Source organism: Anser anser, assembly GCF_964211835.1.
Source record: "Anser anser genome assembly, chromosome: 5".
NCBI classification, from domain to species: Eukaryota; Metazoa; Chordata; class Aves; order Anseriformes; family Anatidae; genus Anser; species Anser anser.
The window spans coordinates 15078324-15222502 of NC_139725.1; the positions used below are offsets into that span (position 1 = coordinate 15078324).

At 37.6% G+C, this 144179-nt stretch overlaps 1 protein-coding gene and 1 long non-coding RNA gene across 2 annotated transcripts in view; one reads left to right on the forward strand and one right to left on the reverse strand.

Annotated features, from left to right (window-relative positions):
- Positions 1-7997: 7997 nt before the first annotated feature.
- On the forward strand, positions 7998-104677 carry LOC310901137 (uncharacterized protein; the record flags this gene model as incomplete). The annotated part of the gene is made up of 6 exons (XM_083840261.1): positions 7998-8036; positions 15819-16012; positions 30381-30742; positions 40528-40674; positions 47412-47532; positions 103377-104677. 6 exons carry the CDS (start codon positions 7998-8000, stop codon positions 103405-103407), a joined length of 894 nt encoding a protein of 297 aa, XP_083696387.1. The 3' UTR covers positions 103408-104677.
- Positions 104678-143102: 38425 nt separating this feature from the next.
- The window catches only part of LOC310901031, a 4427-nt gene continuing 3350 nt past the window's right edge, over positions 143103-144179 (reverse strand). Inside the window, exon 2 of the long non-coding RNA XR_014585548.1 lies at positions 143103-144052. This is a non-coding gene — a long non-coding RNA (uncharacterized lncRNA). The remainder of the gene's footprint in view (positions 144053-144179) is intronic.

The window sequence follows — 144179 nt, forward strand, 5'->3', positions numbered from 1 at the left end:
TTTCCTCTCTTCATTTAACATCTGATTTCAACAATCTACAAGAAAACTGGATGGTACTAGCTGTTATTAGGTGATAAATGTCAGTAACTATTGTCAGCCAAAAAGTTAAACCCAGCTATTTGGTGAGGCATGAAATAATAACTATCAAAGTCTCTTTTCTAACATTGTATCAGGGCCTCAGGCCTTCCTATTGTAGGCATATTTCCCACTTGACTATGCAGCACTAATGAAAGACATTGTATACCCTACGGGTTCCTTGCTATTCTGCAAAGCATCCAGATGCTTTGCCACCTCCTCTTGTCACCGCTGAAATTTTTCAGATGTACACACCATATCCTCCCCTTCTCCAATGTAATTTCACGGAGTATAAAGAAACACTGATAATGTGAAATGCCTTTCCTCAGGATAATCTACTGGTATTCCAGGCAGGTCAATGTGTTTGGGTCTCTGCCTGTTGAAACACACATCGAGTTTTTGCAGAAGGCAGGTTCTACAGGTATAAGGATGTGGCATAAATAACAAGGATAGAGACAACAGTTAGAATGCTGAATTGATGAGGTTGCCTTTTTCCTTGATTAATGTTTATGCAGTCTGCCAGTTCCTGGCACTCATTGGCCCCTGGAAGAGAAAGTCGTCTTGATTTTCTTACATCAACAACAAAAAATATATGCAGAGATAAGTGTGATGGATGATAGCATGATACTGACCACTTTTTCTCATGCTAGAGGTATGAATCTTTACTGTAAGATGAGATGAAACAGTAAGTGCTCTGGGATCAGTCCTTTCTGTGTAGCTTGGAAAGTGTTTTCCATGATGGAAGATGCCTTCATGGCCTGAACACAAAGTACAATTTTGCAACTTGGTTTCATGTATGACTGTTCAATCATTTCATATGATACGAATTTACATATATGGAACAGGGAGGGATTGTATTCCAGGCATGAAAAAAACAAACATGCTTGCCAATAGCATTTAGCAGGTCAGTTAATGGTCTCATTCATCACAAGATCAATTATCAATGGTGTGCTTTTATGTTCAAATGTCTGACTACACACAAAGTAAAGGGCAAGAAAACTATCAGAACTCTTGCAGTTTGCAAACACGATGATTACTCTCTTGAAATTCATTAGTTTACAAAACTGATGGACAAAGTGTTACGATGTGAAAAATAAGAATAGATGTGCCCAAGGAACTATAATTCATGTTTGCAAGAGCAGCTTCTGGCTTGATCCTAAACTTCATAGAACAAATCATTTGATTTGTGCTTCTAATTTATACCCACTGAATAAAATGTGCTTTTTCCAAAGTTTGTTTCCAATCAGAACTTAAATATACTGGAGCAGGCTTTGTTTATCACTGGTCCTTACATGTTCTAGTACCTTGGAGTTTAATTCTAAGGATGGAGTGGTTCAAACCATAAGGCAGTTAGAAGCTTCCAGCTAATTTGTTTTATATAATAGGGGCAGTTTCAGGCCTGATATAAGTAATTCTAACAACTGTATCAGAATGCATAGCATACTGCCCTTGGCAATGAATTTACCTGTTAAATTCTAAGGGGATGAGGGGACCGTCCCTCCTAAAAACAATGCTAATTCTGTTACAGATACAACATTTTATGCAAGAATAGTGAAAGAAATTGAAGTTATAAATTGCACTAATGCAGGAATCAGCATCTGTGAATTAAGTGATTCTTTAAATGAAAGATACTTCCTCCCTCTTTTGCAAAAATATGACTCTGAAAATTGACCACCGTTGATCACTAACTCTTATGAATCAAAATAATTTGATTAATAAATATGATTATCTCAGTTTTACAGATGAAGGAACAAAAATCTTGAGTTTCAACCAAATCATGGAATAAGGCTACTTCTTACACTAAGCAGAACTCATCATGCTGCTGTTTTACTCTGATGTAGACTCAGTGGCACAGAGATCCCTATGAGAGAAAAAAGAAATCCTTGGAATTTATATTTCACCATGAAATTAACCTAACTATCATTTCTGATTTCAGAGTAAATCAGCTTCTGGCAACAGTTCATATTTCCACTTCAGTACCCCTTAGTTTTAGGGCTCACCTTTGAAAGCATTTTTGCAAACTAAAATATCAAGAGCAACAAAAATTGGGCCTGAAGCATCCCAGAAGACACGTATCTACTTCCCCAGTGAGTGTAGAAGATTCTGTTTCATAAGCTGAGCCAGTGGGGTTTTGATGATTGAGTAATCCTTCTTAGCCTTGTATCCTGCAGGGAAAGGGGCTTGGAACAACATCTAACAGCTCACAGAAACCAAAAGACTGACTCACAGGCAAAAAAAAAAAGATGTTCACTCGGATACTTCTCTTTTCTGAAGTTCTACCTTGTCTCTTAGTGTTTTACTGTTAGAAGAATAGAGGTGGTATATTAGGGTGTCTAAATCACATTCCCTCATGTTGGTCCACTCTAAGATATTTATAGAAATTCCTAAAAGAGGAAAAACGCCTAATACAAGATGCAATGATTAAAATGAATTATAATCCAAGAGAATAAAATGGACACATTTTAAATATGAATGGAGAAGTGAAAATCTGTGGTAGTATCATAGCGTTACAGCTAGTATTATACTTTTTTTACAGCTCAGATTCAAAATTTATAGTTTGGCCCAGACAAAGTAAACAATACCCGGTCCCCATGTGTCATTAAGAAGCTATGTAAGGAGTTTGTATGTGCTGTTTTTCCTCTCTTCTCCCTTTTCATCTTAATTATGTGCATTATTTTCACTTTTGGCATTAGCAAAGACAGAAGAAGTTCTGGCTCAAGAACGCCAGCTGTTTATAGGTGTTGGACTTCAGACTCTGTCATGGTCCTGAGAAGAAGTAAGAACAAGTTATGAACTTCCTACTTGAATTTGGAGACTATTTAAGGGTGTTGGATGTGAGACGTAGCTTCTTCACATTTTCATCTGATCCCCCTAAAATACTAGAAGAATTCTTCTTTGGGACATTTGTTATTGTTTATTAGTGCTCCAGTACAACAAAAGCATGCAGTGAAGGAAATCTGCCTTCAAGGATTGTTTGTACCTGTTTGAACTTCTTGAAAGAACATATCCTTTAAAATGAAATGATTTCATGTTTTGTTCTCAAAAATGTAGTTTGTCAATGGTATAACTATTAAATATAAACTTGGTTAAGGTTTTGACGGTAAAACTTTTACATTAAAAATTGTATTCTTGTCTGAGCAGAAATTCTCACAGAGAGACACCTGCCTTGGATTTTCTTTCAAAACATTATAAGGGAAAAAAACAAAACCAAGCACACCACATCTCTAGAACCTATTTATTTATCTCCAAAATTATTTTCAGTTTACAGCAGTTTTCAGCTAAAAATTAAAGTTTACTACTGTATTTTGCACCTGAAATGTTGGCAAAAACCTTTCAGAATAAATAAATAGTTTCAAATCAACTATTCTTAAATAAGCAGAAATAGCTTCATACTAGCTTCATATCAACCCTTCTTATAAATGATTGTCTATTCATTTTGAATATAATATTTTATATTTTTTCAAAAAAAAGGGTTAAATTTTGAGGAAAATTAGTGGTTATAAGCTAGACTTGGAAATAAGGAAAAATGTAAATTTTCAGGAGTTGGCCAGACCAGCAAAACTAACTCCCAAAAGCCTAGCATAAAAAAGCATGACTATGGTAAATATACAGTTTAAGTATGGACATCTGAAAGTGTCTTGGTATGCTGAAGATGCAAGAGGAAACAGCAATCAAGGGAGAGCAGTAAAAGCAACTCAATTTTTAAAGGAAACATGAGCAATTCTTTGACTTGGGCTGTATTCAGGTATGCAGGACTTTTTTATCACATGCTAAGAATTTATATAGATTGCACCATACAAATGCTTAACTCTTCTGTACTACAACACATTGCAACACTCCGATTAGTTTTTGTGATTGTGAAGAGAAGTTTGAGAACAAAATCCAAGGGCAGGTGAAACAGTACTGCGATTTTATTTATTTATTTATTTATTTATTTATTGGTCTCTGATATGTTAACAAGCAGCTCTGGGAGAAACAGTACTGCATTTGTCCTTGGAGCATCAACTTTGGCTTTGTTCTTAAAGGCCTATTCCAAGCACAGGAGGGGAATACTGCAGTAGCCAGCCAATAATGGCATTAGATTAGTGGCAAACTGCAAATTGCAGACCTCAGAAAAATATTCAGTTCATGCTGAATCTGAAGAAGAATGTAGTGAATGAAAAAATAAAGCAAAAAACAAAACAAACAAACAAAAAAAAAACAAACAACAAAAAAAACCTCAAAGCAGAAAAATCCTTTGAGGTCACCTTTCTGACATTTCCTTTATCCAAAATGAAATAGCTTGTGCGTTTTTATTTTAAATAAATTCTAAAATTCTTTTTGCAACAAAAAAACTAATATTGAAAATAAATGCCTATTGAAGCAAGTGTTTCAGCAATCCTAAAAATAAATGGGTATTTCTACATTTTTTCCATATTCTCCCCATTTTTCCTATCTGAAAGTATTCACATAAGTTAGTCTGGATTTTGCAAAACAGTTTCTATGGGACCGTGACTTCATTTTACTGTTAAAAAGTCTGTTATGATGTCTCATTGATTAAATATCAAAACAAAGGAAAGCTAAAAATAAGTGTATTTAGTTAAAACTTTCTAAGGTTAAACAAAGACTGCTTATTGAAAAATAGAGCAAATCACGTTCGAGAATAACATAAATGAGCAGCGGTACTGTACCTTTATAAGTTGCAACTAAAACTGAGTGGTGGTTAAGACTATTCCAGTGTATGCTTCTGTGGAAAAGGCTGTTGATTCCATTAGAGTTTTCTCAGCACTTTCTTCCCAGTTTGATGTATTTAATTTCTAATTACTGGGAGAGTCTGACTGTCACTGACAGATAACCAATACAACAATATAGTTGGTAGAATTTTTCCACATTAAAAATGAATTAGTATTTCAATTACATTCAATGGTGGAAAAAAAAAAAAAAAAAGGTACCAGGTAAATTTTTGCATTTTTTTTTCTGTACAACCAGCTCTAGTAAATAAATGGTATAAAACCCTGTCCCCTAAACCTCAGCCCTTCTCCTTATGATCAACAAAAGTTACATTTCTTCCACAACTTCATGCCTTTTTTAAGCCTCAAAAAGTGGAAATCTTAAACAAGTCTGTGCTTGCCAGTACAAGATCAAATTTCCACCAAAACTTTTACAAAGTATTGGCAAAGATACTGCTCCTTGCATATCAAAATTGGCATTTCTGCTAGCTGCTAAGTTTCATTGACAAGAATTAGCTAAAATAAAGCTTGCACACGTCATGTATCAACAACAATGCAGTGTAATTGGAAATCTATGCTGAGGAAGGAATGTTCAGATTAAGTAGTTAAAAAAAACAGTCCAGCACAGCCTTTGTAATTGCACTGCTTCTATTATCCCGGATGTATCTGACTGACTGATTCTTTTCCATTACATGAGGAATTAAAATAATTTTCTCATTGAATAGCAGAACCATGTCTTGAAATTTAAATACAAATATCTTGATTCTAATTAGCAAGCAAATTTTATTGGATAAACTGTTAGCTACTGCATGGAAAGTTGGTAGATGAGAGTTACTTAACTACATTTGTCTGAACCTTCTACAAGGAGCTAGATATTCATATTTAAATTAAAAAATGTGTAAATAATCAGACCTGGTACTCCACAGCTTCTTCAAATTTAGGAGTTTACCACATTCAATAAATACTGTCTTCATTTTACAGAATATAGAATACAGAAAATAATCAGAATAATCAGAGCTATGAATGTAACTTCTGATGACCCCAGCTTTCACATTCGTATCTCCTCTCTCTCTGCTTGACAAAACTTACTATATTTAGATTGGTAAGCTGAGTTTTTTGAGTGAAATAACTTATCAATCATGTTACAGCTAGGATGTGTGGGGCAAGCAGTGTCTGAATTTCAGATCTCCTGCTGGTTCATTCCAAGGAAAACATGTGGACCCTGTTATCTGCCATGGTAGGTTTGAATTTTTCTCATGTTTCTATAATAAAGAACAAGCACTTTTAACTAAATGGGAGAAAGTAATTTATGAACATCTGATGAAGAAGATACAGTCTGACCCTTCTTGGTAGCCCCAGAAACACACACATCTACCCAAGGGAACTGCAGAAAATGTGAACCTTGATTAACAAAGCTCCTGATTAAGTGCTGTGAATAAAATGAAATATTCATGTAATTTCTCTTTCGTAAGCTGCTTTTGGAAATTCCCAAGACGTCCTACCAATAGCCAGAGGAAGTTTACACTATATTTTGGATAAAGAAACTCTGATTTAAGAGAGAGAACACTATATCCTTGTTCTGAAACAAAGCACATCTGGGAGAGAGGGAAGCTGAATCACAGCACAAAGGTGATCAGTTACTGCTGTTTTTACAATGCCTTTTACAAAGAGCATCACACCTTTCTACTATGCCAGGAGAAAGCATCATTTTCCTTTCATTGTGAAAATGACAGGGAAAGTGGTGACTCACATGCCAGAGAAATCTGTTCTAAATATATCTTGTGGGAACAGTGCATATTCGTCTGAGATATGGGTGCATATGTCTCTTGTCCCAACATTCTTTTTAGTCTACAGTTTTTCTGCAAAAATAATGGAGAAGCTCCTGCTATTATTTACAACATCTTTGTTTTATAGCAGTATTTTTTAACTAGGGTATTCATCCATCCAATTAACAATTGAGCAAAGAAACATTACACAGGCCAATGATCAAGAAGTAGATGTGGATAGACTTACAAGTAAGAAGTAGACCTATTGCTCATGTAAATTCATAGTACAGCAGTCACTGAGCTCCAGTTGATCTAAGCACTGTACAAACCCAGCAAGAAATTTTAACGGTAATAAGTTCTGAGAAGAGCTTAAATTTCAAGCAGTGGGGATGTCTCAATCTCATTGTCTTCTAGAGAAAAGCTAAATGATTTGATCAGGTTCATCAAGCACAACCTAGATGGACCCTTTTCCCTATTTCCTGTGTGGGGGAGAGAAGAGGAGGAAATCAAAATTGTTAATTAGATCAACTAATTTTTACAGACAACTAGAATCTAAAGGCAAAAAACAGCCTTAAGTATGACTCATTTTAAGTCATTTCCTTGTCTTTAATGTATATTTTAAAGGTTATAGCAATCTCCAGGGTTCTGTTTTTAATGATAAACTTAGTTTAGGGAATTAGGTAAAAGCGAAATGGAGGGCTTGTTCTGCACTTTGTCATATACTGAGTACCACTGTATTAACTGAGTAGTGTCAGCGACGCATGCTTGTACTAAAAGTCACCTTGGCTGAGGTCATATGTCTCAGATTAGACATTTGGAGATATAACCATCCCATTCACTTGTTCAGTACAAAAAGAAGATGCGTAGATAGATTTAAATGACAAATTATTTTTAGAATGTGAGTGCTGATTATCCTGGACTTTATCACCAAATTCCTAACTTTACTCTCCTAGTGAGATTACTTATGATAGGGGAGATGATGGACCCAATTCTGACTACTTTTACATCAGTAAAGTCCATTTGTGGAATTTCAGCTGTTGAAAGCTAGTGAGAGAACTGTCTTTTTGTGCACTTCAACCATTTAGTATGTACCTCTATCAAGACTATATTTTCAAATACAATACTATTATCAGTTATCCTGCAATAGCCAGGCCTCCTTTAATGTGACAGGGGATACACTGACTAGTCCCCAGTTAAAGGGGGACTCTTTGCCAGAGTGCTTGAAGGAGTGAACAGGTTTGCTTATAAATTCATGAGGAAGTAAGGTCTGCATGAGTTAAGACCAAGATCCACAAGGGATCTTGTCCCTTAGATTCAGAGGCACATCTTTCTTCCTTTAGGCAGGAGGGAGCTTAGACATGCTCATGTAGCTCTGCTGTATTTTCCTATCCAGTGTTGCTGTCTGCATATTTCTTTCTGGGGAAAGAAGAGATGAAGTCCTGTGAAGATGGCGGAAAGGAGGAGGTTTTGGCTTCCCACCCTCCAGGTATGTAGGATGGACAAATACAGGCTGGGCAGCCAAGGCTTTTGTGGCCTTTCAGCTTTCACTTCTGTGGCTTGGGACCTGAAAGAATCTTTAAATCATCCTAGAATACCGATTATGGTCACAGGGACAAATAGATCCCAAAGGAAGCCCTTGAAAACTCTCTGCACATTCCTTTTTATATCCTTTAATCTGGTGGAGTAAAGAGATATGAAGTTATCCTTGATTTGCAGGTAGTTCTTAGATAGTCCTTTGGCAACTAAGAGTTTTAAAGCTGTATTGATGATTGCACACAGTAAAAATGGTAGTTACTGTATTGACGTAAGAATGAAAATGTTTCACCTCCTTGCAGGAAATGAAAGCCAGCTTGAACGGACTAAGGGTAATGTGCCTTATTTTGCCTCAGTCCACCATGTATTTTCATGAAAAACCTTTCCTGAATATTCCTGTATTCACTGGATTTTTCAGTTTTACCCTTTGTACGTACTACGCCATTTAGGTGGGAGACAAAATTGTTTCCAAGGGATACACTGACACTGCTCCTCTGTGCAAGGAGAGATGCTTAACCTGAGCCTGCACAGATGTGTCACCTGCAGTTAGAGTAGAAGCCTGTGAGGAGCTGTTACTCTGCAGCCCTGTTAAACTTTGTGTACTAGTAAGTGTGTACATACAGACACTGACCATTGCGTCCTCATTTGTGGAGATGCTCAAGTGTCAGAGGGTAGTGTCTTGTTCTGATGATGAACGATAGAAAGACCAGGGAGAAAGAGGTGGAGGCATTTCTGCTGCACATGCACAAAGGCTGACATTCTATCCATAAGTCCAATTCCCTTTGCTTCTGGTGATATTACTGCCTGCCATCATTGCTATCAGTTTAGTCCTCATTTCAAATTGTCTTTAATATACCTCAGGTATTACAGGGATGTTCAGCTACAGCTACACAGCTTGAGAGATATACTGAACTGCTATATTTATTTTTGAGTCACATAAGACAAATGGAACATACTTTTGTGGGTTTTATTTTAGCAGCCATAGGAGGTGATAGAAACAAAGAGGAATCCTTGATTTGAAAAGTTTCAGAAAGCTTTTAATCATTGTCCTCTGTGGGATCTGATTATTGTGAAAAAGGACTGTGGGGTTCTATAACTATTTCTATAACAATGTTACATCAGTATTAATGTGGAAGAAGGTTCTGAGTGTTCAACAACTTCAGCCTTACCTTGGACAGTATAATATGGCATATATATATGTATATATAACATAAGACATGTTTTAACACTCACACCTTTTAATTGCACAATTAGATAATCCAAAATGTATGGGAGATTCTCATTACATATACCTCATTATTCTCCTATTCCTTTTTCAGATATCTTCCTTAGCTATCTAAGAATAAGTGCAGCTAGGCATGGAAAATAGGAAAGAACAGTACATTTTTGTGACCTATTTATATACTACATAGAACTTTCTCCGCATAAAAATAAATAAAATTAATAGAGCCAACAAGGCTTTGTGAAAAATGACAAACCAGGAAATAAAAGAAAAAACAAAACAAAAACAAAACAAAAACACAACAAAATAGAAAAAAATTGCTTTGGTATTACTGTTTTAAACTTGTGTGAAGTTTTCCCTAAAATTTGGAGAATTTTTAATTTCTTTTTCTGCAACACAGTGCTACTGACGTGTCTGGGAGTTGAAATAAGGACTTTGTTCTCAGAACTGGCTTTGGTAATATACAGCCTGAGCCCAAAACCACAGGTTAAAATAATAGAATGGGGAAAAAAAATCCAGTTACTATTCCTCTTTGTCAGAAAGAATGAATTTATCTCTTGTCAGTCATGAATGCTGCAGCAGAAACTGAACATGTCTTACTGCTGCAATTCATTTTTCCAGTCAGATAAATAAAGGATTAAACTTATAAGTAAAAGCCACAATAGTGTTACTTGAAGTAATCAGCCTTCTTCTGTGGGAATTGCTATAAAAACAATTTTCAGTGCAACATTAAGAACTTTGTGAAATCAAAAAGTGTTTTTTTCATTTAGAAATCGGAATCTTTCTGGGAGTGAATGAATATATGTATGGAAAGGAAAATATCCAGGCAAATGTTTAAGGATTTCTCAAATTAATTATTAAAGTTTAATATAAATTTTTAAAAAACAAAATAAAAAAACAAAAAACAAACAAAAAAACACAACCTCCTTGGGACACAGTTTAATGCTCAAAGTTTCTTAAACTTTGGAAGTTGATTCTTAAATGGTTTCTTTTCCCATTTGTCCATGTTAACAGTACCACACCACTGCTGTCAATTGGTTCTAGGTATGTGGAGTAAGATACATTTCCATTTCTGCCTAGCATGTTACAAAGGTTATTGTTGAAAAGCCAACATTGATCCACAGTAATTGAATCTCAGATATTATTACCTCTGGATCAATGGTTGACATTTTAGCGACAGCCATAAAACTCTAGCACACAGTTTGAGAAATATGTTGCTAACCCCGTGTTCTGTGCAAAGCATATCTCGGATACTATAGCAGTTACCTTTAGATAAAACAGATTTTTTTTTTTTTCATCATAATTACTATACAGACCTTCAGAAGCATTAATGCAACATTGAAGTGTGGCACCATTTTTTTTACCACTGCCCAGTATATCTTCAATCCTCATGAGTGTGTTACTAAAAAAGATTTTTGTAAAGAAGAAAAACCTTTACACTTTTAAGGAACCACAGCAGTTAAGGAAATTTCCCATTATTGAGACTGGAGCAAGGTCTTCACAGCGAGAAAGTTGTCTCACAGCTGTTCAGACTCACATGTAATTTCCTGCAGCAGTGTTGCAAACATCTGGGGATAGTAGGTAACAGGGACAAGAGACTTGAGTAAAAGAACTGTACTTCAAATCACAGTATCACAGTATCACAGATTTCTAGGTTGGAAGAGACCTCAAGATCATCGAGTCCAACCTCCGACCTAACACTAAGTACTCCACTAAACCATATCGCTAAGCTCTACATCTAAACGTCTTTTAAAGACCTCCAGGGATGGTGACTCCACCACCTCCCTGGGCAGCCCGTTCCAATGCTTAATAACCCTTTTGGTAAAGAAGTACTTCCTAACATCCAACCTAAAACTCCCCTGTCGCAACTTTCGCCCATTCCCCCTCGTCCTGTCACCAGGCACGTAGGAGAACAGACCAACCCCCACCTCTTTACAGCCTCCTTTAAGGTAACTGTAGAGAGCGATAAGGTCGCCCCTGAGCCTCCTCTTCTCCAGGCTGAACAACCCCAGCTCCCTCAGCCGCTCCTCGTAAGACTTGTTCTCCAGACCCCTCACCAGCTTGGTCGCCCTTCTCTGGACTCGCTCGAGCACGTCCATGTCCTTCCTGTAGCGAGGGGCCAAAAACTGAACACAGTACTCAAGGTGTGGCCTCACCAGAGCCGAGTACAGGGGCAAAATCCCAAACTGCAATTCTTTAATTCTGTTAATATGATAATATTTTAAAGGGGACTGTTTGCCAGAATAACAATTGATTTTGGAATAAAAATCCAAGTCACAATAGCACAGGCTGAAGCACTACAGAGTAGGAGTTACTGTGCTAAAGAGTCCAGTGATCATTTCTCCTGATTGCTATAGATGGATTTTCAGTTCTGGTAATTGAAATAATGATACTGTCTTTGTGTTCACCCTGTTAACTGACCTCACAGGAGATGGAAAGCTATGGTCACATGCCTTGTTTTGTCAGAATAGCCTGCAATATATTCTCCAAGGCTCAACTGTTACCTAGACTAGACAATGGAATGCAAAGCATTTTTGTCTGTTGAGAAATGAACACTGGCATCCACTGACAGACAGAACCATATAAAAGTTTAAAATGTAATGTCTGCAACTCACTTTCCTTCTGAAATTACCCTGTTTGATGAGATACAACAGTGATGTCTCCTAATATTGACTGAGAAGCAATTTCCAGTAACAGTAATAGATTAATCTTGACAACATGTTATTCAATGTCAAAACTGAGCCTTTGGCTCTATCTGGAAGAATCTTTCTGCTGTTTGGGGAAATTAGCACCAGAGAGAGAGTCAGGGTTAAAGTGGGTGTAAATGTTTTTATCATGCTGATCTGTATCTGTTTTCACCAGACCAGAATATAGGATTCATTACTATAAAACTGGAAAAAGGTTGGAAACTAATGGGATTTTCTTGATCACATACTAGTCTTGGCAATACACAAAGCCAGACCACCTTTGAGGGAATTCTCAAAATGGAAGAGGCAATATCTGCTATTTGGGAACATAAGAAAACGAAAGATTTCTTTGCTTTTCACACCTAGTTCTTGTTATCATAGGCAAACATGTAATGACTGTATTTCACAGTTTTGTTGCCTTTATTAACTAAAGATGCCATCCACAATGAGATTTTCACAGGTACAGCATTGAGTTCTTCACAGTCACTAAGATGGAAACACTTCATAGAAAGTAATACTCTGTTCTTAAGACTCTGCATGTCTTCTAAATCTGATGGATTAAGAATACATGGAATTGTTTTCTGTTCCTGCATACACAGAAAGCATTCTAATTGAAGACTTGTGGGATAATTGTATTTGCAATTCATAGTGAGTTTAGTTTCGCAAGGGTTTTCCTTGTTTGTTTTAGTTTTTCCTGAGAGTCAGTGGTTACTTGCTCCTATGCTTTCCAAAGAGATGTTACAGTATCTTTTAAAGAAATTAATTCTTTCAAAGTCTGTAGGCATTTTTAAAAAGGAAGGCTTTGAGGTGAATGTCTAACGCTGGAGCTATATGTAAACACTATACCCAGATTGAAGACAAACTCACATTTTAAAAGATATGAGTCCTGATTTGACCTTCATGAATAACTTTTTCATTTTAAAACTCAACAGCTACAAAATAACTTTGCTGAATACCATTTACTTGTAGATCATTTAAGTTCTATGTTTTTCATCTGACATTCAGCATTGCAATATCTCATTTTATATAAAAATATAGTAACTTGGTTAAATTACTTAGTGCTATAAAATATATCAAGATAAAAAGTCCAGCCACATACAAATATAACAAGATTTTAGTGCAGGGATCAAAAAGTCTATGACATTTATTACAGAACAATGCAACAGTTCCACTTCTTTATTTAAATGAAAACAGAAATACAAGAAGAACAGTATAAAACTTAAATAATGCTTAGATTTTCAAGTGACAGAAAATGGAAAGACAAAAAGAAGATTTGGCTAATAATTACATAGTTGGGCAGAATTGTCTGGCATAGGAACACACCATGCTTACATACCTGGCTTAAGCTTAAAACAGAGTAGAAAGAGAGGGAAGTATTTTGGCACAATGATGTAAAAATACTATGCAGTTCTTTCTAATCCCTTGGTGTGCACTCACCCAAACTGTGAAAATACATGAGGAAAAAAATATAACAAACCCATTTAGCCAAAGAATCTCGAGAGGGTGACTAGTCAACTCTGTTGCTCTGCTTTTGTTCTTCAGGTATTTGTTACAGATAGATGATAAGTAACCAGAATCAAAGCCTAATAAAACCTGTGTTATTTACTCTGTAATGTAGTTCTATTTCCAGGAAATGTTTTCTTAGAAGATTGATTAGTTTATTTATTGTGCAAGCTTGGAAAATGCAAAATGATTAGACTTGCAGCATTTTTTTTTAAATCCCATCTCTGTCATTCTTTACGTCAACAGTAGCATAGTCCTAGTGGTATTGCCTATACCAGTATGAAAAGTAAAGTTTAGACATCAGCACAGAAAAACAATCTTGAAAGGCAACTTAACTGCATTATAATGAGGGCTGGGAAAAACACAAAGCTTTCTACCTTCACAGTGACTCACAAAGTTTACAAAGAAACTTCTACATACGGGAATAAGGCTGTTTAATTCTGTTTAACACACGGAATATTGCTAGGTAAATCAACTGCAACTCCCAATGAGTCCAAGCCCGCTCAAACTGAAGACAGTGGCAAAACTCCAATTATCTTCACAGTATTTCAGGATTAACTGACACACCCATTCAAAACAGAAATACATTGGCATTGTAATGCGTGTGTACCACACAAAGGATCCAAGCACCTGAAATCCACTCCTGTGAGCCTTTTACAGGGCAGGAGCACTGACTGCTGCTTAGTGCACGAGGTAGGGTAAGGAGATCCATGCTTGATTTCAGCATGGCTTTCAGCACTCCCTTGCTACATTCTCTGACCTTGTGCAAATCTTTTTAACTTTCTCTGTTGACCTTTAACTTCTCACAAGTACAGTGAGAACCTTGTAAGAATGGAGCTACAGTTAAAGTGCAAAACGTTCTTTTTCTTCATGAAAAATATTCAAAACTTCACTGAGATATGGATAATAAAGACAATTTCTGACAGCCAGGAAACAAGCAAAATCCCTTGAAAGCACAGTTTGATAGAAATTTACATTTTGCTTGATGATTCATTTGAGAGATGAAAGCTTTTATTATAGGAAAAAAAAAAGGTCTAAAAAGAGAAGTCTACTGAAAAAATAGACCCAAAATCTTCAGTCCATGGCTTGCTCTTCTTGAGCTCTAGAAAATAAAAGATTCTAAACACTTCTTTTATCAGGCCTCTTAAATGGAATAATTTAAGGGAAAAACAAACAGCAATTGTATGATTGTAAAGCGAAATTAGCATTTTGCTCAAAAGGAATGGCAATTAGCAGTGATGACATTGTGATTTATACTAATTGAGATTAAGTCAGACAAAATGGCAACATTAGTAATCATTTGAAGTACTGTATTACTCATTATACTGTGCTTTGTAAACATCTCTCTTGAAATTAAAAAGTAATTAGTAGCATTTTAGTCATTTAATTCACTATAATTAGGATTTTAGGGAAACTACAGCCCTGCTGTTAAAGCCTTTAAGGTTGTGAATTGAGCGAATGATCTTTTTTTTTTTTTTTTTTTAAATCAGCTTTTAGTGGTGGCTCATTTTCTGTGGTTCTCTAGTCCACAGAGGCAAACGGTATCATTGGCACTAATAGGAAGGTATTCATGGCCTGGATGGCCTGGAACAGACAACTTAATGCAGCGATGTGAACTGACTGACTTACAGGAATGCTAATAGATTTACAGGGCCAAATCCAGATCTCAGTTCAAAGTCACTCTGGACAATGAGTCTGCAAAGCTACTGCCAAGGGAAACTGAGTATGTCCAGTGTGAAACAATTCTTATCTGAGCAGCACTAGGGGCATGAATTCGTCCATTTCACAAAACATCCAGTAAAAGGAGACACCAAAGATACACATCCACCAAGAGCTTTAAACAAGCAAGCAAACACCTCTAAGGGCAAGGTGCACCCGCAGATCTAGCCTTTCCCACAGATATGCTGGCAAAGTATGCAGCGTATTTGACACCTGCTAGTGTGGGTAGTCAGTTAGTCCAAGGAAAGTGTGAAACCCATACCCTAATGCATCCCCTTAACCTTGACAGAACTTTCTCTTGGTTGTGCCTCATGACAGTGCATTCACAGACTGTGAAAAGAAAAAAAAAAAAGTCCCTAGTTTACCTTCTCTGATTTAATCCATGCTATCCACTTACTCATACAGAAACCTGGAACAATTCCAAGTTTCCACCAAAATCTAAGTCAATGTCTATACAATACTTTGAGTACACACATTGATAATTACAGTTGCTTTGTATCCACACTTGTTGAGCTACAAGTTCAGAAAGAATCCTGAGGAAATTTTAGAGAATATTAGAGGATAAAAGTCAGTACTACTCACTTATTTATCCTGCCTTTTGTAGACTCTCTCATTTACCATTAACACAGAACATGTCAGGGACTATCTTAGAAAGATCTTTGACCCTTTGATATCACTGCAACAGAGAATGGGATTTATGAAAAGTTGTGAGATTCTTATGGAAAGCCCTTGTCCTCAGCAGGCCTCCCGGTATTTTACACGGAGCTATCATGGCGCAAGCTGCCAAAATGAGCTTAGGTGAGTTAATTGGCACCAGATGTTTCAGTCTGTTACTGGGTGATTGTGCAGCAAGCTGCTCCTGCCCAACACTGCTAAAAGACACCTTTGGGCATCCTGCTCTGATGGCTGATCATTTTTTCTAGGATGTCAGTGATCAAGACACATTCAGTCGCTTCAGGTGACAAGTTGCATGTTAGTCACATTTGGGGGAGCAAGAATTTATACAAGGTTGATAAAGGTATATTTTACACTAAACTTTATTCCCACTGCAAGTTCCCAACAGGTTCCTAAAGCCACATCCCAATAGCTATGTTGGCTTTATGTTGCTCTCTTCTGTTGGTTTATAGCAGCTTGGAGAAAGTAACGTCTCTGTTAGCCATAACAAACTGGAAGATAGGCCTGGTCAGAGCAGGAAATACATATTTTGTGAAAAATTTTGGAAAGTTGAAATGTTTAATTCTAATAAAAATATTATAATTCTAATAGAAATAACCTCATCTGTATTCCAAAGAAAGTGGGAAAACACAGAAAGATTAGCCTACCAACAGCTCAGTGGCTGCAGCATAATGGGCATGTTATTTAAGGTGTTCAAAACAGGACCTTGAAACAAGTTCAACGAGAACCTGAAAGCCAGTGGTTCACATCCAACTCAGACCTTTAGGTTTAAGAAGATGTTCCATTTTTCTGTCTCTCCTGTTGGGGCTGTTTCAGTGGTACTAAATAATTTAGCATTTACTTGGGCAAGAAGCTGACTCACTACCCTGAGTCATCCACCTGGGAAGGGAAAAGGTTCAGGACTTGTAAACTGGAACTAACAGGTTTCTCTACCGTCACTGAATGCCTGATCAACAAAGCTGCTGTATGACAGGGATGACCTCCCTTCTAGAAATTATGTAAAAATCTCTAGATCAGTAACTTTTCTTTCTTTCAGAAGAAATAAATATATCTAAGTCAAAACTGCAACCTGCTATATTGAAAATATACTGTGATCTTGATATATACTAAATTATATCATGAAAAGGAAAGATAACTGCAGGACTGCAGAAAGGGAAAGAAAGAGAAAGAAGCTGAAAATAGAGCTCTGTCACCAAAGGAGCATTAAAGACTGGTTCAAAATGAATATATAGGCCCACTGCATTCATTATAAAATAATTGCAATAGTGGAACCACAGTACTTGCTATCTTGTCTTTTTAATTTCAAAAAAGAAGACAGTGCTTGAAACACTAGTGGAAATTATAATATTTACCACATTTAAATATTTGCTCGCTTAATGAAGCATTATGATTTCTTAAATATATACCCAAAAAGCATCATGATAATTGTCTGTGACATAAGTAAAACACACAAATTACAAAAATCAGTTGTTTTTTTTTCTTTCCACAGAAGGATGCAGAAAAGGAATGGCAGAACACAGTAGCACTGGGGGGAGGGGGCGAGGGAGAAGGCATTTTCTGTCAAGCTGGAGGGTGTCTATTTTGACATTACTTCTAAATGTAGAAAACTGGATTATAGCAGCAGATTGTTATAATATTTGGAGCTGTGCAGCCAAACTAGTAGCAAGCACAGTAACTAATTTATTCTAAGAATCCATACACCCTTCTCTCTTTACCAACTGGATTGTTGTCACAATCTCTACTCTTTGTTTTCAATGTCATCTGTGAGGGTTACTACCACTGATCTACTTTTCACTGTACTTTTTATAGAGCTTTAGTTCATTCCCTGTAGTCAAATTTCAAAGGCTTTGTTCTGTCTCAGTCTCCATGCCTTTTTATGCCTCTTTTATACAGTCCTTACTTGGTTGTCCTTCTTTTTTTGTTGTTTCTTCAACGTATTTCTAGTTATGGGACACAGTGGAAGAAAGAGGGTGTAATCTATGGGGGTTCCTAGGACTGGAATCACAACCTTATGCTATTCTCATTTTAGTTGTGATCCCTATTTACAGAGCTATTACCCCTTCATTGTTTATTCACAAGATTTTTATTTTTATTTTTAACTACCTAATTCTGCAGCTTGGCTCTTCATTCTGATATCTGCTCTTGGATGGCTTGACATTGATTTAAAAGGTCGCTTGTGCAGAATCAGATTCCTAATTAATAATTGGTCAGGAATTTTACAGTGAGCTATTTTGCCAAGAAGGGAAGTGGAGAAGGAAATGGTGCTATGACAACGTATTTTTATGGCTGAATTGATTCTGATCCCTACAGAAGCCAAATGACCTGGCATATGTTAAAAATGACAGGTTACACTGCCTTCTGGGATTATTCTGGTTATTTCTGGCTTTAAGCCATGAAAGAATGTCCCTCTGCCAAGGGACTAATCCACTTCTAGCAGTTCTCTACCTGATTTTGCAGAACACAGTTGGAGTGGGATGAGAAGTCGGTCTGGAGCATTTTATGCAGATCTGCCGGATTTCCCAGGAAGTTAGGAAGGCTTGGGAACAGCCCAGGGGGCTGCAAGGGAGCATATTTAAATAGTTTTCTAAAAGAATGCAATGTTTAAAGCCTCGTTTTATTGCTGCATTAATTTGAAAGGAATATTAGTATATATTTGATTCCAATGGAGGAGGTGGATTTTAAGTGTGTTGACTGTATATTAAAGTTACATAAGAAGTTTTGACCTGACTTTTGTCTTGTGTTACTGAACACAAATAGTAAATACTGACTTATATGTACCATCATATATACAGTATATTATTTTGACTTTTCTGCATTCTCTCTTCAAACCCATTTCCACCTTTTGTTTCTTTAGAAGCTTGTTTTTACCTCTATCTTCTCTTCTGTGTTAATTTCCCATCTCATCACTAAATTGCCCTAAGCAGAACACAAGCTTTACAATTTGAAATCAAGCTACCAAGCTACCCCATCCACCATGTCCAAGTAGCTTCAGAGTTAGATAAAATAAATCCATCTATCTCTTTCCTCATTTTGAAAGAACTATTGAAATTCTTCCTGATTATTCTGAAAGATTGCTTTCAAGGAAGAAAGGAAGAAAGGAAGGTACAAAACCCGTAAGTTTGCTGCTCTTACGTGTAGTAAATCAACAACTACACCACACAGTTGCAAACAACCGTAGAAAAAAGGTTCACTCACTAATGGATTAAACCTGATTCTCTGCTAATGTGTGTCTGGTCCAACTGTGACAATGTTGTCTGTCTTTAGCTGCAGGTCTTTGTGTAGAGACATAATGCCAGGAAGACAAAGGCTTTATGATCCATCAGGGTCATTCCTCAGGATAAAGTATTTGATAGCTAGCATATTGATAGTGCATTGGAATTAATGAAGGCTGACATGCCACTTTAATTGACACCATTTGTTTCTGTAATCACTAGCGATTCTACTGTCCAGATTGCTCTACTACTTCCTCAAGCTCCAGCAAGGCACTTCCCTTCTGCTACACAGGTGTTTTTTCTCTTTTTTCTTCTTCTGCTAAAGACAATAATGATTGGCAACTTAATAGCTAAATAATGAATGCAGAGGAGGATGGGCCCCAGGGCCCAGCTCACTCAGGGCTTTAATGATCTTTACATCAAACTGTCTGTTTCCTTCATGAAAGTAGCACTTATGTAATTGTCAATATGCAAACAAACTGAAGGTTCAGTTTTTCTCCAGTGCTTGTTGGTAAAAGTGCCAAACCCTTGCGGCACCTGCCAAATATGCACATGCAGAGAGAACAAATAAATACACAGGTCAATGATAGTGGAGTACTGGGAACTCACCTGAGAAGCTGCAAATTAATGGCATTGTATGAAGGTAGGGGGATCATGAATATCTTTAATAGCTGGTATGTGACCATAGTTTTCTGAGAGATGCTAATGTCCCCTAATATTTCACTCTTTTCCTGACTAATTCTTCCTCCTTTAGAAAAGTTCTTTACTTTTTTTTTTTTTTTTCTTTATGTAAGGAGAGCTGGAGACAGTTCCTAAGTCAAGAGCATTTCTAGGTCAGTCATGATGCTTTGCTTTACTTCTGTCAGAAAAAAAATCGTGCCATCTGTATTCCAGCCAGTACACTAGTCCCTTCGGGTTTGAATTGAACAAGGCTCCCCAGGCAACAGTTATTAGAAAGAGGCTAGACTGTGCTGTTTCCATATTGCTTTGAAACAGGCCAAAAAGGGAAAAAAAAAAGGCCAACCCTATCCTGAATCAGCTTTAAATATGGCTTGAGAAGGAGAACATATATTGACAGACATTGGGAGACTGAGGGAGTGGGCTGTATTCATAAAATACTCCATCTCAGGAGCTAAAATACTTTTCCAAGACTGTAGCTATTTCTTTAGAACAGCCATTTTTTTTTGAGACTTCCATTATACAAAACTTCTATTTTTGTTACCAGTAAAGTTTGCTGATAGTCTATTAAACACTGTGTAATTAATCTGCAATTACAGTGATGTTTAAAAACTGTAAACCAGGCAATTATACTTACTGCTACAGGAACGTATTGTCAGTACAAGTACCAAAATCTATTAGTTCATTCTGTCTCCCAAAGTTCTGTTTGCAGTTTTCTTAATTCCTAGTCTGAAGTATTCATGGTGTTACTCAGTGATGTTGCACAGTTAGCATCCTTCATTTAATTAGCAGCTGCTTTTTAGTCATGGGCAAAGCTCTGTCTTGTATGATGTGACAGCTAATGTTGTTTTTAAAATAATCTACAAATAACACCAAATTCTACTGATGAAGATTTTGTTTTCCAAAAGAACTGTCCTATTTTTCTTTTGAAGAAACTGAGGCACAGGGTTGTGAGGTCAATTCCTAAGATTTTCAGGAATGGCAAAAATACCAAGTGGCAGAGCCAGGAAGAGAATCCCTCTCTCTTGAACTCAAGGGCAATGCTCTGTACACCTGTGTTCATCATTAAGTTGTATTTTCATTTATGCCAAATACTTTGTTCAATCACAGGAGTAAGTGTATAAATCTTTGACAGGAAAAGATGTTTAAGAAAAATAAAACTTGGCCAAATCCTGAATCCTTCTCCTCTTTCCCACAGTAGATGGTAGCAACATGCAGAGACAGTCACTCATTTTACATTAAGTACTCTGTACTTTTGACAGTGGAATTTATTTCAAGGAGGTCTATTCCCTTAATAATCTAGGAATCTGAAGGAAATGAATATTTAATGTGGTGTCTCTCTAATCGCAGTCAAGATCAGAGCAGGAAGAAGCTCTTCTGCTTATCACAGACAAAAAAATCCCCAATCTTAAAATTCATTTAAAGTTTTTCTACTGGACCCTACCAATCACAACACTGATCACAGAAAACAACCTCTAACAAAAATATTATTTAATCTAGTGTTATGGAGTTCCACTAGATCTCTTTAAAAAATGTAAACGGAATAAAAGGAGCACATTATACGCTAATTTAATAACTGATAATGGCAGAAAGCCCACGAGGGTTAATTAGTTAGGTGGATATGCAGGATTAAGCACCGACAGATCGAAAGAGTGGTAGATTTGAAAATATAAACAAAGATGTAATGAAGTGTACATCGTCCCATGGAGATAAAAGTTAATAGTAGAAAAATGTAGGAAATTAGACTAGGGGATTATGACAGAGAAGGCAAAAGCGAAAGCATGACACAAACTCTTAAGCTACATAGATAATAAAATAACAATAACATAATAAATAAATAATTATAAATAATAAATAAAATCATATTTTGAGAGGAAGGACAGTCCCAGAAATATAGAGATAATAAGTAGTAAGAAATTACTGCAGTGAAAGCCAAAGATTAAGGACAATAAATGCAAAGAAGATACCTTGCCATCAGGGATACCGTGGAACAAATAATGCCAATAGAATGAATGCAAAGGCAGAAACTACATACCAAAATGGCTACAGAAAACTCAAGGATAAATGTATTAATATTCTAATTGGTATAATTTTTTTTTTGAACTTACTAGACTTGTATTTTTTGTTGAATGGGTAAAAACTGCTTCCTAGAATAATTGAATTGAATAAGAAATAATTATTTTCCACAAGTTAAAAAGATGTAGATAAGTACATTGAAATCTTATTTTCTCTGGGATATTTGGAGGGAAGTATAAAAACTAACTTAAAATCACTGAAATTCTTTAATTAATAAAATAAAATATTATTAATAAAATAATCTCTTTGACTTGGAAGATATTTGAAGACTGATAGGCCCAAGATTGTGGCCAAAGAACAAATGATGAAATATTTTAACTTTGGAAAGGTTCCTATGCAAAAATGGGTATTCAACAGTTAAGGTAAGCAGGTGTGGGCTTTGCTCTAAATTGTGTTTATTCTGGATAAATGCTGCTTCATTTTATGAAACTGGTTCAGCTGAAAATCACACACTAGCCCTTACAAGTTGAAATGAACTCAAGTCTTCTGGGGTCTGTAACTGAAAAACCCCATCTAGAGAAAGTTACATAGCTTTTCTTCCAGAAAGCTAATGACCTAAACTTATGCCTGGATGTGGTTAATTGTAACACTGAACTATGGGGATGATGTAGAAAAAATGCAAACCAGTAAGAATAGAGAATAGAAGTTTTGAGGAAAAAGGATGGTCGTGATCAGGGCTAGGAAATTACAGGAAGGTTTATGACAGCTGATACACAGCACAGGTAGCATGGAGAATAGGACACACACGGTAAACAAAATGTGAAAAGGAGGTTCTTCAGGTAGCAATGTGGTAGAGTGGCAACTGAACCACTGCAAAATAAAAAAAACTGGTGACAAGGGAGAAGTGGTACAGAAAGGACAAAAAAGGCACTAGTATTAGATTCCACCCGCTTGGCAGAGACAATGTCTTCTCCTCAAAAGACTATCTTCCACTGTGACTACACGGGTTTGTTTTCCCAGTCTACTGACACAGAATTGTTTCAGTGGCAAAGGGAGTGCCCCTTTTCACACTCACCGTGTCTGGGAGCTCAGCATCTAGGAGAGAACACAGAATTTCTTACAGTGCCCTTGTAAAGCCACAGCAGTTCACAGACTCTTACCGACCTTATTTTATTTTCATAGCAGGACCTACAGGAAAGTGAACAGTGCATCAGCTGCTCAAGGATGTGATGGGCTTCTTGCTTGTTTTCATGTTATATTGATTAAAACAGCAGGAGCAGCCTCCCAGCACAGCCTCTTCAGCCAACTGCTCAACCTAATGGCAGGAAATGTATGAAGCACTTCCAACAAAATGGATGCCATGGAAGGCAGATGAAGAGAAATTGTATTTAAACCGTTTCAAAAAACGTTTTCTCTCCCTTTCTCATGACCTTTTCTGTTCTATTCTAAGTCATTGTGCTATGCAGGTGTGATTATCTGATTGACAAATTTGGTGCTTGCCTTTTATTTCTTTCAATTCTCTGAGCACACAGAAGTGTTCTTGATGTGAACAAATCATTGCTTTTGTTCTTCAAAATAAGCTAAGGCCTGAAGCCACTTAGTTACCTCTTCTCCTGTTTGCCCAGGGAGAAAAAAAGCAACCTAGCAGTCCTCTGAACGTGCAAGTACCAAAAAAAAAATAAATAAATAAATCAAAGACCCAATAGAAAGATTATCAAGCAGAAATAAGTAAATCATAGACTCACTTTGTTGTGTACCTGTTGTCATCATGAGACAACACTCTTCATAAACAAACCATCTTCTTGAGAAAATATGACAATTGGAAAAACATCAACCTGGTAAACTTCTTGCACGTACTTCTGAATATTGAATAGCTTTTGAAAGTCTGAGATTCAGTCACTTGGAAAGTGTTTTTCCAGCCTACTGGAAGGCACTACCTTATGCCTCCCCTAGAGTCTCACTTCTTGCTCACTTTTGCCGTGTCACCTTTGATTTATCACCTGCTGAAATTGGGGAAGAATGGAATGCAGTTCCTGAGGCCAGAATCAATACACTTTTCACTCTGAGTGGCAATAGAGTAAAACTTTGGGGACCAGATGTCATCAAAAATGTTTGTGTTGTAATGGTTTGCTTATTGTGAAGTACATTTTCATCATTAAAATGATTTTTTTTTCCAAAATGCATTGAAAAACTGTAATAAAAATTTATATAAAATAGCAAAATGATTTTGAAAAAGATAAAAACTAGGAAGTTTTAAGAGGAAGGAACAATACAGAAAGAAAATACTATGCAGGTGTTTTTAGGAAACATTTCCAATTATTTTATTTGTATCTTTACTTAAGCTATTAAAACTATAAATGTACATTTGGATGAAAGCTTTAAAGGCCTCTGTGGTAAAAATACAGCACAAGTACAAGGTGCAAAATCACTCTTCACTGATTTCCCTCATATGCCTTGCAATAACGTACTTTTTCTGGGTAGACAGCACGGATTCTCCATTAGCAGTAATATCAAGACTAAATGTTCTTATCTCTATTACAAATTCTGCATTATGCAAGTCTTCCTACATTTTTGCATTTCACTAAAAATTGAAGCCACTACATCTTTTTTTTTTCTTTTTCTTCAACATAATTTCTTCCATATAATGCCATCTATTCACAGAGTTCCTACACGTTCCCTTGTCCTTTCTTCATCTATTACAAATTCAGAGCACTCTGAAAGCTTTGTGACAACTATCCTCTTTGGATCATATCTCAGTCAAACTGGAGAACAGTTTCAGTTCTTCTGCCAGGTACGTGAACTCTACTACTCCAGACAGGTAGGGAGAAACTAAGATTGAGCTAAATTTCGCTAAAGTCACAGTGGATTCATTTGCTAGAATGTGGCATGTATGTGTGCATATATATATGGATGTTTTCCATACGTTTGTACCCAGATGTAGTTATTGAAGTGGAATTCAAATCTATATGCTAGTTCAAAAAACACGTATTTCACAGACCAATTGGTTTCTAGAGCCCTGATGGAGATGAACCATTATGAACACTCATGGAAGGATGCAGTTAAAGCAAAGACAAAGCAGTTGGAGTAACTGTCGTATTAGCTTTTTCACACAATATCCGATAGCATTTGACAGGCACAGAGAGAGCCCAAAGCTTTCCAAGGTTAGAGGACAGACTGAAGCAGGGAACTTGTTGACTTTGCAACAAGTCAAGTTGCAAAGCATCTTTTTAGTCCTGAAACTTTATTTCTTCTAGGTGTTTATTTAAAACTCCTTGAATGCAAAAGCCTCTTAATGGATGGAATATCATGAACCTCTCTGTTAGAAATTCCATGAAGTCTGTACTCTAAAATTCACTCTACATGGATGATAAAAATGAATAATAAAAAAAAATATATATTTACATGCAAACAGCAGAAAAAGTGACTCAATTTATAAAGCAGAGCTTACAAAGTATCTTAAGAAAAAACTTGTATGATGTACTATGTATACAATTCAAAAGCTTTGTACTAAGGAACTTACTTAAGAGTGAAGGCTTTTAATAAGCAAGGACTTTACTTTGAAATGCTCAGGCTAACCATCCACAAGCTGACCCTTTTGAGTCATTCTAATCTGCTGATGTTCTCCTGTTTTGAAGGCCATGCTACAATATTATTTCTCAATCAAGTGAGTAGGCTGTGTCTGTTGTAGAGCAAAGGACAATTTTAAGGTCAACAGCAGACTAAGAGAGGGCAGAAATCTAATCTTAAATCATAACCCATTTTGTATGGCTAATGATGAAATGATCCTTTAACATCCTTGAAAATAAAATCAAGTTCTTCAGTATAATTTACTTTTCAAACAAAAATCCAGGAATGGGCTAAAGTTTCAGTTTTGTTTTCTTCAGGTATGACAAAAGACTCATTCATTGCAAGAAGGGTGATAGTCCAGGATGTTAAGAATGTGTTTTACCTAATGAATTTAGCTCTTACTTTGAAATTCAACACGATGGATGTCTTAACAGACTCATAGATTTTGGAAGGATGTTTCAGTTTGGTGGGAAATCTCAGGACTCCATCATAATGTAGCCTTATAATTTGGATAAACGTTTGGATCATAGTGTCATGGAATATGCAACTGGTTCTACTTCTTTGGCCATCTACTACTGCAAGGGAAAAATGGATAGATGCAATTTTGAAAATTATTTTTATGCCACATGTTCAGTTACCTGGCACAATTTCAGGCACAATTCAGAAAAAAAAAAAAAAAAAGTCTACCAAATGTGTAGAACTTTGTCATTATTCCTTCTCCAAAGAGCTATTACTGGAGTAGAATACTGAAATAGATGATAAAGTATGTATACATTTTTTTTGCTCATTTACAGTTTCAGAATATGATACTAAGCAATATTAGACAATAGTCTACAATAGTAGACAATCGCTACATACTCCTGATACCAAAAAGAACCAGAACTTCATTCCTCACAGTTTGATTTTATAGCAATCTAAAGAACAAGTTTCCGTCAACTATAGCAGGGTTCTCTTTGAAATTATAGTCTGTTAGAGAAAACTTAGAGCCAGAAATCTGTCAAGTTTAAAACAACAGCACTTGATTATTACTTTAGCTAATACATTTCAAGTTGCCAGAACCACTTAATACATATATTCCCATTGCCATGACTACCACATTTTACATATTCATTGTTGTTTTATTTACCTGCAAGGGGGGAGAGGAAGAAAGAACTGAAAAGCATAAACAGATTTCAAGTTTATGTACAGAAAAAAAATCTTATTAAGATATTACAATAGAAAGAATTCATTAGTAACAACAACTTTACCCTAATACTCAAATCTTAAAAAGCTAACAATGTAAAGACTTTGAAAGTGTGCATGGCATAATGTCGATGGCAGTTCTATGGAGAGGGGGGTGTTGGGGTATATCTGTTGTCACAGTTTACCTGGAAGAGTTGAACTAAATTGTTCAACAGTATTTTCCCTATTCTATCCTTCTTGACAATGTCAGCTGGTTCTCATCTTCAATATATAATATACAACTTCTTATGCATTAATTGACCTGGGTCACCAAGACTCTTTATACTGTAATTTTGATTGTGGGGTTGATTCGTTGTTCTGAAAATATGTTAGTCTTCCCAGTCTTTCGGTTAAGATTACTTGATTGTTTGTAATTTATTCTTGCTTTATTCACTTGATTCTACAATCCTATTGAATGCTCTAGGTATGTTCTCCAGCTAAGGCAAGATGTTGCTGACAACCTTGAGTAATATGCGACCAGTTTGATTTATATATCCTCTTACCTTTCAAGATATAGGAAAACATTCAGTCTGATACTGCTAATAATATGAGTGGTCTTTCTGATTTGTGGATAAAGCCTATGTATTGAGTCAAAGATCCCAAAGAACATACCAAAATAGAATTATTCTTGATTCTCAGATAAATCTACACTGGTTATTTAACTAGAGCAGCAAAGTTAGTCTGTTGAATCGATACTGTGTGACCTTTGCCTCATTTGTATCTCTTAGTTCTGATGCTTCACTTCAGAGACTGGATTTTGAACAGTAATGGTTTATATAGATTTCATTGTATCTCACACATAGCATTTGGAGTTTAAATTAGGCTAATCACATTTAAAGATATCAAGGTTTCCAATAGTGGTTTCCAATTGTTAGTTCCAGCACTTAGTTTCCAACACTTTCCAACACATTTTGTTCCTCAAAATGGGAAAAACACAGATTTTTTAAATTTAGCTGAAAATATAAATTTCTTTAATATTTTATGAAAGCCTGGAAATCTGAAACAAATATATTTTTTAATTTTCTGGAAAATAAAAATATTTTTACTGCAGTTTTTGGCTTTTTTGATGTTTTCCCAGTAAAATATATATATATATATTTCAAAAACAGTTAATTTTCAACCAATTGAAAAAATAATCTTCTAGTGAAGTAAGTTTCTTAATATCTGTTCTGTCAAACTACAGACCTGTCATTCTCTGGGTCTCTTACAAACACTTACCAGATGCACTTTCTGAATTGATTAAAATAAACATAGATAAAAATAAAAAAAAAGGTAATTTATAATCAACATCTTTCTTCTTCAACTACAGCTGCCCAACCAGGACCTGCTGCATTGATTTGTAAAGCAAGAGAAATTAGGAGGACTTTTCCCAGAAGAAGCCTAGTCAGTGAAACCCTGTCTAATTATTTCCCCAGGGTCAAAAAGGCATTTTATTTAAATGAATACAAATAATTATACTGCAACTTGCAAAAAAAAAAAAATTCAGGGTACCTTTCACTAACTTTGAACTCATCCTTTTATGATTGCTCTGATGGTGCTTTCTTAAGAGAAAGATTGGTCAAAAGAAACTTCCAATTATATCTTTCCTTTTCCTTCTTAACATCGTTAGTCTTTTTAGTGCATTTAGTAAATATTGCAATGAGGACTATATATATTCATTTTTCTTGTTGAATTAAGTTATGGATTATACAGATGATGTTTCTTGCTTCTTTAAGGGACATTCTGGGACCTGAAATAATGCCCCCAATTAAAACTCATTTATTTCTGAAAATGATAGCATATATTCCAAAGCGAATTTTAGTTTCAATCTGGATTAAATGTATCACAGAAATTCAATGTGATATTAGTAAAAGCTTTGATCTCCAAATGACAGTAACTGTTGATATACTGGGGAAAGGAGAAATTCAAGTCAAGCTGACTTTTTTTTTTTTTAACACTGATGCTAATATTTTTAACCCAGATTGGAAAAATGGATGAAAAAATGTTTAGATCCAAGCAGGATTTGGTATCTAAAGAGATTTTCCCAAAAGATCTAAAGACATTTTTTATGAGATTAAAAGAGGCAATGAAGAAAATTAAAAATAACCATATATACATAATATAATGACATCAGGAATTATAAAATCCTGGAGAAACAATGTGAAATACCAAAATGCTCATGTTATTTTTTTTATGTAACCCAGATGAAAGAATAATCAATCTCGGCCTGGGTCATAGATATATGAAATATTTTTGTATCCTTCTGGCTAAATCTATACTGTTCTTGTGGTATACTTCAGGGAATAACTGCTGTTTCCTCCAACCCATTACCCTGGAGCAGTGTGCATCCTTGCTGTTCTTAGCTAGCCCCTTCTAAAATCTATTTGCTACATCTATACTGAAGAGTGCTCGACATTACTGGCTGAGAACATATTCCGGAAGCTACTGTGCCCACTCAATGTGAACACCCTTCTGCACGCCACACTTACCATCTGTCTGCCTTTGTGTGCCACATGTCTGCACCATCAAGCTTCAAAAACAGCCATCCAGAGCCAAACTCTCCTCAGTGGTCCTGGAGACAACGGGCTGCATCTCCAGTTGCCACTGCTGCATTCACTGTGTGACAAGTGTCTTGTCACACATCTTGTCAGGTCTGCCACTGGGTCAGTCTTGTCCTCCTATGTTCAAGGTCAGTCTTAGTTACAGCATTCCAATGACCCAGTTTTCTCTTTCAAAAATATCTTTGAACAAAGCATCAAAGCATGCAGTTGTTGTCATGTGTGAAGATGCACAATGTAGCACAGCGTCTCAAGGAACCAAAAACCAGATACAGCACTCAAGGCATTGTCTTGATTGCTGAGATTGCTGAATGGAAAGATCTCTTCTCTGCACTTCTTGGTCTTTGCTGCCAGGATGCACTGCTGGTTCACGTTCAGCTGTCCACCAGGACACCCAGGTCCTTTTCTGCTTCAGTCAGCCCCAGCCTGCACAGTTGCACAGAGTTTTTTTTTTTTTTTTTACCCCAGGAGCAGGACTTCATACCTGCTTTCACTAAACTTTGTGAAGTTCCTGTCAGTTCATTTATCTAGCTTGTCCAGGTTGCTCTGAATAGCAGTGGCTCCCCCCATTTTTAAGTCATGCACAAACTTGCTGAAGATACATTTCATCCCATCATCCAGGTCATTAATAAAGACAGTCCATGTGCTATGCATATTAGTGTGCAGCCATTTGAAATCTGTCCTGAACTGTGCCGCTTTTACAACAGATGTGTGAAAGCCTGCCATGTCATGCTGTGCCTCTAGTCCTTTGTTCCCTCGCTCATCTTCAGATCATGGTTCCCATCCCCTGGCATATACAAAGTCCTCTTCAGTAGGTTAGTAAGCCAGTTTGACCACTTCTTTGCCTACCTAGTAGTCCTTGTTCCTCAGAAAGTTTGCCTGCGACACCACCCAAGTAGCCTGGTGCTGACCAGCTGGATACACTCACTTCCATTTCAAATTTTGCCTTCACGTAGGGGACTGAAAAGGGTGCCACCAGGCCACCTGCCCTTCATCTCACTCCTACAGTCTCTAGATATATTCCACGTTAACCCTGGCAGCAGTGGTGGCCACACATAAGAGGGGCAAAGCTGAAGTTCAAGGTCTAGCCAAGCCTCACCAGCCTCTCTGTAACATCCCTGAGAACGGTCCCTAGTGGGGCTTGCAGGCAGGTAGATCTGTCCCCTGCAGGACAGGGTGTCCAAAAGCTGCTTCCCCTTTGTGCAGGAACCGGGAGGCAGCCCCAGCACTGATGTCCCCTGAGCCCCAAGGCGCCTAAAGCGCCTCCCAGGTGGGCCAGCAGCAGGGCAGGGCGCTGCCGCGCTTACTGAGAGGACCGACCCTAAGATGGCGTCCCCAGCCCTCTCGCGCCGTGCCAACGGCCCTCAGCCCTCACGCGCCGCGCCCTGTCCATCCCATCGCATCTCGTCTCATCCCAACTCGCCCCGTCCCGTCCCGTCTCGTCCCGTCCCCGTCCGCCCCGTCCAGGCGGCGGCGCTTTCCCCCCCCCCACCCCCGTTCTCGCGTTCTCCCCCCCCGATGCCAGCGGCCGGGTCCGCGACAGCTGAGCCCGGTTCTTGAGCGCCCGTCCGGCCACGGCAGGCGGCCACAGCCTGGGGGCAGCGCTGAGGACCCTCGCGAAGGTTCGTCCCACAGCTGCTGAGGTGTGTTGCCCCAAGGGAGACACTGCCTGTGAAGCCTGCGTCGTACCTGACAGGGACTGTGGGGAGAGACAGATGGAGAAGGCAGGTTTGTGAGGGGTGTCTGGTACCAGCTCTTTGCCCCTTGTGTGACACATGCTTATCAGGTACAAGGAGGCTGCAGGGTGGTCTGTCAGGGGCTGCTGCTGGCTACCTTGTGGTCCCGGCTTGGACCAGGAGCTCCTGGCTTGCTGAAGGAACAGCGTTTCTAAGGAGAAGTGGTGTCGGACAAAGCTCCTGGCTTTTTCTTCCCCAGATGCTTGGCTCTCCTGGGTGTTTGAGTACAGTTGGCTCATGTCTGCCACACATCCCCACTGGGTGCACAGACCTCTGGCCCTCCTTCCCCTGCTGGGGTGCCATCGTGGGCAGCTGGGTCCCCTCAGTCACGAGTGGGTAGCCTGCAGTCTTGCAGAGGACAGAAAAAGGGAACTACAAGGATGAAGGAAACAAAAAAAGTTTATTGGAAAGGGATGTGTAATTTTTCCTTCACTAAATAAAGTGTGAGACCAGCAGGGCTTGTTTCCTGATGGTTTGTGTGTGTTGATTCTGAGATTGCATTGGAGAGCAGGGGGGGACAAAGCCTTTTCTGTTGCTCCATGCAATGATATTTTGAAAAGTCATATATTTACTTTGCTGGTAGCTGCCCTTATGAATTGATGATTGTTGTATTGTTGAATCTTTCAGTTTTAATTCTACAGATCCAGTCCAGCAAGGGATTTCACTTTAAGACAGAAGTGTGTAGGTCTAGGCATTAACTAGTCTCACCTGTATTTGTTGTTCAGTATCTTACAGAGACAGGGACACCAGCCATTTTGTGAAAAAAAAAAAAAACATTATAGACTTTTCATTTTGCTGACAGAGTTTCCATCTTCTGGGACCCATTGGGTTCTCACCTCTGGTGATGTTTGCTTGAATTCTCAATCATCACCATCTGAAGAACTAAAGGAAAGGGCTGTTGAAAGTGACCTGACTGAGTTGGAAGATTTGTAGCAGCTGAGAGGGACACCTGTTCCCTCAGGTCTTGGTCACAAAGTGTCATGGGCCAAAAACCTATCTGTGATGACTGTCTTGTTTTCATATACAATATATTCTATTTGAGATATAAATTTGTCATTTAACCTTATAAATCATGTTTTGCATTTCAGTCTCTCATCACTAGTGTTTTCAAAGTAGTTTCTGTGTGTTGTGGTTTAACCCGGCTGGCAGCTAAACACCACACAGCCGTTCGCTCACCCTCCCCCCTCCCTCTCTGGGATGGGGGGAGAGAAACGGGAAAGTGAAGCCTGTGAGTTGAGATAAAGACGGTTTATTAAGACAGGAAAATAATAATAACAATAATAATAATAATAGTGATAATGGTAATAGTATTAACAATAATAATGTGTAAGAAAACAAGTGATGCACAACGCAATTGCTCACCACCCGCTGACCGATGCCCAGCCTATTCCCGAGCAGCCGGCCCCCCCACCCCGGCCAGCCACCCCTATATATTGTTTAGCATGACGTCAGATGGTATGGAATACCCCTTTGGCCAGTTTGGGTCAGCTGTCCTGGGTCTGTCCCCTCCCAGCTCCTGCTGCACCCCCAGCCTGCTCGCTGGCAGGACAGAGCAAGAAGCCGAAAAGTCCTTGGCCTGGTGTAAACACTGCTCTGCAACAATTAAAACATCAGCATGTTATCAGCGCTCTTCTCATCCTAATCCAAAACATAGCAGCCTACCAGCTACTATGAGCTACTTAACTCTGTCCTAACTGGAACCAGGACAGATATCCACCCCTTATTCCATACCATTTATGTCATGCTCAGGTTACACTCTGTCCAATACATTCTAATTAATCACCATTTTCATCTATGATATATAGCAATCATGGTAGTGATGACATACATTATTATATAATAATTAACATACTACAATTCAACTCATGGGCTATTCTCACCCAGTATCAAATCCCCTTGAGGTACACACCGGACCTCCCCATTCTTTTGCATTACCCACCAAGTGCATCCAGGTCCCTGAGCAAAAGCAATTCCACGAATAGGTTTGCCTTTTCCTGAGGCAGGAGTAGCCCAGACTGTTTTACCCAGCATGTTTCTTACGTGCACTACAGGAACTTTATCCCCTTCTACAGTGCGTAACAGGTTTGATTGGGCAGGTCCAGCTCGGTTGGCAGATCCCCTGGTATTGACTAACCAGGTGGCCTTTGCCAAATGTGTATCCCAATTTTTGAATGTCCCAGCACCCATTGCTTTCAGTGTAGTCTTCAACAGTCCATTGTATCGTTCAACTTTTCCAGAGGCTGGTGCATGATAGGGGATGTGATACACCCACTCAATACCATGTTCTTTGGCCCAAGTGTCTATAAGGTTGTTTCGGAAATGAGTCCCGTTGTCTGACTCAATTCTCTCTGGGGTGCCATGTCGCCATAAGACTTGCTTTTCAAGGCCCAGGATAGTGTTCCGGGCGGTGGCATGGGGCACAGGATATGTTTCCAGCCATCCGGTGGTTGCTTCCACCATTGTAAGTACGTGGCGCTTGCCGTTGCGGGTTTGAGGGAGTGTGATGTAATCAATCTGCCAGGCCTCTCCATATTTATATTTCAGCCATCGTCCTCCATACCAAAGAGGTTTTGACCGTTTGGCTTGCTTGATTGCAGCACATGTTTCACAGTCATGAATAACCTGTGCTATAGTGTCCATGGTCAGGTCCACCCCTCGATCACGAGCCCATCTGTAGGTTGCATCTCTACCTTGATGGCCTGAGGTGTCATGGGCCCATCGGGCTATAAATAATTCACCTTTATGTTGCCAGTCCAGGTCCACCTGAGCCACTTCAATCTTAGCAGCCTGATCCACCTGCTGGTTGTTTTGGTGTTCTTCAGTAGCCCGATTCTTGGGCACATGAGCATCTACATGGCGTACCTTTACAACCAGGTTCTCTACCCGGGCAGCAATATCTTGCCACAATGCCGCAGCCCAGATGGGCTTGCCCCTGCGCTGCCAGTTGTTCTGCTTCCATTGCTGTAACCACCCCCACAGGGCATTTGCTACCATCCATGAATCAGTATAGAGATAGAGAACTGGCCACTTTTCTCGTTCAGCAATATCTAAAGCCAGCTGAATGGCTTTTACTTCTGCAAACTGACTCGATTCACCTTCTCCCTCAGCAGCTTCTGCAACTCGTCGTGTAGGACTCCATACAGCAGCTTTCCATCTCCGATGCTTTCCCACAATACGACAGGACCCGTCAGTGAACAAGGCATATTTCTTCTCATTTTCCGGTAGCTTGTTGTACAGGGGGGCTTCTTCAGCACGAACCACCTCCTCCTCTGGTGATATCCCAAAGTATTTGCCTTCTGGCCAGTCCATAATCACCTCCAAGATTCCTGGGCGACTGGGGTTTCCTATTCGAGCCCGCTGAGTAATCAGTGCAACCCACTTGCTCCATGTAGCATCAGTTGCATGATGCGTAGAGGGGACCCTTCCTTTGAACATCCAGCCTAGTACCGGCAGTCGGGGTGCCAGGAGGAGCTGCGCTTCAGTACCGACCACTTCCGAAGCAGATCGAACTCCTTCATATGCTGCCAATATCTCCTTTTCAGTTGGAGTATAGCGGGCTTCAGATCCTCTGTATCCCCGACTCCAAAACCCCAGGGGTCGACCTCGAGTTTCCCCAGGTTCTTTCTGCCAGAGGCTCCAGGTGGGACCATTCTCTCCGGCTGCGGTGTAGAGCACATTCTTTACATCTGGTCCTGTTCGGACTGGCCCGAGGGCTACTGCATGAACTATTTCCTGCTTAATTTGTTCAAAGGCTTGTCGTTGCTCAGGGCCCCATTCAAAAGCATTCTTCTTACGGGTTACTTGGTAGAGCGGGTTTACAATCAGACTGTAATTTGGAATATGCATTCTCCAAAACCCCACGACACCTAGGAAAGTTTGTGTTTCTTTTTTGCTAGTTGGTGGAGACATAGCTGTTATTTTGTTGATCACATCCATTGGGATTTGACGGCGTCCATCTTGCCATTTTATTCCTAAAAACTGGATCTCTCGTGCAGGTCCTTTAACTTTATTCTGTTTTATGGCAAAACCGGCCTTCAGAAGGATTTGGACTATTTTCTTCCCTTTCTCGAAAACTTCTTCTGCAGTGTCACCCCACACAATGATGTCATCGATGTACTGCAGGTGTTCAGGAGCTTCCCCCTGCTCCAGCGCAGACTGGATCAGTCCATGGCAAATGGTAGGGCTGTGTTTCCACCCCTGGGGCAGCCGATTCCAAGTATATTGGACTCCCCTCCAAGTGAAAGCAAACTGTGGCCTGCACTGTGCTGCTAGAGGGATGGAGAAAAATGCATTAGCGATATCAATTGTGGCATACCACTTGGCTGCCTTTGATTCCAGTTCATACTGGAGTTCTAGCATGTCCGGCACTGCAGCACTCAGTGGTGGCGTGACTTCGTTCAGGCCACGATAGTCCACTGTTAGTCTCCACTCACCATTAGACTTTCGCACTGGCCATATGGGACTATTAAAAGGTGAATGAGTCTTGCTGATCACTCCTTGGCTCTCCAGTTGACGAATTAGCTTATGGATGGGACTCAGGGAGTCTCGGTTGGTGCGATATTGCCGCCGGTGCACAGTTGTGGTAGCGATCGGCACTTGCTGTTCTTCAACCCTCAGCAACCCCACAACAGAAGGGTCCTCTGAGAGACCAGGCAAGGTAGACAACTGTTTAATGTCCTCTGTCTCCAAAGCAGCTATGCCAAAAGCCCAGCGGAACCCTTTTGGGTCCTTGAAATATCCTCTTCTAAGATAGTCTATGCCAAGGATGCACGGAGCATCTGGGCCAGTCACAATACGGTGCTTTTGCCACTCATTACCGGTTAGACTCACTTCAGCCTCCAATACAGTTAACTGCTGGGATCCCCCCGTCACACCATAAATACAGATGGGCTCTGGCCCTTTATAGCTTGATGGCATTAGAGTACATTGTGCACCGGTGTCTACCAAAGCCTTATACTTCTGTGCGTCTGACGTGCCAGGCCATCGAATCCACACAGTCCAATAAACTCGATTGTCCCTTTCCTCCCCCTGGCTGGAGGCAGGGCCCCTCTAGTCCTGGTCAGAATCTTCATTTCTGTGTTTAAAGGACTGCCTGCTGGAAGTTGGAGCAGCAAACCTTTCAGAGAACTCCTTTTTCCCAATTGTTTTCCTTTGCAATTCACGTACCCGTGCCTCTAGGGTCGCAGTAGATTTTCCATCCCATTTTCTCATGTCCTCTCCATGGTCACGTAGGTAAAACCACAGGGTGGCGCGGTGTGTGTGCCCACCATATTGTCTTCCTTGCATAGATGAACGTTTACCCCTAATAGCTGAGACACTGGTTTGTACAGGTGGGGAGGAAAATAAACTCTCTTTAAGTTGGTGGATCTCTTCAGAAAGTTTCTCCAAGGTATTCTCTTTTAGCTGGTGGACACTAGTTCGTTCAGGTGAAGGGGAAGATAATCTTTCTTCAAGTTGGTGGATCTTTTCAGAAAGTTTCTCCAAAGCATTCTCTTTTAGCTGGTGGACACTGGTTCGTTCAGGTGAAGGGGAAGATAATCTTTCTTCAAGTTGGTGGATCTTTTCAGAAAGTTTCTCTAAAGCATTCTCTTTTAGCTGGTGGACACTGGTTCGTTCAGGTGGAGGGGAAGATAAATTCTCTTTAAGTTGGTGGACCTCTTCAGAGAGTTTCTCCACAGCTGAGACACAGGCCTTTAGGGAAGAGGAGAGATTTCCTTCGTACTGCCGGAGTATTTTAGTCACTTCATTCACTGTGGGATTCTCCTCCGTTTTCCAGGCTAGTATTGCCAATGAGTTGGCATATGATGATGGGGCACTCCGTACAAACTTCCGCCACATGGGTGGTGTACACTGGACTGCATCTGGATCTGTGGATGTTTGTGCGTCATCTAGGTCCTTATAAATTACTTCCCGTACGGCCAATTCCCTCAGGTACTGAATTCCCTTCTCCATGGTGGTCCATTTGCTTGGTAAACATACAAGTTCTTCCTTGAAGAGATACCTTTCCTTCACAGCTGACAGGAGACGCCTCCAGAGGCTGCGAGATTGTGCTCCATCTCCAATTGCTTTGTCAATGCATGCGTCCCTAGCAAGGGATCCCAGCCGCCTGGCTTCCTTGCCCTCCAATTCCACATAATTGGCTCCCGTGTCCCAGCACCGGAGCAGCCAGGTGACAAGCTGCTCGCCTATACAGCGACCAAAATCTTTTCGCACATCTCGTAGCTCACGCTGGTATAGAGTCCGGGTAATTACTGTTGATTTTCCGACATCCTCATCCTCATCTTCAGTCTCCTGCACCTTTGATGGCTGGTATGGAGTCCGGGTAGTTACTGTTGATTTTTCGCCATCCTCATCCTCATCTTCAGTCTCCTGCACCTTTGATGGCCCAGCCTCGTCTTCACTTCGCCCAGACTTAGCAGAAGACTGTCTGCGTTTTAAACGACCTGAGCCTCTATACCATTTTTTCACCTTGTCTACAGGGGCAACTTGCACTGCTACAGCTCGTTTCTCTGACCCAGCCACAGGGTCTGCCACAGGGGTTGGAATACCCTCTGCGGGGTCAACTTGCACTGCTACAGCTCGTTTCTCTGACCCAGACCCAGGGTCTGCCACAGGGCTTGGAATACACTCTGCGGGGTCAACTTGCACTGCTACAGCTCGTTTCTCTGACCCAGACACAGGGTCTGCCACAGGGGTTGGGATACCCTCTGCGGGGTCAACTTGCACTGCTACAGCTCGTTTCTCTGACCCAGCCACAGGAGTGGGAGCAGCTGCACGAGCTGGGGCAGCTGCAGGAGCTGGAACTGGAGCGGCTGCAGGAGCTGGAGCGGCTGCAGGAGCTGGAGCTGGAGTAGCTGCAGGAGCTGGAACTGGAGCGGCTGCAGGAGCTGCAGCTGGAGTAGCTGCAGGAGCTGGAACTGGAGCGGCTGCAGGAGCTGCAGCTGGAGTAGCTGCAGGAGCTGGAACTGGAGCAGCTGCAGGAGCTGGAGCTGGAGTAGCTGCAGGAGCTGGAACTGGAGCGGCTGCAGGAGCTGCAGCTGGAGCGGCTGCAGGAGCTGGAGCTAGGTTGCTAATAACATCAATTGCAGCTCGATAGGCACAAGCCAGACCCCAGCACGCTACAGTGATTTGTGTCACTTTGGAACTGCCAGAGTCATGACACCTTTTTTTCAAGCATTCTGCCAGCTTTTTAGGATTTTGCAGTTGTTCAGGGGTGAATGTCCAAAACACTGGAGGTGACCACTGCTCTAGAAACCTGCCCATATCTTCCCACACTCCCTGCCACTCGCAACTATCCCGCCTCAAGACAGATCTCCGGATGAGATTCCTAAGTAGTTGTTTAACCCTCCACAAAATCTGAAGCGCATTCAGGAGACATAACAACAAGAGCAGGCTGGTCTGAGTATCCCAAGGATATTCAACATCTCGGAGAACCACCGTAACTAACTCGGGGGATAAGAGGGTGGTGGTGAAGGAGAAAGGGAGAGTGAACAGGTAGGGAAACATGTCTTCCCCTGTCCCCTTCACAGATTGGCTCCCTAACGAAAACAGGCAATAGGTGTAATTGCTAATAGTTTCCGAGATATGGGTTCCAAAGTATAGAGTCGACGTCAGTGCTGAGTACAAATACCAGGTTAAAGTCGTGACCAGATATTTCATCATTTCATAAGCCATTGTTACACCGCACAGTACCATAACAATCTTAAACCAGGGCCCGGAAAGGATAAACAGTGCAACAGGGAGCACATACAGAAAGTAACGCACCATAAAACTCAATTTGGAATACAGGTACAGCAGACTGGAGATTAAGGCAATCAACATCGTGACTAGCAACTATTAAGCAGGTCCAATACTTATACCAATTTTAGTTTAACACACTCTGGTCAGATTTGTCGATATCTCAACCCTTCGGGCCCCACGTTGGGCGCCAAAAAGACTGTTGTGGTTTAACCCGGCTGGCAGCTAAACACCACACAGCCGTTCGCTCACCCTCCCCCCTCCCTCTCTGGGATGGGGGGAGAGAAACGGGAAAGTGAAGCCTGTGAGTTGAGATAAAGACGGTTTATTAAGACAGGAAAATAATAATAACAATAATAATAATAATAGTGATAATGGTAATAGTATTAACAATAATAATGTGTAAGAAAACAAGTGATGCACAACGCAATTGCTCACCACCCGCTGACCGATGCCCAGCCTATTCCCGAGCAGCCGGCCCCCCCACCCCGGCCAGCCACCCCTATATATTGTTTAGCATGACGTCAGATGGTATGGAATACCCCTTTGGCCAGTTTGGGTCAGCTGTCCTGGGTCTGTCCCCTCCCAGCTCCTGCTGCACCCCCAGCCTGCTCGCTGGCAGGACAGAGCAAGAAGCCGAAAAGTCCTTGGCCTGGTGTAAACACTGCTCTGCAACAATTAAAACATCAGCATGTTATCAGCGCTCTTCTCATCCTAATCCAAAACATAGCAGCCTACCAGCTACTATGAGCTACTTAACTCTGTCCTAACTGGAACCAGGACACTGTGACATTAATGATCAGATGCTGTGAGTGACTGCTATTACAAACTGTACTATATTCAGAGTATGTTTGCATATATATTGACCTAGTATAACATCATTCCCTTAATTTACAAAACTTCATGTAGCCCGATCCATTTACATTTCAAAAGTGTATTGATTCTATAACAGTAAACACAGTTGGTTTAGTTTATAAAAGTTTGGATTAAAAAATATATTTGTTTGGCATATGTTGTTGTTTTAAAACTATTTATTGAAGTGTTATGTTAGCACTACAGTTTTATTTATCTATTCTTATTTATCCATTCTATTTTTCTGATTTATTTATTTATTTATTTATTTTATTGTGATCCTGTTTGCTTTGGTAACACAGAACAGCATCTCCAGAATGGTTGGATAGAAAGGAGGAGGAACCAAGATGTTTTGAAATGAACACTGAAGTTTAACACCTCAACAAAGTGGGGAATTGTAGTGGTCTTGGCTGGGACAGAGTTAATTTTCATCATAGTCATCTGTATGGCGCCATGTTTTGGCAGCAGTTTTTGGCCAGTTTTCTTACTTTTACCCCTCTGATTCTCTTCTGCCAGGGTTAACTCACCGCTTGTAATTACAAAGTAATTTTTGTAAGGGCTCAAAGGCAAGCAAAAGTAGCAATGATTATCCACTTCACAGAATTCTTTGCATAAAGAAAGACCACAGAGAAACACAACTAAGAAATAGTCCCTGCATATCTGTTAGCCTTCCGCTTGGCTCTCAGGTGCCCTTGAAGTCTATGCATTTTTGTGCTAAACTGAAGTAAAACTTCCTAGTTTCACCAATTTTCTCCATTTTTTTTTTTTTTGCAACTAGACTCAGTTAATCAAGTTTTTCAACAACTAAGGGTCAAACCAGTTTAAATAATCTTGCAAGTAGCAAATGCTAAACTACTGTGGTTTGATGACCACATTTAAACTGCTCTCCTGAATTTTTTGTGTCTTGTAGTTCAACAGGTGCTAATGGTTCAAGTCTACTGCGCTTTCTGGGCAGTTGTGCATTTCCATCATAATTTAAAAAGAAATCCTTCATTATCTCTACTGAGAAATATCCTCTGTTTTCCAGTGCTTTTGTTTGTTTCAAGATTTTTTGTAACAGTGTTTTTCAACATTCTCTGCAGATCTATCCGATGAAGAAAAAGACTTGAGTGAAGTATCATTTTTCAAGACACATAAGCCTGTATCAGTCACTGGGGTTCACCACAACTGGAACCCAGGACACATCTGTTCTCTGTACCATGTGCTTGTAGTGCAGTTTGATGCACAGAGTAAGTTGAAGGGAGCCCACTGTGTTATCTCTGATGTGTCAAAGATACATAGTTATGTATTACATTTATGAGTATGTGTCATTACTCCTCTGAGACAGGACTGTAAAAACTAGAACATTGTTTATGGGAACTTGTGCTTCCTTTTCTTCTGCCTGTCCCCTTTTGCTTCCTCAGTGTTTTTCAAAGTTTGTGGCAGGAATATTAAAAGAGTGTATTGACTCTAAAATGGATCTTCAAAAAAATTATAAAGAGTCTTAGGTGCTTGTGATCATAAAGATAGCATGAAAAATATAATTTCATGGCATTGTTTCATGATCTTTAATACAAGGTCTGATTGCTTTTCCAAAAATATGGCCACAATCTAGCACTGCTGCTAGGAGCACATATATATGTAATGAATCATGTAAGTGAAGCTAATAGCATGCAATGGAGCTGTATGAAAAAGCAGTTGTTTCATTTCGATGTTGCAGCCAGTTCTCTGATAACTGTAGGTTTCTATTTAACATTCACATCTTGAGAAGCTTCTAACTGTTCAGTTGCACACCAAAATACCTTCTTCCCTTTCTCATATGCATGATGGACTTTCCTATGACAACAACAGAGAGGAAGACCCAAGATTTATTAACATTACCTGTAATTAAAAATGATGCAGCATTATTATTTCATAACCTTGATAGTGTTAGAAAAAAAATAATTTTTTTTTTTGCTATTTCAGAGTAAGATAACTACACAATCAAGCAACACATTAAAAAAGGCTAGCAAGCTCTTGATTACAACATTACTATTTAAAAAATGATGAAAAAGTAAATTTTAATTTAACTTTTTAAATTTATGTGCTCTGAGGATTTAATGGGTTTGTTTAAATAGATATGTTTATGATGGGAAATACACAATTTGCACGTGGGTCATCTTAGAAATGGTCCCTATGGAATACTTAATTACTCTTAAGTGTATATTTTTTCTGTTCATATATGTCAGTGATCTTCATTTATAAGTTCTCCTAAGACTTTCAAGACACATGCAGGTAATTTTGTGACTGCCTTACTTGATTATTTATTTTTCTAAATTTATACAATAAAAAGCAAATTTTGAACTTGTCTTCCTCACATTCTTGCTTGCTATGTAGCTGTTTTTTACTAATTCACATGGGCTACTGATGTAGTAAAGTAATATGCAGTGACAGCAGTTAAAAAATGGTCCCTAAATAAGAAAAAAAGTAATATATTATCTAGAATAAATAATGGGTGGATTGTCTTCACTAGGAATGTAAAAGTTCATCTGTAGCTTTACGATTTTTAGTAATAAAATTAAGATAATTTCATCTTTCATATATTCGTCCCCATATATGTGACAGTAGTTTTTTTACTACCCTTTCTTACCCTTGCTAAACCATTTCCAGAATTTCCACCCTATTTTCCCTATTTTTCAAAATGATACTTTAAATGTCTTTAGATTTCACAGAAGATATGAGAATTAGCTAATAGTTTAAAAGTATTTGTATACAAAATTATTGGATACAAAGGTTATCTTGTTTCTGTAGTGATGCTGAGCTACATTAATGTACCTCTCTATAGTGTTTTTAAGTGTCAGACGTATAAGGAACAAAAGTACTTTAAAAAGAAGAAAAGAAAAAGAAAGGGAAGGGAAGGCTAGGCAAGGGAAGGCTAGAAGGAAGAAGAAAAGAACAAAAAACCTCTATCTCCGGAGACTCAGATGTGACTTACGATGTTCCTGCAAAACAATTGTCAGCATGACTGGTGGATTGAAAACTTCTAAAACTGTGTGGAAATATCATGTAATCCTGTTTCCAGTCTAATGGAAAATGGAAACACTGAAGAGATTGTCTAGACTGAATTCAGTGAAGGTCTTTCACAGCAAGAGAGAGAAACCACAGCAACAGAGACCGAATTTCTCAAAAAGCAAGAAAGAAAATAGATTTTCACTCTCTGAATTATTTTATGATAAAATAATTCAGTATATTTGAAATGAAATGAGTTCCTAAAAGTATATAACCCTCATAGCCAAAAGAACACTGTAGATTTTTTTTTTTTTTTACTACATGGTGGGGTACCACAACATGGCATATTGTATTCCAATTTAACATATGTTTTTTTCTCTCAGTATGAAATAATACAGAACAGAAGTTCACTCATTTTATCTGGGTGAACCTGCAGTTGCCTTTTGAATCTCATTGTATAAGCTATGCAGAGAAGATGCCATTTAAAATTTTAATTGCCAGCGACAGTTGTGAAATATTTACTGAGATTTACTGCTTTCCCTTTGTGATGTACCTTCACAAAATGACCCCGGTGGCTTGCAAGCATATTGTATAAATGACAATTTAATGAGGGCTTGGAGACTCTGAGGTCTCCAAAGAACACTTGATTTTGAAATTTCCTTGTTATGGAGTATTTTATGAAAAAATCCTGCCAGGAATTCCAGTGAAGATATCCTGGATCATTGGCCAGACGTGTTGGGAAAAATGGAACAAAACTTTTACATAATGCTAAGAAATACTGGTAAATTACAGATCCATAAGTCTAATCTTGCAGTTTAACTGACATGAAGAAGGGTGGTAAAATGTAAAGAAGAAAGTAAAAAAGGTCTCCATTTGTAAGATGTAAACAGACCCGTGTATTCTGCAAGTTGTTGGCAAGACACTTAATCACAGTATTCATGATTCACAGTAAGAATAATAGTCCGGAACATAACAAGTATGCTGATAGCTTTCCTGTTTTGAAAAATGCCTGCATAATGCATAATAGATGTACTACATATTTTAATGCAAGGACTTTTTAAATTCAATTTTTGCTGATACTTTACTGCAGTCTCTGTAAGAGAGACTTGAACTGCCTCACTCGCTTTATTGCTTGTTAACTTATGAAACAAAAATGTATATGTCAATATTATGTATTTTACTACTGATAATTTTTAGGAACAACTTGTTTTACCATGGTCCAATATTGTGTGGATTCCCACTTTACTGAGGTATTAAGCTTCTGTGCTTCTTTCAAGAAACCTCTTGTTGTGGATTAACTCTGGCAGGCAGCTAAGTACCACACAGCCACTTGCTCACTCATCTCCAGTGGGATAGGGAAGAGAATCAGACAGGTAAAAGTGAGAAAACTGTGGATTGAGATAAAGGGAGTTTAATAAGTGAAACAAAAGCTGGAAGCACTAGCAAACCAAAATAATTTCACCATTTCCCATCAGCAGGTAGATGTTCAGCCATTTCCAGGAAAGAAGGGCTCATCACGCTTAATGGTTTCTTGGGAAGACAAACACCATCAGTCTGAACATGTCCCCCTTCATCCTCCTTTCTCTCCCTGGTGGGGCAGTGTGAGAAACCAAACACCTTGACCCTGTATAAGCACTGCTCAGCAATAACTAAATCATCAATGTGTTATCAACACCATTTTTTTTCCCACAAATCCAAAACATGGAGACTATGATGAAAATTAAGTCTGTTCCAGCCAAGAAGAGTACAATAGCAAATTTAATTGTTTTCTGACACTCACAGTTAAGTTGGCTGCTCTGCTTGCCACTCTTGGAGCATTAGTGTATATGTCACCAAAGTCAGTTGCATCTATTTAGTACTATTTCTCATCTGATCTCCATTTTACTGTGTGAATACTCCAGGATTGCTAAGAACAGAGCACATTTCAAGGGTTCCTAAACTGCATTTTGTCTCTGCTGTCTACAGGGTGATCACACCCAGTTCTTACACGTTTGGAAGCTATTGTTTACAGTGAAATGTAATCAGCCAACAATGTTCACAAAGTTATCAGCATTCAGTGCTTTTCTCTGACACAATGACAATAAATCATAATTACTGAAAGTAAAACAGAATCAGTTGAGCATAGGATCAGAGATCAGATCATGCATAATTTGGCTGTAGTGATAAAGCCTAGCACTTATGGATCCTTCCATTTTGTTTTCATCAGTGTTGAAGCTACTAGAAGCTGCAAGGAAAATACAGGGATTTATTCTGCCTTTTGTGAATTCCTGTGGTTACTTCATTGAGCTGAAATTCCATATTACAGTGGTTATAGTCACACATATGCCTATGTGTCATGCTCATTCCTGTAACCTAACACATGCACTGGAGTTGAACATTGGTTGTCCCTTACTATCAGTGATTGTCTATATAATGTCAAATTATAGTATAACAAGGACTGTTTTCCTCATTCTGAAATGTATAGAGAGACAATCAAAACAAGAATGTATGGAAAAAAATGTATTGAAACAAATGCTTCCTGCTGTAATGAGACAGGATAGACAGTGGTTTAATTTAACTGACCAAAATCCAGTTTGGATTTGCACTAGAGAAAGATCCAAAAAGGTTTATTACTTCAATGCATCATTTAAAGTGATAAAGGGAAAGCAACAACAACAACAACAAAAAAACCTGTCAGTTGCTATTCTTTGCTCAGAAACAGAAAGACAAAATTTGACTAATTTTGGGGTTGTTTTTTTAATGTCTTTTGTCCAAGGTGGAAAAATGATTACACCCTGGTCTTGTTAAGGAAATCTGTGGATGGTTAAAATTTATATAGATTCGGAAAACAAATACATGGAAGAAAAATCCATCTGGAACTTCTAAATAAAGAATCTCCATCTCTAGTTGCAAAAGTTCCCAGATGGTAAACTGCTGAATTTTGGAAGAATATTCAAAGAATCATTCCTTATCTTATTGCTGTGTATGTATGCTTTTGTGAGAATACTGTGTATTGTTTTGTACAAAGAATACTGATTTAGAGAGGCTTAACAGTATTTTCTATGTATTTGTAAGTGATTTGGGAAAGGACAAAGAATGGTAGGGTGACTAACTTTGCTCCTGACACTAGATTTTCAGAATAGTGTAGATGAAGACTATCTTCACAAGACTAGATAAACAGATTTTATAAAACTCGGTAGAGAATAAAATAAGAAATGGAATTCAGTATAGATAAATATCAAATAACATAAAAAAAAAAAAAGCCTTATCTTCATGTGTTAAATGATGGATTTAGACCTGACCATTACTACTTAGGAGTGCGATCATGGGGTTATGAGTGATAGCTCCATAAAAGCATCAGTTTAGTGATCAACAATTGCCAAAAAGTCAACAAATGTTACGAATTACTAGAAAAGAAACTCATTATCAAATATCCAGTAGAAATTTTGCCTCTGGCTGATTAATGTACTTTGATATTAAATTTATAAACCTTATGTCTTAAAACTAGCTGCACTTAGAGTATAACAAAATTGTTTTCTGTTTTACACTTTTGAACAGATGAGTTCAGGTCTGTCAAAATCTGCTTGGTCACTTCAACTCATCTGTTGGAACTACCAACAGTGGGAGCAAAATTTTGAAATTAGAATGTTCATCTCTGCTAAATGTTGCCCCAACTGTAGGAATAGCAGCATGTGGCTACTGTCCGACCAGTCAAGATGGAGTTTTCTGGCTAGTTTGCCTAGTAGGTTTCAGGAGTTGGGATTTGACAGTTCTTTATCAGTCTGGGATCTCCTAAATTTAAGCTGTTTTTCAAGCTAATATTGCAGTGTAAATAACTGGATAATACAGACTTCTGTGCAAACTTGAGTGTGAGGTAACACGGTGGCATGGGCACATTCTTTTTAGTCAGCAACAAGATTGTTTTTTTACATTGCTGAACTCATGTTTTAACCTATAAATATAAATCTGGAGCTATGTCCCAAAGAAGCACTCCATTGTTAATAGATATATTATGAATATGAAAGCTTTTGTTGTCTTTCATTTTAGACACTTTCAGAGGGAGGCTGTAGCCATGACACATATGCTCTGATTCAGGATATTTGTGCCTATATTAAGACATGCTCTCCTTCTCTATCCCACCCTTTCATCTGAAGTTGTATCACAGAGGGAGGAAAAGCAACAACAGAAAAAAAAATGCGCAAAAGATTAGGAAATTCAACTGATGCTAGTAAACAATATTTTGTATCATTCATACTCATTTCATACACAAACATGTTTAAGGATGCCGATTTTATCAATAAGTAGGTAATTCAATATTCTTAGATGTTAACAATTTTTGATTTGCTCTCAAAATTTGCAATATCACAAGAACACAAAGATAAAATTTCAAACTTATATGTGCAGTTGGGTGCATAATTCCTCCACTATTACTCTGTTGTTCTCATACTATTAACTTCTTCACCTTGAGCTAATATGGCACTTCATTGCTATGGGAAATCAATGGGACAAAAATTTCTGATGCTACTATGAACTGTTGATTTATTTACAAAGACTAAATATCAGATAGACAGCATGGATAAAGAGACTAAAGGAAAAAAAAAACACATCTATTTTGGGGAATCTGCTAAATTGTTTGTAAAAATTAATGTATTGTATAGGAAAGAAAAAAACTTGTCTATTGAGTACCTGTAACCTGAATAAAACTTTATTTCAACATAATTATTGGTACCCCTGCATCTGATACTGTCTGCACACTTCAAACTTGAGCAATGCTTTATATTGTCTTCTACTTTGGTACTAACTGCCAAATTGTGCTCTCCTTGTTTATGTATTTATTTATTTTTAACATGATACAGATCTTCTCTGTTTTTAAGGTTAAGGGAATGCTCTAGTCAGCCCGTATTTGACTGTATTCTAATGTCACCAGTTTACTAAAGGAGTAAGTTTTCATGTACATGTGAGTGTATGCTTCTGTACCTTTCATTAATTTGATTTTTTAATTCTTGTCACCTACTAACAGGAGGCATCACATGCTATAAATACCACCCATATTCTGACCAAGAGGATAACCAGCCTGAGGAGAAAAGAGATACGAGGAAAAGAAAGTTCTTGATCAGACTGTTTTTCCAGTGTCTCTTGAGGTAATTACGTAATTATACTATACAACATAACTGTTAAGGAGGGAGAGGGTCATAAAGTGGATTTGAGAATTAATCTGGAGGTCTTTTTTTTTTTTTTTTGGGGGGGGGGAGGGGGCGATGTTATCAGAATAAAAATAAATTCTCTGAAGACCTTACATCTCCCTCATCCCTTGGCAGCTTCTTTCCAGCCACATTCCAACTGCAGCTTAATGCTTTGTCTCCTAACCCAGACTTTTAGCCTAAAACTAAAACGAAATCTTGAGGCATGAGACAAGGACCCCTTACCATTAGCGAGAGGATGAATTCTTGGGGAACAACATTTCTAGTAGATTACCCCTTCACTTGACTTCATGTCACAGCCTGATTCCAATCACAACTATATATTCCTTTTCTTCCAGCATTGACCTTGAACTGAACATTGGTCTGTGTCTGGCCTAAGTCAATAATACCCAGACACAAAAGAGCGATCTTATCAATATATATAAATTCCTAATGGGAGGGAGTAAAGACATGTTTGTTCTCAGTCACTGGTTAAGTGAATTCTCATTTCCTTCTCCTCCCCACTTGCCATTTGATACTAAATGAGCAAGTAAATACCTATCTATTTATTTATTTTTGTTGTTGAAATGTAAAGTGAGTGAATTTACATAGTCCATTTCCAAGTGCAGTACTCGTCCTCTTCATGGCTAGATAAGAGATTGTATCAGCAAATTACTGTCACAAATATGTTGGCCACCTGCTCACTCCAAGTGAGATTGACTGGGACTTAAATAAACATGATAGTTAATAACATTTATTCATGTTATCAAGGAAGGACAAAAGTCTCCTTTCAAATTTACTTATCTGTGAAGGAAAATTTTTGGCTTGCATGCTAAAAGCTGTCCATAATCCATTAATGCTTGTGTTCTATTCTGAGTCTGCTAATCCCATACCTATGAATGTTATAGGCATGTGAACTAATTTGGCAAAACAGCATTATGGACAAAAAAGAAGCCAACTACTTGTTCAAATTGTGGTGTGAAAAGTGATCAGAGTATGAGTACATCCAGGAATAAGGATATGACGGGAATACTTGAAAGCTTTGCTTTGGTTATAAATGCTGTTCAAACCATATTTTGGCAAAAATCATGGGTATGAGAGCAGACAAAGTTAACAACTTCTAACTCCTTAAATTTATTTTATGTAGAGCTTCTGAAAGAATAGGAAGAGTTCTTGGGCAGTTCTGAATTTACAAAAAGTACATCGAGTACTTAGGATGTTTTGGGTTGCTGTCTTCTGGAGTTAATGAAGCCCTTAATCCCATGTCACTGAATAGTTTATCACGGCAGGCAGACCAAGGAATGAAAACAGCAAAACAGAAACAGCAGAATAAATAAATATATAAATAATTAGTAAATAATAAGTCTCTGTGGACAAAATTGTCAGAGAAATTTAAAGAAGACATTTGTTCTGTTTCTCTGAATGAGACAGAGATAAGAATGATTCCAGGAAAAGGAGAATCTGTATCAATTTAACTGTAGAAACTTTATTTATACATATCTTATTGATTGGTCTCTACTGTCTGCAAATGTGAGTTGGGTACCTAATGTGGGTACCTAATGGAAAAAAAGTCTTCTCAAAGATCACTAGTGTACTCCCATTTGGATAGATACCTGCTTTATTTCAATATTTTGTTCTGGGAAAATTTTTAAAAAAGAATGGAAGTTAAGGAAAAAAATCTGATAGGTTGTCATCTTTCTCAGCTTTCCAGTACTTCATGATATTCCTATTGTACTATAACATCATAATTTATTTTCTCTCTATGATTTAAAATCTTATTTTTTTAAATATATATATATATTATGCAGTTTATTCCCTAATTAGTATAAAATTATACTCAAAATATAATACAATTGAAATGACACAAAAGAAAATGATTCAAAAGTCACATCAGGTAAATAACTGTTGTCTTCTTTCAGTTTTCTCAGCTTAATTTCAATACCCAGTACAAATATATAGCTTTATGTTCCTAATAATTAAGCAATGAAAGATATTTTCCTTTTATTATTTCAGCAGAGCATGATACCTTGTCCACTACAAACTGAAGGGAAATGAGTATTAGGGATTTCCTTTCTACAGGAGAATTCAGAATCCCAGAATGGGTCATACTGAGCAGTGAAACTGATACTGGGATTAAAAATGACAGAGGGAGAACAGAATATTTTAATAATATGTGCTGTATAGGAATTCTACCATCCAGACAACTTCTACATGACTATAAAACTACCATAAAATTACAGCAAACCTTTGGTCTATTCTGATGTACGGAAGTGGCTCCTGAAGGTCTAAGCCTACCAGAATTTGAACAACATAAATATAATCTAAAGTTTCTTGTCATTCTGTGTTCTCCCTCAGTAAGTTCTTCCTGTTGCATTCTTATATGTTAATACTTGGGCTGGCTACATTATTAAATAACTGTTCTTGTGTTTTGACAACAGTGTACAAATCACAGGGAGGATTAAAGCTTTTAGCTGTCACCTTAGAAGCTCTCAAATGGGTTTTTAATCAGAGTAATTGCCAGCACACAGAAGCAGTCATAAGAACTATGGCGCCAAAGTGCTTTAAAATGGAGAGAGTGGAAAACTGTCAGTCAGAAATTTGTCTGTAAGGATTTCTTAACTAGTATGCTAGTTCAAATATGCAGGACTTGATCCACCAAATGCAAAGTTGCACAAAATGTAATCATTAAATGTTTTTTTTTTTTTTTTTTTTGGGGGGGGGGAAATGTGATAGCCCCTGAGAAAGTGTTTCTTCTCAGCTATTTGCATTTTCAGTCTTTTAGAAGATTGGTTGTAATATTTCTCCTGTTATATGACAAATTGGGAAGTGGAAAAATCAACACACTACTGATATTTTTTTCTGATGCTAAGCCATTTGTCTGACTTTTCTAGGACACAGATAGCAACATTTTTTCCCTAGTACACAAACAGCAGCATTTTTCCCCAGCAGTGGAGTTTCAAAAGTGGATTAGAGACAAAGCACCAGAGTTAAGAACCCAAATCGTTAAAGAAAAATTATCAACAAAACATCTCTGTGACCTTGCCATTTACAGAATGGAAGGCAGTTCATTATGTCTCAGATGTGAAAAAAAGCATACACTTTACTCAAGATCAACAGTGTGACCTGTGAAAAAAAATGACATTGAAAATGGAACCAAAGGCAGAGTTTTTTTTTTCTTTTTTTTTTTTTTTAACTTTTCCAGTTAAGTATCAAACTAAAATTCAGATGACAGGATTAATATAGGTTCATGATCCTCTATTTCAGCAGCCACAAAATCTCTTGGAAAATTTTGGCTGGTAAGTAGCTGTCTGTTGCAAGGGATGAATGAAGCTGGAACAGCAGAGCATTTTCAGACGTGTTCCATCAGAAATTTGATATTCAGCTAGGATTCAGGAAATAGGAATGTCATTAACATCGACAACAATTTGAATTTCTCTTTGCCTGCATACCTGCACTGTAGATGGGTGAGAACAAGACAGCTTTTCTACTGCACTGAAATCAAACTGTTCTTATATATAAGGGCTACACTGATTCCTATCTGATGTTTTAATGTTTCTTCTCAGGCAAGTCTCACATATTTGTGAGACTGCATATGCTATTCAGCAGAATATTTTTTTCCTTTGACAGTGGTGGTCTGTTAGTTCTCCACCCACTGCCAAATCCAAAGCCAATGCCATGTAACATCAGTTTTAGATGGCAGGTATTATACGAAGAGCAGAGAAAGATATTTAGCAGCTACGTTAGGACTCTGTCAAATCATTTTACTGCTTCTCTGAAGTTAAGTATTTCTCTCTGTTACTGGATCCTAGCTTATTAAGAGTAGGAGAATGAGGGAGAGAAATATATGCATAAGTAAAACAAAAGTCTCATTAGTCACTGGACTTCCTCTCAGTGGGTGAGGACAATTTTGTAGTGGCATTTATTTTCATATTTATGTTGTAAGCTCTCTATGTCAAGGACAATTTTTCATTGTTTGTACAGCATCAATACAAATTAATCAATGAAAGCAACACATGTTGTAGAGCTAAGACATTCAAAAGGAGTAGAGAAAGAAACTAGACCTACAACCCAGGGCTTGTTGGTGTCTGAACAGAAGCCTAATGTACATCTCTTACTATTAGAAAGTTTCTTTAAAAAAAAAAAAATTATCAGTTTACTCGGTCTTTTTTATATGTTTCAAGTTGTATAAGCACAAATTCATGCCCCCTAACATCACCAGTCTTTTTATATCCTGCATTGCTTGAGGACACACACAAAAAGACTTCTCAAAATTGCCTGATGTAAATGCTAATGAACTGTCCTTAGAGTAGCATGGCTAGAGCCAGAGTTTGACAGCGATAGGCTGGATGATAAACATTAATGTTTTTCCTCTAAAATAAGCTGCCAAAGGTGTTTAGATCTTCTGATATCCACATTATATCATAACAGTCTAGAATGGTCATGTTAGAGCCATCCACATTCTCTGGTGTCTTATCAGATGATTCTGGCTTTAGCAGTTTGCCAGTAATAACAATATGCACAAACACACAAAATAGGTAAGTGAAGGTTAGCAGACTGATAGATGCAAAGAACACTGTGTAGCAATATCAAATTTGTTGAATTTACACAGAAAAAAAAAAAAAAGAGAGAAGCTTGAGCTAAATTGCACAGTTTGGAGATAAGATTGCTGCAGAGGAACCTGGGATCTTTTAAAATAGAAAATGCCATATGTCAAGGGTAATGAAATACATTCTTCAACAACATCCTAGTTAAAATAGCATACCTGCCACAGATAATCTCTAGAAAAGTAAGCAAACTGATAGAGGCAAGTTTTGCTTTTTAACTCCTCTCTGAGGCTGGCTTGTGGTTTAGGTGTTAGAGGGAAAGTATCTGTTGAAGTAACACATTCAGCTCAATTAGACTTGCTTAATAAGCAAAACAAACAACGAGCTACCCCTCTCCCCATGCCTCCCAAAAAAGGGTGTATTTTAGCATCTTAGCCACAGAAGAACTGTGTTTTTTTTGGCAGGCTTGTTCCGTTTCTCTGGCTGTGCCAGCTGGCTGTAGTCACAGCAGACTGGACAGTATGGGCAGCCAGTATCTCCATATCTTATTTTCCCAGAAGATTTTCTGTCTCTGGAGAGTCCAGGATGGATGTCTTCTGCTAGAAGTCTATCATATACTGCAGAACAATGTAGGAGAAAAGTAGCCATATGATGAGGGAGCTGCATAACTCTGGTTTTGGGTGCCTGTTCAAGCAAGCTATGTCTCTTGGTCTAATTCATGTCATCTACAGAACGCTAAATTTATGCCTGGTGATGAGAAAATATTTTCTGTAACTGGCAGTTTTCCAGCTACCTCTATAGGAGGTTAATGACAGAACAATAATCCTGCTCCTGGCACTAAGGGGACAGTACTTTTGATGATTATCCCAGACGTGAAGAGATTTCTGTCCCTCTGGACTGGAATCAAACTGTCTGGATCAGTTTGATTAGTGTAGCTTTTTATTAGCTGATACCAAAAGATTTATTTGTATAAGGGTGATGATAGAGAAATTCAATATTCCTTCTCCCCTGCCTGTATGTATTCTGTCTTTTGTTGTAAACATCTAATAGTTTCCCTATCTAGGAAAGGATTTGACCTTACCTTTTTCCTTTCTGCATTACAATTCTCTCAGAATACATCACTGTACTATTCTGGGGGGACCACTGTGGGCCTTTGTCAACCTCCTAGAAATTATGCAAACTAATCACCGTCTCAAAGACATTTAATGCATATTGAAGAAAACTACAAAATTTGCAAGTTTATTGTCTTTGTTAGATGGAAGTTCTAAGCCTACGTAATCAGTGTCACAACAGCCTCAGCAGGACTTACAACATATGTTAAGAAAATCAGTACTCGCTCTATAGTTTGCCTAGGACATCTCAAAATAAACATGCAGTTTTAAAAAACTGATAATATCTGAGCTCTAAAATAAGAAACTTTCCGTTGCATGGGAGGGAAGGCCTGGATATCTCAGAATGCACTCAACCTTTTCACGAAGTTTCATCGCTTAGCAGCTTGTGCTTGTCTGAAGACTTAAACTGTATGTTTACATCTGAATTAAGAATTATAACAGGGAAATAAAAGTATATGAAGGAGAAACTTTATCCGGGGACAGGAAACCTCTGTTTACTCATGTATGACTACGTCTGATTGTTCTGATCAAAGACCTTGATGATGTCTGACTTATATGACAACCATAGATCTGTGCTACTCTTAAGTAAGCTTTTCCTGTGGTCGAGAATGCAAGAGGTTATTTACCAAGACCCCTTTAATAAAAAGGAATAACTCCTCAGTAGATGAGGATTTCAAATACCATCACTCTCACTTCTATCACATGTCCAAGTGGCACTGTAAGGCAGGATCTTGCAGTTATTCTAGTAAAATGGTAAAAATCAGTGTTCTGTAGCTAACCTTCCTCATACAAAAGTAAATCTCTGAGTCCCTGTCACTCTCTCTAATGCTTAGTTCCTGAAGTATTTACTCTACGGGGAGGAGATTGGAAAGAAAACAAGAACCATGGGTAAGCAGGGAAACTAAATAACTTTATTATTAATTATTATTTTTAATGTGGCTCTACAGTCTTTATAGTATCATAGATCATCTGCAACTAATGTAATTCTGCATTGTGCCCAACCAGGAGGCTCCTTATTGTGGTCCCTTGAAACCATCAGCTTTTCTTTCTTTTTGCTACCCTACCCCGCCCTTTATCCCTCCCACACTTCTATTCCACAGGGGATGAAAAAACACTGTTGCTTTTCCGAAGTGATTGCAATCCCTGTATCATCTCAGAAAAGTTACTAGAAGCTGGTGAAAATTATTGTAGAACAACTTGCCTGTACTTGGTAAAAGAAAAGATGTTAGTTGGGTTATAAACTTAGAGACTTTCCTGGATGATTTTCTTCAAATGTTCTGTTTCTACTCTCGCACTCTCTGACATTTGTAGAAAACAAGCAGTTAGCAAGGTGCTTTTGGTCTCTTCCTTTTCTCTCCAACAGTATTAGAAGAAAGACAGAATGTTCTTGGGCAGGTGCTCTGGCCTTGCTGTTTTGTCTCCCTCTGTCATGACAGTTGAAGATAAAAGCAGATCAAAACAAAAGGCTGTCTAAATGCTCTTCTATGGCTCTGTCCTGTCAGGAGGAGTTTTCTCAGCATCTCTGGCAATAGCAAAATCAAGTCTTTGTCAGTACATTTTGGAGACTGTCCCTTCTTCCTTTTGGCTTGCTGAGCAATGGAAGTAAACACTTCTAAGATAATTCTAAGCCAGATAAGCTGTTTGCTGTGCTCCAACAATTATTAAAATAGTCAATTAAATCTCCTAGCCTCATTCAGAACTTCTCTCTTATGTAAAGCAGATAATGAAATGGGTAAACCTGACATTCCCCTCTCTCATTAAAAATTAATATTTAAAAGTAGCAAACATTTCTACCTTACTTTAGCTATACCTAGACATGATAGGCGAGGGTCTAGAATAATTTGAATGTGTGGTTGAGCAAGATAAAGTCAGGATCAGCTGTTTTTGAGCTCAGTGCTTTGTTTTAGATTTGTAAGAAAGAAACAGGAAAAAAAAAAGAAAAAAGAAAACAACTTTGTAGGAAGCTTGTTAGAAACTTTAGAATCAAGTATGTATAATCCTTGTAATTTGGGAGGTTGGGATTTTGTAAACCTGTTTTGGCTTTATTAATCTAATACTTTAATCATCTAAGTTTTCTTCTTATTTCTCAACTGTAACTTTAGCACAGAAAATTTTATCCCAAGAGGATTAAATAGATTTTTTTTTAAAATTTTATTATTATTATTATTTTAAAAACAGCAGTAAACCTGGTGATACAGGAGGAAATATAAATTAATTATCAACTGACACAAATTAACTTTCATTGCATTTCCAACTTATGCTTATTAATTCACAGTATTTAGTCAGTTACAATCATTTTCTTAAGTAGATAGTATCAATTATTGAGGCTTCTGTTATATAAATAAGCATGCCTGTAGTTCTACATATTGAAGAAGGAGCTTACATCTCCTAGACTACTCCTGAGTTTTGCAGCTGTACCTTCAAGCACTCTAGGTTTTTGGAAACATGTCAATTCTCCAGGGTTCAAAATAACATTCCAGAGCATTTCAATGCACTAATTTGATAGAAACAAGAGAAGAAATATAGGCAAAAAAATTAATATGCTTGTCATTGCAGCAGTTTCAAACATGTTTTTCTATAGAAAACGCGAGTGTTACATTTTATCACAAAAACACCTTTAAAAGAGTTGTATTATCCTAGGAAAGAGCATATTAAAACACTGTTTAAATACACAGTCTACATTATATCTCCTCTACCATTTCCTGTTATCTCATATCCAAATGGTATTTGACCTGTCAAAATAGAATCATGACTGAGAATGGGATATCTGCTGTTTAATTACAGAGGAAGAGGCTAATGTCAAGGCTAGCCAAATGGAACATAGGCTGGGGTAAATGATGGGCTGAGTGGACCTTTTCTTGATTTACCTTACCAATTTATCTTATGAACTGCTGACTTGAACCCTAATTCTTTATCCTGAAAATGGAGGCTTGGATATGAACTTACAAATAGCGCAAAGAATTCTGAAATCTTTTTTTTCTTGATATCACCTCGGAGATAGTTTGTGCCTAATGAAAATGTATTGTAGGCCTTAATGTAGTAATCACTATCAAAGTTTCACATTTTTAATCATTTAAAGATGTCATTTAAATATTATCTATCCTCTATGAATATTTGATGCTCATTAAGTATTCCTTGGAAAAGTAAAAATAACACTTACATTTGTTAAAGGATTTTGGAAGCAGTAATATCACTAGAATGTTTTTTCAGTTCTCTTGAAATTCTTAATACATCTTTCTTCAGGCCCATCTCACCTCTAATATTTTGAAAGATGCATTTCCAAAGATCGGGGAAAAGTTACCTGAAAAAGGTCAAAGGTGGCAAAATCAGAAGTAAAGCCACAGGACAAAGCCATGGGAAATACTCCTAGCCTTTTTCTTCTGTAAGAGAAGTCTGCTGTGAAATTTTAGATTAAGTAAATGTATTAGATTATGTATACGTTATGTATATGTTAAATTATATTAGATAAATGTATTCTATATTCCAAAGTGCTATAAAGTCTAAATAAAACTGCTTCAGACATCAGAAAATTTGAAAAAACAGATTAAAGGACAGAACATGGAGGTCAAAATCACGGTGAATTTCCTATTAATTCCATTCACTTCCTCTTCCCTCATCCCATTATAGATAAGCACACAGATCTGTGCACACAAACACACAAGTATGAGCATGTGCATGCACACGTGAGCACACACACTTAACTTGGACAGGGTAATTTCATTTACTGATAGAAAGTGAAGTAATCCTGACTTAATCCTGTATCTAGCAGTTGCTATGTAAATCGTTTTATGTATGTTTTTAGGCCTGATAACTTTTTGTCTCCCACAATTTTTGTAGCCTGAATCTGCACAGGATATCTGTCATACAAAAAGTATTTTATTTTGTCATTTTAAAATGTATTGCCCTTGTTGTATTTTGGTGCTATGTCAAAAGGACTCCCATTTTAATTTTTCTGAAACTGTTAGTTATTTTGTATAGGGTTGATGTGACCTTTGTTCATTCCACTGTAATGATAACAGAAGATGAAAAAAAAGACTACTAGTTCTTCCATTGTCTCTTCAGTTACTGACATGTTTTTTACTGAATTATTCATCAGTTCCCTGCTTTTAAAATCACTTTCTCTGATAGATTTCCATTCCAAGCAGAATAGCAGTGTTAAGAATTTCCTAGGTGTTCTCTCAGTTAAGGATTTTTCCTGTTAAGGTTCTCAGAGAAGCTGTAACAAGCTTAAAACTTAGTCATTAGCTGTGTGTCATGTGTATGTGAATGCAGCAAAGCTGCTATTCCTTTCATAACCTTTTCTGCAGAGTCTGCAGTGTGAGTTAACAGTTATATTAATAAAGTCAGAGAAATGATACTTGTACCACCACAAGTCAGGGAATTTATAATTAAATGACAGTTATTGGCATGGTCATAAACTTCCTTTCCAACGTGAAAAAAAAAAAAGTATTTAGCAACTAATTAAGGTAGAGGACTTTGTTTAAATTCTCAAATAGTTTGCATTGCTTGGAGGTGCCTTATGCATAATCTGTTCTGATTCAAAATGAGATAGGAAAACAAGAGCAAAGTAGAGAGAGAACTGGAGGAGTGATGGGGCCGTGGTTTAAAGGCACATGCATTATTCAAACTTTTCTCTGATACTGGCTTCAGAGGAAAATTGAATTAAATGTTTTTGCACTTTCATTGTCAAGATATGAAATAGAGCTCTGCCTGCCTAGAGTGGCAAGAGTATCTCATCAGAATGGTAACCAGCCATAAGTAGACATACCCAAGTATTAGATAAGTGAATACCAGCTTAGGCTTGTTCTCCTTGTAACTTGATACATAACGGGCTGAGATCACAGAAGGCCTCATTTTCTTGGAAGGATTTTCTTGCCTTTTATCACTCATGTTTCTGAGAATCTGTTTGTTCTACATGTATAAATGTACGAGTGGTTGTGGCTCATAACTTCCACCAGTGAGTGCAGCTACTGTGATGCTGGAATTGCTAGATGAAGATCCTGAAGGGTGCTATTTGATGTTGTTACTGCAGTGAGCTATACAAGGGCTTATCTCTGGATCTGAAAAAGAGGCAGTTGCAGATTGAACAGAGCAATCCTGCAGCAGTAAGAAGAATCAAAACCAGTGCTGGACACAGTACGCAGAAAGGGCAAAAAGCACCACAGTTCTTATGTCAAGGAACATAAGATAGAGTTTGTAATGTGAGTTAACAAATATATTAGTGAAGTTGGGTAAATGATGTTTATACCACCATGACTCAGGAAATTTATAGTTTAATGTCCTGGTTAGAGTGCAGATGGAGAAAACACATAAAAAATCTTGTTGATAACTTCATTTAAGATAACAGATTTAGGAGAAAAGGTAAACTAGCAGTTTTACATGAAATAGACCACCAAATCCATTAATGAGCTGTAGAAATGATTGGATTTCAGACCAGATGTCAGAGATATGAACCATAAATATGATCATAAAGTGAGCTACCACCTATGTGAAAGGTTTTGCAGCGAAACCCTAGCTGGAATCAAGAGTCATGAGAAAATGTGTTTATTTATCATAGCAAGAAGCAAATAATCCATGGGATCCTATTCTAAAAGACAAATCATTATTCCCATTTGGAAGGAGATAGGTGTGTATATATGTGTATATACATGTGTATGTATGTGATATATATACTTAGTTTGCATGGAACATATACCTAATTCAGATTTTCCTACCTGAGAGCTACTTTATTCATTAATAGCTAATACACCACACCCAGTGCACTGTGCTCATCTAGTAGCTGAATGTCTTTTTTTTTTTTTTTTTTTTTGCGTGTCAATATATATGGATTTTGATCTTTTGTCAGTTAATCTGCTGATGAGAATCCTAGCCTTTGTTTTCCTGGCAACATTGCCCTTCGTATATGGAGTTACAGGTACTTTCTTCTTTCTTCCTACAGATTTTAATTTAGCTGACTCCCACACAATAATCTCTATTGCTTTGTTTCTTCATGTATGATTGTGCAAAGACAATCATCTTCTCTGCCACCCTGCTACTTTCATGAAAACTTAGCTACTGATATTTTTCATGCATCCCTTTCTCTAGCAACTGAGAACAAAAATTGTCTTCATAAAAAGATATGTAACTATGTAGTTGGCTTTGGTTAGGGGACAAATTGGTGAAAGTGCACCTGTTCTTCAAAGCTTTATTAAAAAAAAAATTTCTTTAGCTTTAAAAGGATTTAAAGATATGCTTTTTGATTGTAAATTCTCACTGTTGTAAATGAACCCACTGGAACAGTGGCTAGAATCATTTTATCATCATGCCCTAAATTTAGCAGATAAATAAATAGTTAATTTCACAGGAATGCAGATCCAGCACTTTTCACCAGAACCAAAGCACTCTAAACCAATTTAAAAATCATGCATATACCAAGAATCGGTCACCCAGCAAGTATCTCCTACAGGACATGTCCAGTTGCAGTTACTTTCAATGTTAAAGCAGCGTGAAATCGGATCAATTCAGCTAAAAGAAAAGAAGCTGAATAACATTAATACACCTTCAGGAATGTGCTGTCTCTTTGACTATATTAAGGACAAAATAGATAGGTTACTGATGCTTCAAACTAGTGTGTAAATATTTCAGTTAATACTTTGGTTCACGTATAATGGGAGTCCTGTAGGTTCACACTTGGGGTGAGGACAAAATAGACAGCTTTACCTACAAAGGACAAAAAGGCAGCAGGACTCTGCCATTTGAGAAAAACAATGCAATCTGGGGATAAGAAAGAGAAATTTGGGGGAAAAAAGGAAGAAAAAAGGATATAAATGAATTCTAAAGCTCAGGAAGGCAAATAATTTTGCTGTGTTTTGAAATAGCTTTCAAATGCTTGCAAATAGAAATCTGGTCTGGGAATTCTTTCATTACTGTTACCCTTGCCCTTCTAATAGAAATACCCACCTTCTACTGGAGGATGAGAACTTTCTTTAAGAACAGCAGGAACTACACATTAAAATGAGTAATTTTCTGACATCTGAGATTACAGCAGCTGTTTGCTGTATTTTGTTATGAGTTACAGGTAAGCTCTCAGTGATGAAATCTATACTACCGAGTGATTTGGTGCAGTGCTAGTAAATGAGTAGACAAAAGCAGAACATGTTGACACTCCTACACACCATCATGACAGACAGTTTGGGAGTTTCACCTGGGACTAGATCTGTTCTTGTCCACCGGATCAGTCCATGCATATTGATTGAAACTGTCCAAAAGACCAGTCTTTGTATGAGAGCCTGCTGTCCTCAGGAAGGGCTGGAGAATGGTGCATACTCAGAGCAGAGATTCTGATTTAGCTCCATCCCCAAAGAATACATTTAATATGTATCAAAATTTGCCTGCAAACTGAACCAATGCAAGATAAACTGGGTTAAGCGAGAAATTTATTTCAAAAACACACTGTCACTGCAAACTTAAAGCAGCTGACCTAGCCTTGTCATGCACTTGGTGATGTGGGCAAATGTTATGATTTTCACATCCCAGTGGAAAGCCTCAAAATATTTCTCTTCTGTCTCTGTATTCAAAACTTGTGGCAGTTTGTTGTGGGAATGACTGAAGTAAGGGGCTGATAACGGCAAACAAATCTTACACAGTTGTTTTCTCATTTTGACAATGTTTTTCCAACTTTTGTACTGGTGTTGGCATGATGGAAAATTAATTGCAAGCTGACTGAAGAAATCTTCTTCATATCCCTTCTGTGAATAGCATGCTCCACTCCAAGTTTTAGTCTTTTGGAGAAGACTATGAGCATTACTTGGTGCTGTTTGGATGCCCATACCACACAGGCAGGATCAATAATACGGATAATTATTCTGAGCCATAGAATATTAACTCAAAGAGCAATTCTGTTGGGATAGATTTCCAAACCCTTTCACTGCTGCCTTTTTCAAAGAATTATAGTCTATTTTAGTTCATCCGCAATTTAACACATAACCGCTATAAGTAAATGAGCTGTAACATGCCTTCTTTCCCATTATGTGTCTCCAGAGACATTTCTATTATCAAAAAGTTTCTCTCTACTGGATATTACCCCTACCATAAGAAAAAAAGAAAAAAAAAAAAGTGAATTTGATTTGGTCACAGTAGCTTCTTCTGAGAAAACTGTTTTTCACTTGGATTGGAAATAAAGCATGAGTCTTAAATTATAAGCAATAGTTCATAGTATAGGATATATATTTAAACAGAGATAGTACCAAAGATACAATAATGTTTTTCCAAAATGAAAAGGACTTTATCCCAAATTGCTTCTTGAGGCTTTTCAGGGAAAAATGTAGCTACCTAGAGCTACATATTAGGACATTTAATTTTGTTCTCCAGCTATTTTGTGGTGATAACACTTAGATTCTTTGACTGAAAAAAAATTGCCTTAGCAAACTGAGCTAAATGCTCGTTAGTAGCTCACGTTGTTCTGCCATGGTTATGGTATAGAAAAGGGGATCAGATAAGTACTATGTTTAATTAACCAACGTGCTGTAGATTTCCTACTTCCAAAAGATACTTTTTTATAAGTGTATTTCACATCTTGCAAAGATTAGAACATCTCTGCTGAAAGAAATGGGTACCCTTCGAAGTACCACATAAGGAAGTGTAGGAAGATAGAGCGAGATGCAGCAAAGCTGGATGGCACCAGCGCCCTCCCTGGTGACGCTACACTGCTGGTGCTCTCTCCTCTCACCACAGGATAGGGTATTATCTCAGCTGTTGTGATAGATTAGGTCTGACATGCTGCCAAATCTTATGTGTATTAATAAGCTTCTCCCCCTGATCCCTAATGGCAGTCAGATGGGTTCATTGGTAGATTGTGGTGGACATTTAAATGTTTGAGCTGGGCAATTTGAGATGAACTGTCATAATTCATTAGCCCTGTTGAGGGAACAGTGCCAGGAGGTATCTGGCTGATGACTTAAGAGACACCTTGTAAGCAGAATAAAACCCCAACTCACTTAGCAAATCTCTGAGCAGTGCTAAGAGGTCTAAACCCAATGACCAATACAACATGCTGCTGCTTGTAAAAAGCCAGGAATTAAAAGCTGTTGTTATTAATGCCTTAAAGGATGCCAAACAATATGGTTCCAAATCACAGCCTATCACCAGCCGACAAACAGTGCCTGTCCTTTGCCTGCAGGGTGTATCTGTGTGTGTGAAAACTGAGACTGGAAGCTGATGAATTACTCGTTACAGGATTAAAAGTTCCTTTTTTTTTTTTTTTTAAATGTTTTTTTCTTCAGTCTCCCTGCCTCCATTTAAGGAACTGATTGCTGATAGCAGTGCAGAGCTGTACCGGTTTGCAGGACTGAGTAAAAACTATAGACTGAAGGGCCAAGGTGACAGTGGGAAGATTGATTGATTGCTTTTGATTCCAGTCTGTCTTTTTTAACAGTAAGCGATGAGAGTTCAATTATTTTACCTTATTTCTCAAGTAATACACAGCCTCTCCAGTATAATGACAATAAATCCTTATACAAACTCCCAGATGTTTTACTGTCCAGTAGAATGAGTATCACTGAATGCTGTGTTTCTATATTTAAAACAGCAAACCAAACAAACAAACAAACAAAATTTCTCTGATAGAAGAAGAAGAATGCTAAAACTCTGAAGGAAAGTAAATCAGAGATTTTTTCTTGTAGCATTTGATTTAAGGTCTAAAATAAGGAGAAGCAGATACAAAATAAAGCTACTCAGAAAGAGCTCTTCAGAACTTAGAATCATAGAATCATTAAAGTTGGAAGAAAACGCCAAGATCATCTGGTCCAACCATCCCCCTAACACCAATATTACCCACTAAACCATGTCCCTAAGTACCACACGCTACCTTTCCTTAAACAGCCCCAGTGGCGGTGACTCCACCACCTCCCTGGGCAACCTGTTCATAGAATTGTAGAAAACTTCACCATTCAGGGACAAGAACTGAGAATTGGCTTCTGTCTTGTAGTATCTCTTCTTCCACGCATCTTAGTCCTGCTGAAATATGATCTGTTTTTAATGAAGAGAAGCTTTTTAAGAGACATTTTTTGTTGTTTTCTTTTCTGGATAATCAAAGCTCTCTGTTTCCTTCAACCCTCATTGTAATTACAAATATATTTTACACACTTCAGTGAAGAAATAAATGAACCATTTTCTCCCAGCTCCTTCTCAAGACCTGTAATCACCAGTCTTACCACCAGGACTGATTCTACTGGCCAAAGATCAACCTTCATAAGTTCAGAGGTGTTCCTTTCCAGTAATGTTTTCAGGGCCACTTTGCTTTCTTTATACTGCTGCAAGTCAGGCTTGCCATGTAGCATGGCTTGCTGTCAGATGCTCTTCAAAGACTATAAAATAAATAATATTCCTTCAAAAAATATTTTCTTAAATTTCTTATCTATCGTTTGCTCCCTCATCTGTATTCATGTATTAAAGACCTGTCAGAATAAATGGCCAGGAACATGATTATTTAGAGGAAGAAAAAAGCAACGCACTAGTCTTTCATATTTGGATACATGCTTAGGTCATTACAGGAAATGAATTTTGTGACCTTTTCTCCTACTTTGCTTTGTTGTGCAGAGTTCAGAATGAATGGTAGTTTTTGCTTTGAAGGTAAATTCAGTAAGTTAGCATTAGGGTACACAGCTGCCTGGGAACCATGGTGCAGGATAACAGAGAGCAGTGACTACTGGAAATGAAGTGCATTTGCAGAGCTACTGTGGACAAAGAAATAATTATGTTGTATTATGATTCTTTCTGGCATCTCTGAGTCTATAAGTGCAAATACACCCACTTGTCTTATCTGGCTAATGCTTTAGTTTTAAATGGCTCTTAAGGAGTCCTCTCATCTATCATCTAGTGTTGTGGCACAATGGTTTTATATGTTTATAGACAGTAAGATTTGGCCAAATTCAAATCTATAGCTAAAACAGAGCACAGTGGTATCCAAATTTACATTTAATAACTTTCAGTGTAACAAAAATGAGAAGGGGTATCTAATTAAGGCTCTATGTTGATGAGTGTATTAAAAATGTTGTATAGAACAATTGTAGATCTTTTTATTGTAAAAAATATACTCCATGACAAAAGGCAGAAATCTTTGAGTTTTTAAATAGTTTTATAATAAATGGTAGATACAAACATTATGTTGTCAGTTTATCATCATATTCTCTGCTTGCTGGTACTATGTTTTGCAGGAAACCAGACATACCTTGGGAGCCATGTTTCCATGGAAATTTGTTTTTTTAATGCTGATTCTTAGAGTATCAGTATACAGGCTAAAGAACAGACTATAACCTTTTATCCAGAAAACAAAACAAAACAAAACAACATGTGTACCAAGGTCAGTGTGCTTCAAATTAAAATTCCCCAAAGCATAAAATGCTTGACTGTGAGATGTAATGATGTAATTAATACAAAAGCATATGAGGTCAGTGTGAAGGTACTACATTAAAATTTATGTTTGATAAAAATAATTATTTTATTTTTAGTATCTTCTCTAGGGAAAGAGAACGTTACATATACTATAAACTAACGATATAAACAGTGGGGCAATAGAAAAGAAGGAAAGACTTTCCTTTAACGTGTTCTATACAATTTTAGGTTGTGTGGACATATTTCCAGGAGCCACCATACCTGTGGTTAGATATAACATTAATTTATCATGCATGGGTGAAAATGTGACATACTGAAAAAAAATTCAGTAAAATAAAGTTAATAATGTTCTTTCTTATCTGCAGTCAGGAGTGTTCTGGCTTGATTATGAATTTAATTCAGCCCATATCAGAAAGAATCAGAAAGATTCCTCCAGATAGTTGCTTAGAATGATATTTGGTAGTTTTGAAATCAGTTTGTAATGTTTGACTTTCAAAACTACATCATGGTAACTAAAACTGATTGTTACCACTTTAGCATTGTCAGGCAAAAAGATAAGGGATGGAAATAGCTTATGAAATCAACTGATTTTATACCCTGCAGATGTAGCATTTTTAGATCATGGCACTTCATAAGTAGTTCCATAGGAGAAAAAACTTGTACTGATTCTCAGTTTTGTACAAATCTGTTATTCAGGACTGTCAGTTCAGAAGCACAAGAAACCATGATAAGCATTTACAATTTTGAGTGGTAAGCAGAAATAGAAATGCTCTCTTTTGGGACTGACACTCTTAGAAAATAATTTAAATAAAAAAAATTAGAACCTGTTCCTCATTTAGAAGGTGAATGTGATAGCATTTTTGTAGACTCTGGGTTTAGATACACTGTGACTGGGTCAGCTTGTACAATCTATGTTGTACACAAAGTAAACAGCACTGTTCAGGATAAGAACAGATAAGACTGTTCAAGAAAAGAAATAAATAGTTTTTTTTGTTGTTGTTTGTTTGTTTTTTTCCTTGCCTAAATAAATAGAGTATAAATTGGAGAATAATTCTGACAGGTCAAAGGTCTTACTTCCTCTTTCATTCTCTTCCTCCTACAGATATGAAATACTACTACTGCATAGGCCAGGAATATCTGTCCTGCCTATTCCTTAATTATTTTTCCACAGAGACTAGTGGTGGTGGTTTTTTGTTTTGTTTTGTTTGTTGTTTTGTTTGTTTTGGTTGTTTGTTTTGTTGTTTTTTACATGAACTCACAGCATCCATCCATCCAAAATCTGCCACCTCATCTGTTCTTCTCTAATCAGTTTTGCCTTTTAGTTCATACACACATTCAGAGTGGGCACCACTCCTCCATTCTGAGGGTTTTGTTAAGTTATGTAGAAGTGTTCATAACTGTGCCTAGTACAGAAAATAGACAATAAATGATAAAAGAACACAGAACTTTGATTTCTTCTAAGGTGTTTTGTTTGGTTGTTTGTTTGTTTTTATTTTTGAAGCATATATAATCTGTGTTTTATGCCTTTTTTCGCATCCTTCTTTTCTTTCTCACCTTCTGATCTCCATTTATATCAATAGAGAAGTTTTTTTGTGAGCAACCAACTAATTTATTTTTTACTTTTATGTAAACTTTGCACTTTAAATCAATAATTGCTTACCACAAATTATGACTAAGCATTCCAAAATTAATTTTCAAAGCAAATTTGCATCTGTCAGCTTTCTGACAGTCAGTCATTTTGTAGGGGTGTCCTGTCCAACTACACAATGGTGAATCAATGTTCTTTGCTGTGTTTGATTCTCTCTGTCAGCGAGTTTAAATCGCATCTGACTATGCAACAGTATAGATTTGGGATGAAATATGCAAATGTGTTCAATAAAAATCCATTAAAATCCCTTTTGTAGGCCTCAGGATTACTAAAAGCAAGACAAATCCTCCTTTTAAATGACAGTTTAAGATCTCAAACTCTCTGTTACAGTATTATTCTAAGTATGTACAATTCTATTTCATTCAATAATTAGTCAAACTAACCAGTGTAAATACTCACCATCTGTTATTAGATGGACTCAGAACTCCTTAGCTTTGTCATGGCTCCTATGGTTATAACAGAAATAATGTTTGTTTCCTTATATTCTGCGACAAGTGCTTGTGATTTTAGAGCACAGAGGTCTGGTTCCTATTCGTGTTAATGAAGTTCCAAGTGACCATTAAGTGCTGCAGAGTGATGGCTGTGAAATCCTAGGTGGCTACAGATTCATTAGAATGCAAAATTGTCACTAATAGGGCACCCAGTGAGAATGGCACTTTATCTTAAATGATGCTAGATCTAGACACAACTCTTTCATCTATAATATCAAGAAATAAAAAAGACAGGATACTCTAAAATGAGAATACAGTCATTTATAGGATCCACTGATGCCTTTTCAGTGAGTTTAATATAAATATTAAGAAAAAATCACAAGCATTAAACAAGTCAAAAATTACATGTCTGACGTGTGAGGAGTGCTCAAGTTTTAACTGCACATTGGTAGGATATAAAGTTGTCCTACTGTTTATCTTTTTGCCACCTTTATCTATAAATATGTTTAAGGTTGTGAATCACTGTGCATTTTGTAAATACGCATTTTGCCTTCATAGCAGAGTTACACACTAATACAAAATTGTTGGAACTAATTCCTGATTTCCCTCACTCAAAATTTGTAATCATAAAAAAGATTCCCTTAAATTTTCTGTCATATTGCATAAACTTAAAGAACTGTAGTTACTGTTTTTCAGATGGAGAAAATCAGAAAGAGGAGTTAAAACATATACTATCTTTTGACTTGGAAAAAAAAAGTTGTTACTTTATATTTTTAAAAAAATCTGCCCAACTTTTCAGGTTTTAATTTTAAGAGCACCGTGAAAGGAAGGAGACTTCTTATGTTGTGTGGCATAATGTCAGGGCCTTGAGGATACTAACAGCCCATGCTGGCCCTGACCATCTTCCCCAGACCCTGACCATGGGACTAGGAGTTCCATTTCAGCTCAGCCTAGGGCCATCAGTCCCTGCCCCAGCAGCAACACAGGGGTGTGGATCTCCAGCTCTGCCATAGGCCTGCCCTGCCTGGCAGTGATATGATATTCCTGTTATGTTGTGCCTTGTGTAAATGGCAGTTATTGAAGAGTTATACTGTGTAAAACTGAAAAAAGCAGTATCAAATTCTGCTGTGTACCACCTTGCCATTTGCAAGTCATCATAAATACTCATTCGATCTTCCTTTTCTTTCATGGTAAAATACATGACACCGTCATAATCTGTTCACCTCTCAGGTGCTACCTCCTCGTGAGAGAAGCTGTGTAGTTTTTGGGGTCTAATAGTTTCAAAAAAGTTCAAAGCAGGGAGGATCAGGGTGTAGGATAATTTTTGTATTCTTATTGGAGACCTTTTTTCCCTTGGTATTTGAATTTCCAGTCAGACTGAGAGAGCTTCCCTCTTTCTCTCTTACTCAGCATTTATACATTGTGGATTATGTCTAAATACCAAAGTGTTATTTGATGTAGCCAGAAAAGAAAGGAATGAATGATAGCCCATTTCCATTTTACATCCAGAGATCATTCTCAGAGTTCAAGGCTATTCTTTTAGCCATGCCACAAAAATTGCACAGGCACGACTAGTTTTTATAACCCCCCTAGGCAATGCTGAAACTATAAACATGATGGAAATGAAGTCTCACCATGTGTATCTAATCGTACCAAAGAAAGAAACTAGAATTGTTGCTGACACAGCATTCTGCTTGTATTAAAGGTTTAACATACAACACAACCCCCCTGGTTGCTTATTTGTAGGCTGTTAGATCATTAGAAGAGGTTGCGTGGAGGGACAGTCCCAAAATACACGCTAGTGAGGTATCTAGTGGTACCATAAAATAGTGTATGTACTGAAACACTTCATTGAGTTCTGGTCAGGGATCTGGACAAATGATGCTGGGAAAATCCAGGTGTATGCATATACCTAAATCTTGATTATGCAACTAAGGGACAGCTTGGAATGGTGAAATGTAAGTAGAAGTGATGCAAAACTAGGTGATGTGTTTGTGTGTGTATATATGCGTATATACACATATGCATATATCTATGCAGATATCACATACATTTTATGAAACCTGTATACACAGTTTCAATACCATATAGAATTTTATTTTCCTCGTATTCAACTGATATAAGAAAGGAAGAACACAACTGCAGTCAGAATTACAGAGAGATATAATGGAATCAAGAGTATGAGAATTGGGCCCTGATGAAATAGATGCAGTCATACATCACAACATCTCTCTCTTATTCTTCATATGTAATAATTCTGTTACTTTGTTACAAGTGAAAGGTATTCTAAGATTTCTTCTTTTAAAAATTAAAATATTTTCCAGAAAATATAGATTAAAAAAAAATATGAAATCTCTTCTAAACATCATCACATCATTTCTCCTTGCAAGTATTTCCACTGAATAACTTTGACTGAATTTTCTTTCTTGATTGGATATACATCACATGATGTGAGGAATAGATTCTTTTCTTCAGTGGACTTCATCTACCACTTGTTGGTAAGCCTAACTTGTCTGATAAACATTCAGCGAAATTAATCACTTAAACATTGAAATTGCAGGGAAAGCAATTTATACCTTTACTGACGTAGCACTTACAGAAAATTTGCCAATAACTTTTCTGGTTACTTGTTCAGATTTAGTGATTATCTTTCTTACATTCCTGAATGAGGATTTCTTGATGTCAGCCTCTTTCCTGTGTAAAACTTATCCTGTTACTGACATGCCTCTTGTTACTTTCAATCCCTTTGCTTGGTTGCTATTTTATCTTTGCTATCAATTTTTGCTACTTGAATTCCATGAGCATTCAAGTTATAAGCCTCCCATTTTTTTTTTTTAAATGACCTCTGTAATTCATGTTTTTTAAGTAATGTCAACCATGTCTCAGTTAACTATAAAGGTCAGTTCTTACTCCTGCCTACTCCCCTTGTTTTGATAATCTAAAACCTAAATTCAATACAGACCTAACTGTTAAGGTTTGGCCATAGGATAAATACCTGTCACCTTGCCAGCCATACCAGAAAATTCTTGTGAGATTGAATTATCAGTAAATTGAAGGTCAACCAGGTTTATTGCCTAATATTTATATTATAGTGTATACTGCTTAATGATACCTTAACCTCCACCAATTTGCTTCAATAATCCCACTTTCCTCAATTTGTATGTTTCCTGCTAGCCCTCAAATGTACCTAAGGATTAGCATTTTAAGTACATTCTAATAATATTGATAATATTTTATATAAATGAAAACAGTGGTAAAACAGAATGAGTGCACAATTTTGTACCTTATTTAAATGCTCTAAGAGCATGCTGCTAAGAGGAATTCAACTGAATTGTGTGAATATCACCCATGACATGTGATTCTCTATTATACATGTACAGTGACCTCATTTGGGTGTACAACTGTTGTTATTTTTTTTTTAAATGGAGTTGTCTCCCAGCAGAGGACATATCAGTTCATGTCGTAGCTCTCTAGAACAAGAAAGTGAAGGGTACAATTTGGATACAGCTAAGGGAGAGAATTTCAGACAAGAATCTCATGTAATTGTATTGAAAGCGCCCAGAGTGTCATAGTTTTCACCTGAGACAGGCCATATTTCAGAATCAGCCTTCTCTGTAGTTTAGCATATTTATTAGCCATCTTATCCGTTCCGAGGATGGAATTGGGACTGTTTAAAATCTTATTTCTGTGTAATCACTGTCGGTGTTTATTAAGCCTCATTGCAAAGACAGAGCAGGGCAGGGAAATCAGCCTCACTGGTGACAGTCTGCATTAAATAACCAGAGCTAGTAGCAAGCCTTATACTCTATTTGTCATTTAGGACTAGGTGGCTTGGTTTTAATAGAAATGCAGCTAAACAGTTTTGGATGATCTTTAAAACCATGGCATCATAGCTGCTGGAAAATGAAGTCTAGAACTCAATTATATCTCTTTTTTTATGTTGTCCTAATTTGAATCCCATATTTCCAGCATGATTTCTACCTTTTCCCTCTGAGAGATTGTGGAATCAGAAAATGTTGACAGAAAAGTGCAAAGGGCAGTTTGAAGAAGAAAGAAAGATGGAGAGGGACAGTTTATCAGGGAGTGTAGTGATAGGGCAAAAAGTAATGGCTTTAAACTGAAAAAGAATAGATTTAGATGAGATTTTTGGAAGAAATTCTTGAGTATGAAGGTGGTGAGGCACTGGAACAAGTTACCCCGAGAAGCTGTGGATGCACTGTGGATGCCCCATCCCTGGAAGTGTTCGAGGCCAGGTTGGATGGGGCTTTGAGCAACCTGGTCTGGTGGGAAGTATCCCTGCCCATGGCGGGGGTTGGAATTAGATAATCTTTATGATCCCTTCCAACCCAAACCATTCTATGATGATGATTCTATTCTAAATTAATATGTATATATATTTAATTATTTTTTATTTTTTGACATCTATACACCAACACAAAAGGCTTCTTCTCTTCCTGTATTCCAAGACTGCTCCCTTGAGCCAATCTTGTTTGGTTTTATCCATCAGTGGCTAACTCTTAGATGCTCCTGTGAAAATGTTATGGCGTGGCAGTGATGGAACAGTTAAGTCCTTAAATTCTCCCAGATCAAGTTGCTTCATCCCACCTCAACAGATTCACAATTGCAGATGTAGAGGCACAGCCAGAGTGAATTTCCTGTCAAATATTTCCTCTTGAAATTTGTGTCAATCCCAGCCATTTTGTTCTGAAGTTCTAGATGTCTCATGGTAGCTATGTTTTGGGAAAATCCTTGACTTTCTTAAACTTACCAAGTGTCTTAAATTGACAAACTTATGCTGGAAATCTGGTAAGTACAAATCCTTTGCGAAAGCTCAGATGCTTTTAATCAGATTGGAAACAATAGGAGCACACCAAGTCATGTATGCTTTACTATCTCCAGACTTGTAGTGAATGGATTAGCACGTGATCCTTACTGGTTGGCTTCTTACTACCTCCATGAGAGTCATGATGTTTACTTTGCAGTCAAAGGAGACAGTGCCTCAATGGGGACAGATAAGATAGGCATGCTAAATAGAAGGTGACTGTACAGTTCTGAGTGTGGTAAATGTATTGTGCAAAATTCTGAGTGATGGCTTGATATGTGACTTGGTCTCTCATTGTTGATTTTGAGTTATTCAATGTCTTGAATACTCATTCTTCTGAAAAAGATCTGTTTTTTCTGTCAACAGTGTGCTCAGCTATGTCCATGAGATATAAACAGTCAATTACATTTTTTGGGTAAACTGAGAAGCTAAGAAAACTTCAGTGACTTTCTCAGGGATACAAAATGAGTCTGTTCTACTTTTAGGAATAGAAATAGACATAGCCTTATGTGTTAAACCTTAGTTATATCCCATCTGTTCTGAATAGAAGGCCTTAAAAAGCCATGTCAGTGAGAACTTTTGAATTCAAGCAGTAAATAAAACATCTCCAAGTATCATATAACATCCAAATTCAGAGGTTTTATTGCCAGTGTTGGTGTCCAGGAGTAAAGACAATGCCTGCACATTCTGTTATAAGGGAAGTTTATAAATCTAACAGTTAAAAAATAACAGCTTTTGATTTTCACACATTTTGGATGCACACTGGGATCATAGTGGGAGAACTAAAGTAGAGTTAGATTAGGTGATTATAGAAAGCTATTTATTTATTAAAGAGAAAGCATTCAAAGATAGGACTGAAAAAAGACTTCAGGATATTACTCCGTTCACCCATCTTGAACAATGCAGAGTAGATAAACCTGCACTATCCCAAGGTAGGATATAAACAACAGTCAAATTTATTCTTAAAGGTAGCTTGCAAAGGAAATTTCACATCCTTTCTAATACTTCTGGTAAGCTCTTCATTTTAGTACCTCACTTCTGTTATAATCGGAAAGGTTTCCTAAATATTACTTAACATAAATTAAACCTATTTGTAACCACAATCATACCGTCAGGTTTCTAAGCATCTTTATTTAGAATCAAAGACAAGGAACTAAAGGGCTTTTCTGAATGGAGGAGGAGCCTTTCAATATCTATATATCAGTTAAATTTCATGCAAAATCCTTGAACAAAACTATCCTTCTTAGACCTTAATTAGATAACCCTAGAGGATGAAGTACCATGGGGGACAAGGTCATGGTGAAAACTGTAATTATTTCCTAGAGCTATTGATTTTATGCTAATGATTTTAAATGATGCATGTAGCTGTGCTTCTAATAATCTTGCCTACAATGTCAGGTGGTGTTTCAAGCTTCCTGTGTCACTTGGGAGGGGGCTTGTTTGGACAGATTTCAGTGTGTCTACATGATTTATTGCAAAGTTTGGTATGTGTGGGAGAGGGAGCTGAATATCAGGTTGAAGGAATTTTTTGACTTTTTGTTAGGTGACTGCAAAGAACCAAGGCAAATGTAGAAAAGAGAAGGGGGTAATATGTAAAACAAGGCAGAACAGAATATCTTTCCACCCACTCAGTACAGTAAGCCTTTGAAAACAAGATTCCAGTGGATGAGGCAGTTTCTCCTGGGAAACTCCCAATACAAAGCTCGTCCCGGAGGTATCTTGTATTTAAGATGCCTTTATTATTTTTATACCTTTCAGTATATTTTATTTTCTTGATATTTATCTTCATGACTTAAGAACTATCAGCTATTCTCAAAATTTGTTTATTTCACAGTCTCCGAGATCTAAGAAGGCAAGAATAGATCTCTTCTAAATCTATGTGTTGTGGATGTGTTGATTTTGTGACTTGCAAAGTCCTCCCAACTATCTATTGTTCAGAGATCTATATTTATACTATAAATAGATCTATATACTATAAATGATTTTATACCATTCTTATTGATTGATAAAAGTTATAAATCAGGTTTTTCTGCTCTAGTGAAACAACTCTTTTCCCAGAAGAACTCAAATAGATTCTGTTCATGCTATTACAGTTTGTGTATATCCCAGATGGCAGCCAGAGCTTGGTATAATCACATAAACTGATATTGCTGTATTGCCTTTTATTATGTTCAGATAATAGCCAAAAACGTGAGATCTTCCATAGGATAGAAAAAAAAAATCAAAACCTCAATGATTTTAATTTGTATATGGTTCACATTCACCAACCTGCAGTAAGACATTATGGGATTAACAGCCTACTGATGTCAATAATGATTGCTAATTATATCTTATTATCTAAAAATATTATTAGATATTAATTAAAGATGTTATCTAATAATATCTTGCCATGTTCCAAAGACATGCAGCAGGTTTTGCACTACCTTCATGACAAGGCTGAAGACCACTTTTTAATTTAGAGGGATAACTGTGGCCTGTACACTTCTTGTCTTGTTCTTCATTGACCACATCTATCACGTTGATATCTCCCTTTACATGTAATTTTTATGCTAACTGAATCCAGAAAATGTCAGTTCCAACAATATTCGTAGTAAATACTCTTTTGGAGTGCTTGAAAGATTAGCTAGATCAATGGAGTGAAACTTTCTCACTTTCTATGAGCAGATTTCTTTGGAACACAGATGGAGCAGACTAGCAAGCAGTAGGCAAGGAGAAATCTTCTTCAGTTTCTGCCCATGCTGTGACTGTTGGAAAGACTATTAAGGACTTCAGTCACTTATCTGTCAATTTCATACTTCCCACCAGTTCACAAGTCAAAATAAGAAGTTAAAGAAACAGGTAAAAAGAAAACACATTGGAAAATAATGGGGATAAGAGAAAAAAAAACAAAACAAAACAAACAACGACAACAAAAAAACACACCACTAAATGATGAGAGTTCTACAGTACCGATCACTCGCCTGCCAGGTTTTCACTCACTAGGTGATCTTTGCATACAAACACTGTAGCTGAAAATATTTTTACTGTCACTTGGGCTTCACTTGCTTTTTTCCTTCCCACATTGCCTACATTTCAGTATCTTGCCTGTCTCTCTCTAACAGCTTAGCACAGTTTAATGTCTCCTCTGCTATTCTCACTAATCATCACCTCTGATTACTAATGGCACCAGGTCTCCATGGGTTTTGTGCTTTGTGGCCAACTACTTTTAATTTGGTCTGCAGCAACCGTAAGAAATGTAATTACGGAGCAGACTGATGCTTGGAAATAGGCTTAGAGGTACATTCTTTTTTTCAGTTGTTCTAATTTCCCTTCCCCTTTCCCTTCCCCTTCCCCTTCCCCTTCCCCTTCCCCTTCGCCTTTCCCAACACAGTAAGATTTCCAGTTTGGAAAATAGTTTAGAGAGATTATAACTCCACTCTGATTTAATCTGCCACTACAATGACAACTCTTTAGATTGATGATTAGAAATTCAACAACATGAATTGCTATTCTAGACACATATTACTAACCTTTTATGATATTGTATTTACATGAATAATACTGTTGCAGTGTTTATGTGAGAGTCTTGATCAAAGAGTAGGAAAAGTTTTGAAAGAAACTGTTTGTAAACAATCTTGAGGCTTTCCTGTACTCTTCTGTTGTTACTAGACAAGATTGCTACTAGTCTTTGTATGTATGGTGTCTGATAGAACTCCGGAAGATAATGTTAGGAAAACACGTTACATATAATTGATATTGGTTCTCACTGAAATTCACCATTTCTAGCATGTAATATGACTGTCCAGTGGTTTAAACAGCACAGCAATATTGCATCATAGTTTCAGACAAGAAGAAAAAGCAACTTGTGTAAAATTCAAAATCCAGAGAAAATTTTCTGTAGTTTTACTCTTGGTTTTCCCAGTACTCCTACATTAATAAATGTGCATGCGGTAAAGGAAAAGGGCTTATGATTTTTAGGAAGCAGGAGTGGTTAGGTGGGTCATTGGTCCTTTCTTTCTCTGTAAGCTTGCATCCCAGGCAGAACAGCATCAACCATATAAGGATTATTTTAGCACTCAAAGGAGTAGATTTACCAATCTAAATGGTAGATTCATTTTTCCTCATGCCTCCAGCAGATTCGCTTGGAAGTAAACTGAGCATATAGAATATCGTTCTTCTTTTGTTTCATAAGAGTTCGCTTATAAACAATGGAATATGAAATATGATTATATTGTTTATATCTTGTCCCAGTTTTTTAAAAAACTTTTTGATTCAAGAAAAAATTTTATCATCAACACTTTAAAACACATCCAAAGTTGTACAGATAAAATCAGTATCTCTTAACTAAGAAAACTGAAACTGCAGCTTCTGCAGTACCTAAACTTACTGCTTTGCACATTTGCCACAGTTTTTCCAATCAGACTGATAAAAAACTTGAGTGCTCCAGCTGAGATCCAAAAGAGCAGTTGACTATAACACAGTCATAATTTATGATAATTTATGCTTTTTCTATTGCTAATGTTTTTAGAAGATACGATACCAATTTTCTTTTAAAAGGTAAATTCTCAGTGGACACATTTGAGACACTCCAGCAGTGTATGGAACATTAACCTTCTGTACTCTTTCAGGAACTGGCAGTGGTTTGCTAATACAAATTAGAAACACTGTGACTTTAACACACAGATTATTGGCTCGATCAAACTGAAGAGATTTCGTGTGTTGGAAAGTGATCGGATGTAGCACACTTTTCTCCCCATTTGCGTATTGTGTTTTACAGCCTTGGGACTCTGCATTTGTATCTGGTGAACAGTACTGTTTCAATTCATGTCTAGAGTAGGCCCAAAGCAAAAATCCCCCTTTCTTATATCCTATTTGTCAGATTCTATTTTACCTTCATATCAAAGAATGATATCATATTATCTCAATCTAACGTTTATAGCTTATTTCTTGAAAAGTACTTCCATGGAATATTTGGAGCTTTTGAAGAACAAAACAAAAGTGGTAAACCTTATTTTCTGCTTAGGTGCTTTAGGATCCTTAATGAACAGAGAAAATTCCCTGGAATTTGATGCTTTACATGCAAAAGATCTGTGCAGGTAAACAACTACTCTCTGCTCATCCACCAATTTAGCCACCTCAGTAGAAGGCCATCAGGTTACTTAAGCATTTCCCCTTCGTAAATCCATGCTCTCTGCTCCCAGTCACCTTTTTGTCTTTCGTGTATTTGAGATTGGAGGTTTAGGAATCTCTGGAAGGATTTTCTTCATCACCTTCCCAGGGACTGAGCTGATGCTGACTGGCCTGTAGTTCAGTGGACCTTCCTTCTTGCCTTTCTTGAAAATAGTGACTTTTTCTCTCTTATAGTCTTCAGGAACCTCTTCCAATCACCATGACCATTCAAAGATAATCAATGCAGCCTTGCAGTAACATTAGCCGGCTCCCTCAGCACTTGCAGGTGCAACCCATCAGGCCCCCTATATAAGTCCAGTTGTTTTAAGTGCTTCCTAACATCATCCTCCTTCCAGTGAGGATAAGCGTCTATCTATTTTCTTCCTGGGTCACTCGCCCCTACTTTTTTTACCTCTTGCACCTTCCTCCATATGTCTGAGTTCAGTCTCGAGCAACTTGCTTTTCTGTGCAAGCCTCCTGCTGCCTTTGCTTGATTTTGTGCTTGTCAGGACGGACCTTTCTTGATTCTTGAGCTTGGATAATGCGATTCTTGAATATCAGCAAGCTCTCTTGGGCCTCTGTTGTCTCTAGAGCTGTATTCCAAGGGATTCTTCCAAGCAGATCTCTGAAGAGCTTAAAGTCTCCTTTCCTGAAAGACAGGGTTGTGGTCCTGCTTTTTGCCCTGCTCCCTCCTCTTAGGATCCTGAACTCCACCATCTCATTGTTTCTGCAGTCAAAGCTACCTCTGACTTTCATCTCTGACTTTGATAGACAGGGTTGCCTATATCGAAAGGATCAATGGGCTGGTACAGACCAAGTTGATGTGGTCAAACCTTTTTAGTACTACTGATATTCTCATGAAACCTGCTGAACCACTTGGTTGAAAATACAGGGACGTATATCAAAGAATTGTAGTTGCAGTCAGTGTTTTGGTAATAGATTTGTCTTCTCTTGGGCGTTCTCAGAATCTGACTACATTTTTTTTTGAAGTGCACAGCTGCATTTCAGATGCTTCACTAAATCATTTGGGAAGTTCAGCAGAGTGTGACTTAACATCTGTCAGAAAAAGATTGTTGATGTACTATTACTTGCTCAACATAAGAAGACACTTTGGGTGAAGAAATGGTACCATGTTTATGCACTGAATCCTTAAGATGTGCAAATGAATAAAGGAGATTTAGCATTTTACTGCAGATGAGTAGAGACTTAAGTCTAATTCTCAGTTAAAAGTGGCTTGTTAACACATTGTCCATCACCCACCAATTTTCCAAGCTAGAGGAAGAGCTTGAAGTAGGGCCAGATCTGCTCATCTTCAGGCTGAATTTACATGCCTAAGAGAGAAGTACTAGTGTGCATTTCCAGCCGCTGGGGACAAAGTAGGCAGTGCTGCAGTGCCCAATATATTCTTCAGAATATAGAGGAAGACAGTGTAGTAAATAATTTTAAAACTGAATGCAATAATAAATTAGAAACTCATTCTGTGAAAGTTAGAGAAATCATAGAATAGAGAGATGGCATAGAATAGAGAGATGGCAAGCACCTTGAAAATCATTATCTCACTGTCAGAAGGCAGGACCTATCTCATTCTTAACAACCATTGTTCTTTAAAATCACCAGCGGTCTCCAAGCAGACTGAAATAGTGTTCGTTATCTTTACCATTGGAACATCTAGGATTCCCATAGGATCCTACTGGACAAAATGTCCAGCATACAACTTAACAAAAACATCATACGATGGGTGAGCAATTGGCTGATGGGCAGGGCTCAAAGGGTTGTGGTAAATGGGGCCACATCTGGCTGGCGGATGGTCACTAGTGGGGTCCCTCAAGACTCCATTTTAGGGCCAGTCCTCCTCAATGTTTTTATAAATGATTTGGATGTAGGACTAGAAGGTGTTTTGAGCAAATTTGCCGACGACACCAAACTTGGAGGAGTTGTGGACTCGGATGAGGGTGGAAAGGCCTTGCAGAGAGATCTGGACAGATTGGAGAGCTGGGCGATCACCAACCACATGAAGTTTAATAAAAGCAAGTGCCGGGTCCTGCACCTGGGACGGGGCAACCCTGGCTATACGTACAGACTGGGCGACGAGATGCTGGAGAGCAGCCCTGCAGAGAGGGATCTGGGGGTTGTGGTTGACAGCAAGTTGAATGTGAGCCAGCAGTGTGCCCTGGCAGCCAGGAGGGCCAACCGTATCCTGGGGTGCATCAAGCATGGCATTGCTAGTCGGTCGAGGGAAGTGATTGTCCCGTTCTGCTCTACGCTGGTGTGGCCTCACCTCGAGTAGTGTGCAGTTCTGGGCACCACAGTACAAAAAGGACATTAAAATGTTGGAGAGTGTCCAGAGGAGGGCGACGAAGATGGTGAAGAGCCTAGAGGGAAGGACAGATGAGAAGCGGCTGAGGTCACTGGGCCTGTTCGGCCTGGAGAAGGGAAGGGTCCCCCTGAGGATGGACCTCATCGCAGTCTACAACTTCCTCACAAGGGGGAGTGGAGAAGCAGGTGACCTATTCTCCGTAAACACCAGCGATAGGACCCGTGGGAACGGTGTTAAGCTGAGGCAGGGGAAGTGTAGGCTGGACATCAGGAAGAGGTTCTTCACTGAGAGGGTGGTCGCACACTGGAACAGGCTCCCCAGTGAAGTAGTCACTGCACCAAGCCTGTCTGAATTTAAGAAGCAATTGGACTGTGCACTTAGTCACATGGTCTAAACTTTTGGGTAGACCTGTGTGGTGCCAGGAGTTGGACTTGATGATCCTTATGGGTCCCTTCCAACTCGGGATATTCTATGATTCTATGATTCTATGATCTAGCACTTTCATAGTCTCTGTTTTTACTGTTAGCGTATGCACAGTCTCCTTGCCATCTCTGATAGGCTCATACTCCATTTCTCTCATCACAAAATTCAGCTACTAAATCTCTGATTATTTTAACCAAACTTTGTTTTCTTCAAAAGTCTGCTTCCTTAAAACCTGGTGTGCAAAAGTAGACTGTACTCTAGAAACAGTAGCTTTGAAAGGACAGAGAGGTTCAAATCATCATTTCATACCTGTAATGTATAATTTCTGTATATATTTTCTAGTATGTGTATCAGTCTTTGCAACAGCATTATATTGTTGACTCATATCCGATTTCTGAACCAGTACAACCCTTAGATTGTTTTCTATAAAATTGCTGCTCACCTAGTCACTCTGTGATGGCAGCAATTGCATTATGCTCTAGAATGTGTCATAGATTTCTGTTTTCAGAATAACATTGCCAGGCTGCAGAAGGAATCTTATCTATTTGCCCTTCACTGAGGACCTTGATAATATTTATGCTAGGAAGAAACATTAAGTTGCTTGCCTTATGATAACTTCTGAATCCCTGTTGCTGATCCTTTTCTAAAGAATTTATTCAATGGTAAATACATGGAACCAGAAGGAATATAAGTACTCAGAACAGATTAATTGCAACAAAAAATAAGAAGGTGGGTGAAAGGTGGTTACTATACAGAACTCATTCAGTTGTAGCTGATTTTACAGATACATATTCTAAATTGTACAAAACACAGAAATAAAGAAATGAGAAACAGGATGATTATCCTGTGGCCACATGGAGTATGCATCTAGGGGGAAACGCCCCAAACCTATCAAGTTAAATTTGCTCCAGAAAGCAGCTTTCCACCTGTGTTAGAACCTCACAGATATCACTGATCTTTTTATTTTTCTTAAGATCTTTGTACTAGGTGTTGCTGACTGCATCCAGCTTACTGGATCCTTTACCCGTATAAACAATGGGCTTCAGGTTGTATGCTGATTTTAATTTCCTTCACTGTCTTGCCAGATGAAATAATACATTTTTTCACTATTTCCTCATCAAAGATTGAGTACCATCTATATCAAGCATTCAAAACTTATAATAGCAATTTAAAATTATATTGACTTTGAAAAATAAAATACATCTTTTCCTTTCTTTTCTGAACTAGATAATTGCTCTGCATTGTAAGCAAAAAACTGGGTTGCTTATTTGACCACTTTATTGCAGACTGTGAATTTTAAAGGCTGACTATAACTACTGCAAGATTCCTGATAGGAATTTGTCAACACTCCTGTCTGTCTTTGCCGCAGCTTATCACTGCTGCTGCTCATCTTGGCATCTTTTTTTTATGTTATCATCTTCCTAACATTCCTGAACTCAAATGTAATGGTGATTTCCTAAATACACAAGTTTTGTAATTCCTTCCTTGATTTTTTTTGAAGCAACCAACTGAGGATGACAAGTCACTTACAGAGAAGACACTTGATAAGCTGAAACTGTTCCTCTCTGGCATGATGTAAAATCTTCCTCATGGCTGAGTCTAGACACCATTTTTTGCATCTTTTTTGATGAGCAGTATGGACAAAATGGGGATTGAGTCAAAGAGAGCAGCATTGCAAAGGCTGTTGATAGCTATGCATTGTTAAAATGACAAGTATTTATTTGGCTGTCAGTATAAAGTGCTGCTTTAACAGTCATTCTCTGTCTCCTGTGAGGCCACAGCAGAAGAGGCATAGGATGGATGGGATCAGCCTAATGGACCATACACAGTATAAAGAAATCTAGGGAGTGTTAATAAATGGGAGGCATATGAGAGATGAATTAGGCTAAACTAAAATGGAAATAGGAGCAGTGATTACAGCACCAAGCTAATTTGAGAAGATTAAGTTAAATTTTCTGACTTTGTGTTGGGTTAACCTTCACTGGCTTCCAGACACCCACCAAGATGCTCTCTCACTCCCCTTCCTCAGTAGGACAGGGGGAGAAAAACAGACAAAAAAGCTCGGAGGCTGAGATAAAGAAAGGGAGATTGCTTACCAGCTATTGTCATAGACAAAACAGATTTGACTCGGGGAAAATTAATTTAATTTATTGAGTAGGTTAGAAAGAGAAACAAAGAGAAAACTGAGAATACCTTTCCCCCACACTCTTCTTCCTAGGCTCAACTTTAGTCGGGCACCGGAGCTGTGGGGAACAGGGGTTGTGCTTGCTCGGTTCTTGACACTTTGTCTCTGCAGCTCTTTCCTCACACTTTTTCCATCCTCACACTCCTGCTCCAGCATGGGGTCCCTCCCATGGGATACAGTCCTTCACAAACTGCTCCAGTGTGGGTCCCCCAGGGGCTGCAATTCCTGCCAGGAGCCTGCTCCAGAGTGAGCTCTCAGTGGACAGCAGCTTCCTTCAGGGCATGTCCACCTGCTGCGATGTGGGGTCCTCCATGGGCTGCAGTGTGGATATCTGCTCTGAGGTGCTGCTCCACAGACTGCAGGGGGACATCCTGCTTCACCATGGTCTTCACAGGGTGCAAGGGAACCTCTGCTCTGGCACCTGGAGCACCTCCTCCCACTCATTCGTCTCTGACCTTGTTCTCTGCAGGGTTGCTTCTCTCACTTTTACTCACTCCTCTATCCCAGCTGCTCATGCACAGCATTTTTTAGCCTTTCTTAAATATGTTATCACAGAGGCAAAACCAGCATCCTTGGCATAGCTTTGGCCAGTGACAGGTCCATTTGGAAGCTGGCTGGAACTGACTCTGTCCAACATGGGAGAAGTTCCCAATCTCTTCTCACAGAGGCCATCCCTGCAGTCCCCCGCAACCCAAACCTTGCCATATAAACACAATGAAGTATTGAAAAACATCTTATATCTCAGTTCTTAGTGAATTGAATTTAAAAGTACTTTTCTGCTTTTTAGAATATTTATAGAAATAGGAAGTAGGAGATATGCTAACTAAGAATAAGCAAGCTTTTTTTTTTTTTTTTCAACAATGGCACAAGGACTAAAAGAGAACGACTTATTTGTTTTTTGTTTTGGCACTTAAATCTTTTTGATATAATACATCTCAAAGTTTATTGCTATCTATATCTTGTTTTCAAGTAAAAAATTACAAAAATCAGTTGCTACAGGCAAAAATCCTACACACATAGGATTTTTCCACCTAGAATGTGAAGAACACAAGCACTAAAAGTAGGCATTCAAATTAATATTATTCCTTCATTTTTTTTCCCACAAAGTTTATAATTAAACCTTTTTTCATCTCTTTTTGCTTTATATTTACTTCAAAATGAGAAAAAAAATCAAGCACTACTAGATTCTTCATTTCTTCTGTCTGAATGATATAATCACTGTGTGCCACCACAAGGTCTAAGGAAGCAGATGCAGCAGTTTCTGTCCCATATTTGTGTAGCTCTGTAACAGTAGGCAACAAACGGTGCTGACGATACGTCGGGTCTATTAATCTTGTAAAACTTGCCCTCAAGCATGGTGAATCAAGTATAGAAAGAACTCATATTTGATCTGGTTAATTTAAAGATGCTTACAAATTCCTGTAATGTGAGTCTTGCCACCTCTGAAAGCAGATAAAAAGTGCAGAAAGACAAACATGCACACAGTTCTTCTTCCTCTGCTGGACTTCTAAAGCTTGAACCATATTCTGCAGAAGACATGAAAAATCATCCCGCTTCATTGTAAATGGTCTTGCCCTGTTCAAAGTATGCTGTTATGTCAAACAATTCACTGAAACAGTGACATCTGTGGGGGTAGTTAGGAAATGTAAGGACACTGTACAGCCTCCCTATAGAGAGCAGTGGGGAACTCTGGCTCATGTGTGCTGCTTGGAGAAGTCAGCTGGGACTGTCACTTATTTGTCAACGGAGTTTCTCTCGTTCTTTCCTGTTGCATGTTGTCTAAGTTTATATTATTTATATTAGGGTCTCTGTTAACATATCAGCTCTTTCCAGATGTTTTTCTTTCATGTAAGGATAGGCGCTAATGGCTCTGATACAGCTGTGATAACTATGTGATACCTGCTTTCCGTTTGTGGTCACTTTAAAAGAAAAAAGTTCCACTGACCACTGGGAGAACTGGATTGTGTTCTTAATTCCTCCAATGCCTACAACTGTAGAATTTCCAAGACCTATCATGCCTGGCCTGAAGCCAGGATATAGATGATATCTATGGACTTCCCATTGCAGCTCAAAGTAACAAAAGCAATTTGAATTCAGTGATGCAGAAATTATGAAAAAATGAGTGATTTATATGCAAGATAAGTACCAAAAAAGTTTTGGATGTTTTTTTCCAATTCTTTTTGTCTTTATAATCTTGGACTGTACATATTGCACGGAAAAAGTTTTTATCACATCATCGTTGAGACTCCTTTTTTTTGTAGATAAGCAGAAATTCCAGCTTATAAATAAAAAAATGATACAGAAAAAAGTAAACTGAGATTTTTTAAAGAAGGTTATGGCAGAGTTAGAAGATGTATCATTGCCAAATTCGGAGGACAGGTGTTTCTTAAGAAATTCATCACATTCCAAGTTAGAGAGTGAGTTCCACAAGTTTATGCAAGACTCCTGTCAAGGGAAACTGTGAATATGCAGGTCTGTAACATCATTTGTTTCTTAGGCAAAATGAGGACAGGGCATCCCAGCAGTACATGCAAAAGTAGATTTTGCTGCTCTGAGGATTCAGAGGGGAGAATTTGCAGTTTTGCAGACCTTCCCCAGGATCGACTCAGTGTGGCTTTCGGTCACAACTGCCTGAGGCAGGCTCCTGCTACACAGCAATGCTCCCTGTCAGCAACCCATAGGAGTTGGAACAGATTTTACAGTCTTGTTATTTGCCATCCTAAGCATGTGTTTTCAGTTGCTTAATGCCTAAAGCTGTTTCTGCATTAATGTTGTATGGTTGTCTAACCATACCAGGAAAACTCAGACTTCTAAAAATTTAAGGCACTTAATTTTTATTTATTTATTTTTTATAGGTTCAGGTACCTCTCTATCTCAGGTTCTCATCAGATTTGTGTATATCTGTGTATATCTGTTACTTTATTATGTGGATTACTGAAAATCTCCAAAAATTATAGAATTAAATAGTCTTAAAGCATTATTGTAAACACGGTGACAGAAATGCTGGAGAAGAATAGTAGCTGATTTTTTTTTTAAGTTCCTCATGTACCGAGTATTTTACAGAATAAACACAGACATGGCTTTTGCCCCAAGGAACCCTGTATGTTTTACAGTCTTAACATGAAATGAGGAAAGGATTGAATCAGGACATTTAAATCATATTTTGGCTTCAATCCTGCTGTTCTCTTGGTTAGTGAAGCCAGTCTTCTTTGAAGAAAAGAAAAATGTTATGCCATTTATTTTTCTATCCTTAGCTAAGCAACAAACTCTTGAGTATTTTAAGAACATGTATATGACAATAGCCTCCAGATATGAAGGCTGTTAACAAGCTGACATGGAACACTTCTGCTTCTACATGATACAAGTGAAAGTATTGCAATGAGAATGCAAGAATATGAATACATTTGGGAAAAATAAATTACAGAAGATGTTAGTATGACCAAAAAAAAAAAAGAAAAAAGACAGCAAAGTGACAGTTAAACTGACTGAGACAACCTCTGCATTTATTAAGGATTTTATTATGGTGTAGCCAGAAAGTCTATATGACACTTGCTAATTTGTCATTTCAAAAAGGATTTGTTTAAGAAAGCCCACCTACACACTGACTTTCAAGATCTTGATGCTGGGTTAATTTGAATTGCAGATAGATTGTAAATGGACATTTTTAAATGCCTTTCTGGTCAGAATAACTGTGAAAATGTCGTTATTGAGCAAAACAAATCTCTACTTTGTATGCCACCTGACCTCTTTTCTTTTGTATCTAAAGTATGCTCGTACTAATATTTACACTGGTTAACAATAAGAGATTTATTTTCAGGTTTTCTTTTATTTTCAGTTAGGAAATACTCATTAAAACTGTGGGTTGAATACAGCTGAAGACATTAAGGTTTTAGTTATATGACTGTTAGAAAAAACATATAAACTTACTGTTTGAAAATCACAAAGTGATGACAAAGATGATAAATTTCCAAGTACTCTGTAGAGTAAATATGACCTACCACCAGTTTTATAGGACAAAATGGATGATCCCATCACTTCAAATGCCATGGAATCAAAGAAATGCCCTACTGATTAAGCTGACTCTGTGACTATAGAAAATTCTTTCAAAGGCACATTGAATCTGGACCTATGTGAAGTGATCGTTTTCCTTGTACATTTGGACAGCTTTCAGGGGTTAATTGTTATGGAATTGTTATGGGGCTTTTTAGCAGAAGGTGACTGCACCATCATGTTTAAACGCTACTGAGGGACCTATCCTCAGTAAATTTGTCTACTCCCATGTTTAGCTCACCTATATTTCTGTGAACCTAGGAAACTAGGACAATGAGTTCCACAGATTTATATGTACCCTACAAGTAAGTACTTGTCTTATCACTAGTACTGTTTCCTCACAATTTTCCTGAGAACTCTGTATTTTCCGTGCTAAATAACCCCGTGCTTCTTTTTCTGCTTTCCTTTTAACATTTACAGCCTTCTAGAATGTAGCCTATCCCAGTTGTCTCTTTTCCAAATGGAAGTGTTTTATATAGTCATTCCTTATATTGTAGTTGTTTTCTATCTCTGAGTCTTTCTTGATTACCTCCTGTATATTGTTTCTAGATTTAAAATAATGTTTTTAAGATGAGATGACCAGACCTGCATGAATATTCAGAATGGGGAAACACCTGACACAAAATGATCTATTTAATTGCTCTGCTTTTTAAAAAGCAAAGACTTACCATAGTAAAAATTCATCCTTTGTTTAATTTCATTGCCTTTCTGAGCTTGTCCAAATAGCTTAAGGACTTTGTGACTTTGTGAATGGCTGCTGTGATATAAATGAGGTGTTAACTCTGAAGCATAATGGCAATATAAGTAAAACTCCTCTACTGTTCACATTATTTGATGCTCACATCATCATTTTAGCATAAATACTGAGATACTTTGGTAGGTTGAAAGAAGGCAGTATATAAATCAGTATTTTTCATTCTCCAAGATGCATTTTAAGCAGAAGATTCTTTTTTTATATTTAATTCAAAATGTATTTATATGCCATTTAATAGGTATTTCAAGATATTGTCTGATTAATTGTAGATAGCTTACACAGATTTTTCATGCTTCAGTTCATCTTTTACTATTAGTTAGCATTTTGTTAGCTGTTTCTCTGTATATTTTAATACCTGCATAGGAGCCTATGCTTTTTGTAAGTATTATTACTGAAAATATTAATTCTTAAAGTGCTTCTGACAAAACAAAGAAAAGCATAAAAGCTGTTTCAGCATCAGTGGCATTACTTCACAAATGCCAGCATTAGTGATACAACAACAGTATCATGTAAGAAGTGTGCTGAGGTTTGATTTACTCTATAGTAAGGCATTAGGTAACAATTTCTTCTGTCACCTAGGAATTCAGCTGCTAACACATACCATTAGAGTCTATACACATTGTTCTGCTTTTCCTCTTCTTTATTTTGTAATCCCTTGATTTACTTTCAAGCATCTATGACATAGCTGTTTATTTGCTTTGGAGAAGAATAAAGGGAAAACAGCTAAGAGCATCACAACACTTGTGAGCACTGAGAATGTGATTTGTAGATTTTTCCCAACAGTTCCCAGGTTGTGGTTTACCTTCTCTGTCTCTCTGATGAAAACCTACTGAAAGGCCATTTCACAGAGATAGTGACAATGGATTTTTTATGCCATTATTGTTGCCAACATACATGGAAATCCATCAGCTCATTTCATATAGTTATCTACAGGACCCATGTGGTCTGGCAGATATGACTCAGCTACTTTGTTTTTATGTAATGCAGAATAAAGTAAAATGCCAAGCTGATCTTTGAAACATCAGCTTTTTCTTTCCAGTAGAAACAGATTTGTCAGCTTCAGCCATTACTTCTGGAGATCTTTGGGGTACTCAAAACAATTTTACCATCTGCAATTTATTTGTAATTGTTGCTCAGGAGCATTTAGTATTTGACATACATGATGTAGGAAGTAAATTGAACAGCTTCGGAGATAATTTTGCAGGGCAGCTGTACATCTGTGTTGAAATGTAATCAAGTAGCTTACAGAAAACAAAAAAACAAAACAAAACAAAACAAAAATCCATGAGTATATATGTTACCTTTGATATAAAAAGATGCTCTAATTTGAAGTTTCCTTCTGTTTGTTAAGATCAAGGTGACACGTAGCCACACTTTTGTTAGCCATGTTACTGACTCCACTTTGGAGCTGTACAGCTGTGCTAAATTGCACGCAGTAATGCTCCTGTCACTGGTGACTCACTTCAGTAAATGAAGACATGTACTGACAGAAGACTCAAGCTTGGACGATAAGAAGATTTCGTAAGCTGCATTAGCTCATCTTCATCTGTCAGTCCAAGCTCTGGCCATCCTTGTCTCTGCTGTCAGTCTGGACAGACATATTTGTCCGACCTCAGGAGATTGCCTTCTATTTAACTGTCCAAGTATTCCCAAACACGAGCCCTTCCTCCACTTTCATTTCTCACCTGCTTGCAGTCCCCAGCAGAGATCCTCCCCAATGTATGTTTTTCCTTTTTAAGTTTCTTTTACTTACACTTTGCATAATAAAAGTATTGTGCATTCTTATGATGGATGTTTATAATGAAGTCCAGTGAATTTCAGTCATGAGGTAGTCTTTACCTTCTTAGACTGAGATAAGTATCATCATGTTCTTTATCTTTCCATTTTAGAGAAGAATTCAAAGTTGGGTCTCTTAGATTCAATTGTTTTTGAGCAGAAGAGGAATCAAAAAATCATGAATAGTAGTTGTCTTGGCTTACGGCACCAAAATATCACTCAGCACCTTGACCCAAAAATCTATTCCCATGTTTGTTTTTTGTTTATTGGTAGTTTGTTTGTGTTTGTTTGCTTGTTTTTTTTTTTTTGGTTTTCCTCTCTTTCTATTTATATTATATATTTATGTCTCTCTAGTATCTACTTTATACTATGACAGTCAGATCCTGTCTTATTTTGCTAAATTTTTCATGCAAACATAAGCTAATGCTAAGCATTCTACAAATGATTTTAGACCACAGCAGTTAAAAATAACCTATGTATGCAAATAGTCTGTGGTATTTGCCTTTTCTGTTCACTGAAGATCCTTTATGCTCATATTTTTAAAATCATTTGTGAAAAAGTCCTTTACAAAATAAGTACTGCTCTAATATGAGGAGATACTGGGATTATCTATAACAAAGTCATTCAGATAAAAGACCTAAGTGTTATTTTCTGTCCTTAAAATTACATGCAACGTGTGAATTTTTTTCATGAATTTTTTCCATCATTTAGGAATACCCTCCTTCCCTTCTCATTGTATACAGCACCAGAGGAGTGCCTGATGTTTTACTGTCAGCAAAGAAAAAAAGCTATTTTAAGGATTTCATAGTGTAAATATATAATGATACTGAATATTATTTGAAATCAGAAACTCTTTTTCCTGGGAAAGATAGGAAATTGGTCTGCATATAATTTATCTGTATGCCAAGTATAACAAGGACCAAGCAAAAATTAATGTCAAAGGCAGTATTAAAGCCTCATCATCTAGTTATAATTAGATGCCATTGACGAAGCAAAATTGTGTTTTGGCTCAAGTTGATTTTTAGAAAATATTTTAAGGAAAGTAAGGAAAATATTTTAAGGGAAATATCAAACACTGTTAAGGAACTAGTTCCAAATTTATTACCACACTATTCTCTTTTTCTGAGTATATTCTGTGTTAGTCCACCTTTTCTTCTACTATCTTTTACATATTTCTTATCACCTAACCCCCATTTTCCAAAACACTTCTCTTTTAGTAGCATTTCTAGAGCCTCTATTTCAGAGCCTCTATTTTTTTTTGTGTGAAAGAAACTTCTTTTATTTCCATTTCTTTGTACCATATCAAGACAGTAGTTATTAGTGTTTGCTTAAAATAATAAAAGATTAAAAAAATGAAAGAATGCATTGAGTGGAATTCTTTGGAAGGCTTTCCTGGATTTGCTAGTCTTTAACTGTTTCATAAATGATGCTATCATAGGATGCCTAATAAACCTTTATATGACACCAAATCCTGAGAAGAGCTGTAGGTATATTGGGAAAAGGAGAACAGTCCAAATGATCTGTCTAAATTAGGGCCTGTGAGAAAGCAAAAATTAATGAATATAGACAGGTACACCTATATTCCTGTCAAGAAGTCAGTAATAAGAATGATCAAAGATCTAGAAAATAAGACCTCATGTAAAGTACTAGTTGTGAGATAGTCTAGAAGAAGAAAGAAAGAATGGAGATATTACTGTCAGAGGTTGCTACAGAGAAGGAAAGAATAATCTGCTCTCCATGATGAGTAATGAGCTTAAAGTGTAGCAAGTGTTTCAAGGTAGATGATAAATCTTTTCTAACTCTGAGGAAAACATTACTTCGCAATAAATGGTCCAGAGAGATCATGGGATCTTCCTCAGCAGATGCCATCAAGAACAGGTTAGAAAAACGCTTAAGAAGAATGATATAGGCATGCTGATTATTCCATCGGTGAATGAATTAGAGGACCTCTGAAGGTTGTTTTCTGCTTTGCAATTTTATTATGGCATTCACAGAAGCAATTCCTCAGACTTTTCCCACTTCTGCAGCCCAACACATTCTGCTTAGTAACAACTGCAGTCCTGTAGATAGTTCTGCAAAAATGGAGGCAGAGTTTAAAGGTTTGTGTTGGAGAATTTGGGACAGGTTTGGGGGAGAAATCTTGGCTTTAGCAAATGAAAACCTAACCGTAGAATGATGTCAAGTAGCTATTAGTATTGTGATATGAATCATATCCTCTCATACCAGAGCCATTCATCAGTTTCCACACACCAGAATGAAATATTGCACTGCATTGGCTTTGATAGCCAGTCTTTGTGCCCTAACTAGTGCAAAAAATATCTTTTTTTTTCTAAGTTTAATGTATTTACAAAATACTTTGAAAAGCTAAATAACAAAAGGCTTCTGACTGCTCAGCAATTTTGCCTCTAAGAAATGAGAGAGGATTTGATGTTTCTTAGTTGTAGTGATATAGCACCAACAAATAGGAAGCAAAAACAGTGTCAGCTTAATGTCTATTACAAAGAGAAATGTAAGTGGAAAATTCCTTTCCACTGCTGCTGCCCCTACAGGAAAATGCTAGTGAAATGGATGTCAAGTCAGGCAATCAGTGGTGATGTTGACTACTTTTGTGTTAGAAGACAATAAAACAGAAAGATTTTTCCTATTGAACCATTCATGCTGAGTTTTAAAGTACTGTAGAATTATGAATAGTACACCGCCAACCTTTCTTTCCTATCCTCTAATACTGTTTAATTCTAAGCAGATGTGTTTGAACATTTTTTTATTATAGCTAAAAATAAACATCGTAGGCATAAGTGAGTGTTATTGTCAGAATTCAGCACAGAGAAAGAAAAGAGCAAGAGGATAGCACAAGAGAGACCTTGACAGATTTTCTGTTACCTACCCAAAAAGAAGAGTGACTGCAGTTGGAAATTCTTGCATTTTAAAGAGCACAGGATCCCTTATTATAAGTGAGATAATCTTCAAAAAGTGTGAGATTTGAATCAATCTTCAAACTGTCTGTGCTTAGCATTTTATATGTGACTATTCATCTGTATTGAAAGTTGTAAAAAAGCACCCAAACAGTTACAAGCCCAAAGGACAAAGTGTAGTCAACAGCTGATAGAAAAATCAGACTGTAAAACTCTCTTTCCAGAGGTTATGCTCGTGAACACACTGATCCTCTTTCTCAGTCAGCATTGAACTAGATAAACAACATGTGGTCAGTAACAATACCACCTAATGAACAACCAGAGGCCCACCCCCTGTGATCATAAAAATGCTTTGGCTGCATTTTCATGAATACTACAGACCAGACCTATGTCTTGGGAAAATAGGAAAGCTAATTCTAAGTTGTACTTCCTTTTCTCTCTAATTTCACTTGAAACTACTTGTCGTCATATTTGACGCTAAATTTCAACATACATTGCATGCAATAAACAGCTGCACCACAGATGCGCTGCAATTTGCAGATGGATGAATTGAAGTGATTTTCCCACTTAGTAGACAGGCAAAGTTGCACATTCATTAAGTAACCTCATGCTAGATCAGCCTCGTGGGAAACTCTATTAAAGCACCTACTAAGGACATTGCCAGATTAAGGTGTTGCTTTAAAATCTGGGGAAATAAGAAAGGATTCCTTCTTCAACTGATTAGTCTTTTCCTGATTGTCTATAAGTAATGTTCAGCAAGGACCTTTGTGAGACTGTACATAACAAAACTGAGTTGCTTCAGCAATTGTTGGTCAGTCATTTCTTCCCTAGAATACTCATCTCTTCCTTTAGGAAATTTGTGAAGTTGTAGCATCATGAAAATTATCATAGAATCGTAGATTCATAGGATATCCGGAGTTGGAAGGGACCCATAAGGATCATCAAGTCCAACTCCTGGCACCGCACAGGTCTACCCAAAAGTTTAGACCGTGTGACTGAGTGCACAGTCCAATCGCTTCTTAAATTCAGACAGGCTTGGTGCAGTGACTACTTCCCTGGGGAGCCTGTTCCAGCGTGCGACCACCCTCTCGGTGACGAACCTCTTCCTGATGTCCAGCCTAAACTTCCCCTGCCTCAGCTTAACACCGTTCCCGTGGGTCCTATCACTGGTGATTAAGGAGAATAGGTCACCTGCCTCTCCACTCCCCCCCGTGAGGAAGTTGTAGACTGCGATGGGGTCCCCCCTCAGCCTCCTCTTCTCCAGGCCGAACAGGCCCAGTGACCTCAGCCGCTCCTCATCTGTCTTCCTCTCTAGGCTCCTCAGCACCTTTGTTGCCCTCCTCTGGACACTCTCCAACAGTTTAACATTCTTTTTGTACTGTGGTGCCCAGAACTGCACACAGTACCCGAGTTGAGGCTGCACCAGTGCAGAGTAGAGCAATATGAACAATAACATTCATGAGAATTGATCAGGGAAACAAAACAGAGATCAGCAGCACGCTCTGCTAGTGTCAAATGGCGATAGGTCTTCAAGGTAAATTGTATTCTTTATTTAGCCTAATCACAAAGAGGTATGGTAGTCTACTTTAGTGGTAACTACTTTTTGACAACTGCTGAGGGATTTGCACTCTTAAGTTACTGTATATTCCAGGTACCAACTGAAATGAAGATGACTTGTCAGTAGTATTGAAGTCAGAGGTACCTATACTAGTATTTTAAAGAGTAATCTTATAAAAAAAAAAAAGTTCACTGATGAGAGAAGACCCTTTCATAGATGTCATTTTATGCTTATACTTACAGATACCTATAATTTTTATTACAGATAGGTGTTGCACCAGCACATACATAAAGGATCTACAAATTGCAAATTCCACAGTACTGATTGTCAGGGACAGTTTTGTAAAGATAGCAATATTAGTTTGGATTTATATGCAGTCCTTAATTATTGCTCAGCTCCTAATAAAACCGGTGTGTCCATATAGTAGGGAAAAAAAAAAAGAAAAAAAAGAAAAAAGGAGAATTTGCTGTAGATCTTATTCATTGATGATGACTAAGAGTATGGGTACTGCCACTTATTATGTTGTATGTTCCTGGAGGCATTGCTGTACCTGATCCTGTGTAATGCTTTTAGCTTCCTTGGAAGGCAATAGGAGATGCTTCACTGAGTAAAACTCATGAGCTAGTGTCTATGCAAATGTCCTCTTCACATTATACAGTTATAACACCTTAGGTACACCATGTGCTGCATCTAATGTGTCGTATGCTGAATAAATAGTGGGGTAGTGTCTCATAAAAGATTGGGCAAAATTGGTAAAACCTGCATATTTTATTATTTGGACTGTAACAGAGATAGACTAACATGCCGCTAGATTTCCTCACCAGGGATGCATGACCAGCGTGAGAATGGGATAGCATGCTGGGTTTGGGAGCTTTCAGGACAATATGTTTCCATCATTCTTGAATCTCAGTTTCAGGCTCTGTAAATTTTTATGTTTGGGCCATATAAGAGCTAAAATAGACTACTATGCTATTTACTTTCTTTAATATTTAACTTTGTTGCGGTCTCAGTGAAACTAAACAGTCATCACATATCCCAAATATTTACAGAACTGATGAGCCCAGACCTCTTCCCACTGACTTCTCTTGAGAAGTTTCAAATGATGCAAAGTATCAAGTCTGAGCAGGAAACAGAAAAATTACTATGTGATGCAAGCAGATGATTGCCATGGGATGTTTATTTCTTAAACTAGCTTTAAGATGAAAAGGCTGTTGACACTGTTTGAAAGTTCATCAAGCAAAGAGTTTGGAAAAAAAAAAAAAAGAAGCAGTATTAAACCTTATTTCTTTTGGCTGGAAGGGTGTTATGGTACAATAAATAACAATAATTATTTTGTTCTGTCTTGTCAGAATGTGCTTTGCAAATACATTACTTTGAGTTATGTTTGAACAACAAAGGCAATGTTGTCAGCATCAACCAAGGCTTTATGAAATGGAATTAATACTAGACAAAATCATTTCCTAATGGGTTCTGATGCAGCAAAATTTTGTTTATGCCAGAATATGAGTTGTCTTCAGTTCCAATTACTTAGAACATGCTTCCCTGCAGTTCTTACGATGTTCCTTGTTAGGAAACACATTTCTCTGGGGGAAAAAATATAGATCTGCCTCTTGGTGATTCCTGTTAGCAATTTATCTGATGTAGAGAAGAACAGATAAGGAATGGTGGTGAAAAATCATCTCTCTTATTTTTTGTACTGAGTTGAAATTAAGCCATGAGCTGTGATTTGGCACAAAACTTGTTTGAACAGCGAAGTCTATTTTTAGCCCATGTTTCGGTCTATATTTCAGGACTAGATTTTAATTGTACCCTGGACTTATCTTTCAGTGAGTCAGTTTCCATGTGGTAAAAACGGACAATAGGACTGGATGAAGTACTCCAAAATTAAATGACATGACAGCTTTAAATACAATCTATATCTCTAGTATAATAAAAAAATCTCAATTTTATTTTAAGATGTAAGCCCTAAAAATGTTTGTTAAAAAAATAATGTGAAATACTTGCTATCTTCATACAGTGCTTGTATAAAAGCATTGTCTGTTTAATATGCATACATGAGCATGCAAGAATCTTTACTTCTGAGCTACCTAACTATTGTAGTGACAGAAGCCATTCAAGGCCTAGATAAAGATCTTAAAACATTAGGGTTTTTACTGTCCTTCTAAATGGAAAAAATGTGTAGATAAACTTCTTTTGATGTACTTTATTGTATTTTAAGAGAAATCAGTTTGGAGGAAGGGCTAGGAAAGTAGAATAGAAAGTAGATTTACTTGGCTGAGCCTGTGGATAATGGGGGTTTTTGCTTGCTTTCTCCATTGTCTCAGAAGTGCTGCAGTTCCATGATTCTTGGAAAATAAAAGGTGATAGAAAATGTATATAAATATCATCTAGCTAACTAAAACATGGACCATTTTTTAGGGCAAAGATAGAAAGCTGATTTATCACTGTGCTTTTTTTTACTTTGAGTCAACTTTTCTACTGGTGAGTAGCTTTCATGAGTACAAAGCAGATGCTTTGTGAGCTGTGTCCTTGGGAACTAATAAAGCTTCTTGAGGTTGTGTTGAGATGTAAATTTTTACCTTTTTTTTTTCTTTTTTTTTTTTTTTTTCTGAGCAGAAATGAAATTTAACTTAAGATTTCTGTGAGCTTTTATATCAAGTCTGCTGGGCTCGTTTACACAGGTAATGTGCACTGAGTTAGATCCTGGCCTTTTGTTAATCCATGTGGAATGTACAAACTGATAAAGATGTTGAGTTTACACAGGAAATCCTACTTCTGCAGTGTAATAAACTAAGAAGGTTGGTGCTTAACATGTTGTTCTGATTGCCGCTCTGAGGAAACTCTCATGGTTCTTTTCCAAAAGCCCAAACATATATGTCGTTGTCTGGTAGCCATGTGAAAACCCTAAAATATAGTTAGGCAATTTTCTATTCTGAGGTGGGTAGCAGTGCACAGGGTATGAAAAGTCCCATGTCTTTTGCAAGAAATGTTCTGGGATGCCCTGGTAACACTGTGAACATAACTGCCTTACCTGACTGCACGATATGCCTGTAAGAAATAAAATGAAGATAATGGGAACTCTTGTGGTTTCTAGAATTGGGGAAAGAAATCATCAGCATGTCTATTTGTCACAGATCTAGGCCTTCTGAATTCTTTATATGTACATTAATTTACATCTGAAATGAGAAACTGGGAAGCTCGATGCTCCCTGACTAGGGAGCTGATACTTCTACACTCTGACTATCCTGAAACATCACTTTCTTTCTAGTTGTCCTCATTTTGAACCTTCCCTTGGACATTTTTGACCTTACAGCTTGAACAGTTTGGCCTGCCCCTGGTATCCCAAGTCTTGATGATGGAACGTGACAACGGTTTTTTCCCTAAATATTCCTGTCATGCTTAAGGAAAGTTCTTGACAGTAGCTTATTTCTTAAGTAATCCCATCACAGGGAATTTCTTGGCAGTCAGTCCTTAAAAACTTAGTTTAAAATATTAAACCAAACAAATAACATGATCACATTAAAAAATAAAACAAGAAAGCATTAAGAAGGGGGAAAAGACAGAGCTGATTGGATTTTTTCCATTGTAAACTAAAGTACAGCTGCTTGGGGAGGAGGCATGATGCTGGGTTCTTCTTGCAGTAAATAGAAAGCCAGTGCTGCCAAAAGCTGTTTTCCCATCTGCCATTCAGTTTGTTCCTGAAGCCCCTCTCAGAAGGCTGATGTTTGCTGACCCTACTCAGCCATGAAACTGACCCTGCAACACATATTGCATCAACAAAACAATCCTAGGAGAAGAAACTGGGAGAGAGTTTCACTGTGAGCAGTTCACGAAGTATTTGAAAATCTCAAAAAGCAAAACAAAACAAAACAAAACCACAATGAACACATTGTCAGTGTTAATGTTTGCCATGGAGAGGGAGGAATGGTTGTCAATGGTTGTCCTTTTCACCAACTTGGTAGTCCTCCTTAAAGCACCACGTGGCCTTTTTTGGTCTTTTTCTCTGCATAGCTCTTCTCTAGAAACAGGTTTAGAAAGTTTTGAAATCAGTCAGATTTTGGTTTTGTAAAACCGGATCTTGGTTTTGTTTTCAAAAGGTCAAGGTTCAAGATTATGAAGTAAAGGTACTGATAAATTTCCATTTTTTGTAAGGGACAAAACGGACTGAGTTTTGCATTTATTGAAGAGAATAAGGGAGAAAATTGCTCCTTATCACACCTTATAATCTTAGAAAAGTCTAAGACCTCTTTTTTTTCTACAAGCGCACACTCTTATTCTGTAATATAATTCATGTTTTAACTAGCCTGATTCTATATGTGTTAGAAGATGAAATTTCTGTTGCAATACTCAGTTGTCATACTGATTTCGGTATTTCCCATGCGGATTAAAACCACTTAATGAATATTCTGTACATGGAAGTTAGACTGATCACTTTTAACATTAATATGCTACAGTGAGGCAAGGGAATATTCGATCAGTGTTATGAATAATACTTCCATGAGCTGTTTTGTTGCACATGAGCTTAAGTTTTCTTAAAATGTAGGGTTCTCATTTTTGGGGATGCTAATAGAGAGAGCTATTATTTTTAAAATATCTGATAAGCAAATAATGCAGACTCATTAAAAAAAAAGCCATGTAGTTCCTTAGTAAAACTACTACAGAACTTTGTAAATATGTAACATTGTAAATAGTACAAAACCTTATAATTTGGCATGTAGATCATTATTGATAGATTTTAAGCAGGGTGTAGTAGGTGTGAGTCTCATGGAGTTATTTACATACACTTGGTTGCCATTATCGTGTTTCACATACCTATTTGCAACAAAATATTTAACTGTTCTCTAGCATGCACAAGGAAACCTGTCCTGTACTCATGCAAAGGTCTTCTCTCAGTCTGCATGGGGTTTTCAGTTTTGCAGGGTGTAACAGGTGGACTTTTCAGAGCTTTAAAGGAGTGACACATCCTCACAGTCAGCTCCAAATGTTTCAGCACTCTGCAAGTAAATAGCTAGCAGCATGTCATCTTTAAAGTGAATAGTTGATGGGATTCTTTAGCTCTGCTAAGACCAAAGGCTATTGCCAATACCTCAAATGGCGGAGCTTTGCGGACTGGCCCCCAAGAGTGTACCCGTGCGGATCCTGAACCATCCAGTGGGTGAGCTGGCAGAGCTTCCCACCACGTTTCCTCGCAGTGCTGCAACAGGCACAGCCGCTGTCAGAGCAGTGCAAAGAGATCATTGCAGTGTGCTGACGGTCAGGGCTTGCTAGCCACTTTTGGAAATGTTTCCTTAACCTCACTGCTACCCAGAAGCACTACTTTTAGTTGGTTTTGAGTCTTTGCAAGTGCGCGGATGAGCTCTAAAACTGAAAGGTAGAAACTATCCCGTGACCATTGCTCCATCAGATAAGCAATAGCCCACGCATGACGCTTAGTATTACAAATACAGAGGGAGACAATAAGCCCCTTTCCAAGTGTTTGAAATAAGCTGTGCAGAGTGAGAAAAGTAAAGTGCATATCTTTCCTTTGGCCTTTCTTGCTTCCTGTTTGCTCACATCAATGCCATGATACAAATCAGAGCATGTTAACTATTGCTATATCTTCGGGTACATCATGGCCTCTGTAGATAAATACTAATAACCTTTTCTTGCTGAGAAAGTGGGTAAAATAGCATACAAAGGGAATACTGGTAAAATGAAGAACAGTTAGTTATAATGAATAATTAGAATACAGTATGATAACATGCTTAAATGTGTCACATACAGACAAGAGATTTAGTTGGTTGGATATTAATAGCTGGCATAAGATTGTAACACACTAAGTGTCTAAGAGATTTCATGTTCAAAAGATAGAGCGTGTATCTGGGAGCCAGGATTTCTGAGTTAGAGATTTACTAGTAGCTCACCACAGGATTCTTAGCACATCAGCTAATATCTTTCAGCTTTAGTTTAATCCTGTGCTAATGATGAAAATCATGTATTTAACTGTTCCGAGAGTCACACAGAGCTCTGAAATAGACTGAAGGTGCAACATTAAATGAAAAAAAAAAAAAAAAAGCATCAAGTCTGTATGGATATTAGACTGGCTGCTACAGAACTTACTGGATGCTTTAAAGTGGTACAGCGTTATGGAGTGTGCTGTGTGTAGTAAAATTGAAATGAAGTGTAGCTGAAAAAATGAGATACCCTTCATAGCTAAGTGCTTTTAACACTTGTCATAATGGATATGTCATGAAAGAAAATGTTTATGGTACGTTGCAAAAAATATGGTGTTTGCTAAACCAGCAGTAAAGTCAACCCAAAATAAATCTCCATTCATGATACGGAAACAAAGCAACATGAATATATGTTGCAGAAAAGTAAGAACTCAAGAAGGCTGGGCAGCTTGATTTGTGACATAAATAAATGTAGAGGATATTGGTAAGATTACTTTATAGGAGCGTTAGCACAAATTAATAATATGCAGTACCAAATTGGATTGTTTGCTGCACAACAGAAGAACACCAGTCTAATAGAGAAGATAAAGTATGTTAGAAAAAGCAGAATAGTTGCAAAGTATTAAATAAATATATTGATGTTATTAATAATAATGTAGTGCAGGATCTAGTGCATGTTCTTATTAAACATCCTCATTAATAATCTGAAACAAAGGGGTAACATTGTTATTAATGAATTTTGCTGTTGCTGATGACTTTGCATGCGTGTGAGCACTCTCCAAGGATATTAAGGCACCTGAATGGATTAGGAATAGGAAAAGAGATTTAACTCAGAGTCAGTCTGGGAAAATGCACTTGGTACATTTATGCTATCTGCACTACACAGTTAACTGAAGATTAGGAATTTCTGAGACATACATAAATACAAACATGCATGAAAAGCATCCCACAGTGTGGCTTCAGTTGCAGGGCAAAGCATGAGAAGCACGAATCTTAAACAGTAGTTTGTGATGGAAGAACCCATTGAAAATGCTTTTAGAACACAATACAGATAGATTTGTGGTGTATTTTGGGCTGAGCAAAGATAGGCAGCATGTAACATGGCAGGAATGTATCTATCTCCAACTGGGTGGTGCCATCACAGCTTTACCTTCTATATGTATATGTCATTTGAGTCATGCTCAAGTAAATGGTTTGGGAAAAAGGACATTATTCTTGAATATTAAGTGATAACCTGAATACAAAGTTATAAGTAGATCGTTCTAGGCGATCTTCAAAAGCACAGAAACAAGCCAGAAAGCAAAAAGTTCACAAAGCGAGGAAAGCCTTATTTATGACAAAAGTCTGAAAATTACAGGTAAATTTCTGTAGTGCTACTAGAGGAAAAAGGGTAAGTCTCTGTTCCATTCACAGATGTGCCAAAAATTATGGCTAGCTTGGGTGTTCTGTATGGGTGTATTGCCTAAGCCCATGACAACAGGGACTTCTTTATACAATCTCTTGTGATCAAACAGGGAAGTTATATCACCTAGTATCTCAAAAAAACCCAAAGCTGATAAAGTTTGCAAGCAACAATCCTTAAAGTGGTAAAGATAGATCAGTAGATTAAGATGGACTTGCACAACTTCACCAACTTCTGTAAATATTATCAATATTTATATCCATCAATTCCAAGTATCTATCAATACCTTAACATATTAATGCTTAATTATGTTAAAAAACAAACAAACAAAAACTTTGAAACAAGCCTCACATATGTTTGTATTTTCATCTTTCATACAATTGAAATAAATAATTGTATCTTAAAATGTTGTAAGACAAACATCAAAGCAGTTTAAATGATCTGTCGAGAGTTCAATAGGGAATAATCAAGTATTTCACAGTAAATATTCAACTGATATTTTCCTTTGGTTTAGATCTGTGCAGTTATTACGGTACAATGCATGCTATGCAGAATACTGATTCACATGTTGCACAGAAAAGTCAGAATCAAACCCCTCAGGAAATAAAAGAATTTCTTCAAAAATAATCTGGTTTATTTAAAGAGAAAGGATATGCCTTCATCCCTTGTAATTTTATGAATATGTCAGCCCTATCAGGTTCAGAAGTTAGTTAAGTCTTCAAGTAAATAGATCATAAAGGTGAGCATTCAAAACCCACCATTTCTTACAAATCCTGACTATTTGGTGCTGAACTGCTGATGAAATAGTTTAACTGCTATTATTGCTATAGCACCAAGAGAGAGGAAGGTACCCACTGGATTTTATTCTTCATTCTGTTATCAGAAATAATTAACTGTAAGACATTTTTTCACAGTAAATAATTTATTTGCTGAATTAAGTGCCCTACTCACGAATCACCACTTAGACAAAATGTGTTATGTTCTCTACAAACTTGTTAAATCTACAGTTGCCAGTCACGCGGACTTTGATGCAGATCATGGTTGTTTATGTAATAGGAAGGTAGTTTTTTTTGTTTTGTTTTGTTTTGTTTCAATTTAGTGCTGGATGGGTGAAATTTTTTTCTCAGGCAGGGTGAGCATTTCTGGTATTTAAATTCTTTATGGTACATGGACATTGCTTGCAAGTGAATAAACATTGAAATGCCAAGTTTAATATTCAAATACAAAAGCCATGTATACCAACATTTCAAAAAGAAATAATTAAAAAGTAAACTGAGTTTGTGAAGTGTTCTTTAACATTTTTGCAGTCTGCTCAGTTATAAATAAATGAATATGCTTTGCTCAGCAGACCAGAGACACATTTGTGGAAAAGACAGTAGCAGCTTGAATCTGGAAGTTCAAAAGAAAGTAAAAGTATAAAGGTCCCAAATGTCATATTTAGTGTCCCACTGCACATAAAAACAAAATACTGGTGTTCATGTTAACAGTGACTGCTGTAATTTTTCAGGTAAAAGAGTATATGTCTCTAAGGGATTATACACTCAACTAATTAAGGATCACAATCAGGAATAGATTCTGAAATAATTTCTGCTCTTCCCCTCAAGATAATTTCAGAACTGTCAGTAGTACAAATGAATAACAGTAGTAATGCTATCTGCCACTAATTATAGCACTTACCCATACTGTGATAGTAAAGATTGCCTTCTGCAATGGTAATAGCTAACATTTGAGTGATGCCTTTCATCTCCCCAAATCCCCAAAATGCTCTGCAAATTAGAAACCTGATCATTCTGGTTATAAGTAAATCCTTGGTGAAGGAGGACCAAAACAAAAGGACAGTGGCTTTTTTATCATCTGTTTGTCTGACCATCCTTGGCATCTGTGTCTAGAAGCCCACATTTGTTGCTGGAGGTTAAATTACTCAATGAAACAGAAAAAAAGCATTGTGAAATTTGGAATAAAACCAAGTGTGCAAACCACACTTCTAAAACCCTGCATATTTATTTATTGACAAAGAATGCCCAAAACCTTTCTTTTCCCTTTCTCCATCTTTGCTTTTCTTTTATAACTGTGATTTTCATTTACCTAATTAGACATGTAAATATGCAAAACTTGTTGCAGAGACATGGTTCACTATGCATATTTATCACACTTTCCAGCATTAATTGTACCCTTACCAATCAGGAGGAACTCCTATCAATTTATCTGAGACATTTAGAACTGAGAATTTGGTAAACAGAAGTTCTTCACTAGTCACAGAAGTGCAGTAACTCTGACAGCCAGCACAGAGGTTAGGAAATTATATTAAAGAGCTGTTTTTCTAGTTCAAAGTGACTGATGAGAAAAGGGTTGTTCTGTCAGCCCGAATGTGGTTACTTACAGTGACATTTGGGCAGGGGGCCACGGTTCAGCCAATTGCTCTGATGAAAAGGCTGAGGGGCCTTTCCTGGTCCCAAGGAAGGAGAACATTTATTTTCAATCTCGGCTGTGACTCAGTGGTAGGAATGTGAGTGCCTGTTGGATTGCAGCCCTTCTGCACAACTGGTCTTCTTCACAAGCAAGGTTATTCACCTTGCCAGATGAAGGAAAGCACATCCTGACGTAGCATTTCTTAATATGGAAGAGATAAGCCTTCACTTTTGATTTATCTTTTCTGATGTTAGGCAGTGCTTTCTTCATCACCCAGTGAGACACAATATGGAAGAAGTAAACATTCTCATTCATTGCAGGTATGTTAACATGCAAGTAGGAGCTCTGAAATTCTCACAGATCTTGAAAGAAAACCCAAAATCTGAGCGTTTCCAAATTTAGACACTGATCAGAGCACTGGCCCAGCTAGCACAGCACTGAGGTACATTTTTGAGACCAGTTTACCTTGACAGAATATAAGCAGCTGCTTAAATTGAAACACATATTTAAATTAAGCACCTGCTTAAGTGATTTGCTGAAACTGAGTTTCTGCTGCTCTCCCTGGGAGAACCTTTCTGCCCTTCTCAGCAGTGAGCATCAATAAGGAGGCCTGATTACATTATAAAATGTCTAACAAATACTGTTTAATGCTGACTTTTTAGGTCATCACTGCTGGGAATAGCAAATACATTTTACTTTGCCAGGTGAGATTAATTTCTAAATAAATGAGGCTGCAAAATACCCTACACAGCACCTGTGGGCTGCTCTACATCTATGACTGGAGAAAAATGAGGATAATGATACTTTTTAAAAGCTCACAGTCTGAAATGTGTTGCAGTATCTTTAGTTTATTTCTTCTCATAAAAAAAGGAAAAATCCCACCTAGAAAGATTATAGGTAAAATCATGTGCAATGATTTCTTCTTGTAGCTCTGCTTTAAAAAAAAAAAAAAAGGTGTTTTTTTTTTTGTTTGTTTTGGGTTGTTTGTTTGTTTGCTTTTTCTTCTTGTAGTTTTACAATGTGCCATTATGGATATAACTGAATTATACAAATAGAGGAAGACTGACCAGCCCACCTGAGAACAAGCTGCCAGTTTCCACTGTTCAGAGCTCTGTAAAGAGAAAAAGAAAACCAGAGAAAAGCTTCTGAGATGTATTTCAAATGGAGAGAAACCAAGCAGGCTTGATTAGCAGTCTGATTGCTGTCAGTACAACTAAAGCTAACTTACTCTGTTCAGACTGAATGATGCGTAATGTGTGTCTGCTTTGCTAATCAGTGAATGTTATTGAGTGATAATTATACAACAAAAACTGTGTTATATATTTTGCTCTGGAGTTTTTAAGCATTGGTTACCACCTACTAATATGAGTATTTTAGAAGAGCTTGCTCTGAAATGAAAGGGGCGTTGTGGAAGAGGTTGGTAGTAGCCATGCATTTGTGTTTTTGGACATTTAGATGGGATTCAGAACCTCTTTCTTTCTTTCTTTTCACTGCCTATGCAACTACTTTCCATTAAAAGGAGGTTGCTATCTTTCCCTGTATTATTGGTGTTGTCATGAGAATAAATAAATAAACACAAAGTTGCTGTCACAAAAACATGGAAAAGGGCACTTGATGGATGTAGAGAGAATAGAGGGAAGACTGCCTGTCTTTCTGTGGGCTCAATATACACTATAACAGAAAGTATCTACTTAGGACAGATTAATCTCTTTCCATTTCTAAACCATCCCTAGATGAATCTTTGCTACTGGTGAAAACAACAGCTGTGTGACATAGGTAAATATTGTCGGCCCATTCTATATATTGGGTGCAGACAGCCTTACCAAAGGTCAGTGTTAGAATCAGGATACAATCAGGGTTTCTGTGCTAAAATGCATTTAGCTTTGTCAACATTAAGACTTTCTAGTTCATTGAAAATTAGTATGGTTAGAACTTCCCTAAAAACTATGATGACATCTACAAATATAAAAAAGTTACAATCCTTGTAGTCTGAAAAATTCAAGTATGATCCAAACACATCCAAGTTGGGCAGGAACAAGAAGACAGAATAGTAGATAAAAATGTTTATTTTCAAAGTGAGATTTGGAAATATATAATTTAGTGATAACTCATCTGAAAAATTAGCTTTGGAATAGTACAAATCTCCTATTTAACCCATTTCTTAGTCTTGTACAAGAACATCCAATCTAAATTCAATTATATGGAATAAAAATAAACTACAATCCCAAGAAATGTAGTTCTCCAGTTTCAAAAATACCAGAGAGCATAACCAGTGCAAACAGTAGAAGGGAGACTGGAAGCCATTATATATATCATGGCATCTGGCATTTCAATTTTTACAGTATACTGCTAACCAGCTTCTATACTAATACACTATATTTGTCCAATGCCATTTACACAAAAAATAGAATTTGGAAAGAATTTTGTGAGCAGGGCACATAAGAGTCTGAAATCATAATCAAGATTGTGAAGGTAAATGTCTGCATTTTCAAGTGTATGATTAGAGCCCCACTTTTTTTTTTTTTTTTTGGATAGGAGTAGAAATTATTTTCACTTTTCTGCTTCTTGCTACATTTAGCATAATTTCAAAATGTGATCAAAATATGTATGTAAAAAAAAAAAGAGAGAGAGAGAAATAAGGAGAAACTTGACAGTTTGTTTCAATCCCTCATTAAAACACTGCATGTGGAGAAAAATGGCCTTCTGATCATCTCGTTGTTAGCACTTTCTGACTCTACACTCATCTATACTCATATTTATAGCTTTGAAAGAATTTTTATGGACCTCATTAATGGCTTTTCAAACACAACAGTACATGACTTTGCCTTCTGGAGAATGTGGCAAGATAACTCATTTGCAATAGGAGAAATATGGGGGCTTCTGCAGCCAAAGATATCAGCAGCCATGTTCATCTGTGCCATCGGTTTCTCCTGCTGAGAGCATTCCTAGCTGCCCTGGAGCTGTGAATAGCTGCAAGTCTACACAGCCCCCAGTGCAGAACTTTTCATCATTTCCAACAGTTTTGCTGAAATCTTCTAAAATATGCATTTCAGATTATGTACGTAATGTAGTTACCATAAAGGCAATTTAATGTATCACATGTTTTCCAGTCAGGTATTACATCTCTGACATTTTGATTTCTCCACTGCCTTACATTCTGAAAGATCAAAGCTCCATCCTGTTTTTCTTTTTTCTTTTTTTATTTTCTTTTTTTATTTTTATTTTTTATTTTATTTTTTTTTTAAGTCTGCCTATGTTCATCAGAATAGACTGGTGAAAGGCAGTGTGATGAACTGGCTGTTTATGGAGCCTGTCTTATATTTCAGAATCCTACATTCAGGACCGCTTTTGGTTGTTTTATTAAAAAAAATGAAATCTCAAGGCCACAGACTGCAAAGGAAAAACTTCCTTTGTAAGCCAATTATAACCTGCTGTAGCAATGTCTTTCTGTGTGGGCACATGGCCAGAAGTGAGAGCTTAGAGAAACATAAATGCCTCAGCAGGGTGTTAACTTTGAAGCCTAGCAGATGATTATTAAATTGCCCAATCGCGGTACTGTTACTTGCCCTGCCAAAATCATCCTCGCTCCGTGTACTGTTTTCTGTCCTTTATCTGGTACTTAGCTTGTAAGGTGTCTTGGGCAAGGACTGTTACACATCTGTCCTACATGCAGTAACTCTTGATCCTAGCAAATATTGCAACAAAAGCATGAATAAAAGTGTGAACACTGCAATGATAGAGAAAAAGGAAGACAGTGGGTTGAGGGTAGTAATTTTTTTCTTTTAATTGTTGTGAGGTTTCTAGTCATCTCCCTCTATAACCTGAAACAGAGTAGTTCCTGTCTTACTACAGGCTACAGTTGAAACCAAGATAATTAACACACATTGGAGCCTACTGCTATAAGGCTAGAGGTAAATGGGCTAAAGTGTAAACAAATATAAATTTTGAAGCTTTTGTTTGCAGGTTTTGTTTGTAGGTAGGATCCTTTCTAAGATCACTGTATTAGGACCGCTTGTGTAGTTTATCAGCAGTAGCTCATCACAGTGCCTGAAGAGTGAAGAGATGAAATTCCTAAAGCTTGTGGGACTCATTTTTTGTTTCTGAATGCTACTCTACTCAGCAGTGACAGGCAATTACCTCTGTGTTAGAACTGAAAAATAAAAGTAAGAGGATGAGGTTAAAATGCAAAAGGATCATATGTTTAACTAAAGGGATAATTTAATCCTCATAACTTGAGTGATAACAGTAAACATCAGACTACACCATCTTATTTCTTTTTATATATTATAAATAGCCATTATGGGAAAATGGACTCCATAAGACCATTTGTTTATGTGTTTCTGTTTCGCCTCTTCTCATTTTTGTTTAAGAAAATACAAGCCTAGCACCTTGCACATCTCCAAAATTAACTTCTACCTCAGAGTTGAGATCTTGGTCTATATAGAAAAGCTACCAGGAGTAGAGGAAAACAAACAAACAAACAAAAACAACAACAACAAAACGCCACTTATCTATCCAGTGTTTATGCAGAGGTATTTAGAATTTAATGGATTGTATTTTTTGTATGATACAATTTATTTCTTACACAGAATATACTATAAATCACTGTGGTGAGGACTGCAACTCTTAATTTGTCATGGAAATTAATAAACACTAGTTAAAGCAGAGCAGAGATTGTTCAGATAAGCAACCCATATGTTAGATCACTTTCCATCGCCATTATTATATATACCATCTATTTCCTGCCTGCCTGCCTGCCTTTCTCTCTCCCCTCCCCACCTCATCCACTTTTGCTGAGGGAAGAGGTGAGTGGTTTAAGGTATTCATGGTGTACAAGAATGAGCAAATGGCACTTCAGCTATCAGAGCACTCCATATTTATAGCTCTTGCCTCACAGTTCTGTGTCCTTCAATAACAAAAGTTCTTTTCTCAAAGAGTTCAGGATAAAATCCAAGTCTAGACTCTGTTGCATCTCTTCTGCCCAATAAATGTATATATTTATCATATGAGGATACAATTCTTAACATTTGGATTTACTTCCTTATGGAAGTAAGCATCAGAACTTCACTATTACTGGAGGAAATGACAGGAAATTGAGATTTCAGGCTACTTTCTGAGTCACAAAATCTCAATTCAAATATTCATGAGTCTATGAGGCAGATAAATTGTTCTGCTATTTATAAAATCTGTCTCTGATCATTCCTTTATGTATGCATGCAACAAACATTTATTGTCACATCATGACCCAGGCAAAATTATTCATTTCTACTTGAACCAGCTATTTCAAACTATTGTGAACATTGCATTTACCAAAGGAAATGCAACATTTTATTTTTTATATTAGTAAAAAAAAAAAGTGTTATGATGTGATTTTTACAGTGATAAGTTTTCCTATGATTGCTTGGATTTTCTTCATGGAATGAAAGACAAGTGTTTTGAGAAGAATGAAAGTCCTTGACTCATCTTTGCAAGCCCTGGGAGGCATGAATGCTGTTTGCCTTTTTCCAATTGTTTGTTCTTTCTTTGCTTTTTCTTTCTGCAGTGTTTTGACTGGGGCTTCTGTACTTTTGCCCAACCTCAGGCCCTCTTCGTTGTCAACGTGACATGAAATTGCAGTTGTAATGCTTTCAGATAAGAGCATGAATCAGTGTCTGAATCTGTCATGTTGAACTCTGAGGAATCCAACATGAATACTGTGATTCATATTACAACACATGCCAAACAAAAATGAGATGCCTGTCGTGATGCTACATTAACATCTTGTGACATTGCACTGCTCTACAGTAAAGCAAGCCAGCTGTGTCCCTATCCCGTAATCTTAAGACCACTGTGTTCTAACTTATTCCTGTAGCACTGCAAAAAGGCTATCTTCCTTTATGGCTTTCAAAAATAATTCTATCCTTCCCACAAGAAGATTATTTTGAGAAAAAAGAAGGTAGTCTTTTTTTTTTCTTTCTTTTTTTTTTCCTTCACACAGCCAATTCAGCTGAAGTTCACCCCTAAAGAGAAACATAATTTTATCTCTATCTTCATCGGTCTTCCCTTTCCCTCTTTTTAGAACAGAGGCTTTATATATATATATAAAATTCAGTCTCATATTTTACTAGAATATGCTGCCTTTCATTTGTTAATAAAGGTCAAGGCCTCTGGATTGCATACTAAAGCCTCAGAAAATAATCCTGACAATGCAGTGTGCCTCAGTCTGATCAGTCTGACCTGTGCAATGGCATGTACTTCATTTCCAAGAATTGTTAACTATGATGCCCTAAACATAGCCATTTGAGTGTCATCACTGTTTATTTTTATATTTTTTTCAACCCTACTTCTCTTTTGTGTTTGAGTTTACAAACAAGACCCTAAGTATCAGATTTTCTTCTACATTCCTCTATGAATTTTCCTCTAGAAAATCCTTTGTAAGGGAAGTAGAGGTTAAAATACCATGGGAGATAATATCTGGGAGATATTATTAGCACAAATCATGTAAAGTTAGAAAACTGATGAAAGACTGAAATATAGTTAAAAAGAAAGCATTCTTCAATTTCTTTGGTGATAAATATTTTAAGAGTCAGTTCAAATTGGAGGAGATTTTGGTGGATCATTGCTTTCTGTGAATCAGCTTCCCTCTACAAGTAGAACATTACTTGCACCAAAAATTCTTGCTTCTTGGGTGAGTAAATCACTTCTTTCACTCTGCACTAATCAAAAAGAAATCAAAATAAAGGCAATGCACCCTTGGGGAGGTGATCTGCTATTAAAGTCTTGAAAGAAATTTCAATCATAAAAGCAAGAAGAAGCTTTAGTTTGCTCCATTACTATAATAAAATCATTTTTTGGTTAACATAATTAAAGGCCCACACCAGTCATTAAAAACACATCTCTCAATCTAAACAGTTCTGCACACATAAGATCTGACTGGGAAGACCAACTAGCAGCTTGAAATTGATGACTTCATTGCCTCTGGTGGTGAATTTACCATACTTTTAATAACATCCAGGCAGGACTGCATGTAAAGAAGTGAAAAGCTGTATCTCATCACTTCCTGCTTTCGAGATTGCCAGGAAGATCACTGCTGGAATATGAGAGAAGTATTTCCATGTCCCCAACCCTAAGTGACATCTGATACTGCATGATGTTTTACTACAACATCTGCTGACTTTATATCATGCTTGAAAAGGTTTGCACTCCTGGATTCAGGGATGCATCTGATAGCAAGGTGCCACCTGTGAGGCACACACATTTTAACAACACTGTGTTTGTAATACAATTGACTGGACTTCTTGTACGAATGGACAGAATTAGAATGTTTGTGGCATGTCTGCCTTTTTCATGGCAGAAACTCATAAAAGGCATCCCTTTTGCTTCCAGTTACCTTGGAACAGACTTACCTGCTGAAAAACACTATATAGCTCCATTTATGAAGCTTTAACCTTTCCATCTTCTGCTTCTCATTCATTTTAGCTGATGAAGTCTCATCTTGCATTAAATGTTTCAAGTTAAATCTGTTGAGGACTTGGTTGAACCAAGTATCAGGCTTAAGAACATCCACTACATAAGGCTGGAGCACTAATAGCTATGTTAGTGCCCAAGGAAAGGGGATGACTAGTGTCTTCCTCCAACAGGAGAGGTTTTCAGGGTTGCACTTCTGGCTGTTCTTTGTCCCACAGAAAATTTGGAGCACAGGCATAAGGAACTGCTCATGGATTCACGATTCTGGCAGTGACAAGTGGCCTGTTCTTGGCCACCATTTTTCCCCAGAGACTTGTCTGAGCACTTGAAAGTGTGTAACACATGATCAATACAGCTGAGAATGATGAAAAAGGCAATCAGGAGCCAGCTGTCACCATCAGAATAATTTGTCTAGCCTAAAGCCTGCTGCCAGAAGGCATCCCAAGAAAAATGACATTCAAGAGCAGGTGGAGAGCCAGGTAAGTAGACCTAGTTGACCTCCTATAACCTCATATAACTCATATAACCTATGAGTTATACGCTGAGCATGCCCAACGTTGGAGTAGGTGCTCATTTTCTGGCCTGCACAGAAGTTATTGCTGAAGCACATTTCTAAGTGTTCCCTGCAGCTCATGTTTGTCTTTAACAGCTAAGAAATAAAATACAAAAAAGATCTCTCTCTCCCATGAGAAATTTTCTTATTTCCACATTTGTTTTAATTCAAATATCAAGCTAAAATGTTAAAATATCAGAATTTCTTGTGAAACAAAAGTTTTTGTACATATTTTGAATTGATAATGTTGAAATGTGCTCTATTTCTAAAACATTAAGTCATCACTAATTAGCCACTCCCTAACACTAACATAAAGCTAGGCTAGCCATAGATCAGTCCCACTGGAAAAGTAACTGCTTTATGTTAAGCAACTGTGTAAGTGCTTTGCAACTTAGAGCCCATAGCTTGATTTTAGTAGTAATTCATCAGTATAAGAAGTGTTAAAGTCATTATCACAACAACTAATCATCCATTCTCTGCAATAGTTAATGACTGCTGCTCATACAATTGCCTTAAATAACGAAATGTACACACAAGCAGACACACATACATACAGCCAATGGGTTAATCTTTCAGGCTGGGAAAGTGCTTAAATTCCCTGGCTGCAAAATGTCAGTTTTTAGTAAGGTATGCAAATCTGTCTTTAAGTGAATGAGCCAGTTGCAGGATATCAGAACCCAAATGGGAAATGCTATTTAGTAGCTAGAATAAAATGGTCTGTGTGGTGAGGAATAGATTAGGCCGCCTCACAGTGACTGAGCAGAGATAATAGGAAATGATATGAACGTGGAAATAGTAATTTGCAATGGGCCTCGTAACACTTGTAGCATCTGTCTGAACCGTCAGAACATGGTAGAATGGTTCTACCTTTCCTTGTTTAATAAAAGATGTGCTCCAGGCATTTGCCTGACTGAGCCTTGTGCATCCCTGAGTTTGCTGACTCTTCAGCTTTACTGTTCGGTTGAGGTCAGGCTATTTAAACAGCACATTAAACAGTGTCAGATTCCTCGTGAACAGAGAACACCCATCTTTAGCCAAGTTTCTTAAAACAGCCATTCCCGAATCTCAGTTTTGTGACATTCTCTGCACTGTCTTATCTGACTCTCAGAAACGAAATTCTTTGAAATCATTGACTTTTAAAATAAATATTCACCAAAATATTTGAAGGCATGATTCAGAAGGTTGGAAGATGGAGATGAAAGATCATTGCCAAAAATAGCACTGAATGAAAGAGGCTTATCTGTCTTTGTCAAGGCTATAATATTAGCAATCTCAACAGCCTCCCTGGGGGTACCCTGCGAATCTGTTTGGGACTGAGAAGTTAGGTGAAGCTGCAAATTATTCACAGTGTTGCTAAACGCATAACAAAGTGAGCCACTCTGACAGCCAAGCTTCTGTCTCCAGACATTTTTTCTCAACAGATGATGGCCTGAGCAGCCAGCTGGACTTAATCTGGATCCAGATTTTCAAAATTTAGGAGTAGCGAATATGAAGATTAGTTATGGCATGTTACTAAAATAGTTTTATTGATGAGGGGATGCTCCAGATGTGTCAGGGACTGATTCCACCTTGTCTTTTGTTCAAAGGAAAAAAATTGTTGGAGAAATTGAATGCGTGGGAAATATGATAATGACTCCATCATTACCAAGGTGGTGCCACAATCTCTCTCTCTTTTCCATGAGAGAGTGCTCTCTGCCAGCTGTTGCAGCCTGCATAGTTCTCTGACCTGCCTGTGGAGAAGGGCAGTAGAGCTGTGATGCTTAATTGTTGGTGGTTCTTTCCTGAATTTTGGACTTTGTTTTTTAATAACAGTGCTTACAAGCTCTTGAGCTATAGCTTGACTTTGAGTTACCTTCAGAAACCAACAGGGGAATAAGGTACAAATACTTTTCCTGAGACTGCTTCACCCTGGGTTTTGGGGCATTAGACACCAGAAAGTTTCTCTTAGAAATAACTTTTCCACTCACCATAGTTGTAAGACTGCTGCTTTTATCTGTAATAACCTGGATTCCATATTGTCTAATTCGGTGATACTTCACACCAATGCAAAGGGAGAGTATAACGCTACCAGATCGGTACGGTGGTATTTGTCATATACATTTACACTCCCACTGAAGGGCAATAAATGATAACATATTGAGGGCCTTAGTGCAAATTTCTTTCTAATCTTACACTTTCTTAGGAGCAAGCTATATTTAAAGCTGCATTAAATCTTTATTTTATGTGGCCTTTTCCTTCTATCATTATTTTCCATCTGCTTTTAGTTAATCTTTGCACAGTTCTTTGGAAGAGCAAGTACCAAGTCTTGTTTTTTATTTCCTTCTAGTGAGGGGAAGAAAGCTGACAGTCCTATACATAAAGATAAATGAAAGACTTATAATAGTAATAAATAATTTGAACAACGACTGTTGCTACTTTATCATTCAGTTATCTCTTTTTTATTCACTAATATGGAATTGTAGGGAGCCATGTACCTTCATTTTCTTTAAGCAGCAGAGGATCTAACTGCTAAGTATATTTGCATGCAGATAGAAAGAGAAAGAGATATGTAATGACATAGAATATGCCCTAAGTGACTTGCCCAGCCTGACTGGCTTTCCGATAGTCTAGATATTAGTGAACAATGCTGTCAGACAGCAAACCCATTATAATTCAGATAGTGCAGCAATCGCATTGGCTCCAGTACACTTGCTAACTCATTGTGTCTGTTTTACAGGTGAGCAAACTGAGATATCAGCCTGAGATTAGTAGAGAAAAATGTTTAGCATCTATGAGTGTTGAGTGCTTCTGATCATTTGTCTTGAATTTTACTTTTTGTTGGACTAACAAGAATGAAAGAGTGCTTTTGAAAATTGGATATTAATGATTTTTCAAAGCTAATGGGCATAGTGCTTGCCCTAAGATTTTCAGCACTAACTCTCTCCCTAAATAGGCAGACTACATCTGAGATGTATTATGGTGGAGAGCCTTAAAAAAATCCACATTGTGTCCTAGTAGTGTCACCAAGCTTTCTCCTATAGAAGTAAACATTTGTTACTGAACTTGAACAATGTCAGAGGAATTTTCATTGTGATTAATGGTGTGACAGTGAATAACAAAAGAAGCATTGACAGTTTGCTGCCTGTTATCAGGGACTGCTGTTTTCTTTGTACAGAATAGCAATTTGTCAGGGGACATCCTGGGCAGCACTTTATAGAAAAGCTCAGGAAAACATGTTCATATCACAACCAAGTTGCAGGAATGATGGGCTTCTCTAGTAAGCTAGACTATAGGACTTGGCTGGGCAGCATGCAGAGAAAGGTTTCTTACAACTCTCCAGTGAAGCAATGTCACATGATGCATCAAAATCAGGTTTGGGAGTCAGTCATACCATATTCACGATCAATACTGATTTTGAAAGACCCAATCAGCAAATCTAAAACCAAGGTGGAGGATCATGAGCTGCCATGCCTCTGCAGCTAACACTTCTTTCCCAAGGACAGGCTCTGCAGTCTATATTTGTATCAATAGCTAGTCAACTGGATACAGAGAAAGAGGAAGGGGCATTTTATACTTCAGTTTGAAGAAGGTTAAACATGGCTTTTTTCCCCCTTTCTAGTATCTAGTATCCACGTCCTGATAAAATAATATACTGTTTACTTAAAATCTTGTAATATGCTTTGTTTTTATTTTTATTTTTATTTTTATTTTTATTTTTATTTTTATTTATTTTTATTTTTATTTTTATTTTTATTTTTATTTTTATTTTTATTTTTATTTTTATTTATATTTATATTTATATTTATATTTATATTTATTTATTTATTTTTTAAATTCTGTTGCTGTCTTTATTTTCATCTGGCATGAGAAAAGGATCATTTCTAGTTCCATGGCTGAAATCAAGTCATTCATCTCTTGGAGGTGTCATCATGCACTACAGCATTTGTAGAGCGTTTGTCATCCTAACACATTTCCCCAGAGTACCCAAAGCATAGCAAAATGTAGCTCAGCTGAACAACATAGGCTGTTTTAGGAAGTGTACAGTAGAGACAGCATTACTCAGCATTACCCAGGAAACTTCATGGACCTGTCGTGAGAAAAGCTGTAAACCACAAAGGCCTCAAATGACTTTGTTACTCCAGCTAATCCTGGGAAATACAGGTGAGAGAGCTCACTGGTTTCCTCCATTGTCTGCAAGTCAATTGTACTGCAGAAAGAGTGTGAAGTATGAGAGATTCATTTCTTCCCTTACTCCAATTTATTTAATTAGGTATAATATATTCTCCTGCTAAGGTTTCTTCAGTTTCTGTGGCCAGCACTTACAGAAGGCACAACCAAGACCACAGGGAATGGAAGTTGTTACCTGGTTCAAAACCATGTAAACAAATTTAGCGAGTTCATTTTTGTCTTGTCAGTACAGCTACATGAAGTTACAGGAAAATCTTGTCCCAGCCAATGGAGATTAAATATTGGAACTATAATCCTTTTTCCACACTGATACAGGGATATATTGTCAATAATTCATTTTCACTGGCAGATATTGAGTCCTCACAGAAGTTTGTTATTGCTTGATAGAGTTCAGATTTAACTTGATACTACGAAGTTTTGATTGCATGTTTTGCAGAAATTAGCTTTCCAGTGTCTCGAGACTTTAAAATAAATCTTTTTAGGAATATATTTGTTTCCCAGATTCTACACTGCTTCCTCTCTCATTGCAGCAAAGAGAATCTCTGTGGCATATACAGTACTTAGTTCTTCCATAGGGAGCTTCGTGGAATAGCTGGGAAAATTTCTAAGAAATACAAGGTCTTGACAGCTATTTCATGCATAGAAGTACATAGGTCACTGGCTTTTTCAGTCTCATTTAATAATGCTATGTCCTTTACACATTTGAAACAGTCTGCTTTGTTAACTATTACAAGACTTAAGGCACCAACTGGGTCTCTCTTAAGAGTGCTGTACTTGTCAGTTTTTTATGGAAAGCTTTCCTTTTCAGCAAGTTGGAAAAGTCTACTCTCTCTCTCTCAAAAGTACTATTAGTTAGCCTTAGTTGGCAGTGTGTGTACAGAGGAGAGAGCAGACGCAGCTCAGAAGCAAGCACACCTTCTGCAAATAATTCCAACCTTTATTCCTTCATATGCCATGAAGAAAAGATTTTTTTGTTTGTTTGTTTTTATAGGCAAGTTACATAAACACTCAGAGTAGCTTGATAAGTTGGTCATAGGCATTCCACTGTAATTTTTAGTTTGTTTTTGTTTATACTTTCTGTACATTAAAGCCCACACAGGATATCTGTCCTTTCTGCTCAGGTGTTTTCTGCCAGAAATCAGTTGTACAGAGCTATGTGATGGAAACTCTTTTTGGAGAATAGCAGGGGCAGTATACCAAGGCACACGCAGTGCTCCATCTTCCATACCTGTGGCTTGGAAATTTTTAGTTTTTACCATCAGACTGAGAAAATGTGCATTCGCTGAGACCTCTTGCCATACCTTAGGGAGCCTGCAGTAGGGAGGTTCCTAAGGAGGTCTGAATTGTCTGTAAACCCTACTAAGGGAAGACAGTAACAAATGCAGAATTACGGTTTCCTTACCTGGTTTCCTTGGCTTCCTTACCTGGCCATGATTTAATCCTTGTGGAAATTTTATGGGAGTGGTTTGGTCTTTTTTTTTCTTTTTTTTTTTTTTTCCTTAGCAGTGCAAGAATCAAGCAGTACCATTTTTATTTCTGTGAGATAAATTACTATATTGTGAATATCAAGAGCATCCTCACTGACCCAGAGCTCTGTCAGTACAGACTACCAGAGTGTAGTTATATTAAATAGGTATTCCAATATTTATTACAAGTTTAACCACTATATTTTTACACTTTTTAATTTTTAACCATTTTTATTTTTACAGACTTTTACATTTACTTTGTGATACTGCAACAGTCCATTAAAAAAACAAACAAACTGTCTTTTTACTGCAGAGGCAGACAAACCACATGTTCTGAAATTGAAGATTCTTGCATAAAAATCTTTCTTAACCCTTCTGATTTAAAAATTTGATGTCTCCTCTGATAGTTTCTGAAGCATTAGTTCTAAAACATTTCTTTCTCTTTACATCCTCCTATTTATAGTGATAGAGAATACTAAAAATATAGTGTAAAAAAGGTAAATTGAACATTTAAATATGCATAAGAATATCTAATGGATTGATGACAGCCTGAGAAAGTCATCAGTGCCAAAGTTTATCAAAATAGTTGCTGACTTTAACAGTTCAGCTGCTAGAGAGGAGACCTTGTGCTTCATTTTTAGAGACACTATTAATTACTTGGAATCAATATGAAAGAAAGACGCTCAGACCCACATTAAATCTGGACATACATTGCCTAGACTCTGTGTTCTCAAATGGAGACAAAGATTCTGCCCTAGTTTTCATCTATCAGTGATGGCAATTTTGTTCTTCTAACTGTAGACAAGAATTTAGAATCTGGATGAAATATGTGATATTGTCCATCTTATTCATAAAATAGAGCTGAAGAGCCCTGTCAAAACTCAGTCATAAAAATTAGCAAAACATAAAGTGCCATGCTCTGGTAAATGACAGTGGTAAAAATAGCTTTCCTTTTTATTGATATTCCCCTGCTCTGGAACAAAATATCCATTAAGCAGGAAAATGGGGAAGATTGTTTTTCCCTCCCATAACTCTTACTCCACTAGGCAGAGATCAGCCAAGACCAACAGAGAGGATTGGTTCATAAACTGAAGTTTATGATGTTTTATTCACTAGCAAAAATTGCATGGTGTCTTGAGCTCTCTTGATGCTGTATGTGCAGTAATTGTCACTGCTTCTTAGAAGCAGTATAATACACAATATACTACTGTGAGGGGTAAGTGATGCAGTCCAGAGGCACAGTGCTTCTAGACTCATGGTAAAACAGAGAGGAGGAAAGGATAGTTAGCATGTAGAGAGAACAAAAAGAGAATTTAAATATTAACAAAGCAAACAGGAGCTGTCTTATCCTCCCCATCTTTCAGCCAACTACTTTTACATTTGTGACTTGATAGAAACAAAAATTAATTTCAATTTTCTGAATCGTTTTTTCTTTACTTAGCCATCATATGGGTACCAAGTTGAGATGTAGACAATAAATAATGATCCATCTGAATCCAGTGTTAATGTCACACTGAACATTTCAAATAGAGAGGGCAGTAGAGAAAACCCGTGAGAAAGCTCAGATATTTCAGTTATGTATACAGAATTTGATGAAGTGAAGTGTAACCCACAAGATGAGCTTAGATCAACTTGTAGGTAGCAAACACCATGGGAACCATTAAATGCAGTCGGGGATGGAGAAAGAGAGTGGCTGAAAATTTTTCAAGCATCTAAGTTGCTGAAAATTTTTCAAGAATCTAATATCTATTGTTCTGCTTTGCACTTCAGTATTAAATGTTCTCTGATAATCAATCATTAAGCATACACACATGAATCATGCATTCTTATCAATGACATTTCATTTTTTATTTAACAATTCAAGAGGGCTGCCAACTGGAGAAAGAAAAAAGCTGTCTTAAGTCACTAGTATCTTTATTTACTGATAACAAAAGATAAAGTGAGCAGCAGGTAAGAGAAACAGGGAGGTTAATTTAATACACAGTTAGCCTTGAAAGTCTTCTCCAGCCTTGCCAGAAGGCTGTCATTCTGTGACTTGCAGTTCTTGTGAAAATAACAAAAACGTGTTTTTTATCTGAAAGACTGCACACCATGTTTGGCCTTTTAGCTAATGCTCTTTGGAACCAAAATATGGCCTCCAGGACAAGTATATACAGACAAAATGAGACACACCTTCCCTTTATTACATTTTTATCTCTATCATTACAAAACAAGAAGAATTTTCCTGTTGAATCTGAAAATAAAGTAGGATTTGGGGAAGCTGGGTTAGTACATTTTGACAAATCTCTTCTTTCTTATGCCAACTAAAGCATCATAATATTAGTTGCTCCAAACTGCTTACTACTATAATTAACTCTGCTATGCTCTAGGGTCAGAAATAGCTGTTTTATAACTGTTGCAAATCAAACTACTCTGCCATTGAAGAAATCACTTGCCAAGAGACAATGACACCTCATCCTTTAGATGGATAGTGTTTGAAAACATCCCCTTTTATTTGTCCCCGTGAGGCTGAATGAACATCCAGTATAAAATTGTACTGAGGGAAATGGGAGTTGAATCAGCAATGCTCTTAACAATGCATAACCTTTATTATTCTGCTCCCAGGAGCACTGAAATTAGCATGGCTTAGCAAGTTGCAAACTGTAATGACAGCACTTAGGATGGGCAGCAGTGGCAGAAACAGAGATCCAATGAGCACAATGAGCAGAGCAGACATAGCCCAGCTTCAAAACTCACCTTACAGAGATCTTGCAGAGCTGCTGAGCTCTTGGTTAATAGCCCCTAATGCCTTGGGTATTCTTTGTAAGATCCCATTATCCATGCTAAGGGTATTTGCTTTTAATATGCATGTAATGTATAACTATCTAGAAATTCTAGTGATTCAGTCATTACATTTTCAATGATTTGTACTTTCTCTGCTATGCTTTATCCAGTTGAAAGTTAAGAGAAAAACATGCTGTATGATTATGTACATAACACCTGGAACAACAAAAATAAAAAATTCCCTAACTTTGAAATCACGGTATACTTTCTCAGTTTGTGGGAAGATATCTTTATATGAACAGATGCATATGGAAATATGAAGTCTAGGTACAGTTAAATATCTTTAAATCACCTTAAAATACTTGAGTATTCTAACTAGGGTAAAATACTAAAGTATTACTAATATGTATAAGGATAATTTATTTCAAATTGGTGTTCATTGGACAGTGAAACAGTATTTAGCATATGAAAAATGTAGAGTACCTGAAGTAATCAGTGAAATAAGTCTTTTTCTGGTTCTATGTAATAGATTTTAAAATTTGTTAAAGCAATATATTCCATCAAAATATTTTTGCACTTAATTATTAGTTGAGCCTGTTTTGATTTCTCAGAGTGAATAGGACAGGCAGATATGTGTATGTGCTGAGTGTTATTTCCATTTGAGAACCGGGCAGGATTGGTGGTACAGCACACTATTTTAAACACTGGGCTAATTTTTACCAATATTATTTTCTTACATTGAAAAGTCATAGGAACTGATAGCAAAATTCCTTGAACTTTGCATGGGGATAATAAAATATGAGCTGTACAACAGATGATGGTAATTCAAATACTGCGTTCTTTCAGAAAGAGATGATCATAGCCAGTGGCATACCAGTTTCCCCTTTCTAAACATTATCAGGAGATGGTAATCAGGTAAAAGAACAGTGATTGCATCAGATGTCAGACAGGAACTGGCTATTATAAAGGAGAGAGCAAGATGGGGAGAGGAAATAGAAGAAAGAAAAGGTCGCTGCAGAGTGGAGAGTTGTCATTAGCAGAAAAGCAGCAGGGTGAACTCAACCTGCCAAAAAAGGTTGTATTTCGAAATTCAAAGACAAACTCAAGTTATGAGAGAAACGAGTGAGGTCATTTAGTATTCTTACAACTGCCTAGGTTCTGCACTGTCTCAAATGAAGGTTGGCGTGTGTAAGAAACCAATAAAAATGAGAACACTTGCACTGCTGGGGAGCGGCATGGGCAGAGGGCCCTGGCGGGAGGCGAGGGGTGAGAGGCGGGTGGTGCTGGGCAGGCAGGGCTGTGCCATCACCCCATGGAGCACTCCTTCCCTGCCACGGCACCACGGGCAGAGCTGTCCCAGGTAGCTGGGCTCAGACAGCCCCGACAGACTGACAAATCTGCAGTGACCGGGCAGGCCCAAGCTCAGGCCGACACGGCTGGCCCACAGGTGGGATCCACGGTCAGGTACTGGCCCCAGGGCCTCAGCTTAGAGCAGCTCTCAGGGAAATTGGGCTCAGCCCTGACTGAGGCATCTTCTAGTCACAAAAAACCTCTGTGCCAAAGAGGTATGGTCTGGAGATGTGAACTGGCGATTGGCAACGGGACCAAAGTTTCCCAGGTAGGAGAAGGAAACTTAGAGGCCTACTGACTGTCCTACTGCAGGAGCTCCACATGGGCTGCAGCAGCTGGTTAAAGATTTTAGTTATAATGAACTATTCTGAGACACTCAAGTGCAGATAATTCATGTTTTGCTGACATCAAACCATTTCTCATACAAGTAGCTGCAGAGAATTTTAGGACTAATCTCTTGAATAATAAGAACCTACAATGTTAGACCTTAGTGGGCCTACTCAAAATTGAACACTAAAGCAGTGAGAGACTGAAGAAACAAAATTTAATTCAGGTGGTGCCATGAAAACAAAATTCCAGATTGTAAGGAGAAACTCTTATGATTATATATGGACATAATAGGTCCCACATGAACTTTCCAGAGTATAAAAGAAATCCAGACTAATAGGGGCTGGTGCCCTAGTGAAACCTTCACTTTGCTTCCGACAGTGACTGAGCTCACACAAAGGCTGTAGTAGTCTGCTGGTTGCATTGCCCCTTTCACAAGTCAGAAGGAGACAGATGGAATAAGAAAGTGATTGTCTGACAGAAGTTGTGTTATGATGTGCTTTCTCTTAACATCTCTTAACAAAGGCAATGTGACACCACCAAAATTAGCTTTAATGGAGGAAAAAAAGTAAGGTATAGTAGTAATTTGTGTCAAAATGGAGGCAGATGAAACAAGGCCTTATGATTGACCTTTGAATTTTAGTACGAGCAATTTCAATGGAGTAGTGAGAGCAGAAGGCAGACTGGTTATTTTTCTTTTAGAAATCTAATAAGTAATAAGGTGCAAAAAAAAATGTGTCTTACTTGTAACTGGTAGCTTGGCTCCTTTCCCTCTGTTAAAATGTCAAGCAATGGATTCAGATTCTTTTACTTGTAACAATAGGGGAAAAAGGTCAATGAATTAGCAGCTGGATGGTATGCACTGTCCAGTAAAAATAAGCCACTACCTAACTTAATAGAATGAAATGCCGTTAAGCTAATATAAATTGCATCTGCTAGCAGAAGGAAGTAAATAACTTTGGTGTATCAGCCCTCTGGAATACACCCAAATGTTGTTCTTTGGCTAGGGCATTTATCACACTGAAAGGATAACTCGAGGCAAGGTCCCTAAACATGTACAGTTGGGTTTTCATTGACCTCATCATCATTTATTATTAGGAATTGTAATGAATTACTACAGTTAGAGTAGGTATGCAGTGTAAAGCTATGTATAGATTAGGAATCCAGTTTGGGTTACTGGAAAAAACTATAATAAATAGAAGTTAATAATAAAATGCAGTATGTAATAAATTATGGGAGTTGAAAAATAATTGTAGAACTTTGTAGATATTGGGCTGAATTTAAAGTTATGTGTACTGGAAATTTAATGACTCTTGTCTTTTGAACAGGGCTATGTTAATTAATCAATTGGTAATTACAACTGTGATTAACAGCTCTGATCATGATTGGTAACAAGTATTGATTAATTCCCTAATAATTCTGGCACAGTTTAGAATAAGAAGCACTTTGCAGGATGCAGGCAGCATGATTAACAAAAGCAATAATAAAAACACTTCACTCTCATTACAGAGCTGTCTTGGGGGAACAAGATTTGTGAAGGTGGGAAACATAGGTAGATTTGCCAAGGTAAAACAGCATTATGCCAGAGATTGCCTTAATGAAAGAGAATTATTGGGAAGAGTGGGTGCATTTTTTCATAATGATAAATTTGCTTCAGATTTACAGTCATTATGTCTCCACTACTGAAGTCTTTTTCATTACAATAGTGCATTCCTTTCTAACTGGACTCAGAAACTCTTTTTATTCCCATAAAAGGTAACATTTATACACCTTCTAAAGTCCCATATGAATAGTGACTCATTGTCTTAGTCCTTCTGCAAAGAGCGACTAATGAAGGGTGCAAGGAGGTGAAATAAGCATCTTATAAACACAGCTGAATTCTATTTTGTGACAATGTCTTAAATGTTAATTTCTTCTTTCCCACAGCGGAACTAAAAAGAAATCTTTTGAGAATGTTTGCAAAAATCTGGATTATGCAAACATATCTATCCAGAACCAAAGTCTTAGTTTTATTTACCAAAAAGAGGAAGATGTATGTGTCATCCATTAGCTTAAGCACTGGCATACAGAGCAGGAAGCCAAGGCCTTTCTTTCTTTACATTCAGCATAGAGGTTTTCATCTAAGACCACTGTGGGCCAGGTAACAGTTTGCACAATTGACTTGAATTTGGATACAAGCATTCTGAATCAGTTCCCTAACATCATAATAGTAAAGAAAGCCTTTTGGTTAACATTAAAACAAAACAAAACAAACAAAAAAAGAATCAAGCACTACTACTGTTAAAGTTGGAAAAGTGGCAGATGAAGAGAAAAATATTTTTGATTATGTCATTTACTGCATTATCAACTTCAGGCACCATTCGTTGGCTGGAAAGCTGCCTGGCCGAGAAGGACCTGGGAGTATTGGTGGATAGTCGGCTGAATATGAGCCAGCAGTGTGCTCAGGTGGCCAAGAAGGCCAACGGCATCCTGGCCTGTATAAGAAGCAGTGTGGCCAGCAGGTCGAGGGAAGTGATTGTGCCCCTGTACTCGGCTCTGGTGAGGCCGCACCTCGAGTACTGTGTTCAGTTTTGGGCCCCTCGCTACAGGAAGGACATGGACGTGCTCGAGCGAGTCCAGAGAAGGGCGACCAAGCTTGTGAGGGGTCTGGAGAACAAGTCTTACGAGGAGCGGCTGAGGGAGCTGGGCTTGTTCAGCCTGGAGAAGAGGAGGCTCAGGGGAGACCTCATCGCTCTCTACAGTTACCTGAAAGGAGGCTGTAGAGAGGTGGGGGTTGGTCTATTCTCCCACGTGCCTAGTGACAGGACGAGGGGGAATGGGCTAAAGTTGCGACAGGGGAGTTTTAGGTTGGATGTTAGGAAGTACTTCTTTACCGAAAGGGTTATTAAGCATTGGAACGGGCTGCCCAGGGAGGTGGTGGAGTCACCATCCCTGGAGGTCTTTAAAAGACGTTTAGATGTAGAGCTTAGGGATATGGTTTAGTGGAGTACTTAGTGTTAGGCCGGAGGTTGGACTCGATGATCTTGAGGTCTCTTCCAACCTAGAGAAATCTGTGAATCTGTGAATTCCATTGTACTATGAATGAAAAGTAAAGTATTAGCAGTTATATTTCCCCTCTAGAAAACTATCAGTGACAGGATTTTTCAGTGAAAAAATCACTAGCTCACAGAAAAAAAAAAAGATAAATTAAAGTTAAGGAGTCCTCTGCCAACTCCATAATATTCCAATTAAAACCACAGCAGAGATTTCCTGCTTAAAATAATTTTTATACTCTCAACTCTGACATTTTATTATATTTGGTAGCGCTTACTGTTTCGGCTCTGGGGATTTCAGTCAACTATATATATGAGAGTCATAATCGTTTAAAAGGAAAACATAGTATTTGCTTAAAAACAAAAAGAGCTTGCTCACTCTCCTGATTTTATAGACAGATCTTTAAACAGTGCTCCTTCAATTTCAGGGGACTTACATAGTGTGCTGCATGTACTACCCTTTAAGATGGGCCAAGGCCTTGTCAATACTATTCTCCACATCACTGTTTCTCTGTTGTACTAAGTGTGATCACAGTGCTGCAAGGTCAAAGAAGGAAAGGAGGTAGGTGGGGGACAGACAGAGAGAATGGCTGTAAGCCTCAGAGTTTAGCCGAGGGTCTGAACTTCCCTGAAGTCCTGTCTGTTTGGGTCTGTGTTTGAGCCCAGTTCTCTTTCAGAATTCATAGGAAACTAACAGAAGAAGTTCTTTTAAAACAAAATTATAATGAAGTGTGAAAAAAGGGAAGCAATGAAATGAGATCCAATAAATTTATCAAATGGTTTAGCACAAAATATAGCACAATGAACTACAACACTTCTAGACCTTATAGCTATTATTAATCAATTATAGCTAATTCTTACCAAGGGGTAACAATTAAGATACTTAAAGATCCATTTCAGAGATTATCTTTACAGGAAAGGTGTTTTAAGACCAGTACTAAATTCAGAAAAACAGGCACCTAATTTTACTGACATGACAAAAGACTGAATTTTCTTGTTCTTAAATTTTTTAAATAACATCGTTAAATAAGGTATGAACATAAGATGTGAGCAGATGGTTTTATTCCACCGAGTCCAGTTTCATTTCTCTACCCTTCCATCCTGGTAACTTTTAAAAGATCTTGGTCTTTGCATCTCTCTTCTTCTCACCCTTAATGGGTGAATATTTCTTAAAAGACTAAAGGGATTCAAGTCTAAATGGCATGATGCGCACATTTCATGCCATTCCTCAGCTGTAGCCAGAGACGGCAGACAATAATCATAATCTAAAAAGCTTTCAATAGCTTTCTCTAATGTTCTTTAATGCATAAAAATGATAGCAAGCCCTTTTGAATTGTGTAGTCCTGCACAGGACATTTGAGATAGCAGCTGACAGGAAGCAGTGGTTCTGTTCTGGAGTTTTACACATGCACAAGACCAACATATTGCTGCAGGTAATATCAGAAGTTAAAAGCCTTGTTAAGGATACATTTTTTTAAAATCAAAACCAGACTTGAAGATGCTACACAAACTGCTGAGTAAAATGGCAAATATGGCATGAGGCTGACGAGATCACAAGGGGCCTGAACATGTTTAGTTCCATCCTCTACTCTCTGGTTTATATTCAGGACAGGCTTAACTCCAGTTCTAATTCATGTGAGCCCTTCTTTTTAGCTGATACTATCACCTCATGTAGTTTGAATGCAATTTTGCAACGTTCTCTCAAATTTAAGGCTGCCTATCTCAAGTATGTCTGAAAACAACACAGCTCCTTCATGAAAATTAAGGGCAAGATATATGTAGTCTGTATTTCGGTAATAAAAATCAAAATAGCTTTTGATAATGGTTTTCATCTCAGTCTGAGGTATAGCTCCTGATGCCATAGATTACCGCACTGAGAACCTGCTATGGTAATATTGTAGTTAGAGGTGACTGCTGACATGAGTAAAAATGTTCATGCTTTTTTTAAGATTAAAACGTGGCTCTCAGAAATACTCAAGTGTAACTGAAGAAAATAGAACCAATCTTTGACTCATATAATTTACATACAAAGGACATTCCATGAATTTCTGCAGAAACATAGAAGGACAAGAAATCCTATTGCGTTAATGTCCAGGGATATTTACTATGCAATAATTTTCTCTCAGGTGATTAACACTTTTTCTTCTTCAAGATGTTAAATTTTTATTTTAATCAAGACATTTTTCCCATATATTAGAGATTTTTCCAGTTTGAATGATAATATATTTAGGTTGTCTATACAAACGATGTGTGTATTCCAAAACAACCAAACACTTAGTCTTAACTTCTGAGACTGCATAGGCAATGTCATGATATCTAAAGAACTAGGAGTCAAGAGTAAAGATACTTCCACTCTGACAAAATATGTTTTAACCAGAAATTTTGATTTATCAAAATGAAGAAATGTTCATGAAAAAACAACAACAACAAATTTCCTGCAAATTTGCATGGAAGTCTGGTTGCTACATTGCAGATGGTATTCTAGTTTTTGTGGCTCGTGTTCATCTGGGAAACTTGAGCTCTACGTATGGGTCAAGAGTCCAAGGCCTTTGGCAAAGCACCTAAAATTGGTCAGAGGTCAGCCTGAGATGAGGCTTTGCAGGTTATCAGTTTTCTTACCAGGTTTTCTGCATTTAGGATCTGATGTATATTTTGGGATGGGCTTTACTCTGGATATGGAGACCTCAAGATTTTCATATATTCTATCTCATCTGACACCCAACTACTGTCTCAGGGCTTCTTGCAGAGCTTTTACTCCTTTTGCTTTCCATTAGGCATGGGGAAGGAGCTTAGAAATTAGAAACATTGGGAGCTATAGTGGAGATTAGAGGCCGGATTTTGACTTCCTACATTTCTTCTTTCTGGTTGTTGTTTTTGGTACTTTTTAAGCATAGCTTCTAGTGAACTATTTCTATAATTCTGTTTTAAAATTTATTTATTCATAGCTGGAAATCCTTATAATTTCCTCTCTTTCTTCCCTAGAAGTAAAATTTTCTTGCAAGGCAGACAACTATTCAACTAGGTTTGCTCAAGAAACCTGAGTTCTGCTCTTACCCCCTGAATAGGTGATCACACCTCTCTTTGTTTCAGTTTCTGTATTTCTGAAACTGTCTATAATAATCATCTTTCAATTTAACTTTTTGAATCTGAAATCCTAAATCTGACCTAAATATTGCTTGTGCAACACTGTGAGTGTTCCTATTGCACTACCTGTATGAATATTTGATGATGAATTCAGATTCAGATTTAGTCTGAAAACATGGCGATCAGACTTCCTATGTACAGATAATTTTCAGTGTTTTGGCCCAATATGGAACCAAATAATAAAATAAAATCAAAACAAATGAACAAATGAAAAACTGCTTACCGGCTAAGTGTAGTGTTTGCTTAACATATTTCAAAACGATTCAGACCAAAAAGTATGGAGGATTCTGAGGCCATACAGCTTCTCTGAAGTGTATCAAAATATCTGTTTATTCTAGTGAACATAATTGAAGACTTGCTGTACTGCAATGTTTCTTAATATAAAAAGTAAATCTCATTGACTGTCTACTGGTACTATTAGAAGGAACAAGTAGCAGAGTGAATTTTCGTAGGTACAAATTTCATTTTTCGGTGGTCCCCTGGAAACCTTTTTCCTTTTATCTGAGAGATTATCACATCCTTTTCTATATCGTTTCCATCCATCTTGCGCTGAAGCAAAGGAAGCAGGGTGGGGAGGGTGATCACCTCTGTGTCAGATATATGCAGCAAAGCAGCTACCCTTGGCCAAATTCATAAATCCCTTCTCTTAATAAAGTGGTTTCATTTCCCTGCAACAGGTAGAATCAATCCCAGTGCACTTTCATATGCTAATATCTAGAGTCTCGCTCTTCAGAAGAGACATGGTAACAGGACGCTTACACACAGCAGAGGGGAGAGGAGAACAGATTGGGAGGAATTATTAGATCTGAAAACATTACAATTTAATGAATCATTATACAGTTACCCTGTGGCCACCAATAAGAATTCCAGGCTGTGCTATGATTTACCAGGCTTGAGAGACCTTGTTATCTAATTAGTCTTACATCCAGAAAAATTGGATCAGCTTGTTTTCTGGTAGGTCTATTTCCCTTGTCATTAGCTGATTGTGGTTTTATTAGTCAAATGGACTACGGCACACTGTTTGGGATTTATTTATTTACATGGTGCATTGCCTACCATGTAGGAGGCGCATCAAGATGCCTTCTTCCTTTGCTCCAAGAGAGCTGTCTGAGGACAAATTAACTCTTTCTCAGCAGGTGACTATAGGAAAGCAGATAGTATGCATGTGCATATAAGGATATACTTTCTCTATGGGACCAATCTGATTAAAACTTTGTCCAGGGACAGAGCAGACAATTACATACAGTATGTTCTTCATTTGTCTTTTCCTACTATCACAAAAGCATTCACATTTGCTATCTTAATTATGGGCAATTAAGAACACAAAATATACAAGCTACGCTCTTTAGCAAGTGTGTAACTTTACTTATGATTAGCATTTGTGTATGGTTTGTGTAGCCAACAGCTGCCAAGAAACTGTGCTTGTGCTCCATTGTTTGCATTACAATGATAAGCAGGCAAGACCTTGTGGGAGAACTTTTCTTTCAAATGCTGATTTGAAACAAAATGGACCACCAACTGTACTGCATTTTGCTCAACTCTTGTGATCATTTACAATGGAAGAACCAATGAGAAAAAGATGGAGAACAGACCAAAGGCTTTAAAGACAGCAAACATAAGTAGCTGCAGAAACAGAAAAGGCAAGAAACATCTACACATATTGACAGGATTTACCTGTAAAGAACTGTAAGGTGTGTGGTGGATAGATGTCATGGATATTTCCTTGGAAGAAAGCAAACTTTTCCTTCCTGACAAGATAGCAGGACTTATTTTACCGTAAATAAAGCTCTTACGATAATTAAACTCCAGAACTGATTAGTGAGGGAAAAACACTAGGAACAGCGTGAAAGATACAGTACAACAAAGTATTGTAATTATCTAAAGCTGGTGCTATCTTCAGATGGATGTGATAACCACAATATCTATTGCCAAACAGTGGAAGTTTGCAGGCATCTTTTAGCTAGGGAAATAGCACTGTGATTCATTGTCAATTGGAAACCTACAGGGAGATTCATGAAAATATCCCTATCAAGCTTTCAGTAGATAGCACTGGAGGTAACAGTTTAATAAGAATGCATTTAATTTTTATGGCGCTGTTCAACAAAACCTTCTAATTACCTCAAAACCTTGCAGTTAAAATACATCAAAACCAATAAAATCTCTTTGTCTAATACATAATTTAACCAGTTAATCAAATTAAGAAGGAATGACTTTAGGTTTCCTGGAAACGTAGATGAATCTGTGAACTTTCTACATAGTTCTTTAATGGCTGTGATTATACCATACATTCCATTTATAGGATTCCTTTGTGATTCTATGGACTTCAAAGTGCTTACTTACTTTCCATGAGCAAGAGTAATTTTAGCCTCCAGCTAGAACCTCTGAAAATATAAAATACCATCTGTTTAGCTAGTAAGAGTACATGTTACAGTCTAGAAAATGAATGGAAGAAGGAATCTCAATTCTTTCAAAATAGTTGGCCAAAAATTTTGGAATCAAAATACCAGACTTTGGAATGACTCAACATTAACTAACATTAACTGTAATGATACTTAACTCTTCTGGAAGTCTACCATTTAACAAAGACATATATCTAATTCCTAGATTTCTTTTGCTTTTATTGTGTTCATCACAAGACCAACAAGGGAGCAGCAAGAGGGCTTCCCCACAAAGGAAGGTGAGCTAACAGCAAGGCAGGACAGAGACCTCCCTGACAAGGGCACTGTCCTACAGGGGTTCAGCATCTCGCCAGGGAGCTGTGTCAACAAAGCAAGGCCAGGACTGGCAAGGTCCCTGGCCAGGCATGGCATACCTCCAGTGTAGCTCAGGCAGGGACCAAGGGCCAAGGCATGAGCCCAGGTGCAGCACTCGAGGCAAAGAGTACACAGACAGGGGACCCAGATGGGGCTTCTCTCTTTCTCACATCTTAGCTGTTTTCACAGGAGCCTGCTTCAAGGTGCCCAGTAGTCAGACAGACCTGTAACAGAGGCAGCTTGATCCCACACATTGTGAAGGTAGAAGAGAGAAGGTTGCACAGGAGGACTGAAGAAGCAAGTGGATACAGGCTGGTCAGGGCAATTAGACCCTGCTGGTGCACTCAGGGCTTTGATAAAGTCTATCCCTAATGTCATGCCAAAATGTGGCTCAAGTGTTTAGAGCCAGTAATTCAAAATGACCGTTTTCCTATGCTTCATTTGTATCCATAGAAATGATGGAAAATAAAATGAGCTACTGTGACTTTAACTGCTGTAAAGAAAAAAAAAAAAGGTATTGCTTAAGATTCACCCAAGTTCCTATTTTAATCCTCTAGTGGCTATTTATAGCCTTCTTTCATGCATGAGCAGTTAGGTAGAGATTTATGTCAGTGTTTAATTCTCCATGTGACTAAATGATCATAACTTATTTTCCATGATAGAGCAAAGTGTCCTACTGAATCTCCAAAGTAAAATGCATGTCCACAGAGAAGGATTAAAGTCCCCAAATCCCAGAATTTTTAGGCTGGCAGGGACCTCTTGAGATCATGCAGTCATTTCCATTCAGGAATCATATATGCTACATTCACTTTCAGACAGCCTAACTCCCCAAGCAAAGATGTTTTTCCTTAGTAATATTTGTTTCTTGGTTATTTTTTGGCTGTGCAAAGTTTTTTTTTTTCTTTCTTTCTTTCTTTTTTTTTTTTTTTCTCTATTGGCCTCCCAGTTTATTCCCCATTCATTTAAGAGAATTTCAGTGTTTTCTGTATCTATGTTTAGGCACCCAAATGATGAAACTTCCGTCCTTTCTCTGGGAGAGACTTCTTCACACTTCCTCACATAGTTATGATGAGTTTCTCAATAATATACCTAAGCTTGTCTAAACTCAGTTTCATCCCATGAATTGCAATAAGTTTTTTGGGAGCACTTCAAACTTGTATTCCCTTCTCTTAGACACTTCTAGCCTGTCATTCTCTGCATAACAGCCACTTCCAGCATAACAGCCAGCTAAAGGCCTTCATACTACTTCATTTAGAAGTACTTTCAGATGACTACTTCAGATAATGTTCTCTCTAGGATGCCTGAAGTCAAACTCTGAATTTGCCAGTTCTTGTAATAAATTTTCTTCAGAAAAATATTACCTTTCCTGTCACCCCAAATCATAGTTTTTCTTAGAATTCTTTCTAATTTGCCTCATATTTATTACCTCAATAAATGCAAAATGAAGTGTGAAATATGACAGGATATCAAGCAGTGTATTATTTTGGTAAGAAAAATAATTATCTTCACAAAACAGTGATTAGGGGTATTCAAGAATGGCTTCTGTGCTAAACAGAGCTGAGCCAATAATGCAAATAAATTTCCCACAAATTTTAACTCATATTTTCATATGAATTTATATTATTCATGTGCCACCTTCTCCTCTTGAGCTCACTTCCACATACATTTGTGTAATTAAACTGAAGTAAAGTTAATTTCCAAGCTGTGCATATGACAATGTACAGAAACAGAAAATTGCATTCACTGTGGGTGTATTGCTTATACAAATGCTTGTATAATCTCTGAACAGAAAAAAAACCATATTTCAAAGAACAATGAACATACCTTTGTTTTACACAAGTGGGAGTATATCTACACCCTATTGAATTCCTATTTGTCTGTGTTTTGTTGCTCTAATATCATGTTAGTAGAAAAATGAGTTTGTATGAGCAATGTTAAAAAGGAATTCTTGCTCTATGGTGTTGTCTTTGGATAAATGTAAAAACATAAACAAGAAAAAAGCAGTAGAAAAAAAGCGGATACTGGCAGCAACCAAAGTCAGGGTTTGTATTTATGAAATATTAAACTGGCCCAATTGCAGCTATGAAATTAAACAGTGCCCTGGCTGGACTCAGAACTGCATATGGTGAGCTCCATCCATTGTACCGACTCCCGTGCAAGGCAGCTTTGGCAGAATGCCTTCATCTCCATCTTCAGATTAGGTCTTTTCATCAACCCTTTACCCTCTTCAAATCCACAAGCAGAGAGAGAAACACTGCTAGGATAGAGGAATTAGGCAAATAGCTTGATATCAACTCTGGGACAGAATCCGGATAGGGGAGAGGTGTGCAGTCACAATCCAGACCAATGAAGAAAAGCAGGAACTAGCAAAAACATAACATTTATGAGACCATTGCATAGGACTTCAGTTGCAGCTGCAAGTTTCATATGTGTGACAAAGTGACTGACTGGTGATGTGGTGATCCATGTGATGATATCAGAATGGATTACCTTTGGTGTAATTTCATGCAATATGTACTTAGAATTGCGACAGCATTAGAATTGTGACTCCACTGTGGCATCAGTAAGTCATTCATGGTAAGGTTTATCTGCTGTACAGGCACCGTAGTTTAGGGTTTAGGGTGCTCCCAAAGTAGTACAAACTAAACTGGAAAAACAAACAAAAAGAAAAACTTATACTAGAAGAAGCGAGAGTTTTATCAAGATAACTTGAGAGTTTATTAGCCTGCCTACAAAGCTATTATAGCTTTCAATATAGACAAGACTATGCTGGAAAGGACAAAAAGGTTTCCAGCAGGTATTTTTGTTTGCATGCAGAATGCTTTTGTTCTGATCACCATCAAGAACACGGAGGGATCCCAGTAAACACACACCACATTTCCTATCGGGCTTTTTGCCATTTTACATGAACAATTTATTTAATGATGTCACACAGCAATATTAACTAATTTCATTTTAAATTAGTTTCTGGAATTAAAGTGGGTTATATTTAGAACTTGTTTAATTACAATGGACAAGCTGTATTTCATATGCCTAATATAGATATTTTGAGAAGTTTCTACTCTTTGCTCCACCACAGATAAAATTAGCAGGAAGATTTTCAGTGCATTTCCAAGAAGAAAGAGCAGAATGTCTTTTTCCTTTCTAATGATAACTAGCAGCTCCAGCACCTTGCACTTTAAAAGGGGTTAGGTAGGGAGTGTTTATTATTCAGCACAATATGCCACAGTGACATTTCTTATCATTACAGTGTTAGAGGACCAGAGGGTCTGTAAATAGTATTCTCCTTCTGGCAACATTATTCAGTGATAATATCCTTTTGATGCTACATCTATGCACAGCTGAAAGAACCTCCTCAGCTATTTCTCTAATTCCCAAAGTTGGTAAACTGTTTCCTGAAGCAAATAAATAAACAAACAAATAAATAAGGTAATAATAATAATAAACACAAAGAGGAAATGCAACAGGAACAAAAGTGAAATTAAATAATTACTGCATTCATTTAGCTGTAGTGAAAGCATAAAAGAATAGCTTAAAAGCTACAGGATAAATCACAAATGGGGAATAGTGTCCCATGGATTCTCTTCTAACTGTGTATACATAAAAATAAACCCCTGAAGACAGCAAGAGTAACAGTTTAAAATTCAGGACTTATCTTTGAGATAATATAAAGCCTGTTTTCCTGAAATTCTGAATTTATTTTCTGAAATATTATTAAAAATATATTTAATATACATATACAATATTTAATATATTACAATACATATAATGTAATATAATTAATATATTTTTCTGAAATTATAGGTCTTTCCGAAGGTAGTTTTGGTTTGTTTGACTTCTTTGAAAATTAAAAATATTTTGTACAAAATTTCTTTTTGTGCTGAGAAAAGAGAGACTTTTAAAAATATGTCTTTTGACTTGACTTCAGGACCAGTATTATTTATCACCATTTTTAGAAATGTTCATACAGCGTGTGAATGAAAAGGAAAAAGGACGAGATTCATGTGCAAAGGTGTCCTCAAAGGACCTGACTCAAGGCACGTTCAAATTACTGAGGGCTGCATTTAGCATGTGCAAGTGCAAGGCTCTGCAGTCTGGGACTTCTGTCTCCCACTTGTCAGTACAGTCTATGGCCCTGGCATTCCTCTCACAGAAACCAGGGCACAAAGAAAGAGGAGAGAAAGAGGTCTTTCTTTGGGTCCCCTTCTAACAAAAAAAATGGGAAGAGCGTGAGGTGTGATCCCAGGCTGCCCTGGATTGATGCACCCACAGAAAACATGTAGCTGGAAGGACTGTTGTGTGCTCTGAGTGATTTTGAGTGTGCAATCCTGATCCTCAAAGGCCACAACGTTATGGCACTGTATTGGTATGAATCGGGCCAATGTTTTATATCAGTTGTAGAAGATCTCTGCTGAGGTAAAACGTTGTGTGGTTATGTGCAGTTTAACAGTTGCTTCCCTCCAGGAAAGAGGTGTCTGTGCCTTCCTAACTGGTGATGTGATTCTTGGATTTGGAAGGGAAGCTGTGTAACAAGAAAGGCTGCTGCAATGTGAGATTTCTGTGTTGTGAAACTTGCTTCACCTTAGAGAAAATGGGATGCTAACATGCTTCTTAAAATGCTTTTTACACAGTTAACTAAGAAGTAATGTGTGGTGGTCATCCCAAATGCACAAAAATTCCCACAAAAAATAAAGTGCAAATACTTCTGTTGTACTGGTGCTGATTTTAGAATCAAGCATTCACAGCATTTAAAACCTAATTTACACATAACTTACTTGAATTCTGTTTTAGCTCTTTTGCATCACTTTGAGCACTCCTAGCAATTTTTCCCCACATGAAAGCTAGCAAGCAGCTGCTATTCATGCAAATGCACATATTCATAGGCAAGGCAGAGTGCTTCAGCTGATCATTTGAAATAAAAATCTGCAATTCCTGATAATATTTTCCCTTATTCCTTTAAGTATAGAAATGACAGCTTTTCCTTTTCTTTTCCTTTTATTTATTTATTTTTTTTCTTTTCTGGTCAGTGCTTTGTCCCCGGTGAATATTAATGCGCCTCCTCTCATAAAACCGAAGAACAAATCAATGCTGTGTCTTCATCTGTTGTCTTTGCATTTGTAGCTATAGCAAATGTAAAAGTGTCTTGGGGCAGCCTCAAAGCTTGTTTTCTACTCAAAGAAAAATTGCACAAGACAAAAAAATGCCTTTGAGGTTTAATTATACCTCTCCATTACTTCTCACTAGAAAGAAATGTACTGTAGCTATGAGTTCTTCCATAACCAAGATACCTGTACCTGTTGCTTTCTTCTTGCCAATTCCTGTTTCCTCCTTTTGCCCACGCTGTCAAGAGTTTCTCTCTTGGGCGCAGGTATGCAACCTCAGTGATGGAGCCTGGAAAAAAAATCATCTGATTCTCCCTATCTCTGTATGTCAGTTGATATGTTCATGCCTGATGCTTGATTATTGTTTTATTTTTTACAGGATCTGGCCTCACTTACAGAATGTTTTTTTTTGTTTGTTTGTTTGTTTTTTTTTGTTTTTTCTTTTTTTTTCTGATCCCTGAGTGCTCCTCTCCATCAGCTGTTTCTTTCAGTATCAAATTCTTCTTCCCCACTTGTATGCCTAGTTGTCTCTTAATATTCTTTTAAAACAGAGGTACATTTTTCTTGAATTTTAAAGTGGCAGCATTTTGCTTGCCAAAAACAACTGTATTGGAAAAAAGCTTACATCCTCTCATTTCCTGTGGAGTTGCCTGAGTCACCTTAGGAATAAAACTGTTAGAGGGGCACTTGAGAATAAGCTATGTCCTCATTCTCTGATACTGTTGAGTGACTACTACCTTCTGGTCCTTCTCCATCTGGTACTTCTAAAACTTTTACTAAATGTACCTTATTTAACTGCACAGTTCCCACAGGGTAACATTTGCTTCACCTGCATAAATGAAAAACAAAATATGAAAAATGACCCTGTCACATCGTGGGGATCTGATGTAGCATCTTTCACTCCTACTACATTTGCTGTTCCAGCTGCCTGGAATCTTTCCAATCTTTCTGCACAATTCGAGGCTCTTCAAATTGCTACGTATCCAATTATATTTCTGGCCACATTATGCAAGACTAGGACAGAGGCCTCATTGATGGCCTGGGAAGGGAGGGCAGATCTTTGACCATTTTTCCAGCTGTTAACATAGCTTGTGATATGGAGATGCGGACTATTGAATAGTGTGTGCATTGTGGAGTTGTGAAAGGACAGACTTTGCCACTGGGATTTACCAAACACAATTACCACGTATTTGCAACAGAAATTCTGGGAAGTTTTATGAGGCATAAATAATGGATATATGTTCTCCCACAGGTTTACTGAGAGAGTAGCTGACAGTATCCCATGTGGTCTTTCTAGAAGAGTCTTTCTGTTATTACGCAGTAGTAGTGGCAGCCTTAAAAAATCTATTGTACTGTCATAGGCAACAGAGGTCATATGGAACAACCTTCTGCCATAATGAAAATTCATGCAGATATTTTTAATGATAGATGATGAAATCAAATGTCTTAAGACATGCAGACAAATCAAATAAGAGACATTAATTTTGTGTCAGTCATTTTTTGCTCTTAAACTTGATTTTCTTCACCTATAATGTTAAATGTAGAGACCAGAAAATGTGTAAGGTGCTCAGCCTTTGTGAACCCATCAGAACAATGGCAAAAGAGTGAAAATAGTGACAACTCAGTCTGATTATAGCAGGAAAACTTGGGTCTGGGTTTCAAAGCCTTTTCTTACCTTTTTTTCATTTGTTGTTGTTGTTGCCAAGACATAGTAGGACCCTGTCCAACTGCTCTTGACCTAATTGTTTCTTCCCTAATTGTGGAATAATTCTGCTATTTGCTGGATGATTTCCAGCCTCTCCCTCCATAAGTGGCTGAATTCTACATGCTTGGAGGGACATGCAAATTTAAAATTACGAGTATTATAATAAAGACTGCAGAATGAAGGAAGGAATTTTGCCCTGGCGTTTATTAGTGTACAACACATTAGCAATAATTTTTGTTTTTCTAATTAATGACAGCAACTTATTGAAGTGGAATGTAATAAGGAGAGTTACTGAGCTGTTTTCATCCATGGTTCTGAGACTGTGTAAGTATAGTCATCTTCTGAAGAGGGAAGCTGGCATAGAGAGGAGCTAAGGAAGTTGTCAGGGCACCCGGGGGCTCTTGTGTCCAGGGGCCCTGCGCAGCCCCACATGGGACCTGCAGCTGCCCAGGGCTGCACAGCCCAATGTGAGCAGGGCCTGGGTACTGCCACCCCTCTGGGTGCTGGCTGGGGGAACACACGGTGGGTAATGGGGAGCAGCAGCTGGGGCTTCAGACAGGCAGGTTCCTTTGGTGTCTCTTGTACTGGGTTGTTTCCTTAGCCAAGCAGTTGGTTGTGTTAGTTCTGCAGTACTCTTGGAGAGCAACAAACATGTTCCAACAGCACTTAATACTTCCGAGACAGTGACTTGTTTTTTCCCCTTTTTTTTTTCTGGAAGGAAAGGGGGTGAATTGTAATAACTTCCGAGGTTTAATATGACATTCTGCCTCTTTGCAGTTATTCTCTCTGTTTATAAAGTGCCTAGATATACATACTCCACTTGCAGATCGGATTTGTGTCTCCAGCCATATTGTTTCAATCTTATCTCAGGAGAATGAGGTGGTATTTGGTGGCGGTCAATTTGCAAATATATCATTTTTTTGATGAACAAAACAAGATACTGATTTTATTATTATTAATTTATTTGTTTGTGTGTTTTAAGCAAAGCATAACAGTTTAATATTTGTCTGGAACACTAATTTCAGTGAAGGATGGAAGCCCGGCGGAAGGTATTAAGAAGAAAAGAAGAAGCATCCCGTAAACTTACTTTCTTGGTACCTTGGGGATGGGTTATAGTGACAGAAAAGAGTAGTTCTTTTACATTTTCCAAGGAAGTCATACACCTGATCCACATGCCAACTGCATCAACAGAAATCTTTTGAGCTTCAGGCCTTTTCAGTCAGCATTGTGGAGGAAGTGTGGAATGGTTAAATGAGACTGAGGAAGAAAGATAAAAGGAGGCTATACAAAATAGACTGGTTAAAAGATAAGCCATGTACAGATACTCTCTACACCAAAGTACACGAGGAATTATCTATTGTGGTTTAATGAGGATTAGATAAGAGTAATAGAGATTTAGGATAAAGATCTAGCCTGTATATCAAGGAACCTTCCCAACCATAGAAACTTTTTGACAGTAGAAAACTTTAAGGCTTTTATCTCTGTGGTCTCTTAAAATCAGATAACAACAAGAAGTGTAACTTCTGGAATGATACCTTCCTACACTTAGGAAAAGTGTTGTATGCTTCAATAGCACTTTTTGTGTTTAGTTGGTAGGTCATTTCTAACTAAGCACTTGGTAGTTTTCAAGAGAGTTGTCTGTATGTGTACTGGGATGTGTGGGTTGTACTGAGTCTGTGTAGCTATTTACTTCAGCTATGCTGGGGCCTAAAATTTTCTGTGTGTTGATACTTCTAGTAACTTCAGAGAAAGACCTTCATTCTATGAAAGCATGATTACACATTTTCACTGTTTGCAATACTGAGGGAAAAAGGAAGGGCTGTGTATAGGCAGCACAGGTAAAATGTAAAGGGTGCAATGGAAGACTTGCAGAAGATGCAAGGGATGAGATGCAGTCAGTGTTGCTCTTCTGGTTCTGTGAAATGCCAGGTGCAATAAGGAGCTAGTCTTTACTATGATCATAGAGAATCTGACCAAATGACTGCCTTGTATAATGATTTCTCTCGAAAGACTCTTGTAACTTTTGTTAGGCACAGGGAGATTGTTCTTTTGATTGCTGGTAGTATTCATTTATCTTCTGTCTCCGTTGAAAATGGCTCTCTGTTAGTAAGCACGCGTTGCAATGTGAGACCTATTTCTGATAGAAATGCTTTTAATATATCCACTACATGAATAAAGGACCTAACGCTTCGGGCTGTTTAGCTTTTATGGCATTGGTGTAAAAGTTTTACTAGAGAAGTAGCCATGCAGGAAATATTCCTCACTTTTTGTTTTTAAACTAAACTGGGTAGCATCCTAGAAAGAGTCATTATCACACAACCAGAAGATCTAGCAATATTGTAGCAGACACTTGATAGAACTCCATTGTCTGTTGTATGCAGCTTAGGTTACAGGAACATAATGAATGCTTTTAATTTGATCCTACAAAACTATGCAGATTTACATTTACAAATGTGCTTGCAATAGTTTGTTCTGCTCACAAGTCAAAGTGGATATATTTAATGTAACTTTCATCGAGGAGTCATATGTAGTGCAGTGTCTGAGCAAATATAGCTCATTGACAATCTTTAAATACCCTGTTAGAAGACATCAGAAGAAATGCATATTCTGGCTAGGGTGTTATGCTAACATGGCTCAATATAGCTTCTGGACCAGAGCTGACTCAGACTAACTAACTGGAAACATAGCCGGTAAGAATTCAGATTTGCATGCGTACCTTACAAGCTCTTTTTCTTTAGTTGTCTATAAAGTCCTATCAGATTGCTGAATAGAGATATCAATTAATGTATCAAATACTAATATCAAATACATTGATTCTTAATTCCATGGGGGAGATTCTGCTGTTTCACCTCCTGTTTCATGAATTTTCAGCAAAATAGTATTCCATTTCGTTATTACTTTGGAGAGAATAGAAGAAAAAAAGAACCATGTGTTTGTACAGAATTTGCAGCAATTAATTATACAGGTGTGTATATGTGTGCATGTCTGCCTGCATCTTCTAACTTCTAAATCCAGACAAACTATACATAGAATCACTGAGTAAATAGAGAGCTTAATAATGTTCTTTTTGTGGGCCTATTCTTATAACTGGGCTTGAACTTAAAAGTGCATGGAGTATACAGTTTGTACAGGATACCAAAAAAAGCATCTACTTTTGCAAGAATTGCCTAGCCTATGTTAAACCCAATTTAAACAATTTTGGCTTTAGCTTCATTTTAAAGTGATACAATTAAGTACTTTTCAGAGGAAAATACATGTAGATGTCTCTGATAGTATTAAATATTTAAAATGCACATCATTGGTGTAAATTTTGTGATGGAAAATAATTTTACCAGAGCAGATCAAATGAGAACATCACATCTCCCTTGTTATAAGTGTATCCAGCTCCTTGAATTATTCACCACTGTATAGCTATATGTACATAAAATATACATGCAGTAACTATATAAAGTAAAGCCTGTGTGAGTCTGTTGAAAGCATGCCTGGAATATGTTCTGTAATATCCCAAATCACAGATCAAGAATAAAGCACAAAGCATAGTTAGTTCTGTGTTCTCCTATAAGGATTTTCCTGAACATGACTGAGTGCTCCAAGTTGAGAAGTATAATGACGGTGTATGTGACTGTCTCTCGGGTAGGACTTCAATTGACCTAGTATGAAGGCTGCAAAGTAATATTGTGCACTGCTTGCCTTAGCCTTAATATAAAGTCAAAATTTTGCTATGTATAGCATTGCAACGAAAAAGTAGTATAGGAAAAGTTTAGCTGGACTTGAAAACTTCCACCATTGCTGGCAGACAGCTAACATTAGTCACCGAGACAAGCAAATTGGTTTAAAGAGAATCACAGACATACTACGTTTTCACCACATTTCACCTCCTTTTCGTTTGTCACGTTTAGAGTTTGCACTGTGAGCTCTCTCGGTCCTTTACTCCTTCTCACCTTCATTACTCTATCTCCTGTTCATCTTTCCCTTCAAAATCCTAGCTCTCCGGACTTCAATATGTGCAGGCTGCTGTTGCTAGCTTCATTCAGGAGCTCCTTTTCTACTCTCTACAGCAAGAAATATGTTGAGGTCATTAATTTATTAATTAACTTAAAACAGAAAGCTGGAAGGAGTGGAAAAGATGTCGCGTAGAAGGAAAACAGTGTGGATGGTGGTTAGGGGAGTTTAGTGTACCATGGAAACCTGTTTTGTGATCCCTGATTCGTATTTCTAGAATTCCTCTCCAAGCACAGCACAGTCTCTAGCTGAGCAATTACTTGATCTGCCTCCTCTTGCATATGGATTAACATATGCAAGTCAGGTAATCTTTCTAGTGTGGAATCATGTCTGTAAAATGGGGGTGATAGTTCTTTATCTTGTAAATGAAAATGCAACAATAAGTTCATTAACACTTTGAGGTGGCTGCATACTTAATTAATAGGAGATATATTTGCATGACATAAGTGGTAAAGCAATGCAATTGTTTCTTTTTAACAACTTTCATACATTTTTTTTTAAAAAACAACTATATCATTTAAAAGTATCTGAAATTCAGCTTATGTGAAACTAATCATAAAAAACAGTGATGGTACTTTTGATGTCCTTTTCTGCAAAGGTTCAGAAACAGGATATTCTGTAAGTACTCAGGTAGTTATTTAACTTGATTTCCCCTGACTCCACAAGGCTTATCCATGTTTTAGATAACCGTCCTGATACTGTGACTTAGCTACTCTGGGTAGAACTTTGAAGGCTGAGGTTTGTCAACAAATTTACATTGAATAATGGAAATGTAGTGCTGTAGTTCATTGGGTCTAAGGAGTTGATCTATTCCTGTCTGTATCAATAATCCTAATAAGATGACTGTAGTGCCTCAGTTTCAACCCTGCAAAAAGAGGAACTATGGGAATGACTTTATAAATTACTTTGAATGGTCCTAAACAGAACTTGGAGGTCTTACTATTATTGCAGTCTATTATGCTAAACAGAAATACAAAGCTGCTTTTCCTTTGGTACTGTGTCTTCTAGGTGAGAACTCTGCATTGCACATAGATTGTAATTAGTTAGCTTATTTTCAGCAGTCTTATACAGTCATAGAAGGCTTAAGCAAACAGTGTCAGAAAACAACTCTATGCTGACTTGTTGAAACAAGTGACAGCTGTTTGCAATGCACTGGATACATGTATTCTTGGTTTTGCCTAACAAATCTAATCTTTGAAAGAAAGATGGATAAACTCTCCTGGTTTGTGTAATCTCTTGTAAATATGATTTAAATTAAACAGATGTCAAATTGTCATGCTTGTAATGCTATACGTGTATGAAACCTTATGCAGAATCTGCATGACTACACTCCAGCAGCAGTGCTAATGGCATTAGTAACGCAGTAGTCAAACAGCCCTTTCTGAAATGGAAATAACAAAAATGATAACTGTTGTGTGAGAGGCCAATCATTTAAAATCAATTCCATCTCACATGACACTATGGTCTACACATTTTTATAATTCTTAATTTCCTGCTTTGCTAGGTCTTTCCTCTGGACCTCTAGGTCTTGCATCATAAGAAGTAAGGTATGTCTTTACTTGCTCCAGCAATTTATCATTGCTGGAGCAAGCAGTTTTCCCAGACCCACAAACTAACAGGAAGATGCTTACTTTGGTGCCTGAGTACAAAGCAGTTTGGGTAGCACTGCATTTACTCAGTTTGAGTCCTTCTAAACTAACTCACTCTAAGCCAGGACGCTTGAGACCAGAAATAAAACTATGGCACTGTCTGTCAGATATGGATATAGTGGCACAAGTATGTTCTGTGGCATCAGAGACACTGGTTCATGACAGGTAGCTGTCAAACTTGCTAATGGTGAAATGTGCTTTTTGTGTCTTTTTCTTGTTATTTTTCAATCTGCATCAGTTTTGCAGTCAGTTGGGAATGAGAGCATCAGACTGCAAGAATAACAAAGGAAAGCAGAGAAACTCCAAACCATCTAAATGCAGCCTGATCTGACTCAGCAGGCTTAGGAACCAGCAGATATGTGTCCCTGTGAACTAGCCTGATCTAGCCAGAGCTCATCACACTGTGGTAGGCGGATGCCTTCATGATGTCCCCATTGTGGGTAAACCAGCCTACCTTACACCTTCTGACACATATACTCATTGACAGCATGACAACTGGTGGGAGGCAGCATTGTGACTTGGCAGCTGTTAGATCTGCCACTGCAAGGCAAGTCAAATAGAGCCAATTTGTGCAGTTCTCAGCAGCTTTTTCAGATTGCTTGAGCAAAGAGGAGGACAATGAGGTTTATTCATATTTATTTATTTATTTATTTATTTATTTTATTTATTTTTCAGTCCAAGCCCTTTTGTTTTAGTAGGACTCTGCGGAGAATTCAAAACCTTTCCCTCAGCTGACATTCCTTGACTTCCTACAGGAATGTGAGTAACAAGAATGAAAATGTCTCTGAGAAGCTGTACTGCCAATTGCCTTCTCTGCAGTCCACTCTTGGATTCTGGTTGTCTGCTGCGATATGTGTCAGACAGCAGAGCATCAGAAACATCTCTTGCTGGCCATACTCATGATAGGCAGGTACCGCATGTCACCTTCACTTTCCCTAATACAAGGAGACAGTATCATGAGGAGTGTCAGTGAAGATTTACAGCCCATTGAGATCCCTCTTTCTCTTTCCCAGGAACTAATGTGAGCAATAAAGTACACAAGCTCATGAAACTACATAACTCTTTTTGTCAGCTGTGTCACTTGGATTCAATATATCCCATACTAGGTGACAGCAATGTCTGCTATTGTGTGGTGAATGTTCCAAAAAAAACACCAAGTGTAGCTCTCACCCTCTCCCAACCCAGCAAACAGAATCAAACCTTTGCACACTAGCAAGGCAAGTCTTGCAGATACGTTAATTTATTTGCCTTATCTCCTAATTTCATTTTGTTAGCTAGTTCTGCTTCTTTTGCTTTCTTGCATGCTTTTTTCTTTTTTTTTTTTCTTTTTTCCTTATGTCCCTTTTCTTTCCTCCAGATACAGAAGAAGCAAAGTGCTGTTGCATCATTATAATTCTTGACAACATAATTCCTTTAGGTCAAAAGCAAAGCAGTGTAGCTTTGAGGAAATGAGCATTCCCCTCCTTTCCCTAATGGCAAAGTGAAAGCTCCAAACAGATTTGTCACCTTTGAGAAAATAAAAACCCATGAGTGATTATATACTTTTGGTTAAACTTATTGCAGTGTCTTCTTCTAATATCTTGCAGTACTTTTGCTAGCAAAAACGGCTTCTTAATCTTCATGTAGAATGCACAGTAACACATCTGAGATTAATGGAGACATGAGAAATCATTCACTTATTCACTGCTGGATGTTGGGACAAATTGGCAAATGTGTATGTATTCTTCCTTTTTGCTGAATTGGACTGTGGTGCTGCCTATCATAACTGTCTTACCGAAAACTAGCAATATATCATCACTTGTGGGACAGCTGTGAAAAAGGAGAATTGTGCTGAGGAAAAAACCTGACTTATGACTTGGCAGGATGTTAGCATTGCCACAGGTAAACTAATTTGTGAAGGCTGATTTCTGTCCTAGTTGTTACTGCAGAGCTTTGAGTAGCTACTACGTAGGTGACCAGAATTTTTCACAGTAGTGCACAGGCTGACAGATGACTTCATGCTAGAAAGGTTTTCTGCTCCTTGGTGATATTTCAGGTGACATTTATTAGTTAGTAATAATGCAGTGAATTTATACAGGAGATAGCATCTGACTCTTCACACCTGACTCTTCACACCATCTGTGGGAATTTATTCATAGAGCTGCACAGCTGAATCAGTGATCCATTCCAGCAGAATCCACACTACATTGTCCAGAGCTTAGGCATCCTTGTTTAAATCTACGTGAAAACTGAAGAAGCAGAGCAAAAAAGTATGTTGGTTACCATAAGCAATGAGTCGGTGAAAGAGCAGAAGTCTATAAAGGATGGAGAAGGAAAGCACAGAACCACAGAACGCTTAAGGCTGGCAGGAACCTC